Here is a 144179-nt window from a genome sequence, read left to right on the forward strand (position 1 = left end):
ATAAACTCCCCCTTCCTGCTCTTTTTCTAAGTAGCGTCGAAGGGTCATTTACATCCATCTGAGAGGGCAGACTGTTTAATATCTCATCCAAAAGACGGCACCTTCGACAGCGTGGCACTCCCTCGGCACTACGCAGGGAGTGTCCACCCTGATTTTTGTGCTCTGGAGTGGGAGGAACAGAGTCAAACGGGCCGAATTTTCTTTTTTTAATTCATCCATGGGATGTGGGCATCACTGAGTAGGCCAGCATTTGTTGCCCATCCCCAATCGCCCTTGAACTGAGTGGCTTGCTCGGCCATTTCAGAGTCATCCACATTGCAATGGCATTAGTGAACTACAGGTTTTTTTTTTGGAAAAAAACAACAATCGACAAACGGCTTTATGGTCACCATTAGACTAAAATTTTTATTTTAAATTCCAGATTTATTTTTCATTAATTGAATTCAAATTTCACCATCTGCTATGCTGGGATTCAAACTTATGTCTCCACAGCATTAGCCTGGGCTCTGGATAGCTAGTGCAGTGATTACTTTGGTTTGCAATAAGGCTTGTGATCTGAACACTGAGCTCTTCGTGTTACTGCAGGAACTACAGCTCCCACGTAGCATTGCACTTGCCGGTGAGCAGCAAAAAACCCTGCCCTGCACAGACGTGCGGAGTGCTGCAACCGCTGCTCTTGCTGGCATTTATTTTCTATGGTGGAAGGGAGATGAAAAATACAAAGAGAAAAGTTAAAACCGCCTTGATTATCATGCTTGTCCTTCTGTCTGTGTTTCTAATCTTTCTCGCTGCACTCTTGATTAGGACTTACACTTTTAGCCCCGCTGGTAAGCACAGGACCGGCTTCTGGGGCAATGCGGAGCCAGCCTTCGCTGCAAACTTCAGCCTGACAGAGAGAACACAACTCCTCAACAACTTAAAAGGAGCACTTCGGATGCCCACTGTGGCCCGCAGCGTCACTGACTTCAACATCTCCGCCCTGGAAGAGTTTCGAGATTATCTGCCTAAAGGTACTTTTCTCATTTCATAAAGAATCTATTGAGAATAACTGAAACCCTAACAGCATTGAATGGATCGCTACTGACTTACTCCCTGTGGCAGTCACCTGAGGGTTCTCTTCCAAGTTTTCATTTTTGGGAGGAAAATTAGGAATTTCAGCACTTGTTTTCCTCAGTTATTTTCTTTTGGGGGCTGGGAGCTAAAATGCCCCCAAATTTAATGTATTTCACAGAAAAGCTTGTAATGTGGAGTTAATTAAAGGGCCAGTAAATTGGCTTCACCTACACATTGTCTGCAGATGTTTCTCAGTGTTCCCCCCACCCACCAATAGTTGACACTTAACTGCTAAGTAGAAGGTATTTTGTGAAGAACACAGGAGTGGAAAATTATATTCGGCAAGTGGGTGTCCCCTCTGGATCATTTCTAAGTGGTAGAATTCATGAATAAGTTCAGGTCAGCATTTAAAATAGAACAAAAATTGTATTCCACACACTTTTGTCATGCAGACTGTTTATAACAAATGTTTTAAATATTTGATTGTTAGGAAAATGCGTTTAAATGTATGTGTTCAGCAGGATACTTGATTCAGTTCCAGCTGCAATTATGAATGTTCAGAATTCCAAGTGTAATTGTGGAGTTAGCTAACAGGACCTAGTCTGATTATTTTGTGTGACGCAGGTAGAGAGTGATCATGCTCTCTATATTTCTTTCTTCAAAAGAAAAATATAAAAGGCATTCTTTAATATAATATAATAATTCTCCCAGTTGCAGCTTTGTTTCTGCTGTGCTGACTCATGCTGGATTTGGTTTCAAGAGTGCTACCAGCCCTATGATATCCCACCCAGTCCTCACATGCTAGCCTGAGCAAGTCTCAATTATCCAACCGTCCAAGTTATCACAGCCAACCCCAATTTCTAAGTATTTTGAATGGAAAAGCTACAGTTTCTCAATCATCCTGTATTGCCATGCCTAATGCTTTCAAAATCCTGGGTAGATGCTGTCAGAACAAACATTTTGTATGGAAGTCACTCTGCTTATGATGTTCCACTCCAGTAGAGTGTTCCATTTTCATTTGCTGTTTCCATTTATGCCATTAGTCGAGTTTAGCACTACTCCCGTGGCATTGCTTTTGGATGGTGTGGAACAGGCTCTTAGCATCTGCCCTATTACTAATGGTCATCACCTATGAGAACACAAAGCTGGGTGGCACAGTGGCGCAGTGGTTAGCACCGCAGCCTCACAGCTCCAGCGAGCCGGGTTCGATTCTGGGTACTGCCTGTGCGGAGTTTGCAAGTTCTCCCTGTGACCGCGTGGGTTTTCGCCGGGTGCTGCGGTTTCCTCCCACAACCAAAGACTTGCAGGTTGATAGGTAAATTGGCCATTATAAAATGCCCCTCGTATAGGTAGGTGGTAGGGGAATATAGGTACAGGTGGGGATGTGGTAGGAATGTGGGATTAGTGTAGAGTTAGTATAGGTAGGTGGTAGGGGAATTGAGGGAAGGTGGGGATGTGAGAGGGTAATGGGATTAATGTAGGATTAGGTCTAAATGGGTCGGCATAGACTCGGTGGGCCGGAGGGCCTGTTTTGGTGCTGTTTCTCGAAATAAAAATAAAGCTGGGGCCAGAATGATAGCTATGCCTTGCTTTGAACAGGAGGCTGAAGTCGAGGTTTACTTCAGTGGGGAGCTGTCATGGTGGCTGTGTCCGGTTTTCTGTAGATATGATGGGTCATTTAGAAAGGAATTTTTTTTTTAATACAGTAAAATGTGGCGGTGGGGTGATTGCTGTGAAAACTAATTAAAAAGAAAATAATGGAAAGGTGCAAGAACAGACATTCAGTACCTAATCAATCAGAAAGAGAAAATCATGTATTAAATCGGGGAGATTCTGATAGAATGGCGTTTAAGGATATTTCTAACCAGATCTTCAATGCACCAGCTAAAAATGACGACAACGTTCCTAATATCAGTTAGGGAGTATTTTTAGACCCAGTGTCCATTTGTTTGTTTGCTAGCAAAATGGAAATGGTAGTATAGTGGGAATGTTACTGAACTAGTAACCAGAGGCCTAGCCTAATAGTCCAGAGACATGAGTTTGAATCCCATCCTGGAAGCTGGGGGAATTTAAACTCAACTAATTAAATAAATCTGGAATTAAAAAGTGAGACTCAGTAATGGTGACCATGAAACTACTGGATTGTCAGGTGAACCCATCAGGCTCACCAATACCCTTAAGGAAAGGAAATCTGCCGCCCTAACCCGGTTTGGCCTCCACGTGACTCCAGACCCACAGCAATGTGGTTGACTTTTAACTGCCCTCCGAAATGGCCTAGCAAGCCACTCAATTGTATCAAACTGCTACAGAAAGCCAAATAAGAATCACTATGTGTATCTATACACAAGGACTGCAGAAGTTCAAAAGGCAGCTTACTACCGCCTTCTCAAGGGCAATAAATGCTGGTTTTGCCGGTGATGGCCACATTCCATGTATAAATTTAAAAAACCTCAACAGGGATTTAAGTACCTCTGTATCTCAATGAGCCACTCATCACAGTAATTCTGTAAGAACCTTGTCTCCTCCTTTAACACCCCCAACACAGAAATGGTCCTAATTCAATTTCCAACACGCTCCTTTTCCCTGATAAAAAGGCCCTGCTCCGTTCTGATTAACCTTCACTGCCACTACCACTGCATCACAGTAGACTCTGATCCATCTAAGAAAAGCAGCATTATCAGGAAGGAGCCTGGAGTGACCAATCAAGGAAAAATTTCTTTAGGATGTATGGGTGTTAACTGGAAGAGGTCCTGTACTGGAATAGAAGATGGGGGAGAGGAAAATGCTTCCGTGAAAGGAACATACATTCAAACATACGAATTAGGAGCAGAGGTAGGCCATTCGGCCCCTCAAGTCTGTTCCGCAATTCTATAAGGTCATGGCTGATCTGTTTGTGCCTCGAATTCTATACTCCCATCTACCCACCATAACCTTTGATTCCCTTGCCTAACAAGAATCTATCTAGCTCCGCCTTAAAAATATTCAATGACCCCGCCTCCACCAGCGTTTGAGGCAGAGAGTACCAAAGTCGCACAACCCTCAAAAAATTTCTCATGTCTTAAAAGGCAATCCCCAATTTTAAAACAGTGCCCCCTGGTTCTGGACTCACACAAGGGGGAAAATGGGATTAATGTAGGATTAGTATAAATGGGTCGTTGATGGTCGGCGTGGACTCGTTGGGTCGAAGGGCCTGTTTCGGTGCTGTATCTCTCTATAATTCTAATCTATGATTCTATGACAAGAGGAAACATCCTCTCCACATCCACCTTGTCAAGACTGTTCAGGATCTTAGATACTTCAATCAAGTCTCCCCTCACTCTTCTAAACTCCAGTGAAAACAAGCGCAGTCTGTCCAACCTTTCATAAGACAACCCATTCATTCCAGGTAATAATCTAGTAATCTTCCTCTGAACCACCTCCAAGCATTTACATCCTTCCTTTAATATGGAGACTAAAACTGCACACAGTGTTCGAGATGTGTTCTCACCAATGCCCTGTATAACGGATTTTCTCTTTTCAGGTACTTGTTTTAAAATTTCTTCTCTTCTGGGTATAGGACTTCAATCCCAACATTGTGCGCCATATTATATATTTGGTTCTTTATGCTGCCACCGTATAAAGTCTAGCCAGTGAGGTTCTTAGACTGTCGTGTATAAACGTTAATGTTTATTGTATTGTAACTATATACAATCCACCCCAGCCTGTCTCCTTAAAATGCCACGTTGTAACTGTTCTTGAGTCTCTCCCACATGATCTGTTACCTCATCCTGGTGGGCAGTAATCTTTACATTCTCTCAGGATTAACCCTTATACTACATGAGGTTTGTGGTGCAGTGACAGGAAAATACTATTTGAATTTGCATTCACTGACCGTGACCACTCGTGTGACATCATTGAACTTTTTCCGAGACTGTATCCAGATTCTCGGGGCCACACGCCTGGCATTCATCTCGATGGTTGTTTGCTCCCACTGCCTTTGCACTGTCTGTCTGGAGGGCTGCCTAGCCCCCTATGAATAGATCACCTCTCCTTTCAACCTCCTGCATTAAAGCATCCAATGTGGCACCTTGGAGCCCTCTCTCCAGTCTGCTGCACCATTACTCAGGTTTTTTTAGATTTAGAGATACAGCACTGAAACAGGCCCTTCGGCCCACCAAGTCTGTGCCGACCATCAACCACCCATTTGTACTAATCCTACACTAATTCCATATTATTACCACATCCCCACCTGTCCTTATATTTCCCTACCACCTACCTATACTAGGGGCAATTTATAATGGCCAATTTACCTATCAACCTGCAAGTCTTTGGCACGTGGGAGGAAACCGGAGCACCCGGAGGAAACCCACGCAGACACAGGGAGAACTTGCAAACTCCACACAGACAGTACCCAGAATTGAACCCGGGTCGTTGGAGCTGTTTCTTCCGGCTCCTAATGTTCTTCCTAGCTAGTTGAATCAGCTGTTGCTGCCAGAATGCACCTCCCCTTTAGGAGGTGCAAGCTGGCTTTAAGAAGTGCAGGCTAGCTTTAACTGGTGCTAGCTTCGCATGAACCTCGGCGGCCCCCTGCTGAGTGTACAGCTACTCACTTAACAGCACGTTTAGTGCTGAACTACAATGCACAATCATGGAAATCAGCAGGCAGTATGAAGTCTGCATGCTTTCTGCGTTACTTTCAATTGCACAGGTTAATCACACATCACGATCCCCGTGCCTGTTATTGGGCCTTATTGAATTTATAGCACTATATGTATGTTACGTATTGCACCCTGCACTTTGAGGAAACTAGCAATGTGATAAATCCATATGAACCTATCATGCTGCTGTCTTACTGTCATGCTAAATTGGATGGATTCCCTAAATCTCATAAAAATATTTTCAGGTACCTGACCAATCCATGCCCGAGTATACCCTGGATGATGTTGTACAAGCTTCTCGTGCCAGCTTGAAATTGATTGCAGTGGTAACCTTTATAGCTGTGGGCAGAGCTCCCTGTGTAGATCATCTTGGCTGCAGGTCTTCAAGTAGAGGCTGGCATAGCTCACCTATAGTCTCTTTTCTCTTCTCTTCTCATTGCAGAGCTCCTCATTGAGATCTTCATAAATTCTGTCTGGTGTGTATACTCTTTGGTGGGAGCAATATCGTGGGGCACATCCACTTCAGATGCTGTCTCACTAATCTTTCCTGCACCTTGTATTGCTTCTCATTTCCCTCCCAGGCCCAGATGAGATGTATCCCAGGCTGTTATATGAGGCAAGGGAGGAGATTGCAGGGGATATGACACAAACCCTCTGCGTGGGTTTTCGCTGGGTGCTCCGGTTTCCTCCCACATCCAAAGACTTGCAGGTGATAGGTAAATTGGCTGTTGTAAATTGCCCCTAGTGTAGGGAGGTGATAGGGAATATGGGATTTAGTATAAATGGGTGGTTGTTGGTCGGCACAGACTCAGTGGGCCGAAGGGCCTGTTTCAGTACTGTATCTCTAAAAAAAAATCCTTATTTTTATTTTCAATTCCTTTCATAATAAAAGATAGCATTCCATTAGCCTTCCGTGCAGAACTATAGGAACAATCTTAAAGGAGGAGGAGTAGTTACTTCCAAGTGGTAACTTTGGGAAGACCTTAAGGACTATGTCCATGTACTGACACCATGCTATGTCTAGAATTATTTTATTTTAAAGCCAATTTAAGAAAACAATTGTGCAAATCGTCCTCATTTCACATGGACAGCATTTTCAGACCAGTGCTTAATTGTTTGCATTTGTTTGAAAATTTCATGCTGATTCAAAACTCCTGAGATCATCCCATGAGGCACTGTGGTGGATTTCTCTGTGAATGCATTATTGGGTTACACAATCCCTGACTATCAGGTATTGCCAGTTGCTCAGCTGAGACTTATCACTCCAAAAACTGTAAAATGTCTGTACCCTGCCAATGATGACAGACCTTGCATTGTGCCACATGGTTTAAGCAAACATTTGTTGCCTTTTGCCGCCAAGACAGTATCACCAAATTAGTCTTGACTGTTTTAGTGTACAAAAGGCACAGCGATTGTTGGCAAAGGAGAGAGCTGACAGAGAAGATATGGACAGAGAGAGATAGAGAGAAGTTTTAGGCATGAATAAAGTCAATAGGTAAAACAAAAGGCAAAAAAACTAGGTCTTATGTACTTCACTTGTTTGCCCATCCCATTCCATACAGGAATTCTAATATATAAACCTGCAGCTTAAGCACAAGCCCATGTTCATACACAAGAAGTCCATGTTCATATTGTTACAATCAGGTGAGGAGGTGTCAAAAGGCTCCCGTCTTGTCCCTCTCCTCGTTTGACCACAACAGGGTTTATTTCTTTTAAACAGTGACTATGTTCACCAGTTCAGTGAGTGTTTAACTCTTTATGTGCTATGATCATAATAGAACCAATCAGACAAGTTTTCTTGAGTTTAAACAAGAAAGAGGTTAGTTTATTGTACTTAAAATCAAAATCCGATCAAAGTAAAAATAATAAACTATGCTCCAACTTTCACACACACACACACAAATAGATTAGAGTGATGAAGAATAGATTGGAGGATTAGAGTCCAGAAGAGTCCAGAACAAATAAAATATGCACAGTCTGTGGAGTCGAGTAATTCAGTTGTCTTCCGGCTGAATTTGTGGTCCTGAAGTTTCTGGTTGATATAGGTATCCACCTAGTTCAGGGTTTTCTTGGAGACAGTGATGTAGATGGCTTTCTCCCCGGAGTCTTCATCTGTAGCAATGATAGACTTGGTTGTTTTGCAGTCTGCAGACAGAGTTTGAAAATTACTGAATTACCGAGAGAGACAACCCCATTGGGGTCCTGCACTGATTAGCCCTCAAAGTGTGTCTGCTGTGTGTAACAAACTCTCAAGTTTTCACAGAGATAGACAGATGGTCACACGATTATCTTAGTATTTTTTTCACTTTAATGAGATCCAAGTCTAAGAATTCCAATCTCTCTCAGGTCTTACTGTTTCAATGATTACCACCTGGAGGTTCATCTCCATTAGTCATAGAGTTAGTTATACAGCACATAAACAGGCCCTTTGGCCCATCGTGTCCATGCCTGCCATCAAGCACTTAACTATTCTAATCCAATTTTCCAGCACTTGGCCCGTAGCCTTGTATGCTATGGTGTTTCAAGTGCTCACCCAAATACTTAAGTGTTGAGGGTTCCTCCCTCTCCCACCGCTTCAGGCAGTATGGTCCAGATTCCAATCACCCTCAGTGAAAAAATTCTTCCTCAAATCCCCTCTTAAGCTAAGGGGCAGGAGGTTTAATCTATGCCCCCTGGTTACTGACATCTCCACTAAGAGAAAAAGTTTCTTCCTCTCGACCTTATCTATGCCCCTCAATTTTGTATGCCTCAATCAGGTCCACCCTCAGCCTTCTCTGCTCTAAGGAAAACAAACCTAGCCTATCCAGTCTCTCTTCATAGCTAAAATGCTTCAGCCTAGGCAACATTCCGGCTGGATCTCCTCTGCACCCTCTCCAGTGCAATTACATCCTTCCTATAGTATGGCAACCATATGAATTAGGAGCAGAAGAATTTGGCCCCTCGAACTTGCTCCGCCATTCAATAAAATCATGGCTGATCTGTTTCTGCCTCGAATTCCACACTCCCATCTACCCCCAATAATCTTTGATTCCCTTGCCTAACAAGAATCTATCTACCTCCGCCTTCAAAATATTCAATGACCCCACCTCCACCACCTTCTGAGGCAGAGAATTCCAAAGTCACACAACCCTTAAAAAAATTTCTCCTCACCTCTGTCCTAAAAGGGCGACCCCTAATTTTAAAACTGTGCCCACTCATTCTGGACTCACCCACAAGTGGAAACATCCTTTCCACATCCAACTTGTCAAGACCATTCAGGATCTTATATACTTTAATCAAGTCTACCCTCATTCTTCTAAACTCCAGTGAAATCAAGCCCAGTCTGTCCAACCTTTCATAAGACAACCTGCTCATTCCAGGTAATAATCTAGTAATCTTCCTCTGAACCACCTCCAAGCATTTACATCCTTCCTTTAATATGGAGACTAAAACTGCACACAGTGTTCGAGATGTGTTCTCACCAATGCCGTGTATAACTGAAGCATAACATCCTTACTTTTATTTTCAATTCCTCTCGTAATAAAGGATAGCATTCCATTAGCCTTCTTTATTACTCGTTGTACCTGCATACTAACTTTTTGTGACTCATGCACTAGAACAGCTAGATCCCTCTGCACCTCAGAACTCTGCAGTCATTCTCCGTTTAAGTAGTACTCTTTTATTCTTCCTGCCAAAGTGAACAACTTCACATTTTCCCACATTATACTCCATTTGCCAAATTTTTGCCCACTCATTCAACTATATCAGCCTGCAACCCCCCTTCTGTTCTCTTCACAACTACTTTCCTACCTATCTTTTTGTCATCTGCAAATTTAGCTACCATGCCATCGCTCCCCTCATCTAAGTCATTGATATAAATTGTAAAAACGTTGATGCCCCAGCACAGACCCCTGCGGGACTCCACTTGTTACATCCTGCCAATCCGAAAAGGACCCATTTAAGCAAATGCTGCTTTCTGCCAGCCAGCCAATCTTCTATCCATGCTAATATGTTACCCCTACACCAAGAGCTCCTACTTTGCGCAATAACCTTTTATGCCGCACCCTGTCAAATGCCTTCTGGAAATCCAAATACAGTACGTCAACGGGCTCTCCTTTATCCACAGCGCATGCTATTCCTTCAAAGAACTCCAATAAATTGGTTAAGCATGATTTCCCCTTCACAAAAGGGGATAATTCTGACTACTCCCTCATAGAACAACAACAAGGCAAGAGACACCTTGAAGTATAATTGCTACAATCTGCTTACTCCTATTAGGGGCCATCTAATGTTCAGTTAACAAAGTGACTATGAGTGGAGTCACTGTACAGGATCAGTGGCTGCTGGAAATCACTGCCTATTGCTTTCTTAAAGAAGTCAGCTTAATATAGAAGCAAAGAAAATATATATTTCAAGATTTGGGCAACTTAGGGGGAAAAACAGACCTTTTGAATGTTGTAATGTGCCTACATACAAATGAGTACTCCTCACCCAGTAATGCAAAAGTCAGCTCATTTAATTATTTTTCTGGTGCTTCTGTTGTATTGCTCATGCTTCATTGGGAACACTGGGCCAGAACCAAAGATTTGGACATCAGCAGACAGTACAGGGCTCTGAGCTGCCCATTGTCACCAGCATTTTTTTTAATGAGGAAGAAGGTGGCATTTCTCAACCTCTCTCCTCCCCTTTAACTGCTTCTCACAACCCATCTCTAAGTATGCTTTAGTTATGTCACCTCACTCCCCCTCAAAGGCTGTGTCCATTTTGCTCCTCCTCTGTGAAGCATCCTGTGACATTTTTCTCCATTAAAATTTGCTATATAAAGACAAGTTGCTGTTGACGCAAGTGTTATTGTATTATATTTGCTGGAAATGCTGTGTACTCAGCTCACGCCAAGTTTCCACTGCTTAGACAGTTTCCCCAACATCTCAGACGATAAAGGAAGCCAGTCTGTAAGATTTAATGAAGGATGTGCAAAAATCAGATAAGTAGCCCTCTCCAAAGGGGAGAGGCTTACAATGGCAGCCCTCAATTAGGGCAGCAAAGAGGATTAAAATTGCAACTCAGGAAATAGGTGGGGTGAATACTTTATCCTGAAATTGCTGCTCTAAATTTTCCTTAACTTCTAAGTAACACGAGTTGACTATACCAAAGTTAGGTCGTAAAATGAGTAAGAGGAAGCTTATTTACAGTAAATTGTCCAAATGCTGCCTTAATATTGAAAGTGAGTCAAATCTTCAAACTCTAGAGACATGCTAACTGTTTGCTTATTGCTATATTTTAGACTATCTGTTTTTGAGACTATTGATTTCCTGTAACAACTGAAAGTGGCACTTTTTTTAAAAAGCCACTGCAAAATTACCTTTTCAACTTAGTCATTTCCATAAGTATTTGTTCTGAAATTAATAAAAGTGTATTGCCATTGCTTTTTAACATCTTTTACTAATGGAAGTTTAATAGTGAGTAGCAATTTCACAACAACCTTTCACCTACATGGTAACTTAATCAAGACAATGGCTTGATTTTTTGCCCAATGTTATGTGTTGCCATGGATATTCTGTCGGAACTCAGATAGCCGGGCAGTGAAGGAGCCTAGTCTTTATACACTTACAAGCTTTTATTTTCAGAGACACATCATGCACCTCCAATCTACCACCCAGTTTCCACCTACTCCTATTTATAGGAGTCCTGAATTAATGCCCACCACCTGGATACAATTAAACAGTTAATTTACAATCAATATGTTCAATGTGAGATTCACTGTTGACTGAACCTTGGAAGATGGTTTAAATTCCTCCTCCTCAGAGCATGTAACACACACGATATCCAAAGTCTCTTTGGATAAAGGCTTATAAAGTAGCAGAGTGTGGAATTTATTATGCTGTACCATTCATAGCTGTAATGGGATAGTCTAAGCTTGCATTCCGTCTCTATTTGCTTCTGAATTTGTCTGAACAGAATTGCCATGTTTGTTTCCATAACTGAATATTAATATCTAACCAAAATAACTTAAGCTCTTACATTGCAGCAGCATGAAGTAAATATTTACCAAATCAATTTGAAAATGCACAATTGATAGTGAGTAAAATGAGATCTATGATGAACGGTAAGGTTCATCAATATTTCTTGTGCCTTCCTGTCACTTGAGAATCACTAAGAGCGAAGCCTAGAAAAGCATGATGTTCAAGGTACCTCAATAGAGAGAACTGTGAAAGGGGTGCTTTGCATTGATTTCTGAAGACAAGTCCCTTTTGGCCATACTAGTCGGTCAAGTGAAGCTTTACAGCTACGGGAATAATTTCTTTTAACCATTAATGGATAACATCTGATTGAATTGCGAGATCTACTTTACAGTGAGTCTCCCAATACAGCAACTGTGGGAGATGGAAATATTTGTGCTTTCATTATTTCAACGATCTAACTAATTAACCTTCTCCAGAATCCCAACATTTCCTGGCATTGACTGTAGATGTGTGTCAATGCAACGGCCTCAAAATGACAGTTATTCACCAATCACCACATTTTACTTGGCATGAGATGAATCATATGAACAGCCGTATGGCAGGACAAATAGGAGTTTTGTGTTTCCTATTTGATTACCGCCCAAGTCTGGAAGGGATATTCCATTTCGTGCAGCCTCCTCTTCATGTTGTGAAATCAGTCTCATGGGGAGAGCTTCATCCTTTTCTTTCTGCCTGTCGCTGGGATACAACATGTGTTTCTCTCGGTTACATCACTGAGGAGGTTAACAACATGGAGACACAAACTGGAATGAGGTCTAACCATTTTCAGAATTGATGCAGAAAGGCGGGGAAGGAAATGGGCTCGGGGGAAGCAATAAGGAAGTCACAGCTTTTCCATCACCAAATGCATATGCTAGCATCCTTTGTTTAACAAGTGATTGGTAATTCTGTGCTTAAACTCTTGAGTAAAATTTATGTGGGCCTAGTTAATGGATCTTTGACTGTCAGTCTAGCCTGCCTTTCTTATGGCAAAAAGAAAGACTGCATTTATATAGCCCCTTACACAAGCACAGGACAGCCCAAAGCCCTTTATGGCCAGAGAAGTAATTTTGAACTGTAGTCACCATTACAATGTAGGAAACACAGCAGCCATTTTGCAAATAGCAAACTCCCACAAACAGCAATGTGATAATGAGCAGATAATTTTTATAATGTTGATTGAAGGTTAAATATAGGCCAGGACACCAGGGATAACTCCCCTTCCCCAATTCAAAAAAAAAAGAGTGCCAAGTGATCTTTTACATCCACCTGAAAGGGCAAACAGGGCCTCTGTTTAGCATCTCATCCAAAACACAGAACCTCCCTCAGTATAGCACTGGATTGTCAGGCATGATTCTTGTGCTGAAGTCCTGCAATGGGACTAAACCCATAGCATTGTAACTCAGAGGCAAGAATGCTACCAACTAGGCCACAGCTGACAGTGCATTCAGCAAAATATATATATATTTAAAAAATTGGTAGCATTATTTTCTCTCAAACTTTATTCTTCATCAATACAAGATAGCCACTGATGAGTCCAGAAATTTTTTTTAGGAATAACGTATTTACCCAGAGAGTGGTTAGAATGTGCAACTTGCATGAGGGAGTATTTGAGGCAAATATCAGATGAACAAGGGGAAACTGGATAAATACACAAGGGAAGGGGAAGGATATGCTGATAGGGTTAGATGAAGTAATGTGGGAGGAGGCTCGAGTATAAACACGAAACAGACCAGTTGGTCTGAATGGCCTGTTTCTGTGCAGTAAATTCTGTATAATTTTTCAAAGCTTTTGCAACATGACACGTTTTCAAAAAATATATTTCATGATGAACAGTTGTTAGGGAGATTATACAAGTTTAATATCATTTGAAATATGGATAATACCTCAAAGACAGCTTTTGTCCTATCCCCACATCACTCCGCACCTTAGAAGGCAGGTGTCCATTTTCCAAATGTTACAATAGTGTTCTTGGTCTGAATGCCATGGAGAACAGCAGCATGGGCTGACTTTTCATTTTTAAATTTTATTTTACTTCAATTCGACAGCAAGGTGCAATTTCAGACAAGTTGGAGTGGCAGTTTATATTCTGATTGAGGTCAATGATTCCCTAATATTTCTACTTACCCACTCGACTGGCTGCAGAGTCTGAGATGACAGTTAGTCATCGAATCACAGAATGATACAATACAGATGGAGGCTCTTTAGCCCATCATACCTGTGCCAGCTCTTTCCCCATAGCCATGCAACTTCTTCCTTTTCAAGTATTAATTTAGTGACCTTTTATATATTATTAAATTAAATAAATTTATTAAATTTTAATAAACTGTAAATATTCATATTTGTTCTTCTTTCCCACTCCTGTAACAGGGCAATTCGATTGAATTCCATCGAGAAAATGTTAGGCTTTTTTTGAGTGACAGCACACAAGTTAAATTGCTCAGTAGTTTCTGAAATATGCAGTACTGATCTCATGTAGTTATGTATAGACACTGTTTAGCACTGTAGATGAACAAGGCCAAGAACTTTTGTTGTTTTTAGGGAGGCTGAGTTTAAGCAGATAATCACCAAGACATTTTTAAGATACTATAAGCAGCAGTCCAATTCACTCCACAGGATATCAAGAAACAGCTGAAGGCACCGGATACTGCAAAGGCTATGGGCCCTGATAGCATTCAAGGCAATAGTACTGAAGACGTGTGCTCCAGAACTAGCTCCGCCCCTAGCCAAGTACAGCTACAATACTGGCATCTAGCCAGCAAAGTGGAAAATTGCCAAAGTAGGTCCTGTCCAGAAAAAGCAGGACAAATCCAACCCAGCCAATTACCGCCCCAGTCTACTCTCGATCATCAGCAAAGTGATGGAAGGAGTCGACGACAGTGCCATCAAGCCACACTTGCTCAGCAATAATCTGCTCACCAACACTCAGTTTGGGTTCCGCCAGGGCCACTCAACTCCTGACCTCATTACAGCCTTGGTCCAAACATGGACAAAAGATCTGAACTCCAGAGATGAGGAGAGAGTGACTTTCTTTGACATCAAGGCAGCATTTGACTGAATGTGGCAAGAAGGCGCCCCAGCAAAACTGGAGTCAGTGGCAATAATAGGAAACCTCTCCACTGGTTGGAGTCATACCTAGCACAAAAGAAAATGGTTGTGATTGTTCAAAGTCAGTAATCTCAGTCCCAGGACATCACTGCAGGAGTTCTACAGGGTAGTATCCTCGGCCCAACCATCTTCATCAATGACCTTCTGTCCATCAGAAGTAACCCATGTCCATATGCAGCAAGACCTGGACAACATCCAGGCTTGGGTTGATAAGTGTCAAGTAACATCCATGCCATACATGTGCCAGGCAATGACCATCCCCTTGGCATTCAATGGCATTATCTTCGCTGAATCCCCCACAAACAACATCCTGCGGGTTACCATTGACCGGAAACTGAACTGGACCAGCCACAAATGCTGTGGCTACAAGAGCAGGTCAGAGGCTGGAAATTCTGCAGTGTGTAACTCACCTCCTGACTTCCCAATGCCTGTCCACCATCTACAAGTCACAAGTCAGGAGTGTCCTGGAATACTCTCCACTTGCCTGGATGGGTGCAGCTCCAACACTCAAGAAACTTGACACCACCCAGGACAAAGCAGCCCACTTGATTGACACCCTATTCACAAACATTCACTCCCTCCACCAATGACACAGTGGCAGCAGTGTGCATCATCTACAAGATGCACCACAGCATCACGCCAAGGCTCTTTCGACAGCACCTTGCAAACCCACAACCTCTACCACCTAGAAGGACACGGGCAGCAGATGCATGGGAACACCACCACCTGCAAGTCCCCTCCAAACCACACACCATCCTGACTTGGAAATATATCGCCATTCCTTCACTGTTGTTTGGTCAAAATCCTGGAACACCCTCCCTAACAGCACCTTTGGTGTACCTACACCCCAAAGACTGCAGCAGTTCAAGAAGGCAGCTCACCTCCACCTTCTCAAGGGCAATTAGGGATGGGCAATAAATGCTGGCCTAACCAGCAACGCCCACATCCCATGATCAAACATAAAAAAGCTGCCTAGAAGTGACGTAAGTAAGGTTATGGTGAGCCCTCTAAACCTGTTTAGGTTCTACAAATAATGACTGAAGAACACGGTCAGTATAAAATCCAAGGAGTTAGAAAAGAAGTGGTTTGTGTCATATAAGCATTTGAGTTCTTCAACAAGCTTATAACAGAACCTTTTTCCAGTATCAGGGGAAGCAATCAATTCACAGAGATGTTTGTTATCACTGGGTCCAACCCTTTTTCAAACAAAACTCAGAAGCTGGCATTTGGGCCTGTATTCTCTAGAGTTTAGAAGAATGAGAGGTGATCTCATTGAAGCATCCAAGATTCTAACAGGGTGGATGTAGGAAAGATGTTTACCTGGCTGTTGGGTGTTTGTGGGGGTGGGGGGTGGGGGGAATTGTCTATAACCAGGGAACAGTCTCGGAATAAGAGGTAGGCTGTTTAGGTCTGAAATGAGGAGGGATTTCTTCACTCAGAGCATGATGAGTCTTTGTAATTCTCTACCCCAGAGGGCTGTGGAGGCTCAGTCATTGAGTATGTTCAAGACTGAGATCGATAGATTTCTAGATATTGAAGCTATCAAGGGATATGGGGATAGTCCGGGAAAAAGGTGTTGAGATAGAAGATTGGCCATGATCTAGTTGAATGGTGGAGCAGGCCCAAGGGGCTGAATAACCTGCTCTGCTCCTATTTCCTATGTTCCTATCTGGTAATATGATCCATTTCTTGTTTCCTCGCAGTATTTCCCACAGTATTCTCCTCAAACCTTGTGCATCATGAGATTATCGCTAACTACAGTCACTTGTTTACTGTTCGTGGGTCAAATGACAGTCTCCAGCCGTACATGCTGATTGCCCATCTGGATGTGGTTCCTGTGTTGGAAGAGGAGTGGGAGGTTCCACCATTTTCCGCAGAGGAGCAGAATGGCTATTTATATGGACGGGGAACTTTGGATGACAAATCATCTGCTATGGTATTGTTTCCATATGCTTTATGTACAGTGCATTTTGCCTCAATATGTCATCCTGTTTGGAACAGATTTCCTGATTCATCTGGGGAATGCATTACTTTCCGTGGCAAACCAGCTATGTCAGTCCAGAGAATTTTCCAACGCAGAATGTTGGAGAGCTCTACATTATGCTTTGTGCTAGAAAAATATAGCTGCATGGACTGCCTAGTTTAAAAAGTTTCCTTTTAAAATAAACACACACTGTGCTGAACTCTCACCAACACACAACAGGCTGGATTTTATTGTGGGCATTGTTGAAAACAATGAAACGTGGCTGCATTAACACTGCGATTGCAACAATAATTCAGTGACCTTTCACTGACAATGTTTTGTGCAGCAGTAAGACTGGCATGAATTTGGCTTTGCTTTCAGTCCTAGAACAACATGTATGAAAGGGAAAGGAAAAGGCTACCTTTACAGACATAAAGTGATCCTGAAAACAAGGGTTTGTATAACTGTTGGAGACGTCAGACAAACTAGTACTAAGTCTAGCCTGTTCTGCTGTCTGATACCAATTTTTTTCCACCATGCTAGTGACTGCCTGGTGTTGTATCAGTAGTTTGTTTGCCTCACAGGATGTTCTATTAACCAGCAGTTTGATTTGTATGATATGCAAAGTCCAGGGAATTCAGGAGAATGAACAGAAAAGCTAGGTAATATGGTGCTCTGTTGGATGCAGCACCACAGATTGAGGGCAAATAGGAAAGACTAAAGAAGCTGGGTTCTTTTCTCCTTAGAGCAGAGAAGGTTAAAGGGAGATTCAATAGTGGAGTTTAAGATCAAAGGATTTTAATAGAGTAAATAAGGAAAATCTTTCCAGTGGAAGAGGAGTTGGTAACCAAAAGGACACAGATTTAAGGTAATTGACTAAAGAACTAGGGGTGAAATGGGGAGTTTTTATTTTTACAGTGAGTTGATTTGATCTGGAATGTACTGCCTAAAAGGGTGGTAGAAGCAGATTCAATAGTAACTTCCAAAGGCTATTGTGTATATGTCTATTCAAAGGGGAAAGAGCAGGGGAGTGGGACTAATTGGATAAGCTCTTTCAAAGAGCCAGCATAGGCATGATGGGCTGAAGAGCTTCTTTGTGAGCCGTGTCACTCTATGAATCTATAATAACGTGGCTGTGTTGGAGCTCGCAGAGTGGTTGCTATCACTAACACAAGCTGTACGGTATTAGACTGTAGAAATTGTCAGCATTTCCCTAATGTGGGTTTTTGAGAGATACTTTTCCCTGATGCTTGTTGAATGTTGTAAGAGGGCAGTCAGGGTTCATTTAATGCCAGTCACAAGCCAGTCTGTTTTCAGGAGCATCATAAGTCAGTCAGTGTTTTATTAGCCCTCCTCACCCCTTCATCTTGGGCAGCTCGGCAAGGGGCGGGGGTTAAGGGGGTGGTGGTGGGATTGCCAAGATTGCCAGACTTTTACATTGTCAAACACCCACTTCCTCACCCCCAGATAATATTATTGAGATCAGGATATTTCAATACTGGAAAATATAGCGACTGGTCATCCTATGTTGTAATTTGGACACCAGCATATCAACAAGCTGTGTCACAGTGCCTCTTGGCCAGACTTTTACATCATTCTTCCAACTTTGACATGTACATCATTCAACACAGAGGGTGTTTGGATGACTCACTTGCTTTCAACTCGCCATGAGTATAGTTGAGTCAGCTGCCAATACACACACATCTGCAGCCTATGTTTACCTCTCATTCTGGTCTTTCCCCTCTCCTTCCCCTTATGTGAAGGTGCTGGGCCTCCCCACAACTGGGTAGCAAAAATTAGGGGAAGTGCAGAATGGGCAGATAATCATGCCTACAGTAGTGGCACCACACATTGGTACCGCACTGTCACCTTCACACTGGCTTTTTAACTGGATGAAATACTCAAGTGGGATGTTATTAGGGAAGGGGTCAAGAGATTTCAGAAAGGTAAAAGATTTCTTCACTAGAGGAGAGAAAGTTAAGGGGTGACATGGGTGTAAAGAATGAGGTCAAGGTATGCTTGGGCAAGTAATGTTAGATGGTTTGCATTGGTCAATGAGTCAGTAATGAGAGGACTTAAAATTAACAGAAAGAATCAGCGGAGGTTAGAAAACATGTCTTTACAGAGAGAGAATGGTTCAAATGTGGAATTGTCTGCCAAAAACAATTCTTGAAGCAAAGCCCATAAATTCTTTTAAGAACGATTAATATTGACTGAAAAAGAGTAATGTTAAAAGCTATGAGGAGCAAGCAGGAGAGTACAGTTAAAATAAATGGCTCACATGAAACAAACATTGGCAAGTAACCAGTTCCTGTGTTGTAGCATTGTAGTAATTATAGCATTTTCTCCAAGGCATGATATTCAATCTTCATAGCTTAAGTGTGGTCTGGAACCTATTTACTGACTAGCCCAATGCTGAAACTTGCATGTTTGTTTTTCCATCCCAGGGAATTCTCCAAGCTCTGGAATTCCTTTTCAAAAGAGGCTACAAACCTTATCGATCATTCTACATTGGAATTGGACATGATGAAGAGGTAACTCAAAGCCAAGTACAGAACTTGGGGACTGCTGTGTTGTCAAAACTGTCTTATTATTTCTGTAGCTGTAACAAATGCTTTGGGTGTTTTGTGAGCGAGAAGTTCTACTTTAATAGTGGCATTATGTTTAATAATGAGGGGGAATGCTGGCAATATTGGAAGTGTGATGTTTTAAAAAAAAAAAAAATGGAAGACCCATCAATACCTGAATAGGGAAAAGAAAGGTTGCTGATTCAGGTATAGATCTTTCACCAAAACTAGAGCTCAGCAAGAGAAAGGAGGGAGGCACGCAACAGGGCGGCACAGTGGCGCAGTGGTTAGCACCGCAGCCTCACAGCTACAGGGACCCGGGTTCAATTCTGGGTACTGCCTGTGCGGATTAGATTAGATTAGAGATACAGCACTGAAACAGGCCCTTCGGCCCACCGAGTCTGTGCCGAACATCAACCACCCATTTTATACTAATCCTACACTAATCCCATATTCCCAAACATCCCCACCTGTCCCTATATTTCCCTACCACCTACCTATACTAGTGACAATTTATAATGGCCAATTTACCTATCAACCTGCAAGTCTTTTGGCTTGTGGGAGGAAACCGGAGCACCCGGAGAAAACCCACGCAGACACAGGGAGAACTTGCAAACTCCACACAGGCAGTACCCGGAATCGAACCCGGGTCCCTGGAGCTGTGAGGCTGCGGTGCTAACCACTGCGCCACTGTGCCGCGGAGTTTGCAAGTTCTCCCTGTGACCGCATGGGTTTTCGCCGGGTGCTCCGGTTTCCTCCCACAGCCAAAGACTGTTGGTGTTAACTAGAACCAATGAAAGCCAATATTGCCTTCCCCTAGGGTCCTCCTTAGGTCATCTTCTATCACCTCCGGCATGTTCTGAGTTAGCAAAATCATTCAGTCATCCATTTTAATCAAGGGAATTTATTAATTAAAACAAAGAAGGGTAAGAGGAGATCTAATCTAAATGTTCAAAATTATGAGAGGCTTTCATAAAATAAATTAGGAGGAATTATTTCCACTTGTTAGTGAGTTGATAACTATGGGGACGGTTTTCAACTGCTGCCCGCCTGTTTCTTGCCTGCAATCTTTGGGCAGGCCTGTAAATGGGTGCACAGCATGCCTGCATGTTCAGGAGGGAGGCTGTTGAAATAATAAAATTGGGTCCCACACCATTGTAAGACCCCGACTGGAATTTGAAAATACACATTGCCGGGGCTGGCACACCCTCTGCCTATTTGTACCAAACGGTCCTTAAAGAAACTGCTGGTGGCTGCTCAATAAAAGGGCCTCTTTTTCTTTCTTTTGGTGGGGCCTTGAGAAGCAGGGCTGCTCGAAGAGTTTCATCTACATCCTGCCAGTAAAGGACATCTACTCTATTTGCTGCCTGGTGGAGATTAGGGGAGAATCTTTCTCCTAGTGTCCTGTGGCAATATCCTTTCCTAAACCAATAATCTGAAAAGCAGATTTATTTAGCTGGGGACCTTTCTGTGTTCAAATTAATTTCCCTATTTGCCCACAGAAGAATAGTAACTACACTTCAAAAATAGTTCATTGGTTGCAAAGCAGTGAGAGATGACATGAGGACATTCGCATTGTGCGCTCTGAGGAGGATTGTATAGAATTTCAAAAGGACATAGACAAGCTGGTGGAATGGGCAGATAGGTGGCAGATGAAGTTCAATGCAGAGAAATGTGAAGTGATTCATTTTGGTAGGAAGAACATGGAGAGACCATATAAAGTCAAGGGTACAACTCTAAAGAGGGTGCAAAAACAGAGGGACCTAGGTGTATATGTGCATAAGTCATTGAAGGTGGCAGGACAGGTTGAGAGAGCAGTCAATAAACCATACAGTATCCTAGGCTTTATTAATAGGGACACAAGGTACAAGAGCGAGGAAGTTATGTTGAACTTATATAAGACACTAGTTCAGCCTCAGCCGGAGTATTGCGCCCAGTTCTGGGCGCTACATTTAAAGAAAGATGAAAGATGTGAAGGCATTGGAGAGTGCAGAAAAGATTCACGAGAATGGTTCCAGGGAGGAGGAACTATATTTACGAAGATAGATTGAAGAAGTTGAGACTGTTTTCCTTAGAGAAGGGAAGGTTGAGAGGAGATTTGAAAGAGGTATTCAAAATCATGAGGGGTCAGGACAGAGTAGATAGGAAGAAACCGCTCCCACCCGTGAAATGATCAAGAACGAGATGGTGCAGATTTAAGGTAATCGGTTAAAAAAAAAAGCAATGGCAACATGAGGAAAAACTTCTTCACATAGCGAGTGGTTAAGATCTGCCAGAGAGTGCAGTGGAGGCAGGTTCAATGAAGGAGACAAAGTGGGTTTGGACTTTAGGTGTCGTCTGTCAGTCAGTTGGTAGCACTCTTGCCTTCTAAGGCAAAAGGATGAGATATCAAGACCCACTCCAGAGATTTGAGCACAAGATACAGGATGGCACTGCAATTCAGTACTGAGGTGCCATCTTTTGGGTGCGAAGTTATACAGAGGCCCTTTCGAGTGGAATTAGAAGATTCCGTGGCACTATTTGAAGAAGAACAGAGGAGGTCTCTCTGGTGTCATGTCCAATATTTATCCCTCAACCAACATCACCATAAGTACAGATTATTTGGTCAACAATTACACTGTTGTTTGTGGGACCTTTGTGTGTGCATATTATCTGCTGTGTTTGCTACATTTCAAATAGTGCTTCATCGGCTTTAAAGGGTTTTGGGATATCCTGAGGTTGTGAAACGCACTGTATAAACTCAAATCTTATCTATAGGTTGGAGGAAACAGTGGAGCTAAGAATATAGCAACAGTTCTGCAGTCCAGAGGAGTAAAGCTGTCCTTTCTCCTGGATGAAGGCTCAGTTATACTCAATGGAGTCATACCAGGACTAGACAAACCTGCTGCAGTGTAAGTATCTCAGCACCCCCAAGTTCGAACAACATTTTGTTCTGTCGATTGCCAAAAGAAAATCCCTTGCATGAGCAGCTGATGCCTACATAAACATAGAAAGTAGAATTCCTTGGTAATAATTAGCTGTTGATAATTTCCCAATGAACCTGCAGAGAAAATGCCCAAAACACTAATGGACTGAATAGCTTTTTCAGGTTAAAATCCACAATTTTTTCGTGCAAGACATAAATGTGTACAGAAGTAAAAATTATTCGTTCCAGTCATGTGAAGGAGCTAGCACAGTCACATTCATTGTCCATCCCAAGTTGCCCTCATTTACAACAGAATAGTTTTCTAAGCCACTTCAGAGGATATAGGAATTAATTAATTAATGTCAGTACTACAATTGTGACATCGTTCAGAAAAACAAAAAAACTCACGGCAAAGAATAAACGCAGGAAAATCATCCTTGGCATTAGATTTAAGGATTCATTCTAATTTCCACAAAGACGTTACATTCAGTATCTTCAGACAACATACTAGCAGGAGAACATGAGTTTGAATCGACCAGAACTATCAGATAATTCCCAATATAAAACGTGTTGATTTGCAGAACCGATTATCTGGCTATTGTTTTGGTGCGATTTATGGGATCTTGCTGTGCATGGATTGGCTGCAGTGTTTCCTGCAGCAGTGACTACAATTCACAAAGTACTTCATTGGCTGTGAAACGCCTTGGGATGCCCTGGGGTCATGACAGGTGCTAGAGAAATGCAGATCTATTTTTTTCATTTGACATAATTTTTTCCACCACTCTTCACGTCTCACATTCAACATTTAATCCATCAGTGAGACAGCATAGAGTATAGAAACTAGAAATCTATTTGCACCTTAATTCTGCACATTCTTCAAGAACATTTCCAAAAGGGGAATTGGAGAAATACACGAAGGGGCAAATTTGCAGAGCCTATGGGGAAAGAGCAGGGGGGCAGTGGGACTAATTGAAAGAGCTCTTTCAAAGAGCTAGCACGGGCATGGTGGGCCGAATGGCCTCCTCCTGCACTTTGTGATTCTATGAAACCAAATAGTATGAACTGGAGTTGCATATAGGCCAGATCAGATGTTCATGGTAGGTTCTCTTCCCTAAAAGGCATTCATAAACCCAGTTGAGTTTCAGTACAGTCTGATAGCTTTCATGGTTATTATCCCTGATGTCAGCTCACAATCTAGCAGATTTATTGAATACAATTTCAAAATTTGATTTGTGGATTTTAAGGTCATAACTTCAGGATCACTAGTCCAATACGATAACCAGTCCAGTACCATACCAACTAAAATCTATCAATAAGACAGCTGACTCTCATTGATAATTAAGAGCATAATTGAAATGGCAAGTGTTCAAATTCACAGTACCTTTGCAAATGTAACATGAGCATTCCAGCTCACCTTCGTGACATGGAGTTAAAGGTGGAGATATATGAACTTGCAAAATAGGTAAAGCTAGCAGCACATCCCCAGGCAGTATCTTCCACCTTAGACTTAAACTTCAACAGGCAAATGTATTAGTCACAAATCCTATTTCAACAGCGATGATAATCACTATTAGTTATTCCGGTCACTTAGATGGTTGGAAAGGGGAAAGCAAATTCCACCCACCTACCTACTCCCCCCCCCCACCTTGCCAGCTGACTGAATGGACTGTTTACTAGTTCAAGCCGGAAACAAAGCCTAATGGAAATGCTCTTTGGGTATGATGCCTCTTCAATTGGCTGTGGCATGAATGCAACCATTAGCTTTTATCAGCTCTTATCGAGGATTGAATATTTTTCTGTGTCCACATGCCTCAGCGTCAAAGACAAACGAAACTTTTTCTTATATTCATTTGTGGGATGTGGGTGTCACTGGTTAGGCCAGCATTTATTGCCTATCCCTAATTGCCCTGGAGAAGATGATGGTGAGCTGCCTTCTTGAATTGCTGCAATCCTTGGTGTGTGGGTATACCCACAGTGCTGTTAGGAAGGGAGTTCCAGGATTTTGAGCCAGCAACAGTGAGGGAACAGTGATATACTTCCAAGTCAGGATGGGGTGTGGCTTGGAGGGGAACTTGCAGGTGGTGATGTCCCCATGCATCTGCTGCCCTTGTCCTTCCATGTGATATAGGTTGCGGGTTTGGACGGTGCTGTCGAAGGAGCCTTGGTGAGTAGCTGCAGTGCATCTTGTAGATGGTACACACTGCTGCCACTGTGCGTTGGTGTGAATGTTGAAGATGGTGGATCAGGTGCCAATAAAGCGGGCTGAAATCCTATGGAAAGATATATAATGAGGAAATACTTTAGAACATGAGGCAAGAAGGACCTTTGGGAGAAAAACTGCACAGCCCTGGAGAGAAATGCCCCACCATTGTACTCACAGCTACTCCGCAAACAGCCAGCAAGTCTATTTGATATCTAGTTTTGTTCTGTTTTCTTAAAGCAGAGCATGACTGTAAATAGTAGTTTGGGCTGCGGGGGCTGCCTAATGAGTTGTGAAAACAAAAGAATGCCTGTAAGCCCAACAAAAACACTTTAAAATAGCAGGCTTAGAGGACGTCTTCCTGCTGTGGTGCAATCTTTAACTTCTGCCAATTCCACATCAATTATGTACGCACAGTAGTTATACGTTCACACCCCCACTACTCCCTGCACATACTATTTGTCAGCATGGAGCCTGATTCTGTATTAAGCCACAACCTGAAATCACAGGAATGTCTTGGAATGTTTTTACTACATTATTGTTGAATGCGCAGAATAAGAAATAGTCATTGTGGTCTATCTGCCTGGTCCCAAAGTTTAAAACATAATTATAGATAAACATTTCCACCATCTCCACAGTCGATTATGGACCAGTCCAGGCATTCCAGCTATGCAGGGCTCATTAAAACTGGCAAGTCTTCAAACAGAGTCCAAAGTTATGTGTCAACTACAAAATTTATGCACAGTCACATTGGAGGAAATCATGCTGTAGTCACCAGGGCAAAGTTACTATTCCACTTCAATGTAGCCAAACATTTGTACTTTGTTGTAAAATTGAAAGCTTCACAAAACTGCTTTAAGTATCCAGTTAAAATGCCCAGCCTCTAGGCCAAATGTATAACTGACTACAACACTTGAAAGATTCTGGCACACTATGGAATTCAAAAGGAGTTTAATCTTGAAGTGTGAGGTGATGCACTTAGGGAGGTCGAACAAGGCAATGGAATATACAATGGATGGTAGGACCCTAGGGAGTACAGAGGGTCAGAGTGACCTTGAGTTGCCTGTCCATAGATCACTGAAGGCAGCAGCACAGGGAGATAAGGTGGTTAGGAAGGCATACGGGATACTTGCCTTTATTAGCCGAGGAATAGCATATAAGAGCATGGAGGTTATGTTGGAGCTGTATAAAACGCTGGTTAGGCCACAGCTGGAGTACTGTGTACAGTTCTGGTCACCACACTATAGGAAGGATGTCATTGCAATGGAGAGGGTGCAGAGGAGATTCACCAGGATGTTACCTGGGCTGGAGCATTTCAGATATGAAGACAGACTAGATAGGCTGGGGTTGTTTTCGTTGGAGCAGAGAAGGCTGAGGGGGGACATGATTGAGGTATACAAAATTATGAGGGGCATTGATAAGATAGATAGGAAGAAACTTTTTCCCTTAGCGGAGAGGTCAATAACTAGGGTGCATAGATTTAAGGTAAGGTGGAAAAGGTTTAGAGGGGAGTTGAGGAGAAATTTTTTCACCCAGAGGGTGGTTGGAATCTGGAACACACTGCCTGAAGAGGTAGTAGAGGCAAAAACACTCATGACATTCAAGAAGTATTTAGATGAACACTTGAAACACCATAACATACAAGGCTACGGGCCAAGTGCTGGAAAATGGGATTAGTTAAGACGGGTGCTTTATGGTCGGCGCAGGCGCGTTGGGCCGAAGGGCCTGTTTCTATGCTGTAAAACTATATGACTATTTTGTCCTATTCTGTTTTGGGATACAGACTGAAGAATATCTATGTAACAAACATGATTCTCCGCTTTCTGCTACCTGAAGGTAATCATAGCCACATTTACACAGCTCCCTCCAGCAGAGCTCAGCTTTGTATCAGACCAAGTATTAGGCACTTCTCATATCCCATCACACAGGAAGAACATTGGTCAAGTTTCAGCCATGGTGAAATGATGTGGAAAGGCCCATGATCTGCCTTCGGTTTCTTATGTGGCAACTGCATTGCAGGATAGATACTCCAGGCCTCTGCTGTGTGTGCTCCGAGGAAAACATTGCCTGAATTTCCACGGGAGCCCCCCAGCTCTATTGCTACAACTGCAGTGGAAGATCAGTGGAAACCCTGGTGGAACAGTGGAAGTTCTCCACTGGTTCTCCCAATTTCTCACTGAGAAACTGCTGCAGAAATTTCAGTGATGGACTTTATTGTCTTGATGGACAGCCTCTCTCACTAAAGACAGGTTTAATGCACTGCTAGAGTGATACAGTGCATCTAATGCTTGACACATTGTTCTAAAAGGTTTCTTAGAATTGAATTTTTGAAGGCATTCGCTGGTAGGTCTGGAAGGAGGTGAATGTGCCATTGTTCATTATTCCCAAAGAGCGGCAGACAGAGTCATTGATTTTGCAGCACCCCTGGCACAGCTCACCCCTGATAGGTACAGGTGGGAGTGTCATGAAATTGAGCAACAGTTGGAGGTGGCTTGATGTCAAATTTTGCTTGGTAATGCTCCTGTGAAAAGCCTTGGCAAGTTTTACAGGGTTAAAGATACTGGGCTGCATTTTAAGAGCCCACCGCCACCCTCAGTGGCGGGCGAGAAAAATGGCGGACCGCGCGGCAGCTCATTTAAATAGCAGGGGTGACCTCTCTTTCCCCCCCCCCCCCACACCCCCACTCACTCACATGGAGGGGGCTGGCTGTCTGATGCCAGCAATGGCGTCAGCAGTCTGTGCGCAGGCGCTGGCGCCGTTTTTAAAGGGCAGCCAGCCCTGCTGGTCAATTTGAATTTTTAAAGTGGTATCACCCACAAAATCTACCAAGTAAAATTATAACACCCCTTTCCCACCCCCAATAACAATTACATTAACTAATTGCCCTTCCCCCCTCCCCCACCTTGGAAATCTGAACGTCTCTCCCGCAGACTGCACAAAGTTTAAAGTTCACCCCTTCCCACCATCCCCTACACTTATTACGTTTATTTGACCCCGCTCTTCCCCCCACCTCAGCACTAAAAATCTTAACTTCCCTCCTCCCCACCAGTGTCACGCCTGCTTTTCCCAGATGGGGAAGTAAAGGTGCAGGAGTGCTGGCCGCCGCGTGAAGATCACGGCGGGCCCTGAAGATTGGAGGTGAGTGCATTTAAATTTATTCATTTTATTGATTTACATATTGATATTCAGGTCCCATTGCCCAGAAGCAGGGGGACCGCCATGGAGTCTCACCGCCACCAGGTCCTCCTGGCGTCCAGCTCCACGGCAGGCTTTTGCCGGACCCATCTTCCGCTGCCCTCCCCCACCCCACCCCCCCCCCCCACCCCCCACCCCCCACTGCCACGGAGCTCACGTTGGGGGCTCGGTAAAATCCAGCCCGCTATATAACTGCAAGTTTTCTTTGTAGTAGACAACACAATCATTGTTTTCCTTGCTTTTGGTTTAACATGGAGGCAATGAACTTGAATTTTAATTTTAAAAATGTCATGTGTCTAATTCTCTCCAGTATAGCTACCTCTGAGAAGGGATATGTTACCATTAGCCTGAGTGTGAGCATGCCCACTGGCCATTCCTCGATGCCTCCGAAAGAGTCCAGCATTGGAATCTTGGCAGCTGCGGTGTCCAAGTGAGTGAGAAACTGGTGCATGGAGCTAAATCACTTCATTCTTTTTTCAATAGCTTTACTACAATGTGTATTTTTCTGTATGTGTCACTTGATTCCAATGGTACTTCTATACTAGTTAGCACCTTGTTTCCTCCCCTGTGTAATTTTTCAGGTTGTTCTCAGTTCCCTATAGTAGTGAGCAGAGAATGATACATTGATGTTTTATTAAAGAAGTAAGTTCTCAAGTTTGAAGGCAGTCTGTTAGATTCTCTCTAACCATTTCTTTTTGATCTCTCTGTGCAACATACCATCTCCTGCTGGAAGGATGCTTACCTGTTCGCAACATCGCCTAACTCTGCCCCTACCTCACAACTGAGAAACCTAGTGCATGCTTTTGTCAGTTCTGGATTCAATTTCACCAACACCCTCTTCACCAGCCTTCCAATCTCTGACTTCCACTCTCCACGAAACTCATATTTGCCCAGAACTTGGCCATCTGCATCCTCACCCACGCAAGACCCACTCGCCTATCGCCTCTGTTCCCACCATCCCACACTGTCTCCCTGTCTCCCAATGCATCCAGTTCATTGTCAGCTACAAATCACTCAATGGCCTGGCCCCATCCTGCCTCCAATACCTTTTCCACACTTCTGTCCTATCTCATGGCCTCTGGGGTCCTCCAATTCTGTCCTCCTGTACGTGCCCTCTACTGCACCATCCATGACAGAAACTTCAGCTGTATCAGCCCTACTTTCTGCCTCCTTGAACCCTTCGGTCCCTCTGCCTTTAAAAGCCTTCTGATGGGGCCAGACCATTGAGTGATTTGTAGCTGACAATGAACTGGATGCATTGGGAGACATCCTCTTTGAGCCAAGCTTTATTGCAAGGGGAATGGAATATAAAAGTAGGGAAGTTCAGCTACAATTGTCCAAAGAGTTGGTGAGACCACATCTGGAGTACTGGGTGCAGGTTTGGTCTCCTTACTTAAGAAAACATATAATTGCATTAGAAGCAATTCAGTGAAGGTTCACTCGACTGATTCCTAGGTTGAAAGGATTATGTTATGAGGAGAGGTTGGATGAGTTCGGCCTACGTCCATTGGAGTTTAGAAGAATCAGAGATGATCTTATTGAGACATAAGATCCTGAGGGGACTGACAGGCTGTTTCCCCTTATCAGAGAGACGAGAACTAGGGGACACAGTTTAAAAATTAGGGGTCTGCCATTTAAGACAGAGATGAGGAGCATTTTTTTCCTCAGGGGATTGAGAGGCTGGAATGCTCTTCCCCAGAGAGTAACGGAGGCAGGGTCATTGAATATTTTTAAGGCTGAGTTAGATAGATACTTGATTGACAAGGGAGTCAAAGTTATAGCAAGTTGACAGGAAAGTAGAGCTGAGGCCACAATCAGATCAGCCATGATCTTATCAAATGATGGAGCAGGCCGAATGGTTTACGCCTGCTCCTAATTTGTATGTTCGTATGTATGGATGTATGTAAGTTATAGACGCCTCTCTGACCGCACCCAGAAAAGGTTAAGTGTCTATTTCTTTCTTCCTGTGAAGCTCTTTGGGTTATTAATTATAGAGGTTTTATAAATGCAAGATGTGGTGCTAATCCACCCCACCCCCACCCCCAGACCTCTGTCAAGTCTCTATTGTAACCTAGAGGTGCATAAGACAACCCTGAGTTGGATATCACTCTTTCTCCAGAATTCCACTTCCATCCTTGTGAGGATGTATTAAATTCTGCTCTCTGTGATGCTCCCTATTGAAATTACATTGCTCAGATGGGAAACTCACCATCAGAACATTAAATGCAGATGAAGAAACAACCTTTTAGGGGTCCATTATTTCCACTGATCTTAATATCAAAATGGATGGAGGACTAAATCTAAATGAGCCAAATATGGGCAAAAACAAAAAAATAGCCTTTTATCTGCAACAGTTTGGCAATAGAGTCTCGTTCTAATGTACATCATACACTATGTAGATCGCCTGAACTGAAATTTGTGCTGAGGGTGCAGAAGGACTTACTTCTGTTTATGGGACAGACCGCAGAAGAGTAGAAAAACTCATTAATTTGGATCCCTTTGTACTTGACCAAAGCTCATAACATGGCAAGCAACCAAGACACGCGTGGAGATGTCTGCAAGCTGCACAGTTCTGCCTCCCTGACTGAAAAGGATGTTTGTTTCCCTGCTTTAACATATTCCATGCTTTTCGTGTGTGTCAGAGTTCACGGTGTACAGAGTTCACGGTGTACAGATTCGCTGCCATGTTTCCTACATTATAACAGCAACTACACTTCATGGAGGTTTCATGGAGGCACCCAAGATCGCGTCGTTGGCACCAGCTAGACCTCATTGTCACAAGGCGAGCCGCCTTAAACAGTGTTCAAATCACACGCAGCTTCCACAGTGCGGACTGCGACACCGACCATCCCTGGTGTGCAGCAAGGTTAGACTCAGACCAAAGAAGTTGCATCATTCCAAGCAGAAGGGCCACCCGCGCATCAACACGAGCAGAATTTCTCACCCACAGCTGCTACAAAAATTTCTAAATTCACTTGTAACAGCCGTTCAAAACACTCCCACAGGGGATGCTGAGACCAAGTGGGCCCACATCAGAGACGCCATCTATGAGTCAGCTTTGACCACCTACGGCAAAAGTGCAAAGAGAAATGCAGACTGGTTTCAATCTCATAATGAAGAGCTGGAACCTGTCATAGCCGCTAAGCGCATTGCACTGTTGAACTACAAGAAAGCCCCCAGCGATTTAACATCCGCAGCACTTAAAGCAGCCAGAAGCACTGCACAATGAACAGCCAGGCGCTGCGCAAACGACTACGGGCAACACCTATGCCGTCATATTCAGCTGGCCTCAGACACTGGAAACATCAGAGGAATGTATGATGGCATTAAGAGAGCTCTTGGGCCAACCATCAAGAAGATCGCCCCCTCAAATCTAAATCAGGGGACATAATCACTGACCAACGCAAACAAATGGACCGCTGGGTTGAGCACTACCTAGAACTGTACTCCAGGGAGAATGTTGTCACTGAGACCGCCCTCAATGCAGCCCAGCCTCTACCAGTCATGGATGAGCTGGACATACAGCCAACCAAATCGGAACTCAGTGATGCCATTGATTCTCTAGCCAGCGGAAAAGCCCTTGGGAAGGACAGCATTACCCCTGAAATAATCAAGAGTGCCAAGCCTGCTATACTCTCAGCACTACATGAACTGCTATGCCTGTGCTGGGACGAGGGAGCAGTACCCCTGGACATGCGCGATGCCAATATCATCACCCTCTATAAAAACAAAGGTGACCGCGGTGACTGCAACAACTACCGTGGAATCTCCCTGCTCAGCATAGTGGGGAAAGTCTTTGCTCGAGTCGCTCTAAACAGACTCCAGAAGCTGGCCGAGCGCGTCTACCCTGAGGCACAGTGTGGCTTTCGTGCAGAGAGATCGACCGTTGACATGCTGTTCTCCCTTCATCAGATATAGGAGAAATGCCGTGAACAACAGATGTCCCTCTACATTGCTTTCATTGATCACACCAAAGCCTTCGACCTCGTCAGCAGACGTGGTCTCTTCAGACTACTAGAAGATGATTGGATGCCCACCAAAGCTACTAAGTATCATCACCTCATTCCATGACGATATGAAAGGCACAATTCAACATGGTGGCTTCTCATCAGAGCCCTTTCCTATCCTGAGTGGCGTGAAACAGGGCTGTGTTCTCGCACCCACACTTTTTGGGATTTTCTTCTCCCTGCTGCTTTCACATGCGTTCAAGTCCTCTGAAGAAGGAATTTTCCTCCACACAAGATCAGGGGGCAGGTTGTTCAACCTTGCCCGTCTAAGAGCGAAGTCCAAAGTACGGAAAGTCCTCATCAGGGAACTCCTCTTTGCTGACGATGCTGCTTTAACATCTCACACTGAAGAGTGCCTGCAGAGTCTCATCGACAGGTTTGCAGCTGCCTGCAATGAATTTGGCCTAACCATCAGCCTCAAGAAAACGAACATCATGGGACAGGACGTCAGAAAAGCTCCATCCATCAATATTGGCGACCACGCTCTGGAAGTGGTTCAAGAGTTCACCTACCTAGGCTCAACTATCACCAGTAACCTGTCTCTAGATGCAGAAATCAACAAGCGCGTGGAAAAGGCTTCCACTGCTATGTCCAGACTGGCCAAGAGAGTGAGGGAAAATGGCGCACTGACACGGAACACAAAAGTCCGAGTGTATCAGGCCTGTGTCCTCAGTACCTTGCTCTATGGCAGCGAGGCCTGGACAACGTATGTCAGCCAAGAGCGACGTCTCAATTCATTCCATCTGCGCTGCCTCCGGAGAATACTTGGCATCAGGTGGCAGGACCGTATCTCCAACACAGAAGTCCTCGAGGCGGCCAACATCCCCAGCTTGTACACACTACTGTGTCAGCGGCGCTTGAGATGGCTTGGCCATGTGAGCCGCATGGAAGATGGCAGGATCCCCAAAGACACATTGTACAGCGAGCTCGCCACTGGTATCAGACCCACCGGCCGTCCATGTCTCCGCTTTAAAGACGTCTGCAAACGCGATATGAAATCCTGTGACATTGATCACAAGTCGTGGGAGTCAGTTGCCAGCGTTCGCCAGAGCTGGCGGGCAGCCATAAAGACGGGGCTGAAGTGTGGCGAGTCGAAGAGACTTAGTAGTTAGCAGGAAAAAAGACAGAGGTGCAAGGGGAGAGCCAACCGTGTAACAGCCCCGACAAACAAATTTCTCTGCAGCACCTGTGGAAGAGCCCGTCACTCTAGAATTGGCCTTTATAGCCACTCCAGGCGCTGCTTCACAAACCACTGACCACCTCCAGGCGCTTATCCATTGTCTCTCGAGATAAGGAGGCCAAAGAAGAAGAAGAGACACTTCAAAAGTACTTTAATGGTTCTCAAGCACTTTGGGACTGGTGACCACGTAGGCGCTATATAATTGCAAGTTGTTTTTTTTACTTTTACTTTACTGCGTGCATTCTGGCAACATCTCAAATGCATTGAAAGCCGTCGAGTTCCCTGCACTTCCAACGCTGCCCTTTCCTGGGTAAATCTATCCCATACTACCAACTGTGAAACGGTTTGTACGTATTATATAAAATAAATACAAGAAATGCTGGAACCACTCAGTAGGTCTGGCAGCATCTGTGGAAAGAGCAGCAATGTTAATGTTTCAGGTCAGCGACCCTTCTTCGGAACTTTGACGTATTCCAGTTGGAATCTCTCAGATCAGTCCTGCTAGCTTGCATCCTTGTTACAGTGTTGAAAGTGAAAAGATGTCCATAATTCAGTGGGGAAAGCTACAGTAAAGGATCAGGAAATGGAAACCAGCCATGGAATGAAAAGAATGATTGTCAAGTCAGGGAACACTATTTACTGACTCCTGGCTGTGTTCTTTGAAAATGTTCAGTTCTAAAGCGGTTTGCTCTTGTCGAGTTTGCTCGGCAATGCAGTCAAAAACAGGATTTTAAAAACTATGCTAAATACTGAAGCCCTGATTTTAAAACGAGGATGAAGCCAAAATGGGCCAAGATGGATGGCAAGTTGTCTACCTGTTCCCCCACAGCATGACACTTTGTCAATTTAACACCTGGGCCTCATCTACATTTTTGCATTGAGCCTCCTGTCCGATCCCAAGACGGAGCTCTAACAGGACAATGGGCAGGAGCGGGACTTTGGGCAGCTGGAGATCTGAAGTAGCGGTCCCGGCCAGTTGGGTAAGTTGATTGAATGGGGGTGTTGGGGGCCAGGGACAGGTCGGGACGGCATCACAGCCGGGGTTAGAGCAATTGGAAGTGTTAAGGAAGCTCGGCCAGGGGAAACCCAAGGGGCCCAGAGGAGCTCTCCTGGCCCACATGTAAAACAAAAATGTTCTTCAATCGCTTACTTTTCTGGGCCTCTTCTTGTCCCGGATCCACTTGCTACCAAATCAGCCTGATGAGGAAGACACAATGGCCTCCCCACTCAAGCCTGAGATTAAACTTGAATTACAGCCCGATCTGCACATTTAAAGCCGAACCTCCTGCACCCCACCCAGTGGGAGCCCTGTTAATTGTATCTCAATTGTGTTCAATTATATGCAGGTGGAGGGTGTTAATTGGGGTCTTACTTGAGCACTTATAAACAGACACTTCATGAGATTGGTGGATGGTTTGAGTTAGGAGTTATATATTAGTAATCTTTACTTTTCAATAAATGTAAGACTGAGTAAGGCTTGGCACCAGTTTAATCATTAAACAACTGGCTTTCTGAAATGTAACAAGCCCCAGTCCCCTGCTAAAAACAGGATATTAAAATGGCGTCCCAATACGAGTAAGTGGCTGCCTTGATTTTTAACTGCTTGCCCATTTGGTTTCTACTGGGTTGAAATAGGGCCTTCTGAGTTCCACCAAATATAGAGTCCCAACTTTTGGTAGGCTCAGCTGCAATGCTTCGGGTGTAAATGGGCTGGGAATGCAGTTAATGGACTACAGTACTGGCCTGGAACATTCCAGAAATTCTTTTCCACAACTTTCCGAATGGGCCTACAAGAGAAGCTGATCATTTTCACTGTAGCATTTATAAAGCACCTTTCATGACTACAAGACATCCCAAAGCACTTCACAGCCAATGAAATACTTTTTGAAGTGTAGTCACTATTGCAATGTAGGAAACACAGCAGCCATTTGTGCACAGCAAGCTCCCACAAACAGCAATGTGACAATGACCAGAGAATCTGTTTCTGTGATGTTGATTGAGGGATAAATAATGGCCAGGGCACTGGGGACAACTCCCCTGCTCTTCTTCAAAATAGGGCCATAGGATCTTTTACACCCGCCTGAGAGGGCAGACAGGGCCTCAGTTTAGCATCTCTATCAAAAGGCACACCTGCAACAGTGCAGCACTTCCTCAGTATTGCACTGGCATGTCATCCTTAAATTTTGTGCTCTAGACCTCCAATGGGGCTTGAACTTACAACCATCTGGCTGAGAAGTCAGAGGTGACTTCAGCCACAGGTGGCTGAAACTCCAGCAACTCCATAAAATGCATAGGGCTAACGGGAGATTTTATTTCACCCAGAGTTTCTTAGACTCAGCTCCTGACCTCATTACAGCCTTGGTTCAAACATGAACAAAAGAGCTGAACTCAAGAGGTGAGGTGAAAGTGACTGCACTTGACATCAAGGCAGCATTTGACCGAGTACAGCATCAAGGAGCCCCAGCAAAACTGGAGCCAATGGGAATCAGAGGGAAAGCTCTCCACTGGTTGGAGTCTTAGCTAGCGCAAAGGAAAATGGTTGTAGTTGTTGAAGGTCAATCATCTCAGCTCCAGGACATCACTGCAGGAGTTCCTCAGGGTCGTGTCCTCGGCCCAACCATCTTCAGCTGCTTCATCAATGACCTTCCTTCAATCATAAGGTCAGAAGTGGTGATGTTCGCTGAAGATTGCACAATGTTCACCATTAGCGACGCCTCAGATACTGAAACAGTCCATGTAGAAATGCAGCAAGAGCTGGACAACATCCAGGCTTGGGCTGAAAAGTGGCAAGTAACATTCGCAAGTAACTCATGCAAAAAGACAGCATGACATCAGGGTATCAAGGTGTCAAGTGCCAGGCAATGACCATGTCCAACAAGAGAGAATCTAACCATCTCCCCTTGACATTCAAAGGCATTACGATCGTTGAATCCCCCACTATCAACATCCTGGGGTTACCATTGACCAGAAACTGAACTGGAGTAGCCATATGAAAACTGTGGCTACAAGAGCAGGTCAGAGGCTAGGATTCCTGCGGCAAGTAACTCATCTATGACTCCCCAAAGCCTGTCCACCATCTACAAGGCACAAGTCAGGAGTGTGATGGAATACTCTCCACTTGCCTGGATGGGTGCAGCTCCAACAACACTCAAGAAGCTCGACACCATCCAGGACAAAGCAGCCCGCTTGATTGGCACCCCATCTACAAACATTCACTCCCTCCACCACCGACACACAGTGGCAGCAGTGTGTACCATCTACAAGATGCACTGCAGCAACGCATGAAGGCTCCTTAGACAGCAGCTTCCAAACTCATGACCTGTACCAACTAGAAGGGCAAGGGCAGCAGAAACATGGGAACACCACCACCTGCAAGTTCCCCTCCAAGCCACACACCATCCTGACTTGGAAATATATCACCGTTCCTTCACTGTCACTGGATCAAAATCCTGCAACTCCCTTCCCAACAGCACTGTGGGTGTACCTACACCCCAAAGACTGCAGCAGTTCAAGAAGGCAGCTCACCACCACCTTCTCAAGGGCAATTAGGGCTGGGCAATAAATGCTGGCCTGGCCAGTGACACCACATCCCGTGAACAAATAAAAAAAAACTAGATTGAATTAGTGGTAAATACAGGTCCATTTGGATATCTCACCCATTGATTTTTTAAAAAACAGACTGGTGAGGTTCATTACCTTTTGCAGAGTCAGAATTACAAGCCTAGAAATTTGTAGCCATCTAGAAATTCTGAGGAAAAAAAAGGTTTGCAAACATTTATAAAGGCACTTTGTGATCATGACTAAAACAAATTATTTCTCTTTTTCTCTAGGTTGGAAAATAACCCAATGCCCAGAATGTTTGGACAAGGACCGGAGCGTGGATTGCTTGAACACCTGAGTTCTCAGGTACAATTCTGTCTGTAGAAAGTGTTGATCAGGTGTGCATTGGAAGCAGAGTTCCATTGTGCTTGAAACAGGAACATTGCTGTCTTATACTTTTTAGATAGATAGTGTGGTTTAAATGCAGTTTTGAACTAGCTGTATTTTTAAAAGGTTTTTCGATCTTCAAAAGAGAAAAGTTAAAATTAAAATTATTTGCCTGTTAACTGCATCAGAAATTGCCATTTGTCTTTGATGTTCACAGATGGGGAGAGATAGAACCATGGAAGTTGACTGCCATTTGGCCTAGAGCAAAGTGATGATGAAGGCCAAAAATTAATTCTCATGGTTGAACCTTCACTGAACTTGCACTCTAGTCAAAATTCCAGTTTGCATATCTTGGGCCTCGTCACATGTGGGACCCATATGTTGTGCATCGGGTTTCTCATCAGAATACCTTGCATGTACTTTGATCTGCTGAAAGACTGAGTTGAGGTAGATTGAGTGAAAGGAGGCTCGTGTGGATTATAATTCCCAACACCAATCAGTTGGGGTGAATGGCCTGGTTCTGTGCTAGATATTCAATGTAATTCTATGTTTGACTTTTCCCTCTATCTCCAGTTCCAGCTTTGGTTGCCAGTTACTACTTTAAGGCAGCAGAACAAATCTTCATATTATTGTCCAAGTAACATTTCATTGGAGATGCAGTTAAAAGATTTTTAACCCGATATGTCTTTATACTGTTGGATTATTGTGAAAATCAAATATCGTAACATTAATGAATTGTGTGACTTCTGTTTTTGTAACTATCTAACTGGTAAATGAACTTGATTGTTAATTTTAGCTTGTCTGACAAGGTGATATCCACAGTTTTTTGATGTGGAAAGGTGGTCAGCCCGGTAGTTTCTCGTGCAAAATATCATGGTAACAAGATCGATTGGATCTGTGGCCTGTTGTACTATTCACATTAAGTCACGACATGCATTTCTCACACAAAAATTCAATCCAAGTGGTGTACACATTGATATTGGCAATATACAATTAGCGGAATATATACAGTTCAGTAACAGCCCTGGGATTGTGTCAAACACCGCCTCTAAACTTCTACTCGCTAGTTATGTGAGCACAAACTCTTTTGCATAACGTGACAAATAACCTTCATTTGCCAATGTCACTTGTCATGGAACGCGGGAGAGTTGCCACATTCATTGAACTGAGCAAGCTCTGACTCTTTCCATGGACTGAGGTGTAACACCAACTCTAACACGTAGTGAAATGCGCCAAGTGAGCTCAGGGCAGACATAGACCTGAAGCAATTTTAGTTTATAGATTGGGATCTTCTTGTGTAACTACTTTTTTTTGTAGTTAAGAGACTGTCAGAATTGCAATAACGTCATTAGTGTTTACAGTGCTGCAGGCTGCTCGGAAGTAAAGTTTCTCTTTGCTACTTCCTCACAGGATGAGTTCCTTATTTCAGTCGTGCCATTATAGAGGTGCGGCATTACCCAGACTGATAGAAAACAATAAACCAAATGGCCAGTTGCCACAAGCATGGGAGCATGTCACCTTCCCACCTATTTGTTAAGTGATTGCTTTCGGCATTGGGAAACTTGAAAGAGAAAACTAGACAAAAAATAAGTTCAGGTCTTGCTTAAACACCATGAGGGTGGAATTTCCACAGAATTTCTTCATTCTCACGCCATAACTTAAAAACCCGGAGAAACAACGTAAACAGCCATTTATGGCATTTCTCAATGTTTCTGCTGATCCTCCGTCAAACTTACAAAGAACGTCTGAAAGAAACACAGATGCCATGTTTTCCAAGAGGTTTTACTTTCTTCTATATTTTCAAATTTTGCATTGACCTGTCTTATCAGCATCGTTAGATTTTTTAGTTTACTTAAGTTGCAGAAGTTCGGATCGATGAAGTAGCTTTAGTAAGAAGCAGAAAAACAGGCCCATTTTGTCTTGGCTTGTTGCAATATGCAACTGCATTGGGAATTGGCTGTTTTGTATCAGAATGAACTGACCACCAGAATCCTAGCAATGTAAGATTAGTTCAATGAAATGTCTTGGGATTAAGCTGCTGAATATTTTTTCTATTAGTCTGCAGTTTTTATCTATACTAAAATCTCATTGCCTTCCTTTTGCGGTTATGCTGCAAATGTATATGAAATATCAGGATGTTTTCAAACTGGATTACAGCAAGATCAAAAGCAATATTTCCCTTCAAAGTCATAACCACTTAGATTTTGATATTCTAAATTGTTTGTGTGTTGATCCCAGCAAACTGCACTTTACAGCTGGACAACAAATGCTCGCTGCTCATGTCAAGGGCATTTTTCTATGAATAGCGAATCAAAATGATTATGCAAACTATTTTGCTATAATGGTAATGGCCCGTTACACATGTTTTTCAAGAATCGGTCATGGCTTAAAGACTATTCTATTACTTTTATCTGTCTGTACAGGCCTGGGAATGAAAGCTACAGATATACATAGGGAAATATGAAATGGGAAAGGTGCATTTAGCTTATCGCCACTATGATGTCAGCTGTGGCTCAATGGTAGCACCCTCACCTATACTTCAGGAGGTTGTGGGTTCCAAGCACCAGTCCGGAGCCTTCAGTGTGTAATCCAGGCTGACATTTCAATGAACTGTCAGAGGTGCTGCCTTTTGGATGAGGCCCAACTTATTCTGCTATATATTAGATTTTGTGCATAGTCATTTATGGCACAGAAGGCGGCCATTTGGCCCATCAAGTCCATGCCGGCTCGCCACAGAGCTATGCAGCCAATCTGCTCCTGTTTAATCCCCGTAACCTTGTAAGTCTATTTCTCTCAGGTGGCCATCCAACTTCCTCTTGAAGTCAGTGATTGTCTCCTCTTCCACCACCCGTTCCAGGTCATTACCACCCGCTGTGTAAAGAATAATTTCTCACATTCCCCCTGCATCTTTTGTCCAAACTGTGTCCCCTAGTCCTTGAAGCATTTGATAATGGGAACAGTCTTACCTTGTCTAACTTATTTAAGCCTGTCGTAATCTTGTATACTTCTATTAAATCTCCCCTCAATCTCCTTTGTTCTAAGGAGAACAAACCAAGCTTTTCCAACCGAACTAGAGGGGGAACTAGTAAATAAGGCCAGTAAGACTAAGAGGAAGAGCAGGCAGGGAGATGTTGCTGAGCACAGCGGGACTGGTGTTCTGAAGTGCATTTGTTTCAATGCAAGAAGTATAACAGGTAAGGCAGATGAACTTAGAGCTTGGATTAGTACTTGGTAGTATGATGTTGCTATTACAGAGACTTGGTTGAGGGAAGGACAGGATTGGCAGCTAAATGTTCCGGGATTTAGAAGCTTCAGGCGAGATAGAGGGGGATGTAAAAGGGGTGGGGGAGTTGCATTACTTGTTAAGGAGAATATCACAGCTGTACTGCGGGAGGAAGACACCTTGGAGGGATCATGCAGCAAGGCAATATGGGTGGAGCTCAGGAATAGGAAGGGTGCAGTCACGATGTTGGGGGTTTACCACAGGCCTCCCAACAGCCAGCGGGAGGTTGAGGAGCAGATATGTAGACAGATTTTGGAAAGATGTAAAGGTAACAGGGTTGTAGTGCTGGGTGAATTTAACTTCCCCTATATTGACTGGACTCACTTAGTGCTAGGGGCTTGGATGGGGCAGAATTTGTAAGAAGCATCTAGGAGAGCTTCTTGAAACAATATGTAGATAGTCCAACTAGGGAAGGGGCCGTATCGGACCTGGTATTGGGGAATGAGCCCAGCCAAGTGGTCGAAGTCTCAGTAGGGGAGTATTTCGGGAACAGTGACCATAATTCCATAAGTTTTAAGGTACTTGTGGATAAGGATAAGAGTAGTCCTCGGGTGAAGGTGCGAGATTGGGGGAAGGCTAATTATAACAATTTTAGGCAGGAACTGGAGAATTTAGATTGGGGGCGGCTGTTTGAGGGTAAATCAACATCTGACATGTGGGATTCTTTCAAATGTCAGTTGATTAGAATCCAGGACCAGCATGCTCCTGTGAGGAAGAAGGATAAGCTTGGCAGGTTTCGGGAACCTTGGATAACGAGGGATATTGTGAGCCTAGTCAAAAAGAAAAAGGAAGCATTCATAAGGGCTAGAAGGCTGGGCACAGATGAAGCCCTTGAGGAATATAAAGAAAGTAGGAAGGAACTTAAGCAAGGAGTCAGGAGGGCTAAGAGGGGTCATGAAAAGTCATTGGCAAACAGGATTAAGGAGAATCCCAAGGCTTTTTATACGTATATAAAGAGCAAGAGGGTAACCAGGGAAAGGGTTGGCCCACTCAAGGACAGAGGAGGGAATCCATGTGTGGAGCCAGAGGAAATGGGCGAGGTACTAAATGAGTACTTTGCATCAGTATTCACCAAAGAGAAGGACTTGGTGGATGATGGGTCTAGGGAAGGGAGTGTAGATAGTCTGGGTCATGTCGTTCTCAAAAAGGAGGCGGTGTTGGGCGTCTTGCAAAGCATTAAGGTAGATAAGTCCACAGGGCCTGATGGGATCTACCCCAGAATACTGAGGGAGGCCAGGGAAGAAATTGCTGGGGCCTTGACAGAAATCTTTGTATCCTCATTGGCTACAGGTGAGGTCCCAGAGGACTGGAGAATAGCCAATGTTGTTCCTTTGATTAAGAAGGGTAGCAAAGATAATCCAGGAAATTATAGACCGGTGAGCCTTACATCAGTGGTAGGGAAATTATTAGAGAGGATTCTTCGGGACAGGATTTACTCCCATTTGGAAACAAATGAACTCATTAGCGAGGGGCAGCATGGTTTTGTGAAGGGGAGGTCGTGTCTCACTAACTTGATCGAGTTTTTTGAGTAAGTGCCGAAGATGATTGATGAAGGAAGGGCAGTGGATGTTGTCTATATGGACTTCAGTAAAGCCTTTGACAAGGTCCCTTATGTCAGACTGGTGCAAAAGGTGAAGTCACACGGGATCAGAGGTGAGCTGGTAAGATGGATACAGAACTGGCTCGGTCATAGAAGACAGAGGGTAGCAGTGGAAGGGTGCTTTTCTGAATGGAGGGCTGTGACTAGTGGTGTTCCGCAGGGATCAGTGCTGGGACCTTTGCTGTTTGTATTATATATAAATGATTTGGAGGAAAATGTAGCTGGTCTGATTAGTAAGTTTGCGGACGACACAAAGGTTGGTGGAGTTGCGGCTAGTGATGAGGATTGTCAGAGGATACAGCAGGATATAGATCGGTTGGAGACTTGGGCGTAAAAATGGCAGATGGAGTTTAATCTGGACAAATGTGAGGTAATGCATTTTGAAAGGTCTAATGCAGGTGGGAGGTATACAGTAAATGGCAGAACAGTTAGGAGTATTGACAGGCAGAGAGATCTGGGCGTACAGGTCCACAGGTCACTGAAAGTGGCAACACAGGTGGATAAGGTAGTCAAGAAGGCATATGGCATGCTTGCCTTTGTCGGTCGGGGCATAGAGTATAAAAATTGGCAAGTCATGCTGCAGCTGTACAGAACCTTAGTCAGGCCACACTTAGAATATTGCGTGCAATTCTGGTCGCCACACTACCAGAAGGACGTGGAGGCTTTGGAGAGGGTGCAGAGAAGGTTTACCAGGATGTTGCCTGGTCTGGAGGGCATTAGCTATGAGGAGAGGTTGGATAAAGTCGGATTGTTTTCACTGGAACGACAGAGGTGGAGGGGTGACATGATAGAGGTTGACAAAGTTATGAGTGGCATGGACAGAGTGGATAGTCAGAAGCTTTTTCCCAGGGTGGAAGAGTCAGTTACGAGGGGACATAGGTTTAAGGTGCGAGGGGCAAAGTTTAGAGTGGATGTGCGAGGCAAGTTCTTTACACAGAGGGTGGTGAGTGCCTGGAACTTGCTGCTGGGGGAGGTGGTGGAAGCAGGTACGATAGCGACGTTTAAAAGGCATCTTGACAAATACATGAATAGGATGGGAATAGAGGGATACGGTCCCAGAAGGTTTTAGTTTAGGCAGGCATCAAGATCGGCGCAGGCTTGGAGGGCCGAATGGCCTGTTCCTGTGCTGTACTGTTCTTTGTTCTTTGTTCTAACCTTGTAACGAAAATCCTCTATTCCTGGAACCATTCTGGTAAATCTCCTCTGCACCCTCTCAAGGACCCTCACCTCCTTCCTGAAGTGTGGTGACCAGAACTGGATGCAATAATATAGTTGGGGCCTAACCAGAGCTTTATAGAGGTTCAGCATAACTTCGGGTCATAGTCATAGAGAGATACAGCACTGAAACAGACTCTTCAGCCCACCAAGTCTGTGCCGACCAACAACCACCCATTTTATACTAATCCTAAATTAATCCCATATTCCCTACCACATCCCCACCATTCTCCTACCACCTACCTACGCTAGGGGCAATTTATAATGGCCAATTTACCTATGGCCAATCTCACACTGAAGAGTGCCTGCAGAGTCTCATCGACAGGTTTGCGGCTGCCTGCAATGAATTTGGCCTAACCATCAGCCTCAAGAAAACGAACATCATGGGGCAGGACGTCAGAAATGCTCCATCCATCAATATTGGCGACCACGCTCTGGAAGTGGTTCAAGAGTTCACCTACCTAGGCTCAACTATCACCAGTAACTTGTCTCTAGATGCAGAAATCAACAAGCGCATGGGAAAGGCTTCCACTGCTATGTCCAGACTGGCCAAGAGAGTGTGGGAAAATGGCGCACTGACACGGAACACAAAAGTCCGAGTGTATCAAGCCTGTGTCCTCAGTACCTTGCTCTATGGCAGCGAGGCCTGGACAACGTATGTCAGCCAAGAGCGACGTCTCAATTCATTCCATCTTCGCTGCCTCCGGAGAATACTTGGCATCAGGTGGCAGGACCGTATCTCCAACACAGAAGTCCTCGAGGTGGCCAACATCCCCAGCTTATACACACTACTGAGTCAGCGGTGCTTGAGATGGCTTGGCCATGTGAGCCGCATGGAAGATGGCAGGATCCCCAAAGACACATTGTACAGCGAGCTCGCCACTGGTATCAGACCCACCGGCCGTCCATGTTTCCGCTTTAAAGACGTCTGCAAACGTGACATGAAATCCTGTGACATTGATCACAAGTCATGGGAGTCAGTTGCCAACGTTCGCCAGAGCTGGCGGGCAGCCATAAAGACGGGGCTAAAGTGTGGCGAGTCGAAGAGACTTAGCAGTTGGCAGGAAAAAAGACAGAGTCGCAAGGGGAGAGCCAACTGTGTAACAGCCCTGACTAACAAGTTTCTCTGCAGCACCTGTGGAAGAGCCTGTCACTCTAGAATTGGCCTTTATAGCTACTCCAGGCGCTGCTTCACAAACCACTGACCACCTCCAGGCGCTTAGCCATTGTTTCTCGAGATAAGGAGGCCAAAGAAAGAAAGAAAGAGAATTTACCTATCAACCTGCAAGTCTTTGGCTATGGGAGGAAACCAGAGCACCAGGCGGAAACAGTGGCGCAGTGGTTAGCACCGCAGCCTCACAGCTCCAGCGACCCGGGTTCAATTCTGGTCACTGCCTGTGTGGAGTTTGCAAGTTCTCCCTGTCTCTGCATGGGTTTTCGCCGGGTACTCCGGTTTCCTCCCATCACCAAAAGACTTGCAGGTTGATAGGTAAATTGGCCATTATAAAATGCCCCTCGTATAGGTAGGTGGTAGGGGAATATAGGTACAGGTGGGGATGTGGTAGGAATGTGGGATTAGTGTCGAGTTAGTATAAATGGGTGGTTGATGGTCGGCACAGACTCGGTGGGCCGATGGGCCTGTTTCAGTGCTGTATCTCTAAATACATTTAAAAAAAATAAAAAACCCACACGGTCACAGGGAGAACTTACAAACTCCGCACAGGCGGTACCCAGAACTGAACGCGGGTCACTGGAGCTATGAGGCTGCGATGCTAACCACTGCGCTGTCCCTGCTTCCCTGCTTTGGTACTCAATGTCTCATCTTATGAAGCTCAAGATCCCATACGCTTTACTAACCACTCCCTCAATATGTCCTGCCACCTTCAAAGATCGCTGCACATGCACCCCCAGATCCCTCTGTTCCTGCACACTCTTTAGCACTGTGCCCTTAAGTATATATTCCCTCTCCCTAATCCTTCTGCCAAAATGCATCACCTCACACTTGTCAGTATTAAATTTCATCTGCCACCTCTCTGCCCATTCTGCTAGACTATCTATGTCCTGTTGCAGGCAGTTCATATCATCCTCACTGTTTGCCACACATCAAGTATGGTGTCATTGGCAAATTTTGAGATACTACTCTGTATTTCAAATATATATCTAGCAAAAAGGAGCAGTGGTCATGAAATATGTTTTTCACCTTTGTGTGAACCTTATTGCTGTTGGGAACCCCATTATGCTGCCTGTATTGCCAGTTACGTCTTAAAGTGGCACTGTGATAGGACTTTGCAATGTTAAGGGCGTCACATCTTGCCTGTCACAGGTTGATTCAGCCTTGTGTCACAAACAATATCTAATAATATGTGGAATGAGAGTATAAACAAAAACTTTCACTCCATATTTTGAAGTCTTAGTAGAATAGAGGGCGGCACAGTGGCGCAGTGGTTAGTACTGCAGCCTCACAGCTCCAGCGACCTGGGTTCAATTCTGGGTACTACCTATGTGGAGTTTGCAAGTTCTCCCTGTGACCGCGAGGGTTTCCGTCGGGTGCTCTGGTTTCCTCCCACAGCCAAAGACTTGCAGGTTGATGGGTAAATTGGCCATTGTAAATTGCCCCTAGTATAGGTAGGTAGTAGGAGAATTAAGGGAAGGTGGGAATATGGGATTAATGTAGGATTCGTATAATTGGGTGGTTGGTGGGTCGAAGGGTCTGTTTCAGTGCTGTATCTCTAAATAAATAAATAAAATATGTTACAAGATTTTAAAAATCCTTACCAAATATATTTGTACTATTTTATCCTTCTGACCCCATTTCTCATCACCTACTCACCTCAGACCCAGCCAGAACCTATATATTACTCCCACCATAATTGGGTGACAGGAATATTGCGTTATGCCGAAATGTTAATTTAGTTTTAGTGGCATACAGGGCCTACATCTGCTCCCCTTCTAACAAGGGACTGCTCCAGTGACATTGTCAACTGGGAGAGTCCAGAGTGAGGCTCAATGAAACAAAGGCGACTATGAGTTCAAGCTGGGCTAAAAGCCACTGGAGCTGCCCAGTCCAAGGAACCCCTCAAGATGCAGGACAGGGATATAGATTTCTTAGCCTGTGAGATGGTTTCTTGGGCCATGACAGCTCCAGGATGGTTCTTAGTCTGGTTTGAGGTCATGGACGTGGCTTCTTGTGTGGAGTCACTCCAGACTCTCTTGGTTGATGATGTCACTTGACAGTGATGTCACTAAAGAGGCTTCAAAGCAGGAGAAACTGGATTTTAGAATCTCCATGACAGGAATAAATTAAGGTTTTCACTGAAACAAATTTTGCTCAGACCATTATTTTCCTGGTAGTGTTCTTCCTATCTCCGTGATGTATAATTGACTCCTGATGTACAGGGTACTTTTGAGCTGCTCAGGCTTGTCAGGTTTTGGAGGCATTCTGATGGGTTTTTTTTTTTGAGGATCAGGGAGCTACTTTGTTGAAATGTTTTTGCTTGGCCAGGTTAGTGGCATTTCAGCTTTGACTCAATTCAGAACTACAGGCGTTCAATTCAGCTGCGCTTTGGGGCATCTTTGGGGTGGGGAGGTAATCAAGTGTAATTGGCCTCCAATCACATGATATAGTTGCTGCTGCTTGAATTTTCTGTTCTGGTACACTATGAAATACGGGTCTGAAAGCTGTGATTCAGGGAGTGAGTGTTGACCACACGTTACGTGTCGTGTGAAGCCACTGCGCAAGCTGCCAAATTCCACTAAGCCCGTGCAACTATGACCCCGCTCTTTAAATCATTCATTAGCTTTTTATTCATTCGTTCACGGGATGTGGAAGTCACTGGCAAGGCTGGCATGTATTGCCCAGCCCCAATTGCCCTTGCGAAGGTGGTGGTGAGCCATCTTCTTGAACCGCTGCAGTCCCTGGGGTGAAAGTGTTCCTAAAATGCTGTTAGCTTTGAATTTCCAGGATTTTAATCCAGCAACAATGAAGGAATGGCGATTTATGTCCAAGTCAGAATGGTGTGTGACTTAAAGGGGAACATGGAAGTGATAGCATTCTTATGCACTTGCTTTCCTTGTCCCTCTAGGCAGTAGAGGTCGTGGGTTTGGGAGGTGCCACCTATTGTATGCTTATTTGGTACGCTGCCACGTTTGTTAATCTAGATTAGAGAGATTCTTTAGTCTGGAGTAGTTAGAACATGATAATTTATTACGGTATAACTAGGTACATCTTTATACTGGTCTGTGTAACTCCTCCAAAGCCACGCTGCATCTAGCTTCAAGCCACTCTCACATCTGATCGCTTACATCATCATGGTAGGAGGTACTCTTTGCACACTGTCAGGATTAACCCTTTCAGACCCTTATACTACACCACCAAGTAAGCCTTGACAAGTCGCAACAGTGCATCTTGTAGACAATACACACTGTAGCTATTGTGCGCTGGAGGGAGTGAAGGTTTAAATCATTGGATGGGTTGCCAATCAAGTGGACTGCTGTGCTATAGATCGTAGGGAGCTTCTTGAATGTTGTTGGAGCTGCAAATCATCCAGGAGAGTATTCCATCACACTCCAGACTTCTACATTGTGATTGGTAGAGAGGCTCTGGGAAGTCCAGTGAGTCACTCATTGCCTCTGACCTGCTCCATTAACCATGGCATTTATGTGGCTGGGCCGGTTCAGTTTCTGGTTACTGGTGACCCTGAGGATGTTGATCGTGGGGACCTCAACTGTGGCAGTGCCATTAAATGTCATGGGGAGGTGGTTATGTTCTCTCTCATTGAAAATGGTCATCGCCTGACACTTGTGTCAAGCGAATATTAGTTTTATGATGGCAGGCGCTAATGGTGAAAGCACCATATGCATTATGAGATAAGTTGACCTTATCTGTCTCTTGTTGTGTTTTAGTTTGGGGGTTGTGCAAATGGTTTCCATCTTGTTATCGCTGTTGTTCCAACAGGAGAAATTTGTCATAGAATCATAGAAATTGATTGTACTCAGTGTGAATTCAGAATGTTATCTTGTGCAGGGAAATTAATGTGCAACATTGTCAGTGTAAAGGTCAAGGTTGTGAAAACCGCAATGGTTTCCCGATGTTTCGAAAGCCAAGAGCAAGTCTGTTCGTTATCACACACAGTCTCCCAGCATCACTTTGTCCTGTGCTTATACTTCAGTTCTGTTTTTTTGAATAAAGTCATAGCGTGTTGCAGCACTGAAGTAGTCATTCGAACAGCTTCTCCAAATTAGTCCCCCCTTGCTAATCCTTTCATGTATATCTGATCACTGGAGAAAGACAGCAGCAGGCTGCTCATGCAATGGAAAGCAATGGGTCTGCTTTTTGTCCTTTTCTTCCCTTGATTGGGCTTTAAGGAGGAGGGCATTCGAGAGGTGGAGAGGGAATTTCAGAGCATGGAGTCTAGCTGGCTCAACACTAAGAATGAACCGATAACTCTTTATTTTAATGATGGACATACTGATCACCAAAAAAAAGCAAATGGTAAAACATTGTGCAAGCACCTTGGGATGTTTTACTACATTATAGGCGCTATGCAAATAAAAGATGTGGTTCTACAAGGGAGAAAGTGTAGGTACAGTTCGAGTCCGTGAATTAATACACAAGAACAGATGGAACAAACACGTCTAGTGACACTGAGTATATTCATCATCTTAGTCTTTCAATCTGTACAGTGTTAGTAAACATCCTTTCCTGTTTTGCAGCTTCGCTTCCCTCTGAATGTAGTCATGGCCAACCTGTGGTTGTTTGCTCCACTTGTTAGCAGGTAGGTAATAGCAATAATCTCTCAGTATATTAATCTGATTGTAGTCCAACCAAAGGTTCAAGGCCTGCTACCTGACAAGCAATGACCTAGGCAAGAACAAGCAAAGGCACAACTACGGACATTGCATCAGACTGGGTTAACATGCTTTTAAAATGAGGTGTTGTGCTTTTTTTTTTAACTTTCCTTTTTCATTCCTCCATTTTCTTTCTTTTTATGTCTCCCACCATCTTTCCACTTGCTTTAGGTGAGCCTGTGTTCCAGCCAATTCATGTTTCCCAGTTGTAGGCCTTGTACTACTTTTCTCTGAGATCATCATCCTACTAGCCATGTCTCTAAGTCAGAAGGTTGTGTGTTCAAATCCCACTCCAGAGACTTGGCTGACACTGCAGTGCTGAGGAGGTGTTGTACTGTCAGAGGTGCCGCCTTTCAAGTGAGACATTAAAACAAGATCCTGTCTGCCCCTTCAGGTAGGACATAAAAGATCCTGTGGTGGTCTTTGAAGAGCAAGGGAGATCTCCTTGGTGTCCTGGCCAATATTTATCCCTCAATTAACATCACTAAAACTGAGTATCTGGTCATTATCACATTGTTCTTTATGGGAGCTTGCTTTGCGCAAACTGGCTGTTGCATTTCCCTAAGTTACAACAATGACTATGCTTTGAAAAACAAAGTTCTTCATTGGCTGTATCACACTTTGAGACATCCTGAGATTGTGAAAAGTGCTATGTAAATGCAAGACTTTCCTTTACTGGCTCTTGGAAGCATCAAATCCTTTGAAGAACACACAAGAGTTTGATTATCAATCTACATCATCATTCAAACTCTTTCCCATGTAGGTTGGTGGGTCCTGGGGTTGATTGCCAAAATTTGGGTGGCGCAGTGGTTAATACCGCAGCCTCACAGCTCCAGTGACCCGGGTTCAGTTCTGGGTACTGCCTGTGCGGAGTTTGCAAGTTCTCCCTGTTTCCGCTGGGTGCTCCGGTTTCCTCCCACAGCCAAAGACTTGCAGGTTGATAGGTAAATTGGCCATTGCAAATTGCCCTTAGTGTAGATAGGTGATAGGAGAATGGTGGGGATGTGGTAGAGAAAACGGGGTTAATGTAGGATTAGTATAAATGGGTGGTTGTTGGTCGGCACAGACTCGGTGGGCCGAAGGGCCTGTTTCAGTGCTGTATCTCTAACAAAAAAAAAAATTTGTCACCCAGGCGTAAAACTGGCATAGCTAATTGCTCAGCTGCTATCGCAATCACACGCTTCCTGTTTACATAAGCCGATCTGCTTGCTTTATGCTCGGACAAGTTGACAGTCTACCTCCTGATTTTACCCATACACTGGCAGGAATACCTGAATGATTTACATGGAATTTACAGTACAGATGCAGGCCATTCAGCCCAGCTGGCCTATGGTAGTGTTTATGCTGCACAAGCACAAGCCTTCTTCCAATCTACTTCATCTAACCCTATCAGTGTAACCTTCTATTCCTTTCCATCTCATGTAATCGCCCTTAAATGCATCAATTTGTTAAGTTTATATTTTTAATCTATTCCGTATGCACTAACTCATTTTTTAAAGAATTTTTTTTTGTTTTGCCAAATGAAAGTCAGAAAATTGCATACTGCACGATTGCCCACTTTAGGGGTAAAGCAAAATACTGTGGATGGTGGAGATCTGAAATAAAAACAGAAAGTGCTGGAAATACTCAGCAAGTCTGGCAGCATCTTTGGAGAGAGAAACAGAGTTAACGTTTCAGGTCAATGATCCTTCATCGGAACTCCTTCTGATGAAAGGTCATCAACCTGAAACATTAGCTCTGTTTTCTCTCTTCAGACATGCCGCCAGACCTGCTGAGTATTTCCAGCACTTCCTGTTTTTGTTCCTACTTTGGGGTAGCAGGAAGGACCAAAGTGGAGAATCTCCGCTTTCGGACCTAATAGCGGAGAGTTTCCTGCTGAATGACCGGCCCATCATGAACAGGCCTGACACTGGCCACACTCATTTCACATTGTGGAATTACATTACAGAGACCTTCATTCCATTAGTTTAGGCTGGAGTCAATGTGCAGAGGAACAGTATGCTTAAACCCTTGTACAAACAGTTTATATTAATATAGTGACTCAATGTAGCTAAACATCCCAAAATGCTTTACAGGAGCCTTGCAAGCAACTTTTGACCCTGAGTCACGTAAGGAGATATTAAGACAGATGTCTAGATGCTTGGTCGAAGAGTGTCTTACAGAAGGAGAAAGAGAGGGAGAGAGATTGGAGAGGTTTAAATAGGCAATTATAGAGCATAGGGCCCAGGCAGCTAAAAGCATAGCCACCAACAGTGGAGCAGTGAAATGTGAAGGTGTACACTCTCACCATTTTGGAATTTAAAAAGTTGCAGCACTGTTAGTTAATCAATTTCTTTTAATGCTTTACGATTCTCGTTCTATTTATTCTTTGCAGATGAGGCTAACCAAACAACATTAGTAGTCACCATAGTCAAGATCTTACAGAAATTTTGATCAGCAAATTCATGTTCAAATGACCGATGTATTTCTGGGTGCAGTGTCTTTACAAATTTAAAGTAAATAGGTTAACGCCAGTGAAATAATGTAGATGGAATGTGGTACAAGTTTATTATGAAATCAGGCATGAATTTTGCCAATTCGCATTTCTTTTTTAACTTGGTGTTGGGCAATGCTGGCAAGGCTGGCATTCATTACCCATCCCTAATTGCCTTGAGAAGGCGCTGTTGAACCATGAACTCCTACAATCCTCTTTGCTGGTGTTCGCAGGATGGTGAATTCCAGGTTGGTGGCCCAATAACAATAAAACAAAGGTGATATATGGCCAAGTTAGGAAATTGTATGTGACTTGGACGAGGATCTGGGAGATGGATGGTGTTCCTACACCATTGTTGCTTCTGGTGGTCGAGGTCACGGGTGAGGCAGGGACTCTTGAAGGAAGTTTGATGAGGTGAGATCCTGGGATTAGAGGGTTGCCCTCTGAGAAGAGACTGAGTAGATTGGGCCTATATTCTCTGGAGGCGAGAAGAATGCGGGGGAAATCTCATTGAAACGTGTAAAATTCTGAGAGGGCTTGACAGGGTAGATGCTGAGAGGCTGCTTCCTCCCGACTGGAGAGTCTAGCTCTAGTGACATACTCTCAGGATAAAAGGTCGGCCATTTAGTACGGAGATGAGGAGAAATTTCTTTACTCAAAGCATTGTGAATCTTTGGAATTCTCTATCCCAAAGGGCAGTGGAAGCTCAGTTAGTGAGTATATTCAAGACTGTGTCAACTGACTTTTGGACACTAAGGGAATGAAAGGCTATGGGGATAGGGTGGGAGAGTGGATTTGCTGTAAGTGTTGAGTCATGATCTTATTAAAATACAGAGCGGACTCAAAGGGACAAACAGCCTATTCCTGCTCTTAATTTCTTATATTCTTATGAGGTGTTGCAATGGATCCTGCAGGTTATACATAGTACTTACTTCCCTGTTAGATGGACAAAGTTAGAGCTCATACAGCAAAAAAACTCGTACCTTTTTATTTTTTATATATCTCCTTGTAATAGAATGATGGAGACGAAGCCAAGTACCAACAGTATTATCCGGACAACCACTGCAGTGACAGAGTTTCATGCTGGAGTTAAGGTAAAAGATCAACAACTTACTTTCACAAATCAGAGACATTCTTTTTAAAAGTGTATTTCAGGACTGTGTCGTAGTCTCGACTGTGTTTGGCCTTTGGCCGTATTTAATATGACCTTCCTGTGCATGCTCTCTAAAGCTGCAGTGAATCTTGATTCAAAACAGAGTCTTTTGTTTTGGTTTTAATTTGTCCGAAGAATTTGCCAGTTCTGAACTTCAATGGTTAAAGGATATGAAGAAATTAGCAGGGATATCAGGGGAGAGCAAAAAAGGATAGTGAGATGTGATTTCTCTTCTGTACTCAGTTATTCATTTTAGGGGGGAATATTTGTAAGATTTTGACTACACAAACATTTAGTTTCCTTAATTTGATGTCTTTTTGAAGGTTTGATTTCAATCTCTCCCCCTCTGCTCCTCAAGCTGGAGTATGTTTCCCAAGATAATGGATATCCTCCAGTACCTTGACCCAGCTGCCACTTAGCAGCCCAGATTTTAACAGCTCCTTGGTACCCACACCCTTCTCCCAGCCCCCTTCTGCACCACTGCCACTTCCAGCATTATCCGCCAGAAGTGGCATTGAGTGTATGATCATTCACGCAGATATGCGTAGGTCTATTATAATTACATAATTTACAACATTTGTGCTTTTGCAACACTGGATGTAAAGAACACCCACTGCACCCCTGAAAAAAAAAGCAACTCCCTTCCTAACAGCACTGTGGGTGTACCTACCCCACATGGACTGCAGTGGTTCAAGAAGGCAGCTCACCACCACCTTCTCAAGGGCAATTAGGGATGGGCAATGAATGCTGGCCTGGCCAGCGACGCCCACATCCCATGAATGAATTAAAAAAAAGAATTCAGCAGTCCTGCAAGCAGGGGGAGGTGAGGGATTTAGTGCCAGTCGATCACAGCCCATTCATTTTGTTGTGTTATAGTGGCCTGCAAGTCCTGTCACAACCAATTGCTTTCGCCTCCCCTACCCTGCCTTCCAGGCAAGCTCCCTGATTGAAACCAGGAAGTACACCTCACCAATGCAAATGACCCTGAAAATTGGCTGACGTCTATGGCATATCCTTGTAGCATAAGAGGAACATACGAAATAGGAGCAGGAGTAGATCATACAGCCCCTCAAGGCTGCTTCGCCATTCAGTAAGATCATCTACCTCAACTCCACTTTCCTGCCCTTATCCCATATCCCTTAATTTCCTCAGTGGCCAAAAAAAGCAAGTGGAACCTGCTCCCCATCGATTGAATATCTGAGAATGAAATAAATTGGGTGAAAGTAAAATCCCACCCGCACCTCACATCCACACATGAGCACCTTGGTTAATCTTTTCTTTTTGTTCAATTAGTGCATTATAGCCAGCACTGAGCTTACTTACCCTGGATTCCTGCCCAAATCCTGCTAACATAATGCAGGGAACATACTGGATATAGCTCAGATAAGCGTGGTACAGAAATTTATGCAACAGAACTGTTCATTCTGGGTGTTTCCCCTGGCCTCGTTAATAATTCATGGAACAAGCTGCCAGACCTTGTGGTGAGCGCTGACTCACTATGTATCTTGAAGAGAGTTGGGCTGGTTCCTGTTTGGGGTGGAGATCCCATCTTGCAAGAAGTAGGAACAAAATAATCTTAACTCATGGTTGATGTGGTATCCCAGAGGAATTTCAATTGCTAAGAGGGCTCGGAGAGGAATTCTCCAGCTTACCCACCATCACCACCCCCGCCGCTCAATTGGCCTTGGGTTTTGGATCTGTATTTTTTGCATCTCCCAGGAGTCGACATGGCACCTAGGCATAGAGGGGGGTATGGTCCAGTTTCTTCTTTTTCAGGTTTACTTTTATTGTTGCTGTGGAGACTTTTGAGTAGGGTCTCTCTCGTTGCTGTCTTCCTCCAGTAATGTCAGGTATGGGGTCCCTGGCCTGAGATTCAATCCCAAGACACCAAACTCCACCCTCCTCCCCTCGCCCCATACTCCCCACAAGAAACCATGCTACTGACAGGAATATTTGCAGCTCTGGAGCAAGTGTCAGATGAGATTAATGACACAGGCACCAGCTGTTTGCATAGGAGCAACCGCAGAGAGGCCTCGTAGGGTTAGGGTTGCAAACTCCAGTCAGATGTAGTCCAGGAGGTTTCATCATATGACTCCCCTCCCCCCTCCCCCCTCCCCCCCCCATTTCCGAGTGGCCTGCCCAGTCTCACAGCCTTTGTTTCCCATTTCCAATACCATTGTTAGGATTAAATGAAATGTTAATAGAAACTGTAATGGAAAACACACAATTTTTAAAAATCATTTTAAGATTCTAATCCTGAATTGATCACAGCAGTGCCCAAGAGATGAATCTTTAATATAAATGGAAAATGCTGCAAATATTCACCAGATGAGTATTTCCAGCATTTTCTGTTCGTATTTCATATTCCAGCATCTGTAATATTTTGCCTACGGATGAATTTTTAATTCTTGGAGACGCCAGGACAATGCTGGAGGGTTGGCAACCCTAAGCAGAGGATAGATCCTATCCTATGGCAAATGTCACCATCAGGTGAGGAGAGGGCAAAAGGGTCTCCTCTTGTCCCTCTCCTTGTTTGACCGCAACAGGGTTTATTTCTTTTAAACAGTGGATATGCTTACCAGTTCAGTGACTATTTAACCCCTTATGTGCTATGACCATAAAAGAACCAATTGGACAGGTTTTCTTAGGTTTAAACAAGAAAGAGGTTAGTTTATTGCACTTAAAACCAAACCCCGATCAAAGTAAAATAATAAACTGTGCTCCAAATTTCACACGCGCACACACACACACACACACAAGAATCACATACACACAAATAGGTTACAGAGTGGAGAACAATGGATTGGTTGGATTAGAGTCCAGAACAATAAAAAGAAGGGTATACAGTCTGTGGAGTCTGGTAATTCCGTAGTCTTCTGGCTAAACTTGATGGTCCTGAAGTTTCAGACTGGTAGATGTGGCCAACTGGTTCAGGGTTTTCTTGGAGACAGTGATGAAGTTGGTTTTCTTCACGGGGTCTCTGTCTGCAGCAATGATACTTGGATGTTTGCAGCCAGCAGGCAGGGTTCGAACTTGCAAGGTCACCTGGACAGAGAGGGAGATCCCACTTGCATCCTTCACTGGTCAGTCTGTGATGCTTGTCTGTCTGTAGAGAGAAGGAGCAGCTAGTTTCACACAGATGGTGAGTCTGTCACATGATGGCCCAGTGTATTCTCTCTTTTGCAACTTAATTAGATCAGGTATAAGAATTCCAATCTCTCTCAGGGGTCCCATTGTTTCAGCAATTACCCCTTGAGTGGTTCATCTCTACCAGTGCTAATGTTCCAAGATTGCCTTTAATGTCTTGTTAATGAAGACAGGGCAGATAGTCCGTTCAAAATTCTCAGGCCATTGTCCTAGTTGGAGATTTACCAAACCTACGTCTCCACCTCGATACATTGGAATGTCGGGTATTTAGATGCAAATTGCAGTGGCCATTTTAGCTGCTAGCTGTTTTCTTTGTCTCCTGTTTTTTTTTTAAAGTATAATTCAGGTTGCCAACCGATGGATTTAAAAAAATCATCATTCAACATAGCACATATTCATAACAAAGTGATAAAATTGCTATTTTTTTTAATAAGAGTTTAAAAAATGATTAAGATAAGAAGGTTATTTTCTTCAGCAAAAGAGGAGGAACGCTGACTAAAAAATTGTTCCCTTTCCCATGCTTTCAATCCCTTTAAATGACTGCGTGGGCTCAATGTTATTGAGAGCTCTGTGTTGGATGTTTTTTGGAAAGAGTTGCTAACAATGTGAAATCAAATATTGACATGAGGAATAAGATTTCTGTAAGAGCGACCAATCACTGAGCTTGTTAGCATCAGCTTATTGCTTTATTGTGGATGAGAAAATCTATAAACAATTTTCGCAACTGAATAAGCATCTCCCAGTGTCAAGGCAGGCTGCATGTAATGCAGCAAAATCAGATTAAGAGGCCTGATCCATTATCATTCATTCAACCACAAACTTAATATGGTGTTTAAATATTGACTTGTTACAAAACCAGATTGGCAGATCAGCTTCAGTTTGTCATAGGTGACTGCCAGTATTCCACATTGTGATCTTTCTGTTGTGCAGGGCATTTGTTCAAACCTGCAGCTGTCATCCGTTTTGATTCAACGCAAGAAACTAATCTCAATGCTTTCTCTCATTCACACACGTCTCATTTGGTCCTCTCTCTCGTTTTTGCTGTCACTCTCTCACTCCCACTTTTACTCTCGCACCATTTTGTTCTTGCTCCCGCTCATTACTCACATGCACTCTTGCTTTCTTCCTTGAATCACGCATTGCATTCTTTTGTAAAACACTGGTTTGGCCTCAGCTGGAGTATTGTGTCCAATTCTAGGCACTGCACATTAGGTAGGTTATGATGGCTTTAGAGAGGCTGCAGAAAAGATTTACAAGAATGGTTCCAGGGATGAGGGACTTCAGTTACATGGATAGATTGGAGAAGCTGTTCGCCTTTTGATAAAAAAAAAGAGGTTGATAGAGGTGTTCAAAATCATGAGAGGTCTGGACTGAGTAGAGTGAAATAATTCCCATTGGCAGAAGGATGGAGAAGCAGAGGACACAGATTTAAAGCAATTGGCAAAAGAACCAAAGGCGACATGAGGAAAAACTTTTTTATGCAGCAAGCAGTTACGATCGGGAGTGCATTGCCTGAAAGGATAATGGAGGCAGATTCGATCATGGCTTTCAAAAAGGAATTGGATGAGTACCTGGAGGGAAAAATTTTGCAGGACTACGGGGGTAGGGCGAGGAAGTGGGACGAGCTCAATTGCTCTTGCAGAGAGCTAGCATGGACTTGACAGGCCAAAGAGCCTCCTCTGTGCTGTCATCATTCTGATTCTATTCTGCGATTCTTTCTTTGTCTCTCTGTGTGTCCCCTTCTCTTTCTTCTATCTCCCTATTTGTAACATTTTTCACATTTGCTCATTGTTTGCAAACCTATGGTGTGAATAATTCACATTTCTCACTGTTAATATTTCGAATCAATCCCAGTAATGTGAAGCTGTTAATGTTGTCACTGATCCACAACTGGAGTTAGAAATGTTGGGTAGCAGATGGACCTTTGGGTATCCTGGAATGTGTCAGTGTCAATGGTATCATGCATGGTAACTGGATCTATAACACAAATGGCTATTGGGCTGCAACAAAGAATATGGGAAGCCCTTATTATCTACCTGTGTTTTTGGCTGCTGGAAAAGAACTTGGAGAGGAATACGTAGCTCTAGATTTTGATTTTTTTTAAAGTTTATCAAAATGCTGCAATTTTCTCCTCCTTGTAGCTTTTGATTTTTGATTTGGGTACAGTTCCATTGATGCCAATGGCCCTCCTGTGCCTTCTAAGTACTTGTTCATATATGAACAATAGGCAGTGAGTATTGATAGGATATTTGACTCTGGAGGCTTTCCCAGATAAACCCTTTCCTGGTGTCAGCTGACAGACACACAACAGTTTCCAGCAAGATTCACTCGTTCAGTAATCAGAGCCCTGATTGTTTAATAGTCCCTCCCCCAGCCCAGCACTGAAGCCAATTATTAAAAGCAAATTGATGAGATCAGTTAATTCAACAGACATACGATTGAACCTGGGGCATTCTGAATTGGATGGTTTATGACTGCATGAGGTGTTGCCTTCAACCACTGACCATAATATTTACCAGTAATCAGGGGCAAAGTACTTCTCAATTGACCTGCAATAGTTGCATCTGGGTCTGGTCCCAATGCTTTCATAGAATCATGGAACGTTTATGGCACAGAAAGAGGCCACTTGGCCCATCGTGCCTGTGCCGGTTGAAAAACAAGCCACCCGGCTTTAATCTAATTCAGCTTCAGGTGATTTGTTATAAAATTAGCTTTCATAGTTTTGAATCTCATTTGAACACTTCAATTAGAATGCTGTCTTGAAAATCATTCCCAGGTATCTACTACTTAGAATCACTCAATCAGAGAATAGTACAGCTCAGCAGGAAGCCATTCAGCCCATCAAGTCTGCACTGACTTCCTGGCCATTAATCTAGTGAAACTGCAAAGAACAACAAAGAACAAAGAACAGTACAGCACAGGAACAGGCCATTCGGCCCTCCAAGCCTGCGCCGATCTTGATGCCTGCCTAAACTAAAACCTTCTGCACTTCCGGGGTCCGTATCCCTCTATTCCCATCCTATTCATGTATTTGTCAAGATGCCTCTTCAACGTCGCTATCGTATCTGCTTCCACCACCTCCCCCAGCAGCAAGTTCCAGGCACTCACCACCCTCTGTGTAAAGAACTTGCCTCGCACAGCCCCTCTAAACTTTGCCCCTCGCACCTTAAACCTATGTCCCCTAGTAACTGACTCTTCCACCCTGGGAAAAAGCTTCTGACTATCCACTCTGTCCATGCCACTCGTAACTTTGTAAACCTCTATCATGTCGCCCCTCCACCTCCGTCGTTCCAGTGAAAACAATCCGAGTTTATCCAACCTCTCCTCATAGCTAATGCCCTCCAGACCAGGCAACGTCCTGGTAAACCTCTTCTGTACCCTCTCCAAAGCCTCCACGTCCTTCTGGTAGTGTGGCGACCAGAATTGCACGCAATATTCTAAGTGTGGCCTGACTAAGGTTCTGTACAGCTGCAGCACGACTTGCCAATTTTTATACTCTAGGCCCCGACCAATGAAGGCAAGCATGCCGTTTGCCTTCTTGACTACCTTATCAACCTGCATTGCCACTTTCAGTGACCTGTGGACCTGTACGCCCAGATCTATCTGCCTGTCAATACTCCTAAGGGTTCTGCCATTTACTGTATACTTCCCACCTGTATTAGATCTTCCAAAATGCATTACCTCACATTTGTCCGGATTAAACTCCATCTGCCATTTTTTCGCCCAAGTCTCAAACCGATCTATATCCTGCTGTATCCTCTGACAATCCTCATCACTATCCGAAACTCCACTAACGTTTGTGTCGTCTGCAAACTTACTAATCAGACCAGTTACATTTTCCTCCAAATCATTTATATATACTACAAACAGCAAAGGTCCCAGCACTGATCCCTGCGGAACACCGCTGGTCACAGCCCTCCATTCAGAGAAGCACCCTTCCACTGCTACCCTCTGTCTTCTATGACTAAGCCAGTTCTGTATCCATCTTGCCAGCTCACCTCTGATCCCATGTGACTTCACCTTTTGTACCAGTCTGCCATAAGGGACCTTGTCAAAGGCTTTACTGAAGTCCATATAGACAACATCCACTGCCCTTCCTTCATCAATCATCTTCGGCACTTCCTCAAAAAACTCGATCAAGTTAGTGAGACACGACCTCCCCTTCACAAAACCATGCTGCCCCTCGCTAATGAGTTCATTTGTTTCCAAATGGGAGTAAATCCTGTCCTGAAGAATCCTCTCTAATAATTTCGCTACCACTGACGTAAGGCTCACCAGCCTATAATTTCCTGGATTATCCTTGCTACCCTTCTTAAACAAAGGAACAACATTGGCTATTCTCCAGTCCTCTGGGACCTCACCTGTAACCAATGAGGATACAAAGATTTCTGTCAAGGCACCAGCAATTTCTTCCCTTGCCTCCCTCAGTATTCTGGGGTAGATCCCATCAGGCCCTGGGGACTTATCTACCTTAATGCTTTTCAAGACGCCCAACACCTCTTCCTTTTTGATAACGACATAACCCAGACTATCTACACTCCCTTCCCTAGACTCATCATCCACCAAGTCCTTCTCTTTGGTGAATACTGATGCAAAGTACTCATTTAGTACCTTGCCCATTTCCTCTGGCTCCACACATGGATTCCCTCCTTTGTCCTTGAGTGGGCCAACCCTTTCCCTGGTTACCCTCTTGCTCTTTATGTACGTATAAAAAGCCTTGGGATTCTCCTTAATCCTGTTTGCCAATGACTTTTCATGACCCCTCTTAGCCGTCCTGACTCCTTGCTTAAGTTCCTTCCTACTTCCTTTATATTCCTCAAGGGTTTCGTCTGTTCCCAGCCTTCTAGCCCTTACGAATGCTTCCTTTTTCTTTTTGACTAGGCTCACAATATCCCTCATTATCCAAGGTTCCCGAAACTTGCCAAACCTATCCTTCTTCCTCACAGGAACATGCCGGTCCTGGATTCTAATCAACTGACGTTTGAAAGACTCCCACATGTCAGATGTTGATTTACCCTTAAACAGCCGCCCCCAATCTAAATTCTCCAGTTCCTGCCAAATCTTGTTATAATTAGCCTTCCCCCAATTTAGCCCTTTCATCCAAGGACTACTCTTATCCTTATCCACAAGTACCTTAAAACTTACGGAATTATGGTCACTATTCCCGAAATACTCCCCTACTGAGACTTCGACCACTTGGCCGGGTTCATTCCCCAATACCAGGTCCAAGATTCATTGGAAAATTCTGTACCATAATTAGTTCTATTCAATATTCCTTATCATGGATAACACCATCTCCAAATGTAATGCAATGATAAACAGTAGCTATTCCAAAGGAGTGTTTAACATTTTTATTTATTTCAAATTTGGTTTATGCATTTGAACTTTCCACCAAGCTTTCATTCCACAATGTGTAACTCAAATTAATCTTTCACTGGATCCCCTAGCATCTCCTGCTGGCTCGCTATTCACTCCTTTCTTCCCAATTGGAATAATTGGGTGGTTGATGGTCGGCACAGACTCGGTGGGCCGAAGGGCCTGTTTCAGTGCTGTATCTCTAAACAATTTGTGCTGTTGCTGACTGTCAGCATTTCCTACAGCTCTTTGAAGGCAAGGCAGTGCTGTGAAAACCCTCAAGTCATATTGTCTGGGCACCTGTATTGCAAGCACATCACTGTTGTAGATTTGCTTTCATTTGCAAATTTAAAATGTGAATTTGCAATGTTCAAAATGGGAATTTTTTTTTGCATCACTGGTTTGTTTTTGAATTTATTTTGGAAATCACGTAATTAACTTTGTGTTTCTGCTTGAACCAGGAGACTTTTCACATGTTAAGTGAATGTGATAACTACTACACTACTGAAACAAGCTTGGTTCTGAAAACTGTGTTTTCGAAAAATCTTTGAGCACCTGAACAATCCCCAGACACAGCAAAGGCAAGTGCCTTTTTCGCCTGATGCTTGGCTCACGTGTTCTTTTGAGCCCAAATTAAACTAGCAACCCTAGGATGACTTTGCTTTGCTTTCCACTCCAGTCCTCCCATTGTACCAGCTGAGCAATCGAAGGGAAGTGACTGAATTGCAGCACCTATGACTGTGTAGCACTCCCTCAGTACTGCACTGATGTGCCAGCCTGGATTATTGTCCCAAGTCTCCGGAGTTGGTAGGGGGTGGGAAGGCAAGAGTGCAACGGAGAGTGAGTCAGGGATCGCACTGAGAGGGGTCAGGGATAAGCAAGAAGGCAGAAGGGAGTGGATCAGAGGCAGATAGGAAGCGTCCGGGCAACAGGTAATTGTAGAAAAACACTCGGCAGATTGCTTATCCTTCACATGTCATTTTTACTTATTGGCAAATTCAAAGAATGTGAGAATTGTTTAAAATTTCCCCAGAGTTAATTAATCAACCCTCTCTTCTCTTTTCTGTGTGGTAGGCTCTGCTTTCTCTTGTATGTTTAGGATGTTTGTTAAGGCATTTGTATTTTTCCAGTTTGTGTTTCTGCTTGTGGCTGTTCAGTTTTCAGTCCATTAACACCCTATCTGTACTTATGCTTTGTCTTTCAGCACACCATTAACATTTTGTTTGCCTTTGCTCCATGACCTTCTGGTCAACTATTCTGTGACCTTGTCCTATCCAACACCTTCTGTTTTGTTATCTCTTGCCCACCCCCGCTTTACTTGCTTAAAATCTTTTACATTTCTTATATCTGCCAGTTCTGAAGAAGGGTCACTGACCTGAAACGTTAACTCTGCTTCTCTCTCCACAGATGCTGCCAAACCTACTGAGTATTTCCAGCATTTCTTGTTTTTATTTCAGATTTCCAGCATCTGCAGTATTTTGCTTTTATTTTATGTATTTTTCCAGTGTTTTTCTTGGATGTAAGTGCAGATTATTGCCACATAGAAACAGTCATTGACCAAAATGATTATAATCTACAAATTGCTGTAAATTTAACGAGACCAGACTGAGAGCAGATAGAAACAGATTATTCTGGAAATACTCAGCTGGTCTGGCAGCATCTGTGGAGAGAAACAGAGTTAATGTTTCAGTTTGATGTCCTTTCAGCAGAACTGGGAGTACTTAGAGGTCATCACAAGAAAACATTCCAGAACCTTCAGATTTGTATTAGTGATTATAAGAATGCATCATGGATATAGTGTTGTTATTTCATATATATTATATTATATACATATATATATGTATGGGTGTGTCCCCAAATAACATGGCAAGTTTTATCCAATCCATGTGTTTTGATAGTAATTGGAAATTAAGGGACAAAAACGCTAATTTTGACTTTTAGAATCCTAGCACCCCAATTTGTCTATTAAAAGGGGGCTACCACCTGGTAGGCACTTCAGGCACCCATTGGTAGGCCCCTTTCAAAATATCACAAGGCCCATGGTTAGTGTAAGGCCAAGAACCCCATTATGAGGAGAACGTTACCATCCATTTACATTAAAAGTTGATAACTGGCCCCTAAAAGTTTAAAGCTTGCTTATTTTTAAGAACTGCAGTCAGACCGCAGAGCAGAGAGATCCAGAGACAAGTAGTGAGAGAACCACACTCATGGAAAGGGACAGAGAAAGAACCACAGACACAGCGGCAAATGGAGAGAAAACCAGAGACATGTAGACTAATAGAGGGAGAGCAGCAAACACACGCATAGGGTTAGAGAGAACTGTGGACATACATACAAGTGGTGCCAGTCTGCCCAAAGGCAGGTCCTCTGCTCTTTTTTTTCTCCCACCCAGGAGAGATGAACATGACTAGGGAACAGGATATATGAGGTGGTTCCCCGTTCCCTTCCTCAGACTGGAATGGGAATTGAACCTGCGCCATTGACATTGCTCTGAACTACACACATCTAGCTATCCAGTCCTTCAGTCCCCATGTATAGTACACAGAGCAAAGAAATCACAGACACATAGGAGCACAGAGAGAGAGAGAGAATCACAAATATACACAGAGGGACAGAGAGAGAATCACAGACACACAAGTAGGGATAGAGAAAACTGTGGACCTGTACACAAGGACAGAGAGAGGGAACTACAAACACACACGGACAGAGAGAGAGAGAGCTACAGACACATTAGGATGGCGAGAATTGTGAACAAACACACACAGCGACAGAGAGAGAACCAGAAATATACAGGATAGAGAGAGACAGAGAAAGCAAACCATAGACACACAAGGGAACAGAGAAAATGATATTATTCAGATACTGGCAAAGATGGATTTGTCGCATGAGCAAACCTGATGGGACGACAGAATTACGGAAAATAAAATCATTTTCTTCTAGAGCTTCTGGATTTTGCTCCAATAAAATTGGGTGTACCTATCTCTGGTTGAGAAGCAGTAACACTGATGGAGAATGAAGGAGCAGCCATGGTGTAGGTGGAGGGGAATGAACATTTTTGACCCTGAAACATGCCAGGAATCATCAGCTGGGGAGGTAATGATGAGGGATTTCTGAGGGATGAAAAAGAAGACCGTTTCAAAACTGTGCAGGACATTACAGCTGTCCGGGTCAGCCGGCTGCCTCTCATTGAAGGCTTTCTCAAAGACTACTAGAAGCTCTTTTGAGTAGTCTCTGCAAACAATGGGGCCTAAATTCACTCACTTTAGCAATAGCAATACCCAGCCCTCAGTTCCATATGTGTCCAGGCAATTGCTAGTTTTGATAAGGCCTTTTCTTTAGGTGGACATGGCAGATGTTGAAATGAGCCTCCTGCACTGAATTGGTTAAAAGTAGGCGGAGTTTGTGTTGCCACAAGTCCTTGCTATTATTTCAGGATCCACAACGGTCTAACCTGTGGTCGATAAATGGACCACTGGAGGCCATGGAAGAAGCTTCTAAACTTATCTTAAATGTGGAACCAGGAGGAAAAGGAGTGGTCCTCCTGTCTTCACATTAATATTGCTGCTTTTGTGGGCCCGTTCTCATGCCTCCCTCTTCCAATCGCCATGTTAATTGGCTATCAGTTGTGTTTAGTTATATGCAGGTGTAGGGCATAAATAGGAGCTTCACTTGAGCGATAAAGAGACAGTCACTGAAACTGTGGTGTAGTTGAATTAGGAGGTAATAGAACATAGAACATTACAGCGCAGTACAGGCCCTTCGGCCCTCGATGTTGCGCCGACCTGTGAAACCATCTGACCTACACTATTCCATTTTCATCCATATGTCTATCCAATGACCACTTAAATGCCCTTAAAGTTGGCGAGTCTACTGTTGCAGGCAGGGCGTTCCACGCCCCTACTACTCTCTGAGTAAAGAAACTACCTCTGACATCTGTCCTATATCTATCACCCCTCAACTTAAAGCTATGTCCCCTCGTGTTTGCCATCATCATCCGAGGAAAAAGACTCTCACTATCCACCCTATCTAACCCTCTGATTATCTTATATGTCTCTATTAAGTCACCTCTCCTCCTCCTTCTCTCTAACCAAAACAACCTCAAGTCCCTCAGCCTTTCCTCGTAAGACCTTCCCTCCATACCAGGCAACATCCCAGTAGATCTCCTCTGCACCCTTTCCAAAGCTTCCACATCCTTCCTATAATGCGGTGACCAGAACTGCACGCAATACTCCAGGTGCGGCCGCACCAGAGTTTTGTACAGCTGCAGCATGACCTCGTGGCTCCAAAACTCGATCCTCCTACTAATAAAAGCTAACACACCATATGCCTTCTTAACAGCCCTATTAACCTGGGTGCCAACTTTCAGGGATTTATAGTGCAGTATGAGGCCATTCATCCCATCATGTGAGTGCCGGCTCTTTGAAAGAGCAGTCGTGCTTAGTCCCACAGCTCGCTTTTTCTCCATAACCCTGTAAGCTCCTCATCCTCGGGTACCCGTCCGACTCCCTTTTAAAAATTATTTGTGGAATCAGCTCTCACCACCTTTTCTGGTTGAGTGTTCCAGATGCTGACAACTCGCTGAGTGAAGACATTTTCATCATCTTCCCTCTAGATGTTTTGTCATTGATTTTAAATCTAAGACCTTTGCCTTATCACTGCCACACATGAGTTAAGGGATGAGTTCAATCTGAACCCTTCGTGACTCTGACCCATTTCCTGGCTCAGGGATAATTATGTAATCAGGGTGCGTGTGCAGCAGTATCTTCACTCTCCAAAGGGAGTCTTTGGCTCCTGGGAGGAGACTATTTTAACTAGAGTGGGGTGGTGATAGCTGGAAGCCAACTAAATCTTACAGCATTAAATTTTGAATGGGCTCTGAATCACCCCAGCAGTCATACAGGAGGGGTTGGAAAAGGGGGAGTTGGCCATTTCTTACTTCTCAGCCAGTCGTTGCCACATCACAGTCCCCACTAACTCCATCATTCTCCATCCGTGGTATAGAGGTAGGAACAGAAGGAAATCAGCCTGAGACCCATGCCACTCGATTTTTGGACTATGGTCCACAAAGGAAACTGTTTTCAAGCCATGATCCCGCTCCCTCACCTTTTTGATACAGGATGAAAGCTAATAATAAGCCTAATTTGAGTACTGGGGAAATCCTTTAGGGGTGAAATTCGACTTGAACAGAGGAGGCAAAACAAGCCGTATCGCAGCTGTCACCAATTATATTCATAGAGTCATTTACAGCATAGAAGGAGACTATTCAGCCCATCGAGTCCCTGCTGGCCCTCCACAGAGCGACCCAGTCAGTCCCACCCCCCCCCCCCCCCCCACCCGCTCAGAAAATATATTTCCTTCAAGTGCCCATCCAATTTCCCTTTGAAGTCATTGATTATCTCCATTTCCACCACCCTCATGGGCAGCGAGTTCCAGGTCATTACCACTTGCTGTGTAAAAATGTTCTTCCTCACATTCCCCACTGCATCTCTTGCCCAAAACCATCAATCTGTGTCCCCTACTCCTTGTACCATCAGTTAATGGGAACACTTTCTCCTTGTCTAACTTATCTAAGTCTGTCATAATCTTGTACACCTCCATCAAATCTTTCCTCAATCTCCTTTGCTGCATGGAGAACAACCTCAGCTTCTCCAACCTAACCTTGTAACTAAAATCCCCCATCCCTGGAACCCTCCTGGTTTGTGCTGCATATTGAGTTCCAGTGACTACACTGGAATTGACAAGCAGGCAGAGCATGTAACTGGCCACAGATGCAATGCTACCAGCCCTGGCCAAGCTGGATTTTACCCCCATCAACTCCAGAGACAAAGTTAATTTCACTCGCTTGCCCTGCCCCATTTGTGCTGTAATTCAGAATAGCTGCAGGTTTGGAACAAATCCTGTTTTGCAGGTCACCAGCTTGCAACACCTTGTGTAAATAGTCACTGAAGAATTGATGTTGGTGCTTTAAATTCTCTAACTTCTGTTTCAATTATTTTCTTCTTCTGTTCAGGCAAACGTGATTGCTCCTTCTGCAAGGGCGACTGTAAATTTCCGGCTTCACCCAGTACACAAACTACAACAGGTATTCTGAGTACGAATTGAGGAGTGACTCTATATGGGAACTCGTTTGTTAAGAGTGATTGGTTCCCCTTGAGCCAAATTTTCATTCGTAATTTCCCACTATCGACCAGCGTGCCAGTCTCCCACCTCCGGGCAATCTTCATGGAAGCAGGATCAGGGGGCAGGGGTGACGGTTATCCACCCACATCAGCGGGTAACCAATTAGGCCCTTAGATGAGGTTTCACAGGAATTTGCAATTCCAAACCCTGACACGACTCTATCTTCAGTAGAAAGAGGGAATAAAGGGCAATAGAATTGGAGGGTGAGGGAAGTGCCATCTACAAACACAAAGTGCACTGACGGACCACATATGGTATGTACAGCCCAGAATAACATGAGCTAAATGGACTTTATTGGGTGCAAATGATAAGGGTTGAAAGTCTGTTAATGAAAATCAGAGGAACATCTGTTTTGAAATTAATGACTCCCTAATGAAATTGTAGGAACCTATGACTTTGAGATGTACGATTTCTGAGACGATATTTTTATGAGCAGATCGTTAATTCTGAAAGAAAAGAGACTTGTTTTACATCAACAGAGGAATCACACCTCCAACATTGGCACACTGTATTTGTGGGTTCTGATAGTACCTGAACTAATTTGTGATTCACCACAGGTAGCAATGAACAAGCTGCCCATGAAATTAAGATATTTGCTCTATTTGTCCTGAATGTCGGTGTCAGTCCCATAAATTTTTTAATGCATCCTTAACCCTTTTCCCATAAATAAGAAATTGCAGTGACTCTCTCCTCCAGTACCTCATGTTTGTGTTGGTGCATCACCCTGTGGTTTTCTATGCATAGTGCATTCATAGGAACATAGGAATTGCTAGATGAATAAAGTTCAGCTAATTCACCATCCACTATCGTGGTATTTACATGTTACGATGATAATGGAGTGATTTACTCATCCTGACTGTTAATCTCTGTCAAATGGTCTACAAAAGACTCAGAAATGACACAAGGGAAACCCCAGTGGTGGAACAGCATCGGTACAAAGTCACCTTTTGCCTCTCAGAGTGATGCAACAGCTTGAAGTACACGAAAGTCTGAGAAAGATTATCAGAAAATGTTTCCTGTCAATTGTCAATGAATGTTAATGCTTGAGTATTGCTGAAAATAGAGACATGTTGTTGAAGCTTTTCATCTTGCAACTTATCGGGGCAATCCGCAAGAATATCAATGTAAGGGAAAGCAACAACTTTATACTGTATGAGAAGAGAGTGCTGATTGATTGGCAAGTGAACTCTGATTGGTAGAGGCATTGCCATGGAGAATGCACCAGTTTAAGGTGACAGACAGTTAACTGTCAAGCTTTGTTTGAAATTTAAACCAGGTACCTTGACTCTGATTGGTCAAGGCATTGCCCTGAGGAATGAACCAGCGAATGGCTGTCACTTATGTTGTTTAGCTGAAACAGGCACAATGTGTGTATATGTTCTTTCTGTCTGCAAAGCACAGGCCCTGTGTTTTAATATATGTAGCTTCCAGTACACGCAAATGCGCCACACTGCGAGCCCTACTGACTCTTAAATTGGTTGTCAGCATAATTCATTCCTCTTACGGATTGTCCTGATGAGTGCAAGATGAAAAGCTCCGACAACATGTCTCTATTTTCAGCAATACTCAAGTTCTGCACTCCCAAACGAATGTTAATGTTCTGAATTGTGTTACATCCAACTTACTTTCCAGCTTCTCAATCAGATTCAAAATATCATTTCTGATGAACGAGTGAAGATTGAAGTTCTGGACCATCATCCCTCACTCCCAATGAGTTCTTACGATGACACCTCGTTCGGGTATCAAGTTATCAAAGGAACAATTGGAAACATTTTCCCTGAAGTAGCCGTGGCTCCAGGTAAGAGAAATTCCTGAACTAAAGAATTTCCATGACGTTTAACTTAAAACAATATAACAACTGGATTCCCACAAGGTGAGAGATATTGGCCCATTTGTTCTCCGTCTCCTGCTAATGCTGAATGGTTTCCTTGGCAACAGCTAGAAATTCGACAAATTTTCATGACCAGAAATGTATACAACTGCCATCTGGATTTGTGACTAAAGTGTTTTTGATGTCTGGATTTGTGCATCATAGTCATCTGTTATTGTGGAAATGTAATCCACAAAACATACTCAGAAATGTAGAAAAATGTCACAACTGGTTATGGTCCAGGTCAATCAAAGTTCAATGCAATCCAGAAAAAGGGGGGTGAGTAAGTCTGTGCGAGTGTCTCTGTGTCTGTATGTTTGAAACTTCACAGAAACCCACTCCTCCAGCAATGCAACCCCACATCAACTCTCCGTTCCTCTGATTCCAGCCTTTTACGCATTCATTTCACCGTTAGCAGCCGTGCCTTCAACCACTCAAGCTTCACACTGTCCACCTCCCTTTCCTTCTCTGAGACTGTCTTTGCAACTAATTTATGTGGCCATGCATTGGATCATCTCTACAAGCATAACCTTATTTGGCTTCCATCCATTTTTATCCTTTGTGCTTCTGTGAAACACCTGGAGATATTTTTCTATTTTAAGTGAATAACATGATTGTAAGTAATAGTTTTTGTATGCTCCTGTACCTTGTGTAACCTCCTAAAATATATTACTTCACATTTATCCACATTAAATTGTGTCTACCACCTGTCTGCCAATTCCACTAATCTAATTGTCTTCCTGAAGTCTTTTACAGCCCTTTCCATTCTTTTGTATCATCATTAAATTTTGAGACTGTGCTCTCTATAAACCAAGACCAGATCATCTTTATATCAGGAGCAGCAATGATCCTTAGGGTACACCACTTCCAATTGTTTTCCAACCCAAACAGCACACATTTACCTTGACTCTTTATTCTCCCTCTGTCAACCATTTTCTCTCCATGCTGCTACAAATCCTCTGATAACATACTCTTGGATTTTTCTAAGAAGCCTCTTGTGTGATACCTATTCGAATGCCTTCTGGAAATCCACATACATTATGGGGTTGGGGATTTCCACAGGGTTCCCCTAATCTTTGACTGTAATTTGGTGGAAATCTTTCGAGAGGAGGCAGTGGTAATGTCACTGGACTCGTAATTCAGAGGCCCAGGCTAATGCTCTGGGGGCATGGGTTCGAATCCCACCACGGCAAAAAAATTCGAATTCTATTAATAAATCTGGAATTAAAAGCTAGTCTAATGGTGACCATGAAACCATTGTCGATTGTTGTAAAAACCCATCTGGTTCACTAATGTTCTTTAGGGAAGGAAATCTGCTGGCCTGACACGGTCTGGCCTACATGTGACTCCAGACCCACGGCAATGTGGTTGACTCTTAAATGCCCTATGAAATGGCCAAGCAAGCAACTCAGTTGCATCAAACCACTAGAAATGAAACCAGACGGACCACCCGGCATCGACCTAGACACTGGAAATGACAACGGCAAACCCAGCCCTGTCGTCCCTGCAAAGTCCTGCTTACTAACATCTGGGGGCTTGTGAACTATTTCGCCATTCCTTCATTGTCGCTGAGTCAAAATCCTGGAACTTCCTTCCTAACAGCACTTTTGGTGTACTTACACCCCAAGGACTACAGCAGTTCAAAAAGACAGCTCACCAGAACCTTCTCAAGGGCGATTAGGGACACCAACATCCCATGAACAAATTTTTAAAAATCACCAAAAACAGACACTTTTAGCCATTTCTGCTGGTTTTCCATGGGACCCATCAATCTCTTGCCAAAATTAGAGAGTAGATTGGAAATTCCAGGTGTACATGTACAGCATTCTTTTTATCTTTCCAGTTGCTCACGTCTTCAAAAATGGTGTTAAATTTATCAAACGCGACTTGCCTTTAACAAACTGGTTAGAACTATTATCCAGCACAGGGGTGGTATTAATAGTTTGGTGTTCATTCAGTGAAAGTCAAGAGAAAAAAAGAGAATCATAGCCTGGAACTTGCTAATCATTTCTTATCCTCTGCTTTGCTTCTAGGTCTCTGTATCGCAGGCACAGATACCAAACACTACCAGAAGCTGACCAGGCAACTCTATAGATTTATACCAATGATATTGAACGAAGAAGACTTAACTCGGTAAGAAATCAGCACAAGTGTATTTATTCAAGTTTTAACCATTCTCTTTTTGAGCCCTGAGTCCCACTAGGCTATTCATAAGTAACTTGGCCATTGCCTTGTACTGAAGAATGCTTGCATTGTGAATGTAGTTGCCTAACGAGTGTGTATTTGCCAATTTGGGATAATTCGATAAACAGTTGGCCCTGATTCATTATAACTGCGGAGGTGAATAATTTTCTAAATTTGTACAGAGAGAACAGGACAGATAGATTTGACATAAAGCATCTTTTACTTCCTAAGGATTTTCTGTACAAGATTATGAATTCCTTATGATTCCATACAATAGCAGTTCCAAACCTTGTCTTCCAATCCGTCTTTCTATTCTTGTTGTTCTTGTCTCTAATACATACTTAATTATCTTGATATTCCCAATTGGGTGCTTGTGTCTAAATGCATATATTCCACCTTAGATTCAGAAGCAGGTTACTCAACTCCCCACTAGCCACCTTAACTCGCCACCTGCACCTGTCCACCAGGCAAGGGGGTTAGAATTGGAGGAATTTTAGCTTCTGGAGCCCAGTGATTTTAAATGTTTTTTTCTCTGCCACGTTCGTCTCCTTGCCCTTCCTGAATGTGTCAGTTCTTTTCTGAGATAGTGGGCAAGCAGCTAAGTGAGTGGGCTGAATTTTTGCTTTGGGGGCAGATCCCAAACCTGCCCCTGTGGGGTGGGAAACAGTCACTCCTTGGAATTTTGACCAGGATGCCACCTTAATTGGCATGGAGCCAGGTTCCTGTCCAATTAAGGGCGGAGGGTGGGCTCTTGAAGCTGAATGGCCAATCAGAGCCCTTCCAGCTTCAAAGGACCAGCGGCTGCAATTATTGGTAAGTAACTGAGAGGGTGCTTCAACAGGAAGATGCCCTCTCAGAAACTTTTGTAAAAATGTAATTAAAAAATTGAAAAAGTACAGGGCAGCCTTTGGCTGTATCCTGCCCAAGAAAGCAAGTAGTGCCTGTAGGCCTGCCTGAAGTGCTGGCACCTCTGCCTGCCGCTGGATGCCCGCCTCCAGGCAGTTCACATCGGAAGACTGGAGGCCGACTGGAAATCAGTCAGCCTACATTACCTACCTTTAACAAGGCTCTTAACGAGTCTAATTGCCTGCCTCATCGCAGCTTGCAGCCCTTTCCGCCTCAAACCCGCCTCAGCCAAAATGGCCAATGATGGGAACGGGTCAGGAAACCAGCACACTGGCTGGTGCTGGTATTTTTGGGCCTTGTCCACCTGTGTTCCTGACCTTGGTAGGCCCCAAAATTCCTGCCCAGTGGATCCCTCACGTGAACCTCAGAGTCATTGTCAGCGGTCTGTTTGACCTGCAGGGTATCATCACAGCCAAGAGCTCATTTTCACCCAAAGTCCACCCACACCCACTCCGATCAGGGAGGTCACCAGATAGTGATCAGGAGCAGGAGCCCAGGGTAATTGCCCTTCCCTAACTCAGGTATTTGAGGCCGACAGCAGTGCCCCTGCAGCCACTTTGAATGAGAGCAGTTAAATCAGCAGATCCTGGGGATTGAACAGGACATATTCATCGTCTTCATGGCTTAGCTACTCATTGGTTGAATGGACTAAATCATCAAGAGGGCTAATATTAAACACTATTCCCAGTTGTAGTAACTTCCTTCCAAAAAGGTGCTGATTCATTGATCATTGTTCCTATTAGATACTCCTGGGTCCAGTTGGGGAGAGGACAATCGGAACGTTTTACTGATGCAGCCAAGTTGCAAATGGATAGAATTGAAATCCCAATTGTGCAAGCCCCTCCCCTCCAACTGTGGTGCTTTCAATTTTGTACGATTGGCTGCCCCAATGAGAAGAACTTTTTGTCCAGCCATACAAAGCTTCCCAGTGATTGGGTACAATTCCAGAAGGTGACCCCTGAGGACAATTGTTATCACCACCAGTAACTTGCATTTATATAGAGCCTTTAACATAGTAAAACATCCCGAGGCGCTTCGCAGGAGCATTATTAAACAAAATTTAACGCAGAGCCATGTAAGGAAATATTAGGACAGTGACCTAAAACTTGATCAAAGAGATTTTAAGGAGCGTCTTAAAGGAGAGAGAGGTAGAGAGGCGGAGAGGTTTAGGGAGGAAATTCCACAGCTTCAGGCTTAGCTGAAGGAAAACTGTATAATTATGACATTTTAGATGAAATGTTGTCACCTCAACTCCACCTCAAAGCACAAACTGGTGGTTTGCATTTCTCCAAGTATATTCCATCATGCTCAATAATAGGATATCATTTGTTTTCCCTGGATTGATTGGACCTTGATGAATATGGAAAGAATACAGGGAAAAAAATCAAGGTTAAAAATAAAACCAATTGGCCCATCTCTCCAGTACATTAACATTCCCATCAAGGCGTTTAATTGTATTTTGAATAACTAATGTTTTTTCTCCTTTCTTTACTTGTATGGTAGATTATTCCAAGTATTTCCCTCTCATTGAGTAAAAAGTTTTAAAATTTACATTTGATTGCTTAAAATAGGCCTATACTCATGAGAGGTGATCTCATTGAAACATTTGAAATTCTGAATGGGCTTGACCGGGTAGATGCTGTTGTCCCTGGCTGGAGAGTCTAGAACTAGGGGGCATAATCTCATGATAAGGGGTTGGCCACCTTGGACTGAGACGAGGAGAAATTGTTTCATTCAGAGGGTTGTAAATCTTCGGCATTGTCTACCCCAGAGGGCTGTGAATACTCAGTCATTGACGATGTTCAAGGCTGAGATTGATAGATTTTTGGACTTTAAGGAATCAAAAGTTATGGGGATTGGTGGCAAAGTGGGACTGAGGTCAAGGGTCAGCCATGATCATATTATAATTGCGGAAAAGGCTTGAGGGGAAGGGACCATATGGCCTACACCTGCTCCTATTCATGTTCTTATGTTTCTTATTTTTTTTTTATTTAGAGATACAGCACTGAAACAGGCCCTTCGGCCCACCGAGTCTGTGCTGACCAACAACCACCCATTTATACTAACCCTACAGTAATCCCATATTCCCTATCACCTACCTACACTAGGGGCAATTTACAACAGCCAATTTACCTATCACCTGCAAGTCTTTGGATGTGGGAGGAAACCGGAACACCCGGCGAAAACCCACGCAGACACAGGGAGAACTTGCAAACTCCGCACAGGCAGTACCCAGAATCGAACCCGGGTCCCTGGAGCTGTGAGGCTGCGGTGCTAACCACTGCGCATGTTCAATGATCTCCATTTCAGTTCCCCACTTGCCTGACTACTGGCTTATTCTAGCTTTCCTTTATTTATATCATTTAATGTTTTTCAATGAGCTCCAGTCCACTGAAACACCTTCTTTCAAGACTTTCAAGTAGCTGTTCCTTCTGACACCCCAGTGTTGTTACTTCTCCAGGAAGGGATTAACTATTTGGATAAAATGTCAAGTGGTCCATCTGAATAGAGGATAATAACTCATACAGAGAGTCAGTGACCTACCTGATAGGAAAACAAAACTATTTGCTCATTTTGTTGTTCCAGCCAATTACTTGCTCTGAAATTATACTAGAGCAACCCATTCCAGCTCCACCTCTTGTGATCTCGACCTTGGTGGCATTGATTAGTTCTATATTTTTAATTTATTTTGTATCAATAGATGGTTTAGTCATATGTTGTGACATACACAGCTGTACTCAATGACCAATCTGATGTGCTGATTGGGTAAACGCCTTACTCAGCGAGATTCACACTAAACTCTAAGAACACTTACCTGTGCTGTGAGTAGCTCTCACTGCTTCAAGTTGACTAGCTACAAAGAGCAGTAGCCCTATGAACTGACATACGAATCTGAGATATGCCTTCTGAGTAACGACGTTGACCTTTGATAACAGGATGATGTCAGTCGGCAGTTCTTGCACTAAGTTGATGAGCGCTACTGAAATTCTGATCAATGAGATGAGACAGGGGTAATGAAAGGGGTAATGAAATAGTGAATGCAGTTTTACAGCTGTGGTGCTGAAATATATTCCTGAGCTTTTCAAAAGTAGCCTCTAGTAATGGCCCTAATGTTCCAATGCACTGCAGCATTGTATAGTATAATATTCAAGTCTAACACGGGATTGTACCCTGCACGGTAACTTGAACAGTCATCTTCATGGCATTGAATAATGTTGTTTAATTTGCACTTTTTTTCCTTCCCCTCTCTCTCTCTCAGGATACATGGTGTGAATGAAAGAATATCTGTGAAGAACTATGAAGAAATTGTCCAGTTTTACTTCCATCTAATGCAGAACTCAGATATTTGGACTCTACCACACCCTCATAGTAACTCAAGTGACCTGTAGAGAAAGGGCCATAAAAAAAAGTTCCCAGATTGACACAATCTGCTCTATCCTTGAGACTTTCCAACGTAACTCAGAGTGGGAATAGTCTTATAACACTCCGATAAAATCCAGTAAAAATTCAATCACAGTTATTTCTCTCTCAAGCCTTTTTGGGAGATTCTGACAATTTGTCATTCTGGGTAGACTTTTTTTAAGGGGGTGTTGGGTGATGACAGGATTAACATAATTAGTACAAGGAACTAGGATACAGAAACATTCAAGTACTCCGTATATAGTCTAGGGTTTATCTCTGGTCTGTATTGAGTTGGTTTCGTGTGCTTAGACTAGGAAAGGTAGGGTGGTGGGGGAAGGGGAGAGAAATCAGCCAGCGTAGCCCCTTCTGAGTACAATCTAGCAATCCTGAGCTGGAAATGTTCATGTGTGGATAGCAGGTGGAGGGAGTTGGTCAAATCGACTCACCAGCGAAGGTGACTGAGGGACTGAAGGACTACTGCCCCTTAGGGCACAGTGCTGCAACACTGACCACTGCCTTCATACTTCAAAAGGTACTGCTGGATCCAATCAACACAGTCACATGAATACATCAAAATTTTTAAAACATTGTACCGTATACCAGAGAATATTGAATGTTACTCTTGTTTCCTCTGGATTTATCTGCTTGACATGTAATATAATCAAACACCTTTTAAGTACTGCAGAGTTTGTGGATTTATATTTAGTGAAACATGTTTAACAATGGTTTGCACAGTAATATTTATAATTGTATTTTGTTCACTGCATCTTCTGTTTAGTGCAGTCATACGATGAAGGTATATTTAAAATTCATACATAGAGAAATTATAAGCTGCCGATTAGCCCCTTTTTGACATGGGAATTCTTTCATGCCATTCTTGTGGCTTCATAACACTATTGTTAGTTTTGCCAGAACAGTGTTATAATTATTGAAATAATAAATAAACAAACAGATATTTGGAACTTGGTTCTGTTGCTGTTTTATTCTTTGAAGTTAAAGGACAGCCAAGTGTTGGATATCTGAAGCAGGCCAGCTCTTTGAGAATCATGTTCAGTCGTGCTGCTTGTTTCTAACTGATCTTAGTTCGTAGAATACAAGGGCTCAACCTAATGTCCCTGCAAGCAGTTTATTTGATATAACCATTGCCTCTGTTTCAGTCTACTGCTCTCAAGACAGTCACCTAAATTTGTCAGAAACAGGTCTTTCGAAGCCAAAATTATGATGTGCGATCCCAGGGCAGACTCTTGTATCCCTGCATCAGACGCTGCGTCAAAAAACTTTGTTCCCAGTAATTGCTGGCAAGGCCACATGAGTGCCCTGAAAATGTGGTGGTGTGCCGCCTTCCTGAACCCCTATAGCTCTTGTGATGATGCTCCAATTTATGTGCCAGAGTGCTTAAAGCAGGTATCATAAGCACAGTATTTGGGCTTTATTTTCTCTTAAACCTACAGAGGTGAAGTGAGTTTTGTGAAAGTCATCTATATAAATTCATATTGGAGAACTTGCATGCACTTTTCCAGCCTCTGTGCTATTCACCCCATTGATGGAGATAGTTGGGTGTCAGTGTGTCATCACTTGGAACCTCTACCCTTAAGAGTAAGTAACAAGAGAAACAGGAAGAATTTGGAAAGTTTAATTTAAATCCTGCTGCTTTTAGAGGGAATGAGATCGGTCTATCCTACAATGGGAAGGAACTGAGTCATATCTGGCTAACCATGATTGGTTCAAGGAGGAGGTGGTGAACGATCAGTGATGTTTGGAAATGCTTCACTCTAAATTGATCGGTCATTGACCTCCCCAGATATTTTATGGAAACCTCCAGTCAATGACTAACTATTGAAGTGTAATTAGTTCCTTCGCTAGTTGAAGAAATGTAAAATCACGTCCAATGTTAAAACGTGTTTAGTTAATTTAGGCTACAGAGTATAAACATGAAAATGAACATATAGACCAGGGTTCCACATAATTCAGCTCTTCAATAGATAAAGAAAGGCTACACAATACACATAGGCAATAAAATAAATGTGTTGTGCTTATGCCATACATCACAAATAAATAAAATATGGAGTTAATGGGTGGAATGGTGAACTCTATTCCTTTACAGGTTGGTTCCAGTGTAATTTGATGCAATGTTCATTTTACTTGTCCATCTATCTAGCTACCTGTCTGTTCTGCATCCAGCAAGTGTTTTTCCTGTGTGGGGAAAATCACCTTTTACATTTGGAAGTGTGACACGTGACGACTACCACATTTGCACCTTATTGGCTTAAGTCGCTCCAATTCCAATGCCTCTGGCCTGTTCCCCATGTAAAGTCACCATCACCAACCTTCTCTGCATGCCTCTTGCCAGCTTCATACTGCTTTTCAACCACTGCCTGAATATGTAGACATGCAAACGTCCCCAAGGGCACAAACCGTAGAGGGAATGAAACATGGCAGGAGAGAATCAGAAAGAGAGCAAGAGTGACACTGAAAGCAGCAAGTTACAGGAGGGAGGAACTACTTTTTTGACTGTGAACATTACCGCAGTTGATTAAAAAGGAAGAACTTTTTATAGTACTTTTCAGGATGTCCCAACATGCTCAATGAAGTATCACTGAAGTGTAGTCACTGTTGAAATGTGGAAAATGCAGCAGCCAATTTGTGCACAGCAAGCTCCCACAAACAACAATGTGATAATGACCAGATTTTCAGTGTTGATATTGATTGGAGTGATAAATATTGGCCAGGACACTGGGGAGAACTGCCCTGCTCTTTATTTTTATTTATTTTATTTTTTTATTTAGAGATACAGCACTGAAACAGGCCCTTCGGCCCACCGAGTCTGTGCTGACCATCAACCACCCATTTATACTAATCATACACTAACCTCATATTCCTACCACATCCCCACCTGTCCCTTTATTCCCCTACCACCTACCTATACGAGGGGCAATTTATAATGGCCAATTTACCTATCAACCTGCAAGTCTTTTGGTGGTGGGAGGAAACCGGAGCACCCGGCGAAAACCCACGCAGACACAGGGAGAACTTGCAAACTCCACACAGGCAGTACCCAGAATTGAACCCGGGTCACTGGAGCTGTGAGGCTGCGGTGCTAACCACTGCGCCACTGTGCTGCCCTGGGATTTTTTTAGGTCCACCCAGAGGGTAGACGGGATCTCAGTTTAACATCTCATCCAAAATATGGCACCACAACAGTACAGCACTCCCTTTGTGCTGCACTGGAGTATCAACCTTGGTGATGTGTTCAAGTGTCTGGAGTGGAATTTGAATCCATAATCTTCTGACTCAGAGAATGTTCCTGACTAAGCCACAGCTGATGCCTCAATTATGTTATAATGTCTTCAATAATACTTACTGCTCCTTTCGTTATGAAACAATGCAGCCTGTGGCACACCGTGAGCCATGAGGAATGTAATTTGCAGCCACCAGCAGCTCATGTGATTAACCGTTCTGGCAGCTGATTGGGTAGGAATCGATTATAGACCAGACAACCAAAAGTATTCCAATTCATCAAGAGACAAATACAGATTATATTGAATATTTGCTTATCTGGTATTTGATGTCCTCAATGCCTAAAAATAAATGATACAAATTGCGCTTATTAAATCCCAAAGGGAAATATGGTGCTGCTTGTAATAATGGATTGCATTTGGCGGCAGACATAAAGAATGGCGGCCCACACTTCATGGAGCCACCGCGATATTCAACGCGGCAACTCATTTAAATAGCCGGGGAGGACCTCATCCACCCCCCACTCCCTCCACCCCGGTGATGTGGATGAGGCGGTCCGTCCGTCCCCGGCAATGGCATCAGCCACCTTTGCACAGGCACTGACACCATTTTTAAAGGGTTTCAAGCCCTGCTTGCCAATTTAAATATTTAATGAAATATGGACTTTAGAAAATTAAGTAAAGTGATCCAGACCCTCTCCCACCCCCCCCCCCCCCCCCCCACCACAATAACCCGCTGCCTGGTGCAGTGTAGCTGCCTGGAGGCCCTCCCTGCCTGCCTGGCTTCAGTTGCAGCAGCAGGCCATCCTGTAGAGGGGTTCCCTCTGCACCATGGTGTCCCGGCCACTGAGGCCATTACTTTATTTAAAGTTTAAAAAGTTGGTGAAATGGAGGAGCCCTCTCTCCCACTTACCTGGAAAAGCAGCCTGCTGTTGCTGCTTCAGTGCTGGATTAATGACCTGCCCTCTCCCCCACCTTGTGCTCCCAACCTTCCCTCCAAAGTTCATCAACTTTAAACTTTACATCTCCCCACCATCCCCTATAGCAATGAAAGGACTCCGACCCCACTCCACCCCCTCCCGCACTGAAAAACCTACCTGCTGCCCCCTTCCCACCAGTGTTCCGCCTTGGGGATCCACCAGCAATGACCACCGGCAACAGTATTGCAGCGGGACAGAAGGCAGAGGCGAGCGGGTAATTAATTCCTTTATTTACATTTATTTAAATTTGGTTCCCGTCGCCAAGCGACAGGGAGGCCACCACGAGGCCTTGCCGCCATCGGATATATCAAGCCGGGCATTCCCAGCGTCGAGGCTCGTGGCAGCCCTCTGCCGGAGGTATTTTCCGGTCTCCCCCCCCCGCCCCCCCCACCCCCATCACGATCCCCGATATTGGGGAGGTCTGTAAAATTCAGCCCAATGTCTTTTGTTTCATTTTATCCTTGAACAATGGCAGCGAAACATTAGCAAGGCAACAGATTGCTTCATTCAGCGGTTTGATTGCAGCAATGTAGAACAGAAATTAATCGGAATCTTCCACAATTGAGAAATAGGACAGGATTTTCCCCATGGGGAGCCCACCATCAGGGTCAAATGGGGGTCAGAAGCTCGCACTGTGGGGTAAACAGTCACCCAGCTGTCATTTTCCCCAAATTGGCCAATCAATGGCTAGAGGGCAGGCTCGCCATCCAATTAAGGACAGCGGGCGGGATCATGCAGCTAAAGGGCCAATAAGAGGCCCTCCAGCACTAAAGAAGCAGCAACAGCAGGCTGCCTTTCCAGGTAAGTGAGAGAGAGGGCTCCTCCATTTCACCAACTTTTTAAACTTTAAATAAAGTAATGGCCTCAACGGCCAGGCCACCATGGTGGAGAGAGGACCCCTCTACAGGATAGCCTGCTGCTGCAGCTGAAGCCAGGCAGGCAGGGAGGGCCTCCAAGCCTGCCTGGAGAGCAGGGCCTCTGGTCTGCTGCCGGGAAGCTGCCTCCAGGCAGCTACACTGCACCAGGCAGCAGTGGTGGGGGGGATGTGGTCATCTGTACCACCTCTCTGAAGGCCTTGCCGGAATAAGGTTCTCCAATACTTCTCTCAGATAATCATTTTTCACGTCTGAGCCAGGCAGGACAATGAGTATTGGCAGTATAGTTGCCAACCCTCCAGGATTGTCCTGCAGTCTCAAGTAATTAAAGATTAATCTGGACACTGATGCGAGCAACGCCAGAAGAAAAATGTTACAGGCATTAAAATTAATTGTTTGCTTTTTAATTTATTTGAACACCTTCATTTATTTATTATAAAATATTGGAGATTGGCAAAGAAAGGCTGTTTTACTGGATGAAATGGTTGGAGGCAGGAGCTCATGTGATGAATCCTCCATGAATTTGTCCAGCAGAGCTGCTAACAGTTTTTTGGCAGGATGCATTCAATTTGTTTTCAACATTCGAACAGAGAAGGCTGAGGGGGGACCTGATTGAGGTTTACAAAATTATGAGGGGCATAGACAGGGTAGATAGGAAGAAACGTTTTCCCTTAGCGGAGGTGTCCATAGCCAGGGGGCATAGATTTAAGGTAAGAGGCAGGAGGTTTAGAGGGGATTTGAGGAAAAAGTTTTTTCACCCAGAGGATGGTTGGAATCTGGAACGCACTACCTGAAAGGGTGGTAGAGGCAGGAACCCTCACAACATTTAAGAAGTATTTAGATGAGCACTTGAAATGCCATAGCATACAAGGCTACAGGCCAAGTGCTGAAAAATGGGATTAGAATAGATAGATGCTTGATGGCCGGCATGGACACGATGGGCTGAAGGGCCTGCTTCCATGCTGTATAACTCTATGACTCTATTGGAAAGGGTGTGAAAGTGGTGTTACTAGTAATGTAGAGGCCCAGGCTAATGCTCTGGGGACATGGGTTCAAATCTCACCTAGAGTTTGAAATTCAATTAATTAATAAATACAATTAATTAATAAAAGAATCTGGGATTGAAAGTTAGTCAGTATTGGTGCTATGAAACGATCATCGGCTGTCATAAAAATCCATCTGATTCACGAATATCCTTCAGGGAAGGTAATCTGCCGTCCTTACCTGGCCTGGCCTGCATGTGACTCCAGACCCACAGCAATGTGGTTGACTCTTAACTGCCCTCTGAAATGGCCTCGCAAGCCACTCAGTTATCAAGGGCAATTAGGGATGGGCAACAAATGCTGGCCTTGCTCATATCCCCTGAAAGAATAAAAATAAGTTGGTATTTGTTGAGGCAGACTTTTTGCTGACACCGAGAGCCTAAGAATTGGTTTTCAAACTGGGATTTCTGGAAGTGTATCACTCTTTTCATTACGTCCCTCACAGTTGAAAATCTCTGCTCCGGCTGCATCTTTTGAGAAGACTACCTTATACCATCCTCTAGTGGCAAAATACAGTATCACATGCATGTTAAAACTGATTTTAAAAAATATGGTGCGCAAAAATGGTAAGCACATTTCTGATTATTTTCTTTTGAGGCGGTGGCATACTGGTATTGTCACTGGACTAGTAACCCAGAGACCCAGGGTATTGATCTGGGGACATGGGTTCGAATCCCACCACAGCAGAAGGTGGAATTTGAATTCAATTAATAAATCTGGAATTTAAAAGCTAGTCTAATGCTGGCCATGAAACCATTGTCAATTGTTGTAAAAACCCATCTGGTTCACTAATGTCCTTTAGGGAAGGAAATCTGCTGTCCTTACCTGGTCTGGCCTACGTGTGACTCCAGATCCACAGCAATGTGGTTGACTCTTAACTGCCCTCTGAAATAGCCTTGCAAGCCACTCAGTTCAAGGGCAATTAGGGATGGGCAATAAATGCTGGCCTGGCCTGCGACACCCACATCCCATGAATGAATTTAAAAAAAGAATACCGAACTGGAATTTCATATTGAAACCAAATTAAATGCTCAATCATGTGCCTCCATAATTGCCTGGTTTTATTCAGTTGGGATCCTCACAGTATTTTGTATCGCTCCACTTTTGGCAGCCATGCCTTCAGCTACTGAGGCCCTAATATCTGGATTTCCCTCCCTAAACCTTTCTTCCTCTCTACCTCTCACTCCTCCTTTAGGGCGCTCCTTATAACCTACCTCTTTGACCAAGCTTTTGGTCACCTGTCCAAACATCTCCTTATGTGGCTTGGAGTCAAATTTTATTTGACAATGCTCCACCTCGGAGCGTTTTACTATGTTAAAGGTGCTACATAAATGCATATTGTTGCTCTTAAAGATATGAAGAATGTGGACCATCTCAATGAGCATATGTTGTTCATGCTGTTTCACAAGCAGAGCACTGTGCAAGTTGACATGTTTGCCTTAAGTAATGAGATGCAGTTAAAAAGTAAGACTTGCATTTATTTAGCATCTTTCATGATCACAGGACATCCCAAAGCACTTTGCAGCCAATGAAATACTTTTGAAGTATAGTCACTGTTGTAACATAGGAAATACGGCAGCCAATTTGAACACAGCACGCTCCCACAAACAGCAATGTGATAATGACCAGATAATCTGTGTTTGTGATGTTAAGGGATAAATATTGGCCAGAATACCAGGGATGACTCCCCTACGCTTCTTTAAAATAATACTATGGGATTTTTTACATTCACCTGAGGGCAGACACAGCCTCAGAGGCAAGCGTGCTACCAAGTAAGCCATAGCCAACTCTCTATCACACAGCTTCTGTTACAGAAGTTGGTTTGCCATATATTATGGTCTGTTGTCATGCAGGCCCCCACCTGCCAAGCATGAGGCATATTAATTTCGCCACATGGACATTAAATTTCAAACTGTTGTTGAAGTGAAGAAAGGACTTGCTTTAAAAATAATTGCCAGATTTTGGCTGGAAAGACATTTGTATATTAACAGGCAGTGTTTGGAAGGACAAAACAGCCATTCCCTGACACATTCAACTCACAATGGACTTTTGATCACCAGACGTTGAAGGTGAGGGAGCTTGCATTCCAGGTTGACTGCTAAGATGGCCAAATACACAAACGGACATGACCAAACCAGCTAGTCACATGATTAACCTGCTGGTCAACCTGAGTTTTTTGAATTTGTATAAACAGTTTGGGCAGAAAGCAGAATGCTCCTGGACTGAGAAGATCTCTCCTGGCAGGCTCGCCACAGTCTCTCCTGTCTGCCTGCTCACATCTCTTTCTCACAAGCCTCTAATTCCACTGAAGACACGTGAACCCCAAGAGAGAAAAGTCTCCTACAGCGAACAAGGTTTAAGGAGAATACTGGGCCCCAACGAAAAGCACCGAGTCTGTGCCGACCAACAACCACCCATTTATACTAACCCTACAGTAATCCCATATTCCCTATCACCTCCCTACACTAGGGGCAATTTACAACGGCCAATTTACCTATCAACCTGCAAGTCTTTTGGATGTGGGAGGAAACCGGAGCACCCGGCGAAAACCCACGCAGACACAGGGAGAACTTGCAAACTCCGCACAGGCAGTACCCAGAATCAAGGACTTGACAGTGAGCTTGAAGAACCATAACAAAAATTCTTCAGATCTTGCCTCAAACTTTTCCACTTTTGTTTTTCTTCTGCTCTTTTCTGTCTCTATTTGCATGTGTGTATCGTGTATGCATGCTAGCGTGGGCGCGTTGTGTATCCATCAGCATTAACCGAATTAGAGTTTAAGTTTAAAAGTTTAATAAATTTCAACTTTTCTTCTTTAAATCTAAGAAAGCCTGTGCTGGTTTCTTTGCCTTATAATTGAAAAGCATTGAACAAGGATTCACCAAGGGAGAGCTAAAAACACGGTGTGTTTAAAATTAAACCCTGTTACAGTAAGACCAGGTAAGGGTTGAGAGGGAACCCTAGACCTCTTTCTCACCTGGTCGTAACATCTGTACATCCCTGATGCAGGAAGGATTTCTATCAATGCAATTATACTCCATTAATGATGTCAAAGTGGATTCTCATTGAATGCACTGTCGCTGTATGGAATGGAGTTATACTGCCATCCTGCTGACTTTAATTTTTTCATCATGATCCTGAACTGATTTTGAGCCCCAGGCTGTGTGTACAACAACCAACTGTACCTTGCTGGGTGATTCTAAATCACAAGTCACCACACTCAACAGACATCCTTCTATGGAACCAAACTCCATCAAATCAGATCTTCACTACAGCCCGAGGCCTGAGCCTCAGGTTTGAAATCCTTGGCCAGCCGGAGTTCCATTTCTAACCAAATGTGCAACTGGATGACCCAGCACATTGAAGATCACTAACCCGATACCAAAGTCACAGCAACATAAAAGTGTCAGTGTAACTGCAGCCTATATCAGCCGATGATTCCTATTGAAGGAAAAGGCCTTACTGGAGTGCAAGAGAAAGGGCTAAAAGTTGAAAACATAACTTCAAACAACAAAAATTTAGCATTGGATCCAAGGAAGAGACATATAAATTTGCCAGTATAAACAACAGACCTGAGGATTGGGAGCAGTTTAGAATTCAGCAAAGGAGGACCAAGGGATTGATTAAGAAGGGGAAAATAGAGCACGAGAGCAATCTTGCGGGGAGCATAAAAACTGACTCTAAAAGTTTCTATAGGTATGTGAAGAGAAAAAGATTGATGAAGACAAATGTAGGTCCCTTACAGTCAGAAACAGGGGAATTTATTATAGGGAACAAAGAAATGGCTGACCAACTAAATGCGTACTTTGGTTCTGTCTTCACAAAGGAGGACACAAATATCATACCAGAAATGTTGGGGAACACAGGGTTTAGGGAGAGGGAGGAACTGAAGGAAATCAGTATTAGTAGAGAAAGGGTGTTGGGGAAATTGATGGGATTGAAGGCCGATAAATCCCCAGGGCCTGATGGTATGCATTGCAGAGTACTTAAGGAAGTGGCCCTTGAAATAGTGGCTGCATTGGTGGTCATCTTCCAAGATTCTATAGACTCTGGAACAGTTCCTACAGATTGGAGGGTAGCTAATGTAACCCCACTATTTAAAAAGGGAGGTAGAGAGAAAGCAGGGAATTATAGACCAGTCAGCCTGATGTCGGTAGTGGGGAAAATTCTAGAATCCATTATCAAAGATTTTATAGCAGAGCACTTGAAGAACAGTGGTAGAATCAGGCAGAGTTAGCATGGATTTACAAAAGGGAAATCATGCATGACAAATCTATTAGAATTCTTCGAGGATGTAACTAGTAGAGTTGATGAGGGGGAGCCAGTGGATGTGGTTTATTTGGACTTTCAGAAGGCTTTCGACAAAGTCCCACATAAGAGATTAGCGTGTAAAATTAAAGTGCATAGGATTGGGGGTAGTGTATTGTGATGGATAGAAAATTGGTTGCTGGACAGGAAACAAAGAGTAGGGATAAATGGGTCTTTTTCTGAATGGCAGGCAGTGAGTAGTGGGGTACCGCAGAGATCGGTGCTAGGACCCCAGCTATTCACAATATACATTAATGATTTAGATGAGGGAACTAAATGTAATATCTCCAAATTTGCAGATGACACAAAATTGGGTCTGAGGGTGAGTTGTGAGGAGGGTGCAGAGAGGCTTCAGGGTGATTTGGACAAGTTGAGTGAGTGGGCTAATGCATGGCAGATGCAGTATAATGTGGATAAATGTGAGGTTATCCACTTTGGTAGCAAAAACAGGAAGGCAGATTATTATCTGAACGGCTATAAACTGAGAGAGGGGAATATGCAATAAGACCTGGGTATTCTCATACACCAGTCACTGAAGGTAAGCATGCAGGTCCAACAGGCAGTAAAAACGGCAAATGGTATGTTAGCCTTCATAGCGAGAGGATTCGAGTACAGGAGCAGGGATGTCTTGGTGCAATTATACAGGGCCTTGATGAGGCCACACCTGGAATATTGTGTGCAGTTTTGGTCTCCTTATCTGAGGAAGGACGTTCTTGCTATAGACGGAGTGCAGGGAAGGTTTACCAGACTGATTCCTGGGATGGCGAGACTGACGTATGAGGAGAGATTGAGTCGGTTAGGATTATATTTGCTGGAGTTCAGAAGAGTGAGGGGGGATCTCATAGAAACCTATAAAATTCTAACAGGACTTGACAGGGTAGATGCTGGAAGGATGTTCCCGATGGTGGAGGAGTCCAGAACCAGGGGTCATAGTCTAAGGATACAGGGTAAACCTTTCAGGACTGAGATGAGGAGAAATATCTTCACCCAGAGAGTGGTGAGCCTGTGGAATTCACTTCCACAGAAAGCATTTGAGGCCAAAACATTGTATGTTTTCAAGAAGGAGTTAGATATAGCTCTTGGGTCTAAAGGGATCAAAGGGTATGGGGCTAAAGCGGGAACAGGTTACTGAGTTGGATGATCAGCCACGATCATAATGAATGGCGGAGAAAGCTCGAAGGGCCGAATGGCCTACTCCTGCTCCTATTTTCTATGTTTCTATATCAGCCTATGATTCCTATTGAAGGAAAAGGCCTTACTGGAGTCCAAGAGAAAGGGCTAAAAGTTGAAAACATGACTTCAAACAACAAAATAGTGCATGAAGCTGGAGCTAATCTTAATACTGAAAAGGTACAGTGGTAGCAGGTTACTCTTGCAATAATTAAAATGATAGATTTGGAGAGAGTATAGAGTTAGTAACTCCAATTAAATAAAGAGACTCAATACTTACTATATGGAATAAAAATACACTTTAATCTGTTGTATAGCATCGGTAAAGGGACAGAGAATCTGTCTACTCTTTAAAGCTGTAATGTATTCTATTTTAATGTGCTGTTCTTCTCTGTTGCATAATTCTGTGGTGTTGCTCGTGCATGTTCTTACCCAATTTTAGTACAGCACATTAAGTATATTGGAATCATAGAATCATGGAATGGTTACAGCATAAAAGGAGGCCATTTCACCTATCGTGTCCATACCAGCTCTCTGTAAGAACAACTCACAGTGCCACTCCCCTACCTTTTCCCCATAGCCCTGCAATTATTTTCTCTTCAGATAATTATCCAGTTTTCTTTTGAAGGCTTCGATTAAATCTGCCTCCACCACACTCTCAGGCAGTGCATTCCAGATCCTAACGACTCACTGCGTAAAAAGGTTTCTCCTCATATCAGTGTTGCTGCTTTTGTTTCTCCCTATTTACACTATCCACATCCCTCATGATTTTGAACACCTCTATCAAATCTCTCCTTAATCTCTTCTCCAAGGATAACAGACCCAACTTCTCCAACATATCCATGTAACTAAAGTTCCTGGAAAATTCCTCATATGTTTGGGCGTCAGAGTATTCAGTTGAAAGAGGTAATGGTTAGAGTATATCTTGACCTCTATTTTACCAGCTGCTGGCTGAAACTGAAGCTAATGTTCATCCTTTTCACGTTTTCTACATAAATGAACTGGTATGCAATCCACAGAAATTCAAAAAGCAAAACACTGCAGATCCTGGAAATCTGAAATGAAAATTGAAAATGCCGGAAATCCTCAGCAGGTCAGATCAACATCCGTGGAGAAAGGAAAATGGTTTGGTTAACGGTTCAGGTCAATTACCTTTCATCAGAGCTCCTGGGTAAATCAATAAAAATGTATTACTTTTGCATTCCAGTGGAAACCCAGGAGAAACGGTCTAAAGGATAATGCGCCAGGCGATCGGAAGAATGCCACAGAAATTCAACCCTCACCCTCAGCCATTAGAACCATAGACTTTTACAGCCCCAGCATGTCTCTGCTCGATTTTGAGAGCTATTGAATTAGCTCCACTCCCTTATTCTTTCCCCAAATTGCTGCAATTCCCTTTTTTAAAGTCACTGTAGATTCTGCTTCCACCACCTTTCCAGGGTGAGTTGGATGAAAGTTTGTTCTCACAGGTGAAATGCAGTCCAAATCTTTGAAACCGAAAATCTTGAAAAATCTGAAACTTCTGAAAATACAGGGTTCAACTTTTATTACAAGATTGATTACCAGTTTGAAACATCTTAGTTACCAAAAATAGGCTCAAACAGCTGGAACTCTACAATTTAGAGAAGCACAGGCTGAGGGATCATTTGGTTGAGGTTTACATGATGATGAAGGAAGTAGATGGTGTCTGGGTGGACAGCTTGTTTCAACTAAATAGGTCAGGGAGGACCAGGGCTCACAAACTCAAGTTATGTAAGACAGAACTAGGTTAGGTGGTTCTTTTCCCAGGGAACAGTGGCCCTGCGGAAGAGGCTGCGGCTCGAACAGTGGACGCCGATTCTCTGCATTCCTTCATGCAAGAACTGGACCCGTTTCTGGCTGAGGTGGAGATCACCTCGTACAAAAGGTAGGTACCATATGACATGAATCAGGACTGGGTCTCCTGTACTGCTCCCAGTCGCCTAAGGAAGTTGTGGAGGAATTTTCCCAAATTTTTCCCTCCTTGATGGACTTGGGTTTTCAACCTGTTTTCTCACCTCTCCCAGGAGGTCACATGATATTCAGGTGGGATGGAGAGTGTCTATACTGTGATGCACAAAATATTGTAGTTTTGTGGGACAGGCTGGATGGATCAGTGGGTTTTTTCTGCTTGTCATTGCTCGTATCAGGCAAACTAATTGATTTGCAGGGTCCCATTTCCGACTACATACTCACAATGCACAGCTTCGTTAGAGAGTAAAATCGATGACTGGGCACCTGACCCAAACACAGCTGGGCTGGTTAGATCTTGGATGTCTGGACTTGAGAACTTTTGAGGTATGAAGTGCTAAGAATCAAAGTTGTAATTATGTTATCAGATTACTTCCTGGTGAATGTGAATGAAGCATCCCGGGCCAGATTTTTAAAGCCCACTGGGGGCGGGTATGGGTGTGCGCACGCGATTTGAAGTTCGCGTTCTCGGATGGCGACACTGGGTCCCACTGTATCCAGAATGCGAAGCTATTTTTAAAGGAACGCTGGGATGGAGGGAACAGCAAGCCCGCATGCCTCCAATTAATCACCTGTTAACCTCATTGTGCAGCTTATTAACAGGCTTTTCAGCAGCAGTTTGGGATTTTCAAAGGAAGGGCATGGGAGAACACCATGTCTGGGCCACAGCAGGGTTTGGAAGACATGAACATAAGGGCTATGGGTAGGGCTGATTAACATATGCAGAGGCACAAAATAAAGCTTCAGAGGTGCCACAGGGTAGCCATATCTGCAGTTGTAAGACTGGCTTTTCTCAGTGGTGAGTGCCAGGAATCCTGAGAGGGACGTGAGCCCACTGACATCACTGGGGCAGCTGCCATTAGCAGGGGAAGGCCTGGTGAATACACAAAGCCCAGCTGAAGGAGTTCATATGGGAACAGGCTACACTGACATTGGACAGAGCAGCCAGAATAAGCTTCAGCAGATACAACCTCCTGGACAGCAGGCAGGCAGAGGAGCACAGCGGGGAGCTGCAAAGGCAAGAAGATGCTACCCCAGACATCGGGTCTACCGCCCAAGAATCAGATAGCTGCAAATGACCAAGCACCAATGCCAAGGGAGGCTGTGCCTATCAAGGCAGATTGTCTCTGATCCACAATGACCTGAGTCCTGGCCCTGCCCCCATGGCATTCCCTTACCTGCAGCCATTAAGGACTCCATTGCCTGAATTTCTATGCAACTGGGTTATTCCAGGGATCCGTTGCCATCAGGCAGGTCACGGATGTCATATTCAGGAGGGTGGTGAACTACATCCACTTAGACACAGATGGGCCAGTGCAGGCGCAGTGGGCATTGGTTTTTGCCTCCATCACTGGATTCCCCCAGCTGCAGGGTATCATCGATTGTACGCATGTGGCCATCAAGATACCCAGTGACCAGCCTGTGAGATCTATCAACAGGAAGGGCTTCCACTCCCTCAACGTCCAACTGGTCTGCAACCACAACAAGAGCTTCCTCCATGGGTGTACTTGTTTTCCTGGCAACTGCCATGATTCCTTCATCTTCCGCCAGTCCAGGCTGCCTCAGATCTTCACTCCATCCCACAAAGTGCATGGATGGATCCTAGGAGATAAGGGAAATCCCTTGACGAGATGGCTACTGACCCTTCTACAGGAGCCCCAGACAGAGGCACGGAGATGATACAACCAATTCCACCTGCTCAGCAGGCCAACCATCGGGCTTCTGAAATTGCAATTCCGGTGTCTGGAGCGGTCGGGTGGCCTCCCCCTCTCCCCCACACCCCCTCCAATACCCTCCTGCAAGGGTCTCACTCGATGTGGTGGTCTGCTGCGCTCTCCATAACATGGACTTCCAGAGAGGTGTGGACCTTGAGGACAGTGAGGCCCTGGAAGGTGACAGCTCATCAGGGGAGGAGCAGGAGGTAAGAGAGGAGGAAGAAGAGGGACAGAGGGCGATAACACTGAATAGAGGTGTATCCCTGCTGGACGACGAGGTGGCCTCCTCCTGCCACCCTCGGGAAAGAGGCCCTCCCTCTTGTCCCTCGGCCTCCAGAATTACATCCAGGTCAGCATCAATAAAGCAAGGGTCTGCCCTACCCCTAGTGCCAGCCCTCCACTTCCCCTGTGATAGCTCTCTTCCTTCTGGTGCAGTGGAAGGTTTTGGCACAAAACACAGATCTTTCTATTAGGATAATCAGCAGGCTCAGTAATGGCTGCTGTGGGGTATTAACATGAGTCTCACACTTCATCTGACCCACCTCCATTCCCAGCCCCACTGGCTCTAAGTGAACAGAAAACACGTGTCCATTCCAATTAAGGGTTTACCCATTTGAAAATCTGAACCTGAATCAGTTCCCCAAAGGAGGCGGGTTTCTGACCCAAAACCAGACCCAGTTCCTGTTTCCCGCCTCCATAATGAAAATCTGGCTCCTCTCCTGTTGCTACCTAGCATTATGCATGAAGCAGTTTTATTGTTTCCTTTTATAATTTCATTTTATTAACAGGTCATATGTAGAGAGAGTTGTAGCAATCATTGAGTTTAGAAATATGTCTAATGGGAAGATGCTGGCGAACTAGAATATTTTTAATCAGATGCTTTGCTGGCACACAATCCACAAATGGTGCAGCCATCCTCGAAAGGGTTAAAGAAGATAATGGCTGAAACATATTTTGTTGGGGGTTTAGCTATTTATTATATCATGAGTTTTCCTTAAGTAGCTAAAAAGGAAGCGAGCTGGTGATTTTTAAGACTGATTCCTGATATCTGGCCCTAGAGCAGTACACAGCTTAGATACTTGGGTTGTTTTCTTAAAGCCTTTTTACAGTAACTGGCAACAACAGCAACAAGCTGGTTTTACTATAATCCTCTTGTTAACAATGTGCTTACACAAGCACAATGTTTCTTGTACTTATTAAATAAAAGCTTCCGTGAAAAAAAAAACATCTCTAACCTAAGTCAGCAGCAGAATTCAGCATCAGGATTATTCACAGCACATTGTCTTTTCAACCCAATCTTTCAAGTGGATAAAGGATAATATTAACCAGAGCTGTGAAAAAACAGCTCGACAAGAATGTTCCAGTCGCTTAAGAAACTTGCAAGGGAGTGTTGCCTCCCATGTTACACACTTGCAAAAAAACACACTGTTCACTGTCTGAGGAAAGGTCACAGACTCACAGGAATATGGGATTAGAATAGTTGAGTGCTGGGTGGCCGGCACAGACACGATGGGCTGAACGGCCTGTTTCTGTGCTGTATAACTCTATGACTCTATGACTATGACCTGAAATGTTAATTCTATTTCTCTCTCCACAAATGCTGTCTGACCTGCTGAGCATTTCCAGCATTTTCTGCTTAGAACGCAATGGAACTGCCATCTTTGGAAAAGGCAGGATTGAAAACTTGGCGCTTGGGGACAGACAGATCTTCTGGATTTTTGCTTGGTAATTTTTAGAGGTCAGGGACCTATTTGCAGAACCAGCCTCGCCAATACTTGTGATTCCCAAATGGAGTATATGTGCAATATTCAAGTAGCAGTATTAAGGTAGCACCAAAGTTGAAGAGGCCAGCTCCTTTGGCTCAAATTCCACACTACCTCTAGACTCTCTCTTGAGCCCTGTGTTGGGGTGCTCTTTGAGAATTGTGAATCTTAGTAGCAACCATAGTCCTTTCCCTCAGGAGATTAATTAAGTAGGGTCAAGTCCATGAAAGGATAGATCGTACATAGTCTATGGAAGGAGTAGACGTGACAAGCTAAATGGCCATTTCTCCTTCTGTGCTCCTTTTACATTTCTTTCAGATAATGCTTTGCAATTCTGTGCCTGTTCTGCTTTGAGTTTAATGACAGTGCCTGTTTTTTGGCTGATAGTCCAATAGTTCAATCTGACTGAAAACATTCTAACACTGGGAAGTCAACACAAGGACCCAGAAGGATAAGCTGACTGTGCAACATCTTGAAAAATAGTATATTTGTGATCTGGTGCTAGATAGAAACATTTTACTTAAATAAATCAAAAATTATAAAACAGAAGAAAACTTTTTTAATGATAATGCTCAGGTCAATAATTCGGTTCACTACTGCCTGGGTGATGTTACAGACCCAGACTGCACAGACTGAAGCTTCTGTTGGAGCCATCACTATTCCAAGCCTCTGGTGAGTCAGCTTCTGAGCAGAGTGGGATGTCAGCCACTGGATGTTGATCCAAGAATTCCACTGGCTCAGCCAGCTAAGGCATCGGACAAATTTCTACTGGAAAACATCTCTATGCTGAGTGGACAATGTTGGGTGGTGGCGACCAGTTGGGTCAATAGATTAACATGAGTGCCAATCTACTCGGCCCCTGTCCCCAGCTACCTTGACCACTTGTTGGAACATTGCACGGTCAACACGAAGAAGGTTGTAGCTTACTATGCATGATCTGAGTCCACAGAGCACCCTTCACCTCCTAGTGGCCTGAGGGGTAAGGGGATGTTTAGCTCTCACGATAGTGGCTGATGTTTTAACAGGGCCCTATGCCTTTCTTCTGGTGGCCATTAGAAGGTGCAGGCAACCAGTTACTCATAATAGACAATTTTTCTGCTTTGGCTTTGTTGGGATATTCACCTATGGTGTCATTTATGCCTCCTCCTCCCAGACACCAACTTTTTCATCATTCTCTTCATCACCTAAAGGGCTCCAAATGTGAATGAGTCAAAATTAGGCACAAATGATTGAGCCTTGACTTTGGTATTGCTTTCAGTACACTTCGCCGTAACACCACATAGCATGACTCATTACTTTATTTGGTCATTTATTTATTTTATCATATCTTTTATTTCAAGTTTTCTTTCCTTTTCTCTTCTGAAAGAGTGATTAATGCCAGCGTACAGCTTTACAGCTGTCAGGAGTCCTCCAAAACCTCACCGAGGTGAGCATTCTTCATTTGCCAACTTAAACAGTGAGGGTGGTCTTGGCAATTTTATCTGAAGGCATCACACAGAAGCCTGTCTGGCCCAATGTCCACATGTGCACTTTTTAAAAGTGCAAGTGGGTAGCAATCAAGATTGAGGACACAAGTTAATGATCCCAGCACAGGGTCCCTAACCCTAATCCAAATAATAACCAGGCAGAGATCAACGAATTGAAACTGGCATTAAAACTGAGCCTCCCTGATCTTCATCGTTTAGTACCACTTCGCACACAACAGGAACCATCAGGAGAGCTATTCGACATCTCTAAGTAAATTAGTCAAAAATAATCAAACCTGATAAAACATATGTAACTTCAGCAAATGTTTGTCCTCACCAGAATCTGAGGGCCCTGTAGAAATGGTCTCCTCCTCCCTCAGCATCTGGAAGCTTGACTCCGCCTTCCTTTCTGAAGTCATCTTTTTTAATCAGCTGGTCTCCCTTTGCCCTTGCTTCTCAGTTAATTGCACGAGCTATCTTCTCATGCAGCTTATTTTAAGCTGTTGAGCTGCTTCCTATAGCCGTTGGCTTCCCTCTTTTGTCAATAAGGCTTTGTTTACTGTGTAGGCTTCACAACTCCAGCTGTCAGGAACACATGGGATCTGAAGCCCTTGACTGCCTCTTTCCTTTTCATAAAGCTCTTGACTAAAATGTCAAGTTCGGTCTCCTTGGAAAAGGTCAAGTGCCTCATTTCTAATTGTTGAGTTGATAATTTGCCTGATAGCATCTTGCAATTAATTGCATGACTTAACTTACTGCCAGTTATTTTACTGCATTTGCAAAAGCAAATGAACCAATATTAGTGCTTGGCATTGTTACCCTTGATTAATTGCCCAAATACCCTTAATGCTCAATCAGTGTCAAAGTCAGCTTTAAGATGCTTTAATAGATTTGGAACTAGGCAAGTGGCTTGCTGTCACCAGTGTCTGAGTAACCTTTGAAATGTTCTGGAAACTACCTTTGTGTTAATTTTGAGCATCTGCTTAATCTTGTGATCATTTGATTTTCACCAAAATTGAAGCACTTCCAGGTCTACAAGGGATCCTTGTGTTTAGCAGAACTCCAGATGTGAGCAGCAAATAAGGTAACCAAGCAGCAAACCCGGACGTTCAAAGGTTTTTTTATACTGTTGTTTATCCAGTTTAATTTCAAAATGGCCACCAAGATAGTGTAACAACTTCAAAAACTTGATGACAATGCCTCTTGGGTCACATGATAGAGACTGCATGACACAGGAGGAAAACGGACATCTTCAACTGGAAACAGATGGAGAGTGATAAGCAAAAGAGAGACAGAGAAAGAAGCTAAAACATTGGTTAATCATGGTAGGACTTGGCTGGAAATGAAACAAACCAATTAATCCGGGCTCACAACATTAACCTGGTTATGAAATCTTTGGCTGGAATTTTACGTTGGGCGGGAGGTCCCGCCCACCAGCCAAAAAAATTGGGGGTGAGCCCGCCTCCGCCGGGCCTGGGGAGCCACGGCAGGATTTTACGCTCCCCTGGTCTTAATTAGATTTGGGCGGGACTTCACCTCTCTGAGACTGGAAGTCCTTCCTTCAAGAGCTGCCGGCCAATCAGCAGGCCAGCAACTCTCGGTCCCAGCAGCGCCATTGGGAGCCGACCTGCACCCAGCCAACAGCAGGTCATGGACCTCGGCCCCGGAAGAAAGATAAGTTTTGGGGCCTTGGTGGAGACAATCGGCCAGACCCTAGCGAGGCCAGGGGCATCAGTTGAGGGTGGTGACTTTATTTCACAGAGTGACCGATCAGGAGGGAAGCCCCCCAAGCCCGCAAGGAGGCTGCCAGGTTTTACCCAATGGCAATCTATGGGGTGTAAGGTGCCCACCGTCCGCTGGTAAAGTATCAGTGGCGGTGGGAGGAGGCCCTTAAGTGGCAGTTAATTGGCCTGGGGCGTGCGGTCCGTTTCTCGCCGCCACCCCTAACTCAATTTTATGACCCCCCCCCCCCCACCCCCGCCAGCCCACTCCTGTGGGGGGCGGGGGGCGTAAAATCTCAGCGTTTCTTGCCATTTTCAACATATATTTCCTAACTTCTAATATTTTCAACACGTATCTACATATGAATTGGTGCAACCTTTTCAACCAAGAGGAAACAAGCAAAAGAGATCAAGCCACAAAGAAAGAAAAGCAAGAAAGTTCAGAAGCAGGAACACAGATGCCAGAAAGGAAGAGAGAGAGAGACTGGAAGAATGGAGATAAGCATAAACAACTTGGATTTATATAGCACCTTTAACATGATAAAACATCCCAAGGCACTTCACAGGAGTGTTATAAAGCAAAATTTGACACCAAGCCACATAAGGGGTTATTAGGGCAGGTGGCCAAAAGCTTGGTCAAAGAGGTAGGTTTTACGGAGTGTTTTAAAGGAGGAAAGAGAGGAAGCGAGGTGGAGAGGTTTAGGGAGGGAATTCCAGAGCTTAGGACCTAGGTGATTGAAGGCACAGCCACCAATGTTGTAACAATTAATATCAGGAATGCTCAAGAGGCCAGAATAAAGACAAGAGAGATAGAGAGTGACCCGGGTTCGGTTCTGGGTACTGCCTGTGCGGAGTTTGCAAATTCTCCCTGTGACTGTGTAGGTTTCTGCCGGGTGCTCCGGTTTCCTCCCACCGCCAAAGACTTGCAGGTTGATAGGTAAATTGACCATTGTAAATTGTCCCTAATGTAGGTAGGTGGTAGGGAATATGAGATTATTGTAGGATTAGTATATGGGTGGTTGATGGTCGGCACAGACTCGGTGGGCTGAAGGGCCTGTGTCAGTGCTGTATCTCTCTATGACTCTATGAATCTAAGAGCGAGAGAGAGAGACAAACAACCAAGAGAGGAAGTGGGAGGAAAAAAGTAAGCCCCTGAGGATAAAAATTTCTTACGTGTATTAGATGTTGACAATTCACAGATGTTTATAATGACTGGGGAGTAGAATTTAAAAACTGTGCTCAGACTCAACATTGCTGAGGCAGTGTGCACCTAAACCAAGAGGCCCGAGGCTGGCACAAAATTGGCCTTCAAGCCTCATTTGCATCTTATATACACAATACCAGTGTCTGTCGCAACTCCACAAGTGGATCACAAATGTTGGTCCACTTGCCTCACCTGCAGTGACCCACAGGTAAATCATGGGGAGGCCAATTGAAACAAATGTGGAGTAGTAAGCTCTTTCTTTCTCCCCAGGAAGGTGCTTTATCTTTTAATTAAATAAAAATAAGCTTAGCTGTTGCTGGTGGCTACAAGCGTTGCTGAAGAATCTTGAGCAGAACAGGCCCAATGATAAATGGGTGCACGCATACCGATATCCACCCTTGGGTTTGCCTGTTTGCTGCAACATGTTGGGTAAATCCACCCCCACAAAAAGGCACTGCAAGAAGGGAAATAGCAACAGAGTGACAGGCAGCAAAATGTTTGTAAAAGCAGCAAAATAAAAGGCACATCAGTGGAGAAAGAAAAGTAAATTTAAGAGAGAAGTGGAAATAGAGAAAAAAGTTAGACGAGACAGAAAAAAAATTGTTAGAAACAGTTGCATACACATTACTTGGACTTTATGTTTCCAAATTTCACCTACATTTCTTGAACAATTTGCATACATGAAACCTCCTTAGATTTATAACTCGAAACAATGTAATTGTTCCTATTCTTGCCCAAGTGTATTCTCACTCGAACGTAGTCACAACAAAATATATTAGAAAACCAGCATGGAAGTACACAAAGATGATCGTAGTCTACAGGAAAAGTCTGGTCATGATCTGGGAATACTGGACTTGACAAGTGATTTCCTCTCAACAGCATCAGGTTCCTTTTACAAATCATCCCGGTCGGAATCCTGAGCATGTCAGGTCACAGCTCTGCAAAGATTCAGTCATGGAAGATTAACTTGTGATGCTAGTAACTCTGAAATTAGTGATAGTATTATATTCTTCTTCTTTGGCCTCCTTGTCTTGGGCGACAATGGGTAAGCGCCTGCAGGTGGTCAGTGGTTTGTGGAGCAGCGCCTGGAGTGGCTATAAAGGCCAATACTAGAGTGACAGACTCTTCTACAGGTGGGGCAGGTAAAATTGGTTGTCGGGGCTGTTGCACAGTTGGCTCTTCCCTTGCGCTTCTGTCTTTTTTCCTGCCAACTGCTAAGTCTCTTCGACTCGCCAGGCTTTAGCCCCGCCTTTATGGCTGCCCGCCAGCTCTGTCGATCGCTGGCAACTGACTCCCAAGACTTGTGATCAATGTCACAGGACTTCATGTCGCGTTTGCAGACGTCTTTAAAGCGGAGACATGGACAGCCGGTGGGTCTGACACCAGTGGCGAGCTCGCTGTACAATGTGTCCTTGGGGATCTTGCCATCTTCCATGCGGCTCACATGGCCAAGCCATCTCAAGCACCGCTGACTCAGTAGGGTGTATAAGCTGGGGATGTTGGCCGCCTCGAGGACTTCTGTGTTGGAGATACGGTCCTGCCACCTGATGCCAAGGATTCTCCGGAGGCAGCGAAAATGGAATGAATTGAGACGTCGCTCTTGGCTGATGTACATTGTCCAGGCCTCGCTGCCGTAGAGCAAGGTACTGAGGACACAGGCTTGATACACGCGGACTTTTGTGTTCCGTGTCAGTGCGCCATTTTCCCACATCCTCTTGGCCAGTCTGGACATAGCAGTGGAAGCCTTTCCCATGCACTTGTTGATTTCTGCATCAAGAGACAGGTTACTGGTGATAGTTGAGCCTAGGAAGGTGAACTCTTGAACCACTTCCAGAGCGTTTTCGCCGATATTGATGGATGGAGCATTTCTGACGTCCTGTCCCATGAAGTTCGTTTTCTTGAGGCTGATGGTTAGGCCAAATTCGTTGCAAGCAGCCGCAAACCTTTCGATGAGATTCTGCAGACACCCTTCAGTGCAATGCAGCATCGTCAGCAAAGAGGAGTTCCCTGATGAGGACTTTCTGTACTTTGGTCTTCGCTCTTAGACGGGCAAGGTTGAACAACCTGCCACCTAATCTTGCGTGGAGGAAAATCCTTCTTCTGAAGACTTGAACGCATGTGAGAGCAGCAGGGGGAAGAAAATCCCAAACAGTGTAGGTGCGAGAACACAGCCCTGTTTCACGCCACTCAGGATAGGAAAGGGGTCTGATGAGGCACCGCTATGCTGAATTGTGCCTTTCATATTGTCATGGAATGAGGTGATGATACTTAGTAGCTTTGGTGGGCATCCAATCTTTTCTAGTAGTCTGAAGAGACCACGTCTGCTGACGAGGTCAAAGGCTTTGGTGAGATCAATGAAAGCAATGTAGAGGGGCATCTGTTGTTCACGGCATTTCTCCTGTAGCTGGCGAAGGGAGAACAGCATGTCAATGGTGGATCTCTCTGCTCGAAAGCCACACTGTGCCTCAGGGTAGACATGCACAGCCAGCTTCTGGAGGCTGTTTAAAGCGACTCGAGTGAAGACTTTCCCCACTATGCTGAGCAGGGAGATTCCACGGTAGTTGTTGCAGTCACCGCGGTCACCTTTGTTTTTATAGAGGGTGATGATATTGGCATCGCGCATGTCCTGTGGTACTGCTCACTCATCCCAGCACAGGCATAGCAGTTCATAGAGTGCTGAGAGTATAGCAGGCTTCGCACTCTTAATTATTTCAGGGGTAATGCCGTCCTTCCCAGGGGCTTTTAGTATTATATTACATAATACTTATAGCATAGAAACAGGCCATGCGGCCCATCAGGTCCATGCCAGTGTTTGTGCTTCATACAAGCCTCGTCCTACCTTACTTCATCTAACCCAATCAGCATATTCTTCTATTCCTTTCTCCCTCATTTACTTATCTGACTTACCCTTAAATGCATTAATGCCTTTTGCCTCAACTACTCCATGTGGTAGCAAGTCTACATTCTCGCCAAACTCTGAGTAAGCAATTTGAGAGCATTCAGTAAATATAATAAGCGACTTCATCTTGGGTTTTCACAATTCAGATGGCTAGAAATCATCTCTAAATCTCACCGGACTTAATAAGTCACCTTCTTTAATTAAATCCACTGAAAAGCAGGCACATATCAACAAACCTGTTAATGACTAAATGCTGCCTCTGGAGTTCCTCCAAACTTTAAAGTAATTTCCTCTTGTGAAATTGGGAATTACTTTTGTGAATGGACATGCTGGCCTCAGCTCTTTTGGTAATTTGATTTCTATCTTGATACAAGTTCATTTATCTTCCCAGCAACTTAAAAATGATGTTGACCAATTTCCACCAAACTTGAACTTCTTTGGCCTCCTTATCTCGAGAGACAATGGATAAGCGCCTGGAGGTGGTCAGTGGTTTGTGAAGCAGCGCCTGGAGTGGCTATAAAGGCCAATTCTAGAGTGACAGGCTCTTTCACAGGTGCTGCAGAGAAATTGTTTGTCGGGGCTGTTACACAGTTGGCTCTCCCCTTGCGCCTCTGTCGTTTTTCCTGCCAACTATTAAGTCTCTTCGACTCGCCACACTTTAGCCCCGTCTTTATGGCTGCCCGCCAGCTCTGGCGAACGCGGGCAACTGACTCCCATGACTTGTGATCAGTGCCACAGGATTTCACGTCGCGTTTCCAGACGTCTTTAAAGCGGAGACATGGACGGCCGGTGGGTCTGATACCAGTGGCGAGCTCGCTGTACAATGTGTCTTTGGGGATCCTGCCATCTTCCATGCAGCTCACATGAACTAGAGCACTGATTTAGCCATCCGATGTGTAACCCTATACTAACTTGTTTTTTTTTCCTCTTATTTCTGTCTCTCCTTGGAGTTAGCACTACAAGCAGTTGGGGAGGGTGTTGCATGAGATTGCGCTGTCTACATCAGTGACCGTCTTTGAGGCCTTTAACGTGACAAACAGCCCAGGATACTTCATAGTTGGGCAAATTAAAAACAGACACTGAACCATTAGAAGTAATGACCAAGATTGAAGACGTGAGTTTGAAGGACATTTTTCAAAGCGATTTTCATTGCTTCATCATTGGCGGCTGTGCCTTTAGTTTCCTAGTCCCTAAGCTCTGGAATTCCCCCTCTAAACCCCTCCCCCTCTCTACCTCTCTCTCCTCTTTTCAGGCACTCTTTAAAACCAACCTCTTTTTGCAACATTTTGGTCACCTGCCTTAATATCTCCTTACGTAGCTCAATGTCATTTTTATTTTGATAAGACTCCTTGGGATGTTTTACCACATTAAAGGCATTATAGAAATGCAAGTTGTTATTGTTGCTGGCTGTCATTGGTATACATGTGGAAGCTGACGTCTCTGAGAGGCAACAAAAAGACACAAGAGTCAAGGTTTGATCCTTGGGGGAGTCCAGAGGCAATAGTGTAGGGATGTGAAGCAAAACCATTTCTGGAGATGCTATATTGGGATAGGTAGTAGTAAAATCATGTCAGTGCAATCCCATGGAGCTAGAGAATAGGGGAGGGAGTTAGTAGAAAATGGCATGGTCAAGTGAGGTTCAGGAGGATATAAATGGACAAAGGATAGGATAATGGATAGGAGGAGCTTGGATGGACCTGGTAGACCTCCCCAGGAACAATAAGGAAAAATAAGGAATATTAACAGACATGTGTGTTTAAAGATGCCACACAGTACCCGTGAATGGGCCTGTAAATTGAGGCAAGTACTGCTGGAACCAAATGGCTTTTTAAACCATTTCCACCTGCAGTCTACTGGCCTATTAAATGACTTAATGGCAACACAGTGAGCTCCACAGAAAGTGGTGCCTGTACAGCTAGTCTAAGCTTCCGAAGAGAACATTACTGAGTTATTTAATTTTTGTCTGTCTCCAGTAGGAGGGTATCATTTGGGTGATTCTTTTTCTTAATTACCATCAAGCCATACCTCCCACTTCAAGTGGGTGTGCCAACATTTCTAGTGGTTGGAGAGGGAAGCAAGTTGGTGCTTAGGTTGGGGACCTCTTATTGGAACACTGTACTGGTGACGTGGTCTGCAGCCATGGTGTTGACTGTTTTTTTCCTCCACTGGGTAATTGAGGTCTGGTCTCCTTTGTCAGTTTTCCATGCCTCCCATTCTACTTAACCATCTGATGTTAGCCATGCAAATTCCCCAGCGTAGAAATTAGTATGTGTTGCACCTCTTTTTTTGGGCACAAAGTAGAACATTTTAACAATGGGATGGCCTGCGGTCAATCTGCACAAATGCTGATCCCCCTACTAAATTAGTGGGGGCCCTTTTTTTTAGGAAACCTGGGCATTTTTCTAAGGCAATATGTAAATTAATGCCTGTTGAAGGACCGCATTGTGAGGTTTATTGGCAACATCACTTAGGATTCTTCAGTGACTCCCATGACCACCAAATCCAGGTGAGAGATTGAAAATTTTATCTGTTAGAAAACTCAAATTTAGGATCCAGGAAGAGCAGGATTACTCCCCTGACTCCACAAGAGTCATGATCACCACCCCAGTTCCACCCTGCCAACCCCGTCCCCATAGCTCACTCCAATCCCTCCCCGTGGGCCTCTGCTGGAGACAAAAGCATTTATGACTTTGCTCAAGGGAGCTGCCTGTGGCGGTGTAACCAGCAATCAGTGTGGCTCATGAGTATGTTACTGAGCCCTGAGGACCAATTTATATCAGTCCTTGGGTCTCTCGATTTGGGGTCATGCTAGTCACACGACACCAAGTCCTGGGCCCAAAAATGGGCCATAACTAATATCAAGGCCCCTGTGTCTTGCACATGAATTTTATTTCTTTGATTACTCTCATTATGACTCCTTTTGTGTCCTGTCAGTTAGGCATCTTCAGTACCACACTTAAGCACCGTATAAGTCATATGTATGTGTGACTGTTGTGTATTTCTCTCCATTCCTGCTTGTTCTGTTCCTTTCTAATTGCTGTTCATTTTTCAATTCAGGAAGGGTTCAATACCCAAAACATCAACTGACTGCACCAACTGACTTACTTTCTCCCTCAATAAAGGCTACCCAGCCTACTGAGCGTCTCCAGCTTATTCTGGCTTCTTGATGCATTACACAATGCTTCACTGTAATTAGCCTGTCACCAAGGAGACGGTTAAACTCTGGTTAATGTTTGCAGTTGCTGACGATCAAAGTTCCTTCCACATGTTAATGAGGATTCCAAAAGTCAAACGAAACAAGGTTTTGAGTACATTTTGCACTCATAGATCCTTTCGTTTCACAATAGCAATGACATGCTATTGTGTACATCACATTTCATCACTCTTGCCCTATTATGAATGACATCTAAAACTATATTTGGGAGAGGCAAGAGGTATTTAATGTGATGTGTATTATTCAAAAATCAAGGTGTGTTCCCTTCATCAGAAGTCATCTGACTGCCAATATATGAGCACCTTTTCAAAGTCAAAAGAGCAAGTGAGGAACAAGAACTTCTCTTGACCTTGTTATTTTCTCCACATGTATAGCCCATCCTCGAATAACTACCAGCCAAAACACCTTGAAGCAAGGAGCAAACAATTCATAAACCCCAACTATCTCCGATCTTTTGTGGTCCTGTAGAGCCAACTTGAATATTCCAACCAAAACACTTCAAAACATACTGAATTTTCCAGGCTGTCCAGATCATTTGATCTTGCTATTTCATATTTTAAATTAGTTTTGAGGAGAGATTAAGAAGTTTAGGCGTGATCTCTTTGTAAAAGGGGAGACTTTGAGGTGACAACATTCAGGTTTTCAAGTTTATAAAGGGACAGATAAAGCTGATCAGCACAAAATGTTCATTATTATTGTCAGGCAAGACCCCCCCCCCCCCCCCCCCCCCACCTGCCAAGAATGAGGAAAATTAATTTTGCCACATGAACATTGATTTGAAACTATTGTTGGTGAAGAAAGAACTTGCTTTAAAAAACAATTGGAGACTTTGTTTGGAGACAGACATTAGCATATCAGCAGACAAGTACTTCAGAGGGCAAAAGAGCTATTCCATGCTCCAATTTAATCCACAATGGACTTTTCATTACCAGTCGTTGAAGGTGGAAATGCTAGCATTCCAGGTTAACTGCTAGCACAGTTGGACCAGTTTGCTCACATGACTGGCTGAATGTTGGAGTTTTTCTAATTTGAACTTCCAACAGGGATTTTGAATTCAGAAGGCTGTTAGCTCCTGGACTGAGAACAACTCTCTCCTGTCTGCTTTCATCTTGCTCTCACCAGCTTCGGAAACCTTATGTACCCCAAAAGAGAAAAGTCTCCTACAGTGAACAAGGTTTAAGAAGAATACTGGGCCCCAATGAAAAGTAAGGGCTGTCTACAATCAAAGACCCTACGGCGAGCTGGAAACACAGAAACAGTAACCAGAAACCCCCTTTTGACATTGGCTCAAACCTCTCCATTTTATTTTTCTTCTGCTCTTTTCTGTCCCTATTTGCATTTGTGTATCGCGTATGCATGCTAGTGTGGGGCACGGTGTATATCTGCAGGCATTAAACGAATTAGAGTTTAAGTTTTAATAAATTTCACTTTTCTTCTTTAAACCTAAGAAGGCCTGTTTGTGCTCATTTCTTTGCCTTATAATTGGAAAGTGGTGAACAAGGATTCACTAAGGGGGGAGCTCAAAACACAGTGTGTTTAAAAATTAAACCGTGTTACAATAAGACCAGATGAAGACAGTAAAAGACCCCTAGACTCCTTTCTCACCTGTTCGTAACATTATGCAGGGTTGAAAAACCGGGGGCTACAAGTTACAAAATGAAGTCAGGAGTGAAAAGGAAGCTAATTAGATAGTAGATGTTAAATTATTTGGTTTTTTTTATCCTTTCTACTCAAATGCCTCAGTGTTCTATATTTCAGAATATCTGAGGTGCACCTTAGCTCCATGTGTCCTTGAAAGTGTTCCCATTTCCCCCGATATCTGAGCAAAATATTGTATTGCCCTGAAATAATGAACAGAGACCATTTTTAGATGGCTGCAGCCACCAATTTTACTTGGTGCCTCAATTGGATCTTCCTTGTCTTTGAAAGTGGAAGAGCAACGCTACACCAGATCTTCTTTACAACTTTAACTGCCAAGCAAATTTATTAAACATTATTGGAACAAGTAAATAGTAGCAGCAGCATTACATTATTTTACAATAGTAGTAAAGCTTTGCTAGATCCGCATATAAGAGAAAATAATAAATGGTTCACAACTCTGTACTAAAACAGTGGCTTTAATTACTTTTTATGTAATGATCCTTCAATCTTCCTTTCACCACTTATAGAAGTTATAGAAGTTGTCTGGCTTCTGCAATTCTCTTCAGAGATTCCAGTCAGCTAACCTCTCTTGGGAGGCTCCAGATGTAACTTGATAATTTGAAAAACTGAGACTGATGAATTCCTCTAAAAGAGTAATTGAGGCTTTGAGAAAAGACTTAAAGAAAGACTTGCATTTATATAGCACCTTTCATGACCTCAGTGCTTTACAGCCAATGAAGTATGCAAAATTTACCAAATTGTTTTTGTAATCCTTAATATTATTGTATACATGTAGTACAAAGTAAAATGTCCAGCTTGTGTTATTTGAAGAATTAATGCATCTTTCAGGTTATATGCAAAAACAAATACAATGTTAGCACCAATACAGACCGACATGAAGCAGAAACCGTGAAGGAGTGTTATACATCAGTTGATACACTATTAAGATATTTGGACACAGCCCCGTCGAGATTGAGGCTGCACCTGCAGTTTACTCAGAACAACAAAGTTTCCATTGCTATTTTTATTTTTGCAAAAAAAAAATAGTTTCAATTTCCTGTCCCCAGACACATGCAGGAAACATTTGTGACACTGTTTGGAGTGTGACTTCCTCCTAACTGAGATGTCAGTGTAAATATATCTTGGAATTCCCTTGTAGGATTAAGACTGTCAGAGAAATATTGACTGTCTAATCAAACCCTTGTTCCGACAGATTTTTTTTTTTCTGTTTTTCAATCACTTCACTTGAATGCACTTGTAGGCTGAATTCTGATTGGAAATAATCATAATTGTTTTATTTCCACATATGAAAGTTGGATGAAACTCATGGGCCCTTGCATGTTCTCCTCCAATGCTCCCCCAACCTTGCATCGATTTCTGACCCTGCCGTGGTGATCACAAATAGATGTGGTTGCACTTGACAAGACTGGTGGTAGCATACTCTATATGATTTCCATATATGAAGCTAGAGAGAAAGGGGGCACCACCACCAGTATCTGCCGCCACTCAACTAGAACCCAAATTCTACATCAGATGGTGATCAGAAAGACTATCTAACCTGAATTTCTCCTCCCTCTGCTTTGCCAAGATCCATTTGGACTGGGTGGGCCCGTACTATATATATAGGGGATCATCACTTTATATTTAAACAGGCACTATGTATTGTTATATACTTTGTCAACTTGGCTCAGTTGCATGTACTGTCATCACTGAGCAAGAAGGTTGTGATTTCAATCCCCACCCTCAGACTTGCATGTACAAACTGAGTTGATACTCCAGTGCATTACTGTGGGTGGGCTGCATTGTCAGCTTCAGATAGACACTCTGCCTGTTTCAGTGATCCAAGCAGATGTCAAAGATTTCATGACAATGTTCGGGTAACACAAAAGGAATGCTAAAGTCTTTGATAAACATATAAAGAATAGAAGGACAGTCAAAGGAAGAGTGGGGCCAAACAGGGATCAAAAAAAGAAATCTTCTTGTGGAGGCAGTGGGCATAGAGTCATAGTCATAGAATCGTACAGCATAGAAACAGGCCCTTCGGCCCACCGCGTCCATGCCGACCATAATGCCTATCTATACTAATCCCACCTGCCTGCATTAATTCCATAACCCTCTATGCTTTGCTCATTCAAGTACCTGTCCAGATGCCTCTTAAATGTCGCTACTGTTCCTGCCTCCACCACCTCCTCAGGCAGCTCATTCCATATACCCACTATTCTTTGTGTGAAAAATTTTGATCCCCTTTAAACCTCCTCCCTCTCACCTTAAATCTATGCCCTCTAGTTTTAGTCACCCCTACCATGGGAAACAGACTCTGGCTATCTACCCTATCTATGCCTCTCATAATTTTATATACCTCTATCATGTCCCTTCTCAGCCTCCTTCGCTCCAGGGAAAACAGACCCAGCCTATCCAATCTCTCTTTATAACTCAAGCCCTCCAGGCAACATCCTTGAGAATCTTTTCTGCACCCTCTCTAGCTTAATCACATCTTGCCTGTAGTGCAGTGACCAGAACTGCACACAGTACTCCAAATGCAGCCTAACCAACATTATGTACAACTGTAACATGACGTCCCAACTCTTGTACTCAATGCCTCGGCCGATGAAGGCAAGCATGCCATACGCCTTCTTCACCACCCTGTCTACCTGTGTTGCCACTTTCAGGGAACTATGTACTTGCACCCCAAGGTCTCTCTGCTCAACAACACTCCCCAGGGCCCTGCTATTCACTGTATATGTCCTGCCCTGGTTTAACTTCCCAAAATGCATCACTTCACACTCGTCTGCGTTAAATTCCATTTGCCACTCCCTTGCCCACTTTCCCAGTTGATCTATATCCTGGTGGCTGAAGTACTCTTCACAAAAGAAGAGGATGCATTAAAAAGGATGGATTGGATGCATCCGAGGTTGCTGAGGGACATAAGGGCAGAAATAGCAGAGGCTTTGGCCACAATCTTTCAATCCTCCCTGGATATGGGAGTAATGCCAGAGGCCTGGAGGATTGCAAATATTACACCCCCTCCCCACCAAAGCAACTTAAAAAGAAGTGAGGAATAAACCTGGTAACTACAGACCAGTTATCCTACTGTCAGCGTTGGGGAAACTTCTAGAGCCCATGGTGCTAACCTAATCTGTCAGCCAGGAAATGGACAGAATTGGTTTTACACCTTGCCCAATATTCCTGTCATTGACTTTGCCTGGAACAAAATTAATTGTCACTTGGAAAAACTTGGGTTACCTAATGACAGTCAATACAGATTTGTTAAAGTGAGTCGTGTCTGATGAGCCTGATTGAGTTCTTCGTCAAAATAATAGAGAGGCCTAGAGTTCACATATGCAAAACTTTGAAAGTTGCAGAACATGTTCATTAGGCTGTTGAAAAAAAATCGGGATCCTTGGCTTTATAAATAGACTACAAAAGCAAGAAAATTATGCAAAATCATTGGTGGAACCTCAGCTAGAATGATGTGTCCATTTCTGAGTATCACATTTCAGGAAGAATGGCAAGGCCTTAGAGTAGGTGCAGAGAAGATTTTCCAGAAAGGGATTAGGGATTAGGGACTTCAGTTATGTGGAAAGATTTGAGAAGCTGGAATTGTTCTCCTGAGAGCAAAAAAGGATAAGATTTAATAGAGGTGTTCAAAATTATGAGGGCTTTTGATAGACTAAATAAGGAGAAATTGTTTCCACTGGCAGGGGGCTCAGTAACCAAAGGACACAGATTTAAAATTATTGGCCAGAAAAATTAGGGTATATGAAATTTCTTTTAGATAGCACATTCTTATGATCTGGAATGCACTACCTAAAAAGGTGGTGAAAGCAGATTCAATAATAACTTTCAAAAGAGAAATTTGCAGGACGGGAGAGTGGGGCTAATTGGATAGTTCTTTCAAAGATAGCACAGTCACAATGAGCTGAAAGGCTTCTTTCTGTGCTATAGGTTTCTGAAACAAAAACAGAAAATGTTGGAAATACTCAGCAGGTCAGGCAGCATCTGTGGGGAGAAAAACAGAATCAACTTTTCAGGTCTGTGACCTTTCATCATGCATTTCACTGCTATTTGTTTAATCTTGCTATGGGCAAGAAATGCTACCACATATCTTGATATAATTGTCACTGTACTTCAAAATAGTTCATTACATATGAAATGTTTGGAGATATTTCTGAGAGATGTGATGAGGTGGAATACAAAATGCGAGGTTTTACACTTTTTTGTTTTGAATTATTCTATTTGAGGTCTGTATATCATATTTAATAGATGACGTGGGCTGGTATTTTATACCCCTCCCCACCCCGTTCCCTCACTCCACCCCAGAGCAGGCTGGGAGACAGGGGAGGGTGTAAAATCAAGTAGGAGGTGGAGGGGGGAGCATATTCCCATCACCTACCTGCCCCCACTGCTATTTTACCAGCAGTGGGGGAGGTGGCAAATGGCCCACCTGTCCCGGGACAATTGAGGCCCTTAAGTGGCCAATGAATTGCCACTTAAGGGCCTCCTCCCATCTAACGGCAGACGGGCACTTCAGTACCTGAGGAGGTGGCCCAGTAAAACTTGGTGGTCTCCTTGCAGGCTGGGGTTGGGGGAAGCTCCTGATCGGGCACCCTGTTCCCCACGGAGGCCCTTCCAGCAGCACGGGCCGCCCCCGCTAAAACGACTTCCCCTGCCCTGCCCTGCTCTCCGACTCCCACCTCCCTCGCCAGGCCTAGCCAATTGTCCCCAGCGAGGCCCGAACCCCACTTACCTTCCTGAAGGGCGACGTCCATTGTCCTCTTCTTGCTGGGTGCAGTCCCAGCAGTGGCCACTACTCCCGGTAGCGCTGCAGGGACTGAAGAACTGCCAGTCAATCAGAGGGCTGGCAGCTCTTGGAGGCAGGACTTCCCGCCTCAGAGGAGCAGAAGTCCAGACCAACGCCAATTAAGAGCCTGGACCATGCAAAATTGCAGCGTGGCTTCCAGGCCCGGCAGAGGTGGGTTGGCCCCTGACTTTTTAACCTGTGGGAGGGGCCACCGTCTCAATGTAAAATTCCGGCCTTGGTGTGCTTTCTGTGTGCTTTAATGCCACACTCTAATATTGATCAAAAACAATGAGCTTGTGCCAGTTAGTGAACTAATGCACTGTTGGAATAGGACTCACACCACATGTAAACCTCTCACAATTTAGAACTCAATGGAAATAGCATTGGCGTGCCAACAAACACAGGAAAAAAACTTGATGAATTTTTATGCAATTCAATTTCTCTAAAGTGTTGCATCCTAAATTGAAGGCAATCTGTTTTATGAATGTATCACTCTGCTGAATCAAATAGTGTTCTGTGACCTTCGACACATTGTGCAAAGACCCAGTTTTCTCTCAGTCCTTGGAGGCATAATTCCTTTTGCTATAAGTTCTGAAATCCCACACAAGGTCAGTAAGCTATTAGTGCCATGCAACTTTGATTTTGGCCAAGCACTAACATAGCTTTATAAATATTTATTCCATGGGGCTATTGTTGAGCATTTTATTAAATCCACCTGCTGTTTTGTCTGAATCACTTTGTGCTTCCGGCCCTGATGGATTCATGAAATAAACACTGTTTTAAAGTCCCCAGTGTTTCTATTTCTCTCGGTTGCCTCCCTTAACACTTCCTCTTCCTCCTGTAATAATCACAGTATTTATTTCCGAACTGCAAGTCATTTCCTCCTCCTGAAATCAAGGTCGGGAATTTCCTCGGAACTGATCCTGCTCCATTACCGTAACCTCGCTGGATGTATGGTGCAAACCTCCATTTAGGGTGAGGTTGTGGTGGTGGACAGGAGCTATTCCAACAAAATTCCTGGTCTACATTTTATATTATAGTTCACGCTTTCCATCTAATGTCTTGACACTTTCTTTAATTTCCAAATTGCCCCCTCAATATCATAAAGAAAGAACCTGCTTTTATATAGCGCCTTTCACAATCTCAGGACATTCCAAAATATTTTATAGCAAATAGAGCACCTTATGAAGTGTAGTCATTGTTGTAAAGTAGGGAAACACAGGAGCCACTTTGCACAAAGCAAGCTCCCACAAACATTAATGAGATCATCTGTTTTAGTGAAGTTGGCTGAGGGATAATGGACATCAGGGATAACAACACTGCACTTCTTCAGTTAGTGCCATGGGATCATTTGTAAGAGGGTAGACAGGGTCTCGATTTAATGCTTCACCTGAAAGATGGCACTGGCAGCAGTGCAGCACTCCCTCAACACTACCCTGAAGTGTGAGCCTAGGTTTTGTGTTCAGCTCTCTTGAGTGGGAGTTGAACTGCAACTTCCTGGTTCAGGAGTGAAAGAGCTATCACTGAGACAAGGCTGACACCTTGATATACATCATGGGCTGAATATTCGGGCCCTGCCAATGTCAGGAACAGATACCCGAAAATTATGAAGCCAGCTAGTGTGCCAGCTTCCCGATCCTTTTCCCGGCATCAGCCATTTTGGCCAATGTGAGTTCCTGACCCAGGAAGGCCGCACGCCCCACAAGGCGGGCAAGCTATTAGGCTCATTAAGAGCCTTGTTAAAGGTAAGTTTAGGGGGCTGACTAGGATTTTCCAGTTTCCCGACATGATTGGATCAACCATATGGAGATGAGCACCCAGTGACAGGTTGGAGTGCCAACACTCCTGGCAAGCGTGGGGGCCTTCCCTGCCTGACTGGGTGGAGTACAGCCAAAAACCGCTCTATAGTTTGGCTCCCCCCCCACCCCCTCCCCACCCCCCTCCCCCCCCCCCCCCAACACTAATATCCTGGCTGCTTTTTGTTAATTAAAGTTATTGAAGTGCCCTCCCAGTTACTGACCTGGTACTTCAGCAGGTTGCTTCTCCAAAGCTGAAAGGCCTCTAATTGGTCCTCCAGCTTCAAAAGCCCGCCCGCTTCCCTTAATTGGACGGGGGACTCGTCTCCATGCCAATTAAGGGCTCACCCACGTGAACATCTTGACTTGAATCCCACCGGAGACGGCTTCAGGACCTGAAAACAGTCCCGACTCCTTTTTCCCGTCTCCACAGGGAAAATTCAGTCCCATATCTACATAATATATATAGAAGGTTAGTAACTCAAAAAAGGAAGGCTAGCTTTTACCTTCTTGGTTGGTTTACTGCAAAAATAGTACCAGGACTGCATTTCTGCCTGCTGGTGCTATACTCCCAAAACCAACCCAATGTTCCTTGTGCAACTTCATTAAATGCTCATTGACGGCTCTCAGTGCTATTCGCTGCCTCTTTATAGTGAGTTCTGAAGAGAAAGAAAAAAACAAAGTCTGCTGCAGTAGTTGAAAGGGTCACGGGGCCTATTTTGTGTGTATAACAGCGCGACTCATTGCAAGGAGGGTTCAGGTTTTTGGCCCCAAGGGAAGGAGACCCATGTAAAACATGATCCAAGTCTCATTGGAGGAGGTGGCCTTGCTAGTGAGTGCCACACCAAGCAACCACCACATCAACAATGAATGCTGGTAGGAGTTAACTCCATGGCAGCCAAGATAACACGAGGCATACCTTGTACCAATCCACTGGAATAATGACCTTTTCCCGTTGCAGCCACCTTGCCCACGTTGTTTTGAACAACATCTGCAGTTTAATAGCTATATGCAGGAGGTACCACAACACCATTCATAACCCCTTCCTTCTTTTGGAAATGTTCCTCCACCCACAGCTGAGTGCAGGGAGTATCAGTGGAAGATTCATTTCAGTTGCAAAAAAGTATATTCTTGAGAACCATGAACAATCCAACAACAGTCCCACTAGTATTATAAAAAGAATTTATGGATATATGGCCAATGCGTACTTGGATGTAGACAACTGTTGAACCAGTTTTTATAATTTATAACATCATTCACCCTGTTCTTATTTGTTTAGTCTTGTACAAGGTTCCCAGCATTATTTATTCTCTATATTTCAAATAATTAATTGTATGATTTTCAAGTCAAAGTAACTTTTCTTAAAGGACCTCCTGTATTTCAAATAAGTTATTGTGACAATAATTCACACGTACCTAAGGGTTATTGCTGTAGTTCATATATATAAAATGGAGCATAAATATGTATGAGATGTCAATTGAACAGACAGTTACAAGGTCATAATTGAACATTAGAAGTCATGGGTACTGAGCAGTTCATATACATCACATTATTGTGCATTTGTATTTACGCCCTACATTTTCTGTCAGGTAATTGTTTATTCTTTGTAACCTTTTTGATTAATTTTACTATTCTGTAGCTGGTGCAAACATCCAGGATTTGCTGTGTTCCACCTCAGGATATTAAAAGAAATAGGTGAGGAAATTGCAGATGCATTAGTCATATTTTTCCAAAGCTCAAGATTTATTAATTGTGCCTTTGAATGGGAAAATTGAATATAGTGTTATGGCCAGGTGAGGAGGGGGTCTCAGGCTCCCTTCTTGCCCTTCTTCTTACTTGACCATAACAGGGTTTATTCCTTTTAAACAGTGTTTGTGCTGACCACCTCTATGAGTGTTGTACCTTTTACTTTTGTTGTGATCTTGGAAGAATCAATTGACAGGTTTTCTTGAGTTTAAACAAGAAAGAAGTAAGTTTATTATACTTAACAATCTAACCCTGATTTAAAATGATCAAAAAAAGCTACACATTCACGCGCATTCACACAAGACTCACACACACACAAATGGATTATAGAGTGAAAATAGATTTGCTGGTTGGATTAAAGTCCAGAATAAAGGGAATTTAAGTAGACAATCTGTGAAGTGGATGATTCGGTAGTCCTTGGCTGATGCTGTATTCTTGAAGTCCCCGCTGGTCAAAATGCACTTTGTGGTTGGCCTGCTTTGCTCAGGGTTTTCTTGAAGTTGGCTCTCTTCTCCTTGTCACTGGCTGTAGCAGTCTGTAGGCTTGGAGGATCCACGGTCGCAGACGGTTTTCAAACTTGATGTTTTCTGGAGAGAGAGAAAGAGAGAGAGAGAAAGGGAAGCTGGCAGCTTTCTCTGCTGCTGCAGTCTCAATTTCTGCTTGCCTTCCCTGAGTGTAATAAAACTTCTGGGTTTTTTCAGAGATGAATAGACGGTCACATTGTTCTCTCAATCCCCTTTGATTTTAATGAGGTCCAAAGTCTAAAACCCAAAAGCTCTCACAGGTGGAGTTGTCAGTGTTTACCTCCTGGAGGGATGTCTCCACTTATGAATGCCTTAGGATGACTTTGCATGGCCCACGAACGAGGATGATCCGGGTAATCTACTCAGTTAGCCAAAGCATTGTTTTGGCTGTGCTTCTTGTTAGACTTTTGCCTCCAGATCAATCTTCAGGTATTCGGCCATCTCGGCTGCCAGTTTTCTTAAAAGTCAACTGTAGGATTTTTTTCCACTAAAAGTCCAATGTAAGTTTCCAACCAATAAAATTAATATTTTTCATTTGGCATATGGGGTTTTCTTGACAATAGCCTTCCATTATTTAAGGGGGGGAAAAGACTTGCATTTATATATAATCTTTCACAATCTCAGGACATCCAAAAATACTTTACAGCCAATGAAGTACTTTTGAAGTGTAGTCACTGGTATAATGTAGGAAATAAAATTGAGAAGATGAGAGGGAGAGGGAAAACAGGAAATTACAGACATGTCAGTTTAACACTGGAGTTTTCGGTAGCAGGACAGGTTGAAAAGGTCATCAAGAAGGCATATGGCATGCTTTCCTTTAATAGCTGAGGCATAGAGTATACGAGCAGGTTAGAACTATATACATCACTAGTTCGACCACAGTTTGAGTACTGCATACAGTTCAGGATAGATGTGATTGCGTTGGAGAAGGTGCAGAGGAGATTTTGCCAGGACTGGAAGATTTTAGCTCTGAGGAAAGATTGGATAGGCTGGGGTTATTTTCCTGAGAACACAGGAGGCTGAGGGGTGACTTAATTGAGGTGTATAAAATTATGAGGGGCCTAGATAAATAGGGACAACCTGTTTACCTTGGCAGAGGGGTCAAAAACCAGGGGGCATAGACTTAAAGTAATTGGTTGAAGATGAGGAAACATTTTTTTCACCCAGAGGGTGGGAAGGACTTAGAACTCATTGCCTGAAAGGGTGGTCAAGGCAGAAATTCTAACAACATTTAAAAAGTATTTGGATGTCTACTTGAAGAACTGTGACCTGCAGGGCTACAGACCTAGGGCAGGAAGGTGAGAATAGGCTGGGTAGCTCTTCACAGACACGATGGGCTGAATGGCCTCCTTCTGTGTTGTAAATTTTCTATCAGTCTATGATCAGTTGTGAGGAAGTTATTGGAATTTACCATCAGAGACTAGGGGAATGAACACTTGGATGGTATGAGCTGATCAAAGAGAGTCAGTATGGATTTGTGAAGGGTGCATCATGCCTGATTAAACTAGTTGAATCTTTTGACAAAGTCACTAACATGCGGATAGTGGAGAAGTTTACGGATGTTGCCTATATGGACTTTAAGAAAGCATTTGATAAGGCTCCACACAAGATATTATTAACAAAACAGGTATGGTAGCATCGCGGTTATATTACTGGACTAGTAATCCAGAGGCCTGAACTTAATGATCCAGAGATGTACGTTCAAATCTCAGCACAGCAGCTGGGGAATTTAAATTCAGTTGATTAAATAAATCTGGAATTAAAAAGCTAGGATCAGTAATGGTGACTATGCAACCACTGAATTGTTGTAAAAACTCGTCTGGTTCACTAATGTCCTTCAGGGAAGGAAATCTACCGTCCTTACCCAGTAAGGCCTATACTTGACTCCAGACTCGCAACACAGCAACATGGTTGACCCTTAAATGTCCTTTGAAATGGCCTAGAGAGCCATTCAGTTGGCAAGAAGGTGGGTCACCACTGCCTTCTGAATGGCAATTAGGGATGGACATAAATGCTCACATTCCATGACTGAATAAGAAAAAAAGTGCATGGATTTGGAGGTAACCTTATAACATGGATTGGTAATTGGTTTCAAGGTTGGAAACAGAAATTCATGATAAAGGAAATGTACACTGTCTGATAGGATGGAAACTGTACTGGGACCTCAGCTTTTCATCACACAGTATATATTAATGACTTGGATGAGGGAACAGAGAATTATATATCCAACTTTGTAGATGACACTAAGAACAGTTAGTTATGTAGATGGGAGCAGGAAGTTACAAAGGGACATGGACAATTTAAGCGAGTGGGAAAACTGTGACAGATGGAGTTCAATGTGGTGAAGTGTCAGGTGATCCACTTTGGACTCAAGAAAGACAAATCAGAATATTTTCTTTCCATTTTGAAAGTGGGTTGAATCATTGCGGAAGGAGATCATTGCAGAAGGAAATAAGCCTGAGAGGAGGTTCTTTGGCAGTTGAATGCAATCTCAAAAGCAAAGACCAGCAAGAAAAATTATGTTTTCAACTACCAAGCAAGGGAAGCAATAAACAAAGTACCCAGAAGGAAATAATTGAGATGATATGTTCTTAGAAAGTTAGCATCGATTCACTGGGGGGGGATTTTATGCTCTCCCCTGCGGCGGGATTGGAGGTGGAGAGAGCATACAATCAGATGGGATGGTGGATGCCCAATTAAGTGCCTCATCCCACCGCCGCAGCAATTAGCTATGCAGTGGGCAGACTTGTCGCCATATGGGAAGCATGGCAGGAAAAACCGTGTGGGCAGCTTACTGGCTCTGGGCCTGGGGAGGTCCCTTGTTAAAAGGTACTTAGTGCCTGAACGAGGGACCCAGCATCAGGAAGAGGAAGCTTGCTGAGAGCCACCCTCACTGCCCTTGCTACCGACCTCCCCCCATATCCCCCTCCTCCATGACCCCCATCCCGCGAGACTCCTGACCTCCCTGTGGCCTGATTCCAGCATTGCTCCTGGGCCTCAGGTAGGTGTTCCACCAGCAGCAGCCATCACCTCTGCAGTGATGCTTCTCGGTTAAAGAGCTGCCAGTTTCTGATTGTTCGACAGCTCTCAGAGGACGGGACTTTCTGTCACTGGGGTCCTTGATCTCGTGCAAGGCCTGCCGCTGTCCACTTAAGTGCCTAATTGACACTAGATTCGGAAGACTCCCCAGAAGAGGCTACGCAGGGTTCTCGGCATCGCTTTTTCCAGACATTGAGATTCCCATTGCCTGGATAAAATACCGGGCATTGACAAGAGTATATCATACATGATCTGTGAAAGGAACAACTCTAACGGGTCAAATGAGCTTTTTCTCATGTCCTGGTTTCCAATGTCCTTAGAAATTTGTGAAGCTTAGCTCAGTGATTTATGGGGATTGGCAAATTTGAAATGAGATCCTCCTCAGCTGAGTTGGGTAAATGTGGCAGAGGTTGAAGACTTCCTTTAAATGAGTGCTGAGAGGAACTGTGTAGTAACTGTGCACCTTGGGACACAGATTAATGATTCATTGTAAATGTCATACCATTATTCTTTTGGTAAAGAGCTGAGAGAAACTGTCAGACAAAGGGAAACTTCCTTTAACCTTTCCTGGGAGCGTGGAAAGCATTAAAGGTGAAAGTTGGTTTCCCATTGTGGGTTTTTTTTGTGATCATATTACTGAATGTAGCTATCAGTCTGGGACAGTTGTATGGAGACCTTGGCTATGTCCGTCAGGCCTCATTTACATCTGGATGGGAAGGGAGTTTGGCACTCAAAGTGGGCAGTAGTAGTGAATGACACGTTTCTGGTAGGTATTTTTGGGGTGGGATAGTGGCTGTAAATCATACCTCCCTACTTTATTAAATGTCACAAAACTATCTGAAAATAGGCAGTTTCAGGAAGTCTTGAAGTTTGTCCCAAGGCAGTACCAAAACTTGGACTCCAGTAGCATGAAGAGTTTTAAATATGAAAAAATATAGTGCACTAACTGGAGTCAATCCAATTATACTGGTGTTTTTAGCTTGGTGTTTGTAAATGCATGAAGCCATATCTGATAGCACAACAAGTGGGATGGTGGTCAGGATTTCCTTTGTGTTTTAGGTGTAATAAAGTTGTAAACCTGTTCCTTATATATGCATTTATGATTTTGCTATAGCTTCTGCACAAATGAGCTCTCCTACCATGGTGGTAATACCGCTAAAGGTTTCCTGTGGTGGATGTCTTAGGATGTGGGTGTCACTAGCAAGATGTACGAACATACAAACATATGAACATACGAATTAGGAGCAGGAATAGGCCACTTGGGCACTCGAACCTGCTAAGCCATTCAACAAGATCATGGCTGATCTGATTGCAACCTCAATTCCACATTCCCGTCTCCCCTCGATAACCTTTCACCCCCTTGCTTATCAATAATCTATCTACTTCTGCCTTAAAAATATTCAAAAACTCTGCTTCCACTGCCTTTTGAGGAAGAGCGTTGCAAAGACTCACGACCCTCTGAGAGAAAACATTTCTCCTCATCTGTCTTAAATGGGCGACCCCTTATTTTTAAACAGTGTCCCCTAACTCTAGATTCTCCCATAAGATGAAACATCCTTTCCACATCCACCCTGTCAAGACCCTTCAGGATCTTATATGTTTCAATCAAGTCACCTCTTACTTTTCTAAACTCCAGTGGATACAAGCCTAGCCTCTCCAACCTTCCCTCATTAGACAACACGCCCATTCCAGGTATTAGTCTAGTAAACTTTCTCTGACCTGTTTCCAACGCATTTACATCCTTCCATAAATAAGGAAACCTTAAATAAGATTGGTCTCACCAATGCCCAGTATAACTGAAGCATAACCTCCCTACTTTCATTTTCAATTCCCCTCACAATAAATAATAACATTCTATTAGCTTTCCTAATTACTTGCTGTACCTGCATACCAACCTTTTGCCATTCATGCACTAGGACACTCAGATCCCTCTACATCTCAGAGCTCTGCAAGCTCTCAGCATTTAAATAATATGTTTTTACTCTTCCTGCCAAAATGGACAATTTCACATTTTCCCACATTATACTCCATTTGCCAGATCTTTGCCCACTCACTTAACCTATCTATATCCCTTTGTAGCCTCCTTATGTCCTTTTCACTAGTTACTTTCATACCTATCTTTGTGTCATCAGCAAATTTAGCAAGCATACCTTCGGTCCCTTCATCCTAGTCATTTATATAAATTGTAAAAAGTTAAGGCACCAGCACTGATCCCAGTGGCACACCACTCGTTACATCTTGCCAACCAGAAAATGACCCATTTATGCCTACTCTCTGTTTCCTGTTAACTAGCCAATCTTCTAACCATGCCAATCTATTACCCCCTACACCATGAGCTTTTATTTTCTGCAATAACCTTTGATGTGGCACCTTATCAAATGCCTTTTGGAAATCTAAGTACAGTACATCCACTGGTTCCCCTTTATCCACAACGCATGTTACTTCTTCAAAGAACTCTAATAAATTGGTTCAACATGATTTCCCTTTCACAAAACCATGTTGACTCTGCCTGATTACCTTGAATTATTCTAAGTGCCCTGCTATAATATCTTTAATAATAGCTTCTAACATTTTCCAGTCCTAATATAGAGACCATAGTGGTGGAGGATCTTAAGGATATTACATTAAATCTTCCATATATCTTTCGTAAATGATTTTTTTTCAGCGCTTGTTTACCCATACATATAGACTGTATAATCCAATTCTATTTGTAGTCATTTGGTAGTACAGAAATCGAGTGTTGCTGAAAAAAGAGATATGTTGTCGAAGCTTTTTGTCTTGCACTCAGCAGGACAGATGCATAAATGCCAAATTTCAAAGGGGAGCAACAATTTATACTGCATGAGAAAAGGGTGCTGATTGGTTGGCAAGTCAACTCTGACTGGTCGAGGCATTGCCATGGAGAATGTACCAGGGAACTGTTGTCAATTAATTCAAAAAGGGTGCAATGCCTGGACATGTTCCTTTTGCCTGCAGAGGACAGGACCCTGCATATGAATATATGGAGCTTCTAGCAAGCGTAAGTGAGCCACATTGCGAACTCAACTGATAATCTTAAATTTGTTGTTCGTGTAATTCTTAGCACACTCGGGATTGTTCAGTGAGTGCTGTCCAATCATGGACTCACATTCGACAATGTGTTCAGAGTTTTGCAAGTACACTCTGGTTGAGTACGATCAGTACTCTGCCTATTGCAAGCAGCTGCAGGGACATGCTGTTTGATACAATCCGCCAGTCATTGGGACGTACGGGGTACTTACCTGGCATTACACCAGTACTGGAATTCATATATCACAACAATACTCAAATTCTATTTGTGTTATTCTGCACTTTGTTGCATAGTATATTCAGGTGTGAGGAATGAAACTACTGTCCCATCAGTCCCTCAGTCTCTGTAGCTCCCACTTTCAAGAAATAATTTTTATTTTAATATTGTCATTGAAAAGGTTCTGACTTCTACTTCCATAACTCGTAACTGTTCAAAAAATTTAATATGCGATAACTTACCCATTGTCTCTCGAGACAAGGAGGCCAAAGAGAGAGAGAAGAGAATTAGTAACAGCAGCGAACTATTGGCTCTAGTTACCCATTTGCCATTTCCAGGAAGGCTGCTAAATGTGTACGAGAGCAGGATGCGTGTTACTATAAACAGTGACTGTACACAGTTATTGTGCCAATGAGTCACTGGGCACTTGCACCATAATAATATATTATTAAAATGTTAATTTTGACCATTTCCAACAAAAGAGAATCTAACAATCTCTCCTTGACATTACCATCGCTGAATCCCCTCACCATCAACATCCTGGGAGTTACCATTGACCAGAAACTTAACTGGACCAGCCATATAAATACAGTGGCTACAAAAGCAGGTCAGAGGCTGTTCCAACTGCAGTGAGTAACTCACCCCCTGACTCCCCAAAGCCTGTTCAACAGCTACAAAGCACAAGTCAGGAGTGTGATGGAATACTCTCCACTTGCCTGGATGAGTGCAGCACCAACGATACTCAAGAAGCTCAACACCATCCAAGACAAAGTATCCTGCATGATCAGCACCACATCTACCACCTTAAATATTCACTCCCTCTACCACCGGCACAATGGCAGCAATGTGCATCGTATACAAGATGCACTGCAGCAACTCATCAAGGCTCCTTTGATAGCACCTTCCAAACCCACTGCCACCTGGAAGGACAGGGGCAGCAGACACATGGGAACACCACCACCTGCAAGTAACACTCCAAGTCACACACCCCATCCTGACTTGGAACTATATTGTCATTCCACCACTGTCGCTGGATCAAAATCCTGGAACTCCCTCTCTAACAGCACTGCAGATGTACCTACATCATGCAGACTGCAGCGGTTCAAGAAGGTGCCTCACCACCACCTTCTCAAGGTCAATTAGGGATGGGCAACAAATGCTGGCCTTGCCAGCAACACCCACAACCCAAAAACTTTAAAGGCACTCTATTAATGCAACTAGTTGTTGTTGGCAATGAATTTTCAAGATGGCTGCCGATCACTCTGGTGAGGTAAAAATCACCTCACGTACAGTAATGGTGAATATTACAGCATGCTCTGAACTTACAATACTCTCCAATTGAATTTATATAAACAGAAACAAAAACTATTTACCTTAAAAGTTACATTTTACATCAGCCTTATGCTATATGCAAAATTTTCAACTTCAAGATGTGATAACTATTTATACCTGTGAAGCACAGTACCTACATCACCCACATGTCTAATCCATTTGTCAGTCATTTAGTTCTCTTCTGGGATAAATTATACATTCGACAGGTAAAAGATGAAGATCATTTCTGTGTCACTGAAATGTATATTTGCATAAGAATGAACATTTGGACATGAAATTCAAGTTCACCTTGAACATTTGCCAGTAGTATGAATGGTGTTAACTGATGGGGAGCTGAAAGTTTGAAATTCTTCAACTTGTCAATCCCTCAAGGTCAATGTTTATTCCAGGTTAACCAAATCAGGTTATTGGGCTGGATTTTATCCAGCCCTTGGAGACAGGATGCGTGGGCCGGGGTGGGGGTGGAGTGCTGGTGGGGGGGTTGATGGCGGGACAGACAAAATGCCATGAGGAGCCGTTGTGTGGCATACCTGACATTCATAGGCCACCATGCCATTTTGCCCAAGGCGGGGAAGGTGGAGGACGGCCTTCCCACCCCAGGCCAATTGAACCACTTAAGTGGCCAATTAAGGGTCACTTAAGGACAGCTTCCTGCCTCTACTCCCATTTAACTAATGTTAGAGGGTGCTGCTGCCACAGGGAGATACAGCCAGGTGAAACCTCACAGCTTCCTAGCAGGCTCGGGGCCTGTCCCTCAACAAAGCACGATTCCCCCTTCCATCCCGTTGCCGGGACCCCAGCCACCGAGATAAAATCTATCCCATTGTCTCTTTTTATCTTGAAAATCAAGCCCCATGTATCTGCCCTCAATTAAGCTATTTGATACTAAGGTTATATAGATCTAAATGGATAAAGTTATTAGAAAGTGTACAATTCATTCTTAATGTTAAATCTATGTTAATATGAATTGTCATTTAAATTATCCATAATTACAGAATTTCTGCCTCTGATCCCGGTTGTGTAGATTTTGAGCTTGAAAAATATTTGACTCTGTAAGTTACAAGCCATCTGGCTTGTATTTGATGAATGGACAAAAGCTTTGGCTTTCCTTGAAAAAAAGTTTCTGTTTTGTTAACTGTACCCTCTTCAGGCCTTGTTTTATCACAACCATAAATCTAAGTAAGTTATCTCCTCTGAGTCCAGTACAACCTGTACCTGTTCATTGCAAGTAAAACAATAAAAATAACTAAATAGATTACACTAGATAGGTAACAGCTGGTTCTGCACTGCAGATGACATTAAAAACCATGAGAGCAAAGCCCAAAACAAGTTTTATGTACATATTTATAAATGCTACTGTTTAGTTGTGCCATCCCCGCTGTTTGGTTCTTTATGAATAATGATCTGAACCCTGAAAGAAGATGGGCTTCTTTCATATATATTGAATGACACCATCCTCCAAATAAGCCAATGCTTCACTGTCAATGTCCTGTTAATGTTCATTTATTTTCAGTAATAGCCATTGGTTTTTGGATAAGTCTCAGCTTTATTGTAAATGCTATATCCAGTTTTATATATACATTTCTAAAAGAAAAACAGGGTTGCATTTATATAGCAATTTTCATGACTTCAGGACATCCCAAAGCACTTTACAGCCAATTAACTACTTTTGAAGTGTAGTCACTGTTGTAATGTAGGAAACACAACAGCTAATTGACGCACAACAAGCTCAGCAATGAGATAATGACCAGATAATCTGTTTTAGTGATATTATTTAAGGGATAAATGTTGGCCAGGATATGGGGCAGAACTCCCCTGCTTTCAAAAATCGTTTACACCCACCTGAGAGAGCAGGCAGGACTTTAGTTATAATGTCAAATCCAAATGATGGCACCTCTGACAGTGCAGCATTCCTTCAGTACTGCACTGGCGTGTCAGCCAAGATTTTGTGATCAATTCTGTCATGTGGGAACCCAAGTGAACCCAAAACCTTCTGACGCAGAGGCGGTAGTGCTACCACTGAGCCATGGCTGACCGTTCAAATTCTAATCTGTCCTGCTGTTTATTTTTCCTGGCTGTTACACTTTGGTAACTATGATCAGAATGGTAGTTCTGTATCAAAATCCAATTAAGCCTTCAGAGCACAAGTGGCTATAGTTGATGTGTGAGGAATCAATGTGCTGTTAGACTACAAAGTATTAAGGCTGACCCGGACCCTGTCTGCACCTGACATCTGCACAGTGTGTGTTCCCAAGCCATAAAGTTATGAATAAAAGTCTAAAAGGAAGTGTTATATTGTTACAAATAATGTTACATAATAAAGAACATTGTACTATAACTGCAGCAGTGTATCAGAGAGGTTGCAGCATAAGTATCCAATACCAGCTTGTTAATAATTCCTGTTTCTCCTTATACGAATTATTCTACAATATTTAAGGCAGTATTATTTTAAAGTTCACAAATTAATCATTCCCAAAATAGTTGCCTGGATTTTCCTAACTTTAACAAGGCCATTGTTTCAGATCCTAAGGTTAGGTTTCCAACGTTGTCCTCTGTAAAATTTTATATATTTCCCACCACTGACAATATTTTATATATTTCTATAGGAGATTTCCTGACCTCAATGGACTGAATATTATCAGTAGGGACGAGGTCCTGCTGCCAGACTGAAAGTGGGAGTTGGCCCTGCTCGGGCAGATGGCAGGATCAATTTTGCCAGTAGCAATCAGCAAGCCGCTGGTGGGATCAATATCCAATAGAGGATGGCAGCCCACCTCCCAGAGCTGCCGGCCCAATCAGAGAACTGACATCTCCGCAGCTTCAGCAATGCCACCACCAGTGGAGGAATGCCGGATCTTCAATGGCAGTGCGCCCTAGAACACAGGGAAAGGGGGTTTGGAAATGCCAGGGCCAGGCAGACAGGCCCTGGTGATCGGAGAGGGGATCACTGAGGGCAGGCAGCGCGTGTTGCCGCAGGTGGCCATTGCTGCTGTGGGCTCTCTCCGTCCCCCTGGAGCCTGTGGGGAAGCCACTAGGTTTTACTGCACAGTCTCCCTGCCCAGTGGCAGGCCCCCAACCACTGGCAAAATGCTCAAAGAGGAGGAAAGAGAGGCCCTTAATTGTCCACTTAAGTGTCTCAATTGGGCTCCAGGCAGGGGGCTCAACTGTCACCTTTCCCACCACTGACAAGATGGTATGATGGTGGGAAGATGCTGGGCATGCCCGCAACACCTTCCCATCCCATTTTGCCAGCCTTTCCACCTCCCAGTCTGTCGCCAAAGGACTGGTAAGTTTTTTTGTTCTTACATGGGCTGTGAGGGTCGCTGGCCAAGCCAGCATTTGTTGCTCATCCCTAATAGCCCTTGAGAAGATGGTGTTGAGCTGCCTTCTTGAACCGCTGCAGTCCATCTGGTGTAGGTACGCCCACAGTGCTGTTAGGAAGGGAATTCCAGGATTTTGACCCAGCGACAGTGAAGGAACGGCGATATAGTTCCAAGTCAGGAATGTTTGTGGCTTGAAGGGGAACTTGCAGGTGGTCATGTTCCCTTGTGTCTGTGGCCTTTGTCCTCCTAAGTGGTAGAGTTCATGGGTTTGGAAGGTGCTGTTGAAGGAGGCTTGGCAAGTTGCTGCAATGCATCTTGTATATGGTACACACTGCTGCCGGTGTGTGCCAGTGCGGAGGAGTGAATGTTTAAGGTGGTGAATGGGATGCTGATCAAGTGGGCCGCTTTGTCTTGAATGGTGTCGAGCTTCCTGAGTGTTGTTGGAGCTGCACTCATCCAGGCAAGTGGAGAGTATTCCATCACACTCCTGACTTGTGCCTTGTAGATGGTGGACAAGCTTTGGGGAGTCAGGAGGTTAGTTATTCGCCACATAATTCCTAGCCTCTGACCTGCTCTTGTATTTATGTGGCTGGTCCAGTTAAGTTTCTGCTGAATGGGAACTCCCAGGATGTTGATAGTAAGGGATTCACCTCTACCACTTAGAAGGACAAGGACAGCAAATGCATGGGAACACCACCACCTGCAAGTTCCCCTTCAAGCCACAAACCATCCTGACTTGGAACTATATCGCCGTTCCTTCACTGTCGCTGGGTCAAAATCCTGGAACTCCCTTCCTAACAGCACTGTGGGTGTACCTATACCAGATGGACCACAGCCACTTATCAGCCTAAGCCTGACTGTTGTGCAGGTCTTGCTGCATGTGGACACAGACTGCTTCAGTATCTAAGGAGTCGCAAATGGCACTGAACACTGTGCAATCATCAGCAAACATCCCCACTTCTGACCTAATGATGGAGGGAAGGTCATTGATGAAGCAGTTGAAGATGGTTGGGCCTAGCACTCTACCCTGAGGAACTCCTGCAGTGATGTCCTGGGGCTTGGCCTCCAATGACCACAACCATCTTCCTTTGCGCTAGTTCTGACTCCAACCAGTGGAGTATTTTCCCCCTGACTCCCATTGACTTCAATTTTGCTAGGGCTCCTTGATATCACGGGCACTCACTCTCACCTCACCTGTAAAATTCAGCCCAATGCTCCTGTTAAAAAACCAAACAGCATGATCTGACCATTGTTTTATATTTTCCTCCAAAGAATGAGACAGTGCTGGAATCAGTTACTTTGTTGTAGGGAGAGATTGGGGAATATTTCCCAAATGGTGAAAGAAAAGCAGCTTTGGGCAGATGGTATTCATTCCACAACTTCATGAAAAATTCTCTGCCATATTATCCACCACAGAATACTAAAATTCTGCTGATAAAGGATTAAAGCATCACATCACATGGTAACCATTGTTACAGTCAAGTGTCAGAACAAGTCACATCATGAACAACTCATGACGCTACAAAGACATGTAACGTTTTGATCAGTGATACTGATCAGAATATTGAGTCAACAATGTCTAAGATACCACAGACACTTTGAAGGCATGGTTTTGGATATTTTGATGCAGGAGGTGACAACCAGAGGTTCAGGAATTGAAGGATCACAGAGTTCCACCCTCCACCCCCCCCCCCCCCCCCCCACTCCCCCCACCCACCCCCCCAACCCCCCCCCCCCCCACTTCCCAAAAAAGCTCCAAAGCAAGGAGAGAGATGTAGAAGATGGTAAGTCACTTAAATATGTGGGCCGTGAAATTCTGTGGAGATTTTACATGTCTACCGCAAAAACTCTGATCATAAACTGGCTGAAAATCTCTGCAAGATATTGTAAAGGACCAGTTAGATATTTTCCTGGGGGGTTTGCCAGCTTCTTGCTAGAGTTCCAGCAGGAGACCAGTAGAACCCCTGCAAAATTGTAACAGAAGAAATAAGGTTTTCAGGAGATGCTTTGGGAATTAAACTAGAGCCGGTAAAATAGACAGATCATCTTTAAAGGCAGTGAATACAATACAGACAAATGCATAGTGGTTAGTATACACTGCTAATTGCTCAGTAATGTGCAACACTGCTTATCTGGAAGGGTATGAAGATTGTAAAGATGGAGCGATGTCCTCCAAAATTCTCTGTGGAGATATACCTGGATCTTCTGGACTAACCATACAATCAAACTGAGCACCTTCAGCAATACAAGCAACAACAGATACTCTAATCCCAGATATGCATGAATTAGATAAGATGAAAGAATAATGCCTGGTATGTGTAAAACCCTCATCAATTTGTATGTTACCTCCAGTCTCAATTACCCCAATGCCGACCTGGCCAGCCTCCCATCATCCACCCTTCAGCTCAGCCCAATCTCTGCTGCCGCTAAACTATCCTTCACCAGGGCAATCTACCCATCACTCCTATTGTCAATGACCTAAGATAGCTTTTGGTCCCCATATGCCTCTAATTTGAAATTCTTATCCACGTGTTTAAATCTCTTCATGGCCTCGCCTAACCCACAATGGACCTCTAAACTCTCCATTTCTTTCACTCTGGCCTCTTGTACAATTCCCCTCCATTTGTTCCAACGTTAGTGGCTGTATCTTCAGCTGCCCAGGTTCCACACTCCAGAATTTGCTCAATAAGTCCCTCGACCTTCCCCACGTCCCTCTGCTCCTTTAAGATCCTCTCTTAAAACTAATCTGTTTGATTGAACTTTTACTCATCTCTCTTAACATCTCCTTCTTTGGCTTAACATCTTTTTTTTTGTTTATGCCTCTGTGACACACCCTGGAATGGGTTATGTCAAAGGCCCTATGTAAATGCAGGTTGCTGTTGTCTACCCCAATAATTAGCTTACACTCCAGTGCAGTGTTGTTATGTGGCAGTTTGTTCGAATAAAATTGGCAAGATCGCTGTTTCTGTGTTTATTACTTCAGCATTGCACGTTCTAACCTGATAATCCTCTAAATCTTATCCAGGAGCTTACCAAATTAATTAGTGCATTACCTACAAGACTAGATTCCTTTGTTGGATATATATGTATTTACTTAACACTACAGTTGGAAGGAAGAAAATGAGCTGAGACTACTTCTACTCAATAATCCTCCTAACAGAAATTGAAACAGAATTTTCTGGCAATGGAAGATTGGCCCATTATTTCGCAGGATTGATAGTCACCCATTGCTCATGGAAATCAGAAATCTTTTGGATACTAGAAAGAGAAACCAATTAGGTTAGTGATAATCACAATATTTCAAATAAAGTGATTGAATTGTACAAATGAAAATCTAATCCTCATACGTGAACACAGAAAATTTGTTTGCTTTGGGAGTTCAATGTGGTTCAACCAAGTAACCAAGGATGGACTGAAAATGGAATGAGAGAGAACAAAAGTGAAAACTCCAAATTAGCGCAATTCTCCTCCAGAGATTGCACCTTCTTTATGGGCCTGCTCCTGGGCTTTGCTGGACTTCCTGCTTCTCTTCAATGGCAATGTTCATGCAGATTGGTATGCATTGTCGCTTGAGGTATTCCACAACCAGTGGGCACCATAGAGTGTAGAATATATTTTGGATTGCCACAACAACATTAAAACATAATTGAAAAAAGAATTAATTTAATGTAATTGTTTAGTTTTCTGTTTCTCTTGATTTCAAGTTTTCGTTCGGTGACACTATGCAACTTAGTGTCAGCCCTAGAGGTTAATCAAAGAAAAGCTGACGGGGATCACGTCTTAAAGAAGAAAGATTCTCTCCTAATCTCCACCAGGCAGCAAATAGAGTAGATGTCCTTTACTGGCAGGATGTAGATGAAACTCTTCGAGCAGCCCTGCTTCTCTAGGCCCCACCAAAAGAAAGAAAAAGAGGCCCTTTTATTGAGCGGCCACCAGCAGTTTCTTTAAGGACCGTTTGGAGAAATAGGCAGAGGGTGTGCCAGCCCCAGCAATGTGTATTTTAAAATTCCAGTCGGGGTCTTACAATGGCGTGGAACCCAATTTTCATATTTCAACAGCCTCCCTCCTGAACATGCAGGCATGCTGTGCACTATTGATACGGGAGGCTGTGTATGACAACCCATAAACATGATTGTGAAAACATGACCAAACACGAAGATATTTGCAGACCGGTACATGCTCCCATGAAGCAGTACCCTTACCCACCTGAGAGTCTACCGTATTTTCAAGCCACTGCCAAGTCATTGTTAAAGCAAGGTGTTGCTGGCAAACATCAGAAATTAAAAAAGCTGTTTGAGTAAGAAGCTAATAATTTTGGAACCAAATAGGGTTTAATCTAAAATGTTGTCTTCCCTAATGCAAATGTTTTCCTTTGGTGTCAATAATGTTACTTCAGATTTTTGTTCTTTTCAGTTCCAAAGAATAAAAAAACTTCTGCACATTTAAAAAGGGCTCCAAGACTTGGAAAACAGTTTAAAATGGTGTTTGGTTCATCTTTGTTTGGAAGAAAGTTACATAAAGTGACACAATTGTGTGTATTTGAGAATGTTTTTTCCACCCTTTTGCAAACAAGCAGAGAGGTTAACTCTTTTATTTGTTCACCACGCAACTACTTTTCGATTGCTGAGTGTAAATTTTATTTGACATTATTATATCTTAAGTTTCTAAATTGACAGACATGATTTGTCAAATTAACCCATTGGGCTCTAAGGCAGAGCCACAATGGATTGTTGGTGTTAATTTAACAGGTGACAATGGTTTCCAGGGCCACATGGGTGGCACAGTGGCACAGTGGTTATCACCGCAGCTTCACAGCTCCAGCGACCTGGGTTTGGTTCTGGGTACTACCTGTGCGGAGTTTGCAAGTTCTCCCTGTGACCATGTGGGTTTCTGCTGGGTGCTCTGGTTTCCTCCCACAGCCAAAGACTTGTAGGTTGATAGGTAAATGGGCCATTGTAAATTGCCCCTAGTGTAGGTAGGTGGTAGGAGAATTGTGGGGATGTGGTAGGGAATATGGGATTAATGTAGGATTAGTATAAATGAGTGGATGTTGGTTGGCACAGACTCAGTGGGCCAAAGGGCCTGTTTCAGTGCTGTATCTCTAAATAAAATAAGTTAAGATACTGCAGCAAGGAATTCAGTAATTGTTTTTAAAGAATTGAAGAACCTAGCTGCAACTATCAAGGGCTGAATTTTATCAGCGTGCCGCGCTGTGCGGCAACATGCTCTGATGTCAATGGCCTTCCGACCTGGGCGCGCGCCGCGGAGCCCCTGCGATTTTACACATGGGGGTTCTTTTAAATGGAGCAGGCAGAATGATCGCCCCCCCAATGACGTGGCGGGGGTGACTGCTGCCATTTTTAAAGGGCTTCAAGCCCTTAGAAGAAATTTACATGGTTAAGGATACCTCTTTGTTTCAGGAATGTAGTAATAATCCGTGCACACCTGCAATCCCCTCTCCCACACCCCCAACAAATGAACATTTAATTTTACGCCCCATCACCCAGAAAAAAATTATTTCTCACTCACGACCTTTCCCCCCCGAACTTTAATTCCTTTGACCCTAAACCCCTTCCCAGCATCCTCGCAGCCAATAAGGATTGTTTTGCCTGCTTGCCACCCGCCCTGATAATTTGATTCCTCCCCTCTCCCCATCAGTGTCTCGCCTCGGACGTGGGCGTGGGACGGCTGCTGGGACCAGGGAAGCTCATTTCAATATTTATTCGGCTAATTTTAATATTGAGGTGTAGGCCCCGAGGCCTCGCCATCGCAGGTATTATGCGGTGGGGCCTTCTTGGCATCATGGCTCTTGGCAGGCCTCTCCCGCAAGTATTTTACAGACCTCCCCGCCATGATCCCACAACACGACAGGTTGGTAAAATCCAGCCCCAAATGTCACAGCATGCTGACGATTTGGACTAAAGTCTTTGCCTTTCAAAGACTTGAGCTTAAAACATTCAGGCCTTTTGTTATTTTCTGAGTGCTTGAAGAGGAGAGATATAGAAGTTACCTCTAAACTAGCTGCAAGCACCAATGCGTCTTTAATGCAAAGCACCATGTAAAACCACCAAGCCTGGGCATAATTATTTCTGATATTTGAACAGATAAAATAAATTGATATGAGTTCCTATTTCAAGCACTCAAAGGGAAAAATCATCTGAAGCGTAAAGGGGTAATCACATTTTCATTTTTAAAAACTACTGAAAAGCAGTCTGGGTGGTTCCTGAGCATCAAAAACACAGTTTTTTGGGGGGAAGAAACAAACTGAACATTGACAAAACCCAACAACACGGGTATTTGAATTTGGGATAATTTAGAAATGCTAATAAAATAAAATCTGGCACAATTTAGTGGGTTACTTTTGAGAAAATAAAAGTTATAATAAATAAAGAACAAACAAAAGTGTTAATAATTGGGATCACTTGGGAATGTTTGATTTTTGTTCCAAAGCTATTATGAGAATATTGTATTGGACAGTAAAGTTCCTCCGCGGCTCATGAATGAGATAAAATGGTAATTAATGGGATGCCACTTAGGATAGAAGATAGAGATAGTAAAATCATGCCGCCAAATGGGAATTGGAATAACTCACCTTGGTGTGGTCCAATGGAATGTATCAATCTGGTATCCATGTGCATGCCAGTGAAAGTCAGGAAAGCGCAGATGAGACTTGTAAATTGATAGCTTTCTCTTGGAGATATTTGATTCCTTGCTGATGAATTTTTCAAGAAAACTGCATTTGATAGTTTGGCCACTACCCAAGGCATTGGAACCATCTTTTGATACGATCAACTGAAAGTCCAAGAATGGCTTGTACCAGATGGCATGTGCATGGCATGATATTAGGATACCGGTGTGAGTGTGCAAATGTGGTTTGTAGCGTGTGAAGCAACTAATATGTGGAAATAAATGGTGAACCTGCACTGAAGTGGGAGTCTTTCAAACGTCAGCTGATTAGAATCCAGGACCAGCATGTTCCTGTGAGGAAGAAAGACAAGTTTGGCAAGTTTCGGGAAGCTTGGATAACGCGGGATCTTGTGAGCCTAGTCAAAAAGAAAAAGGAAGCATTTGTAAGGGCTGGAAGGCTAGGAACAGACGAAGCACTTGAGGAATATAAAGACAGTAGGAAGGAACGTAAGCAAGGAGTTAGGAGGGCTAAAAGGGGTCATGAAAAGTCATTGGCAAACAGGATTAAGGAAAATCCCAAGGCTTTTTATACGTATATAAAGAGCAAGAGGGTAACCAGGGAAAGGGTTGGCCCACTCAAGGACAGAGATGGGAATCTATGTGTGGAGCCAGAGGAAATGGGCGAGGTGCTAAATGAGTACTTTTGCATCAGTACTCACCAAACAGAAGGACTTGGTGGATGATGAGCCTAGGGAAGGGAGTGCAGATAGTCTCAGTCATCTCATTATCAAAAAGGAGGAGGTGTTGGGTGTCTTGCAAAGCATTAAGGTAGATAAGTCCCCAGGGCCTGATGGGATCTACCCTAGAAACTGAGGGAGGCAAGGGAGGAAATTGCTGGGGCCTTGACAGAAATCTTTGCATCCTCATTGGCTACAGGTGAGGTCCCAGAGGACTGGAGAATAGCCAATGTTGTTCCTTTGTTTAACAAGGGTGGCAAGGATAATCCAGGAAATTATAGGCCGGTGAGCCTTACGTCAGTGGTAGGGAAACTATTAGAGAGGATTATTCGTGACAGGATTTACCCCCATTTGGAAACAAACAAACTTATTAGCGAGAGACAGCATGGTTTTGTGAAGGGGAGATCGTGTCTTACTAATTTGATTGAGTTTTTTGAGGAAGTGACGAAGATGATTGATGAAGGAAGGGCAGAGGATGTTATCTATATGGACTTTAGTAAAGCCTTTCATAAGGTCCCGCATGGCAGACTGGTACAAAAGGTGAAGTCACACGGGATCAGAGGTGAGCTGGCAAGATGGATACAGAACTGGTTCAGTCATAGAAGACAGAGGGTATCAGTGAATGGGTGTTTTTCTGAATGGACGGATGTGACAAGTGGTGTTCCGCAGGGATCAGTGCTGGGACCTTTGCTGTTTGTAGTATATATAAATGATTTGGAGGAAAATATCGCTGGTCTGATTAGTAAGTTTACGGATGACACAAAGGTTGGTGGAGTTGCGGATAATGATGAGGATTGTCAGAGGATACAACAGGATATAGATCGGTTGGAGTCTTGGGTGGAGAAATGGCAGATGGAGTTTAATCCGGACAAATGTGAGGTAATGCATTTTGGAAGGTCTAATGCAGGCGGGAGGTATACAGTAAATGGCAGAACCCTTAGGAGTATTGACAGGCAGAGAAATCTGGGCGTACAGGTCCACAGGTCACTGAAAGTGGCAACGCAGGTGGATAAGGTAGTCAAGAAGGCATACGGCATGCTTGCCTTCATCGGTCGGGGCACAGAGTATAAAAATTGGCAAGTCATGTTGCAGCTGTACAGAACCTTAGTTAGGCCACACTTAGAATATTGCGTGCAATTCTGGTCGTCACGCTACCAGAAGGACGTGGAGGCTTTGGAGAGGGTACAGAGGAGGTTTACCAGGATGTTGCCTGGTCTGGAGGGCATTAGCTATGAGGAGAGGTTGGATAAACTCGGATTGTTTTCACTGGAACGACGGAGGTGGAGGGGTGACATGATAGAGGTTTACAAAGTTATGAGCGGCATGGACAGAGTGGATAGTCAGAAGCTTTTTCCCAGGGTGGAAGAGTGAGTTACTAGGGGACATAGGTTTAAGGTGTGAGGGACAGAGTTCAGAGGGGATGTGCGAGGCAAGTTTTTTACACAGAGGGTGGTGAGTGCCTGGAACTTGCTTCCAGGGGAGGTGGTGGAAGCAGATACGATAGTGACGTTTAAGAGACATCTTGACAAATACATGAATACGAAGGGAATAGAGGGATATGGGCCCCGGAAGTGCAGAAGGTGTTAGTTTAGGCAGGCATCAAGATCGCCGCAGGCTTGGAGGGCTGAATGGCCTGTTCCTGTGCTGTACTGTTCTTTGTTCTTTGTTCTTTGTTCTTTGAAGAACAGGTCTCAAACATGCTCAACTGCTTGATAACAGCTCAACAGGAGATGGTTATGATGGCTGGTAGAGTGAGACAACATTTTAAATCATCAAGGCAGTGACACATACTTCATAGAGAAATTGACTTTAAAATAATCAGAACAGAATTAAACACACTGGTACCTGTCAGCGGGAGTAAAATTAATGTAATGAGGGATATGAAATCTGGATTAAGAAAATTGAAGGCTAGGTCTAATACTTAGCAAAAACTATCCACAAGTGAACAGAGAACTGGAGAATTTTTTAAGTCCATGCATAATATTTTGTTTGAACCACATTTATTTATGATATGCCAATAATTTAGAATTGAGTGAGATCATCTGCAGTTAAGGAGTACCAATCTAAGTAAATAGTAATCACATGTCATCGAGTCATAGAGTTATACAGCACAGAAACAGGCTCTTTGGCCGATCGTGTCTGTGCCAGCCATCAAGCACCTATCTATTCTAATCCCATTTTCCAGCACTTGGCCTGTAGCCTTGTATGCTATGGCATTTCAAGTGCTCATCCAAATACTTCTTAAATGTTGTGAGGGTTCCTGCCTCTACCACCCCTTCAGGCAGTGTGTTCCAAATTCCAACCACCCTCTGGGTGAAAATGTTTTTCCTCAAATCCACTCTAAATCTCCTGCCCCTTACCTTAAATCTATGCCCCCTGGTTATTGACACTTCCACTAAGGGAAAACGTTTCTTCCTATCTACCCTATCTATGCCCCTCATAATTTTGTATACCTCAATTAGGTCCCCCCTCAGCCTTCTCTGCTCCAGGGAAAACAACCCTAGCCTATCCAGTTTCTCTTCATAGCTGAAATGCTCCAGCCCAGGCAACATCCGGTGAATCTCCTCTGCACCCTCTCCAGTGCAATGACATCCTTCCTATAGTGTGACAACGAGAACTGTACACAGTGCTCTGACTGTTGCCTAACTAGCATTTTATACAGCTCCATCGTAACTTCCCTGCTCTAATATTCTATGCCTCGGCAAATAAAGGCAAGTATCTCATATGCCTTCCTAACCACCTTATCTACCTGTCTAATAACCTTATAATTTTTACTGGAAAAGCTTTTACATTTATTCTTGGTGGCAGCTCAAGGGTTTGTGTTGATGATTCTGATAATTTTGATACCCACGGTGATTGAGAAGTTAGGAAAATTAGCTTATGACTTAGAAATAGCTAGGTTAGTCAGGGGCCAATTGTGAGAAGTCAGTAAGGATATTTGCTTTTCAAGGTGGGGAGATCTGTAAGAAATGGCTGTCTAATAACCTTATAAATCCTTAAGAAAATTAATTGGATATTATAGAAATAGCTCTTTCTCTTATTATGGAAGATTCCATAGCAGTCTGTCGGTCTGTCAAACATAGGACGGCATAGGCCTATTATCTTTGTCAAGGACATAACTCTAGCACAGGCTCTGAAACAAGGCATTCCTAAAGCTGATAGGATGGAGCTTGACACCCTCTTTGGACAAGTGTCTGACAGAAGTTTACAAATGGCATATAGCAAGGGATAGGCACAAGATGACTTCAGGGGTGGAGTGATGGGCATGGGAGGGGTTTACTTTGGGAACCTAGGTATTGAACAAGTGATTGACATGGGACACCCACCAGCCCTTAAAAATAAAGTATATAAACAGGTGCTCGGGAGAGAAATAGTTTTGTCTGGACAGAAGGAGAGAAAAAGAGCTTCCCAAAGTAGAGTTGATGCTGGCTTCTGCCTACACTTTGGTTAGCTCAAGAAGGCTGAGAATCCCGAGGACCAAAGCGACCACCAACAACTCACCTGCCTTATCCTGTCAGGAAGATTGGCACCACCGTTCTGCCCCACTATACGATCTGGAATCGGTAAACCTTTCAACCTGTTCTGGGTCATATGTCTTTTCTGTGTAATTAGTTTATGCATCATCATATTTAAATTGCTGCATCTTAATAAACAACTTTAAAACCACCTACGACTTCGACCACCCATTTTGGTTAATCTGTGGCTCCTGAACCAAATCTTAGACCAGGGAATGACTGGGTTTCTTTTTCGTTTGGTATATGCTTTAAAGATTGTTCAATTGTAATTTGTTGGTGTTCAATGCAAGGTGTCATGCCTGGACAGTGGAGATAATTTAGTACTGGCAGCAAGTTAGAGAGTGAAATGAAGACATAATTTCCTTAATATAAAAGCAAAATACTGCGGATGCTGGAAATCTGAAATAAAAACAGAAAGTGCTGGAAAAATTCAGCTGGTCTGGCAGCGTCTGTGGAGAGAGAAGCAGAGTTAATGTTTCAGGTCTGTGAACCCATTTAACCCATTTCAAATAGCTGGAAAGTGAAGCCTTCAATTATTGTGTGACTATGCAACGATGCTGACACCCCTTCACTTGTGCAAAACAAAATCACTATTCAACAGTCTTTTTCTATATTATTCAGAAGTTGGTGGATTTACAGTGGCTCCAACATACCTCAGCAAAAGCAAAAAAGAATGATTGCATTTATATAGTACCTTTCACAACCTCAGGACATCCCAAAGCACTTTACAGCCAATGAAGTACTTTTTAAGTGTAGTTACTGGTGCAGTGCAGAATTGGCCTTTATAGCCACTCCAGGCGCTGCTTCACAAACCACTGACCACCTCCAGGCGCATATCCATTGTCTCTCGAGATAAGGAGGCCCAAAAGAAAGAAGCAGGAAAATCACTTCTATCGTTCATCCTGTCAGCTATTCATAAATCTTAGCTCCTTGAATCTCTGGAGTAATGATTATGTTGTGATATGGAGTCAGAATTGCTGCATGGAATGTTTTTTTTATCTATATATTGGGAAAACAAAAATGGAAACTTTGTCTTAAAACTTCTCCTTTAAATGTTCGATGATAACTGATACCCTTGGAATTGTACTCCAGCAAGGAGTCAATGCCATTAGGATTGGAGAGTCGAGGACAAAACTAAGTGAGGGAAAAAAACAAGTATATTCCCATCAATACAGAGCATAAGAAATTGCTCAGATGCACTGCAGTTTCAGACATCAGAGATCAGAGCTACAAGTTGTTTTTTCCTCCCCAAATGAATCATAGAATGGTTAAAGCACAGAACGAGGCCATTCTGCCCATCATGTCCGTGCCAGCTGTCTGCAAGAGCAACTCACCTAGTCCCACTCCCCTGCCTTTTCAAGGTAGCCCTGCAAATTCTTTTTCTTCACATTATTATCTAATTCCCTTTTGAAGTCCTCAGTTGAACCTACTTCCACCACACTCTCAGGCAGTGCATTCCAGATCCTAAGCACTCGCTGTGCAAAAATGTTCTTCCTCGCGTTGCTGTTGCTTTTTTTCCAATCACCTTAAATCGGTATTCTCTTGTTCTTGATCCTTCCGCCAATGGTAACTGTTTCTCCCTCTCAACTCTGTCCATTCCCCTCATGATTTTGAACTAATGTGTCTAATGTCCTCCAATCCTGGGCTTTATAAATAGAAGCATAGAGTACAAAAGTCAGGAAGCTATGCTAAATCTATATAGAACACTAGCTTGGCTCCAGTTGGACTATTGTGCCCAACTTGTGTGGACACCATACTTTAGGAAGGGCTTGGAGGCTTTGGATAGGGTTCAGCAGAGATTTAATAGAATGGTTCCAGGTATGAGGGATTACAATTGTGTTGATAGACTGGAGAAGCTGTTTGTTCTCCTTCAAGCAGAGAAAGTTAAAAATAGATTTTAAAGGTGTGTTTAAAATCATGAAGGATTTAGATAGAGTAAATAAAGAGAAACTGTTTCCATTGTCTAATAGGGTGGTGGAAATTAATTCAGGGTGAGCTTCACAAAGGAATTGAATAAGTACTAGAAGGAGAAAAAATTGCGAGGATATAGGGAAAGAGCAAGGGAGTGGGACTAACTGTTGCAGACTCAATGGGCCAAATAGCCTCCTTCTGTGCTTTACTATTATATGATTCTATCCTTAAGCATTCACTGCTTGTAAGGACCAGTTCCACAGATGACAAGTGCCTCATCCAAGTGACTATTATTTATGTGTATGACATTCATCTGACTGTGAGTGTCGCAGGCTAACTAACCATGAGAGACAATACAGGCAAGCTTGATCTCATCCTCCCTGAGGTTCAAACACTTCTAGTGGAATTTGCTGGATCGTGATCAGGGTCGGACCTGATTTCAGACACCTGATTTCAAAATATTAAAGGGAAAAATTAAGACTGGTACAGGAAGTTCTTCACACAGAGATTGCTGAACACATGGAATGGATTCACTGATGCAGTGATAGAGGTGAAACTATAAAATTCATTTAAGATCCAATGAAGTGTAGCAATTGGAGGACTCCTAATGGTACCTAGACTGAGGCAGCACAGAGTGTTGACTGAAACTGGATCTTTCCTTATGTCTATGATACACTGGACCAATTTGCTGAACCAATTCAAAAAAGATACTACAACTATTTAAAGGATACAGAGGAGAGCAACTTGAATAATTGAAGGGGGAAGGATTGGATTATGAGAGGCACTTCTGTAAATCGGGCATGTTCTCACAGAAAAGAAAATGTTGAGTCGTGATATGATTGTTTTTTAGGATTCTAAAGATATTAGATAATGTAGACCATGACAAGCTATCTCACCTTGTCTGGAACAGTAGAACCAGAGAACATGGCCTGCACTGGAAGGGGTCTAATTTCAAAACAAATCTGCAGAAATAATATTTTGAGTGAGCGAGTGGTCAATCTATAGAAATGAGCACCCTAGGGATTGGTGGAAGTAGTTCGTATTGATTCATTCAAATGCAAATTCGATAAGATTCCTTTCTGAAAATGACATTTTGGGATATAGAATATGAGTAATTGCAGACATGACATTTGGTAAATGTAACATGTTTGGGAGGAAAAAGGTGACTTCTGATCAATAGTTCCCAAAGTTTTCCTCCACTGGGGTTTTTCTCTTGCCATTTCTGAGTGTGCTGTTTGGGGTGGCACAGTGGCACAGTGGTTAGCACTGCAGCCTCACAGCTCCAGCAACCCGGGTTTGGTTCTGGGTGCTGTCTGTGCGGAGTTTGCAAGTTCTCCCTGTGACTGCGTGGGTTTCCGCCAGGTGCTCCGGTTTCCTCCCACAGCCAAAGACTTGCAGGTTGATAGGTAAATTGGCCATTGTAAATTGCCCCTTGTGTAGGTAGGTGGTAGGAGAATGGTGGGGATGTGGTAGGGAATATGGGATTAGTGTAGGATTAGTATAAGTGGGTGGTTGTTGGTCAGCACAGACTTGGTGGGATGAAGGGCCTGTTTCAGTGCTGTATCTCTCTATGACTCTATGGAGATTGATTGCTATAATTAGTCAACAACTCCAATATCATCACATTAATTTTTTTTTCCAAAATATACTTTATTCATAAAAATTTGTAAAAATTACATTACAAACCAGTTCAAAACAGCACCAAGTTGACAATACAAAGAGTGCAAAGGAGATTAGTTTCCTTCAATACAGGAGTGAGTTGCCTCACAACCCTTCCATTTCATTTCACATGCCATGTACATTTTGCAGCAAACCCATACTTTCTGGATACAGCCCAAGGGGTTTCCCATGGATCCAGCCCCTCTGTTCACTTTAGTGGGAGGACCTTACACAGTGGTCTTTCCCCACTGAGCCTTTGCCGTGGCTGCCCCAAGCTTCAGTGCGCCCCTCAGCACATAGTCCTGGACTTTGGAATGTGCCAATCTGCAACACTCGGTCGTGGACACCTCTTTGCGCTGGAAGACCAGCAAGTTTCGGGCAGACCAAAGGGCATCTTTCACGGAATTGATGGTCCTCCAGCAGCAGTTGATGTTCATCTCAGTGTGTGTCCCTGGGAACAGCCCGTAGAGCACAGACTCCTGTGTTACAGAGCTGCTTGGGATGAACCTCGCCATGAAACACTGCATCTCTTTCCACACCTGCTTTGCAAAGACACATTCTGGAAGGAGGTGGGCAACTGTCTCTTGCCCACCACAGCCACTGCGAGGGCAGTTTGCGAAGGGGGTGAAACTCCGGGCATGCAGGAAGGGTCTGACGGGAGGGCTCTTCTCACCACCAGCCAAGCTACATCTTGGTGCTTGTTTGAGAATTCTGGTGATGAGGCATCCTGCCAAATGACTTTGGCAGTCTGTTCGGGGAACCATCTGACAGGATCCGCCATCTCCTTTTCCCGTAGGGCCTTGAGGACATTCCTGCAGACCACTGCCTTATGGATTGGTGGTCAAAGGTGTTTTTCTGCAGAAACTTTTCCACGAAGAATAGGTGGTACGTCACGGTCCAACTGGATGGCCCGTTCCGCGGCAATGTGACCAGGCCCATCCTTCGCAACACCGGGGACAGATAGAACCTCAGCACGTAGTGACACCTGATGTTTACCTACTGGGGCTCTACGCACAGCTTGATGCAGCCGCACACGAAGGTGGTCATCAGGATGAGGGCGACATTGGGTACATTTTTCCTGCCCTTATCCAGAGGTTTGAACATCGTGTCCCTCCAGACACGGTCCATTTTGGATCCCCAGATGAAGTGGAAAATGGCTCGGGTGACCGCCACGACGCAGGAGTGGGATATGGGCCAGACCTGTGCCACATACAGCAACAGCGTGAGCACCTCGCACCCGATGACCAGGTTCTTACCCATAATGGAGAGAGATCGCTGCTCCCACATGCTCAGTTTGTAGTGTACCCTGGCTACTCACTCCTTCCAGGTTTTGGTGCACACCTTTCCGAACCATATTCCCAGCACCTTCAGGTAGTCTGACCTGACGGTGAAGGGGACAAAGGATCGGTCAGCCCAGTTCCCAAAGAACATGGCCTCACTCTTGCCGTGGTTGACTTTGGCTCACGAGGCCAGTTTGAACTGGTCGCAGATGCTCATCAGTCTGCAAACGGACAGCGGATCCGAGCAGAAGAGGGCAACGTCGTCCATGTACAGGGAGATTTTAACTTGAGTGCCTCCATTGCCTGGGATTGTCACCCCTCTTATGCTCTCATCCTTCCTAATAGACTCAGCAAAGGGTTCAATAGAGCAAACAAACAAGACAGGGGAGAGGGGACAGCCCTGTCTGACTCCAGATTGGATCGGGAAACTTTCTGATTCCCACCCATTGATTGAGATTGCGCTACTGATGTTCGTGTAGAGCAGTTTGATCCAATTGCAGATTTCCTCCCCAAACCCCATTTTGGAGAGCACGTCCATCATGTATGTGTGCGATATCCTGTCAAAAGCCTTCTCCTGGTCCATGCCGATGAGGCAGGTGTCCACCCCACTGTCTCGTACATAGGCGATCGTATCCCTGAGTAGCGCAAGACTATCAGAGATCTTCCTGTGGGGTAGTGCAGGTCTGGTCAGGGTGAATCAGAGCAGACTTGACCCGACTGGCGATGACTTTGGACAGAATCTTGTAGTCAACATTAAGCAGTGAGATGGGCCGCCAATTTCTGATTTCTGCCCTCTCCCCCTTCTGCTTGTAGATGAGGGTGATGATGCCTTTCCTCATGGATTCTGATATGTTGCCAGCCAGAAGCATACTCTCGTATACTTCCAGCAGGTCTTGGCCGACCTAGTCCCACAGGGTCGAATACAACTCAACCAGTAAGCCGTTGCTCCGGGACTTTTACTCGTCTCGAAGGACCTGACGGCCTTTGTCAGCTCGTTCAGAGTTAGCGGCTTGTCCAGTCTCTCCCTCATGCTGTCATCTAAGACCTCTGTGATAGATGACAGGAAGGACTGGGAGGCGTTGCTGTCTGTGGGCTTCATGTCGTACAGCCCAGCATAAAAGGATTTGCTGATCCTTAGTATGTCAGACCGAGCCATCCTCTTCCTTCGGGCTGCTGATCACAGAGCTCTCTCTGTGTACCTTTTAGAAGAAGCAACGCGAGCACATCTCATCCTGCTCAATGGAGTGGTCTCTGGACCGGAAGATGATCTTGGAGACCTCCGTGGCAAAGAGCGAGGCCTGCTGGTTCTTCACCTCATGGAGCTTCTCCTTGACCTCGACCCCCAGCGACTGCAGCCGGAGCAGATTTTGCATTCTTTTCTGGAGTCGGGACATTTCCCTCTGTCTCTGTCTGGCCCTCTGAACCCCTTTGCAGATGAAGAATCTCTTGATGTTCTCCTTGATTGCCTCCCACCAGTGAACTGGAGACCCAAAGAGGGGTTTCACGGTTCACGGTTCTCCTACCTTTGTAATCCCTTTTGAGTTCCTCAACGTTCTCTGGGGTTAGCAGTGTAGCATTGAGCTTCCATGTCCCCCTGCCAACTCGCTGGTCATCCTGTAAGTGACAGTCGGCCAGTAAGAGGCAATGGTCGGAGAAGAACACCGGCTTGATGTTGGTGGATCTGACCATGACAGCACGGGACACAAACGGGCGGTCAATCCTGGAACGGGAAGACCTGTCCGGTCTTGACCAGGTGTATCTACGCTGCGCTCCATCTGCAGGTTTGCTGAAGACATCGTGCAGCTTGGCATCTTTTACTGTTTCCATTAGGAATCTGGATGTAGCGTCCAGTTTGCTGTCGTCACTGCCGGATCGTCCAGCTGCATCGATGATACAGTCTAAGTCACCGCCATTATGTTAAGTGTCTACAAACTAAATGAACATTAGTATTTCTTCTTCCAGCAGTTCCTAACCATTGGAGAGCCCATTTTACCCACTTCACTTCTTGGTCTTGCATACTGTTTTATTGTGAAATGATAGCTGGTGCAGGAAAGTGATTTTTAAAAAGTGGAAAAACTAAGTGGAAACTATGAGAATTAGAATGTCTGCTTCAGTGTTTTTCTGTATTAGTGGATGAACTTGGTGTACCTTTATAGTGCAACTAAACCAGCCTGTAACCAACCAAAACTGTGAGGCAGATTCTAACCTGATGCCTTGGTGTTACTCAAACAATATTTTACAAAGAGGTTACAGTTTTGTTAAACCATTACCAAGAAAGCAACATTAATATGTGTTTTGGTTGGATGGTGGGCAACAAAATGGAAACAAAGTTCAACAAGTTTCCTGCTCTGATTATTTACTATGCTGTAAGGATGATTGCTGAACCCAAGTGACCCACGTCGGTAGAACAATCTGTAGTTAGTCAGTTAGATGGGAACAAAATTGATGGCCAGTGCTCATTCAGGCATGCATCCTGTGCAGATCCACACCAGAATTTTCCATGTCCTATCATGGTCTCATCTTGGAAAAGAGGATCATTGCTTCACATTGTGCATGCACAAAGCCATTTTGCTTGCCCTTGCCAGTAGTTCCTGCCTTTTTGGTATAGGAAAAAAAGTTATGTCTATGGCTGGAGCCACAGCCAGAAAGATGGTAGGGGTAGGCGGTGGCATAGAGGTATTATCACTGGACTAGTGACCCAGGGTATTTTTCTGGGGACATGGGTTCGAATCCCACCACAGCAGAAGGCGGAATTTGAATTTAATTAATAAATCTGGAATTTAAAAAAACACTAGTCTAATGATGGCCATGAAACCATTGTCAATTGTTGTAAAAACCCATCTGATTCACTAATGTCCTTCAGGGAAGGAAATCTGCTGTCCTTACCTGGTCTGGCCTACACGTGACTCCAGACCCACAGCAATGTGGTTAACTCTTACATGCCCTCTGAAATGGCCTAGCAAGCCACTCAGTTGTATCTCATCGCTACGAAGTCAATAAAAAGGAATGAAACCAGACAGATCAACCGAGGCAACGGAAACGACAATGGCAAACCCAGCCCTGTCGACCCTGTAAAGTCCTCCTTACTAACATGTGGGGGCTTGTGCCAAAGTTGGGAGAGCTGTCGCACAGACTAATCAAGCAACAGCCTGACATAGTCATACTCACGGAATCATACCTTACAGACAATGTCCCATACACTGTAATCACCATCCTCGGGTATGTCCTGTCCCACCGGCAGGACAGACCCACCAGAGGTGGTGGCACAGTGGTATACAGTAGGGAGGGAGTTGCCCTGGGAGTCCTCAACATCGACTCTGGACCCCATGAAATCTCATGGCATCAGGTCAAACATGGGCAAGGTAACCTCCTACTGATTACCACCTACAGCCCTCCCTCAACTGATGACTCAATACTCCTCCATGTTGAACACCACTTGGAGGAAGCACTGAGGGTGGCAAGGGCACAAAATGTACTCTGGGTGGGGGACTTCAATGTCCATCACCAAGAGTGGCTCGGTAGCACCACTACTGACCGAGCTGGCCGAGTCCTAAAGAACATAACTGCTAGACTAGGTCTGCGGCAGGTGGTGAGAGAACCAACAAGAGGGAAAAACATACTTGACCTCGTCCTCACCAATCTGCCTGCCGCAGATGCTTCTGTCCATGACTGTGTTGGTAGGAGTGACCACTGCACAGTCCTTATGGAGACGAAGTCCCGCCTTCACATTGAGGATACCGTCCATTGTGTTGTGTGGCACGATCACTGTGCTAAATGGGATAGATTTCAAACAGATCTAGCAATGCAAAACTGGGCATCCATGAGGCGCTGTAGGACTTCAGCAGCAGCAGAATTGTACTCAACCACAATCTGTAACCTCACGAACTGGCATATCCCCCACTCTACCATTACCATCAAGCCAGGAGACCAACCCTGGTTCAATGAAGAGTGCAAGAGGGCATGCCAGGAGCAGCACCAGGCATACCTCAAAATGAGGTGTCAACCTGGTGAAGCTACAACTCAGGACTGCTTGCATGCCAAACTGCGTAAGCAGCATGCAAT

The 144179-nt window shown here is 43.8% G+C and overlaps 1 protein-coding gene across 2 annotated transcripts; it reads left to right on the top strand.

Annotated features, from left to right (window-relative positions):
• The first annotated feature begins 607 nt into the window (after positions 1 to 607).
• On the top strand, positions 608 to 76300 carry LOC137383937 (N-fatty-acyl-amino acid synthase/hydrolase PM20D1-like). 2 transcript variants are annotated; one of them, XM_068057349.1, is made up of 12 exons: positions 608 to 1010; positions 16483 to 16715; positions 19190 to 19276; positions 22067 to 22200; positions 27920 to 28039; positions 36627 to 36702; positions 48534 to 48595; positions 52157 to 52235; positions 66807 to 66878; positions 68609 to 68774; positions 70880 to 70979; positions 75196 to 76300. In XM_068057349.1, the coding sequence occupies exons 1-12, from the start codon at positions 710 to 712 to the stop codon at positions 75323 to 75325; spliced, it is 1560 nt and encodes a 519-aa protein (XP_067913450.1). In that variant the 5' UTR covers positions 608 to 709; the 3' UTR covers positions 75326 to 76300. The 2 variants fall into 2 exon arrangements, with proteins under 2 accessions (XP_067913450.1, XP_067913451.1); XM_068057350.1 differs by lacking the exon at positions 27920 to 28039.
• The last annotated feature ends 67879 nt before the right edge of the window (positions 76301 to 144179 follow it).

This window comes from Heterodontus francisci, chromosome 25, assembly GCF_036365525.1.
Source record: "Heterodontus francisci isolate sHetFra1 chromosome 25, sHetFra1.hap1, whole genome shotgun sequence".
Taxonomy (NCBI): Eukaryota; Metazoa; Chordata; class Chondrichthyes; order Heterodontiformes; family Heterodontidae; genus Heterodontus; species Heterodontus francisci.

Excerpts from the sequence above, each read along its gene's own strand:
- LOC137383937 (XM_068057349.1), top strand. The coding sequence starts at position 710 with ATGAAAAATACAAAGAGAAAAGTTAAAACCGCCTTGATTATCATGCTT. Across the intron at positions 19,277-22,066 it reads GAATTGGACATGATGAAGAG|GTTGGAGGAAACAGTGGAGC; the intron begins GTAACTCAAAGC and ends TCTTATCTATAG. Across the intron at positions 68,775-70,879 it reads TGAAGTAGCCGTGGCTCCAG|GTCTCTGTATCGCAGGCACA; the intron begins GTAAGAGAAATT and ends CTTTGCTTCTAG.